This window comes from Lepisosteus oculatus, chromosome 9 (assembly GCF_040954835.1).
Source record: "Lepisosteus oculatus isolate fLepOcu1 chromosome 9, fLepOcu1.hap2, whole genome shotgun sequence".
Classification (NCBI taxonomy): Eukaryota; Metazoa; Chordata; class Actinopteri; order Semionotiformes; family Lepisosteidae; genus Lepisosteus; species Lepisosteus oculatus.
This window is the reverse complement of record NC_090704.1, coordinates 19,681,920-19,826,098: the sequence shown is the minus strand read 5'-3', so window position 1 is coordinate 19,826,098 and position 144,179 is coordinate 19,681,920. Positions and strand designations below refer to the sequence as shown.

The window sequence follows — 144,179 nt, the reverse complement described above, 5'->3', positions numbered from 1 at the left end:
AATTGATTGGCTCTATCTGGTGACATCATGTTGGTACAGCTCTCTTCGGCTAACTGTCACAATTGTAATCCCTCCCCCTTAAGGGCATTTTAGTTGATTTTGTGCACCTGCCTCCTATCCAGCCCACTTTAAAAGCCAGACACTCACTCTGTTCCGGGCTCTGCATTGGAAGATGCGTGCCCTGAGACCCGCCTACCACCAACGTCGCCCTATGCCTGCGGCTTGAGGGCATAGGCCTCCTATCGGCGTCCTGACCTAGCTGAGTCTGGGGTTCAGAGCGCCTGGCCTCGTCACCCCCGTTTTTATTTCCTCTCCCTGCACCGAATCCTGTTCCAGTTTTTAACTTTGTCTTGTCGTCGTCTCTCCTGGATTTCACGTTTTTTGGACTATTGAACTTTGCCCCGGTTTTCCCCCTGGATTCCCTCGGACTTGATCGCCTGGACCATGCCCCCCTGAGCACCAGCGCACTCTCGTCACCCCCCCTGTTCGTCAACCTGCCCAGTTCCTCGTCGTCTACTCCACGTGTTTGTTGTACTCCCTTCCGGATTCTACTGTCTGCATAGGGTCCTGTAAGACGCATCGTAACACTAACATTCTTTCTTGCAGGAGTTTGATGAAGAAGTTTGAGAGGTTTGTATGAAACTACTATCTTGTCTTGCAATTAGACACTGCAAAACTTCTGTAACTCAAATGCTTTGCAACATGTTCGGTTTTCCTAGCCCCTAATGTGGTCCACTGGGAACTTGTAGAAACTGATAATTATAATATTTGCCAGATTGCCAAACATCCTCTATGACAGTGGTTCTCAAACTTTTTGGACCAAGTACCACCCCTAATCCAACCAAAGCATCCAAGTACCACCTCCAAGTCATCATCTCATAGGAACCCCAGAAATTCTCAATGACCAACATGAGCGCGCGTGCACACACACTCACACATACATATAATAAATATTATAATCATAAACTTTATTTGATATAGCGCCTTTAAAGGTGGCTTCTCAAAGTGTTTTACAGGAAAAAAAACATTAACAACAACTAATAAAAAAGCACCATTTCAGTGAGAGGGGTGAGCCTGTTAAGTTGAGCAAAGCAGATGTGAATTAATTTTTTCGAGCCTTGATACAATTCACAACCGAGTCTAACAGATATTAAATCGTCAGGCATTTTCTTGACGGCAAAGTTCTCGCGGTGGATGTTGAAATTTAATGTACATTAATTTCTGGAAAAACCTCTCTATTTCGTGCAACTACACCGTTATGTCGGCTTGTCATTGCTCTAGCACCGTCTGTACAAACTCAGACGCATTTTATCCAGTCGAGGCCATTCTCTTCGATAAATTCATTCAGAATCTGAAATATGTGCTCTCCTGTAGTTCCTGTTGGTAGGGGTTTACAGAACAAAAAAGTCTTCATGGGACATGCCCTCAAACTTGTTTCTAACGTAAACGACCAAATTGGTCAAATCGACTACAGACTCATCTAATTGCAGTGAAAAACGTCTGCTCATCTTAACGCGCTCTATCAGTGTACTTTTGATATAATCCTTCATATCAATAATTCTATGAATGACTGTGTCTTTCAGGGGGAGGGGGGCAGCAGGTCGAGCTGTTTAGCAGCTTTTTCTCTACACATAATACGTGTCAGCTCTTTTGCCAACGGTAAATAAGGTTCTTCAAAAATAGTGTAGCTTACCTGCTTTAGCAATACGCAAGCTTGCATTTTTCCGTGTTTCTGTTTTTATTTCCGTATTTATTTAAAGTTTTTATTTCATGCGCATGGGAGCGAAACACAGAGACGCTCGGTGTTGTTTTTTCTCAAATTAGAACAGTTCTATTTTTCTGTTATCACGCTTTCGTGTGCTCACAAGATGACCTGCGTTCGTAGGACGTATTTCTATGCATTCCTGTGTTTAGAACGTTGGCATCGTTCCAAAATCGCGCACATTCTCCTTTCTCCCTATTTGCTGGAGATACAGTAGCTTTTTTTAAATACAATTGGTCACTTGCATCCATAGCATGCATTCCTATAGAGTGGTATAGAATTACAGAGTATCTCTTGTGTCCACTGAAGTATTAGCGCGCACTGTATCGTAGTAAGTAGGCTGCGTATTCGACACGTATTAAAATACAAAATATGAAAATCCGTCCCGATTTTTCAGCTCACACGACACAGTTCCAGGGTCATTTGGCGTACCACTTGTCGGCACTCCACGTACCACTGCCGGTACGCGTACCACAGTTTGAGAACCACTGCTCTATGATATTGATGTTCAGCTGGTTTGAATATTCTCATCCTCCAAAGCTTTGAACTGATTGATGGGTATCTTCCACGTAAGAGGGAGAGGAACATGAATGTAGTCATGTATGAATTAAGTCAATAATCTGTCCTGTGATATCATAAATTAAGAGCAGACTGAGGTCACTAGAATCTTCTTGTCCAAGTGTCTTCATTTGCCAGGCATTTCAAATATGCTTTTTGTAATCGTCCTGCAGATTGGAAACAAAACGCATTGGAAATGGGTGGTATGGTGCTCTGTTCTAGCACTGTAAACCACATTGTTCTTGACTGTCTTTACCCATCGCCACAACTTTTTAGGTGGTCTAGGCTTGAGCCACATATTCACTGGAACTAATGTTAGTAAAATGCATTTTTAGGCCTATATTTCTGATGGAAAACTGAAGATTCCAAGAGCAAGTCTCAAACCTGCACAGTACTGCTTTAAAATAGACCTAAAATGGACCTGGTACATAAATGCTCAAAGGAATGTGAATCAACATTTCTTAGTTGTACAGTAATAGCACTGAACAGAGCAATCTCATATTTGAATAGCTGAGTAAGTACACATTGATCTTGTGGTGATATCTGACCCATCAGAGAGTCCTTGTTCAAAGGAAAATAACAGAATGGGGTATGGTGTCAAATTGATATAATGCATTAAAAAGAAAGGGTGGGGATATGGTGATATGCAAGTGTAATTGGATATGACTTAGGTTATAGGTCATGAATAGAATGGGAGTGAAGTGAGACGTGTTTCCTCTTGGTTGTTCTAAATAAAACCTATTTGAAAACTCATTGCCAGCTTGCCTGTACATCATGAAATGGTGTCAGAAGTTAACAACTCATTCTCCATTGGGGAAAAAGATGTCAAACTATAACTCCTCAGAGCCATTTGATTTTACCCAGCAATTAACATGGCCGACTTGGAGACAGCAGTTCTCCCATTTTCTGATTGCAACAAAATTGGATCGGAAGACAGTGAGGTACAAGTTAATTCACTGCTTTATGAGAGGGAAATAGATGCCAAGCCAATTTACAATGCCTTTGCCTTTAATGAGGAAGAATATGATTTTGAAGTAGTTTAATGAGCATTTTGTACCTAAGAGCAATGTACAGGTACAGGTTGGCACGATGACTGGTTGATGAATCGCTAAAATTATCCTACACCAATTATTCGTAACCTGCCAGCAATTCATCAATAAGGGACTCCCACGAGTTCAAAGGCCGCAGATAGATGTCCCGAGAAGAGTAGAAGTCAGCTGTTGGATATTTATTTGTATATTTGTGATAGCGATGTTTGTTCACATCATATTTATTTTTCCTAGATTAGTTTAGTCCAGTGCAGTAAGGTGTCACGCTCGTAAACCTCCTCTTAAGGACGCTCCAGCCCTTCCAAGTTTTGTACTCATCTCCTGCACCTGCCTCTGGTTACTGCCCCCTGTGCTGTAAAAGCCAGACGTTCCTGGCAATCTGGGCTCAGCTTTGGAAGATGGACACCCAGAAGCCCGCCTACCTGAGACTTAACAACACAGGCTACATCACGGCGTCCTGACCTTCTGGGTCCAGGACTGAAGCGTCTGGTCACATTACCCCCTTTTTATTCCCCCGACCCTTCACCGGATCCCGCTCCGGCTTTTAACTCTGTTCGTCTTTTTCTTGGAAGGACCCCCCAGCTCTGGACATTTACTTCGTCAAGGATTTCCCTGTGGACACCCTTTGGACTGTTTCCCCCCCAAACACCAGCGCACCTAGAACACGCCCCCTGTTTTCCTTCCAGCCCTATGCATGCTTTTTTTCCCGTGTTTCCTCACTCCTCTCCAGATTGTGCTGTCTTCATAGGGTCCTGAAAGAATGCTTTGTGACATAAGGTAGTTGTACATAAGACATTGTTTGGCATTGCTATTGTTAGAAGTTAAAAGTACTGGTGGAAAATGAAGCTCCAGGTGGAAATATTCTTGCACAGGTTGAGAGGAAAAGAAATGTTTTTTATTGTTAAGGGGCTATACAAAAAAACCCTTGAGGACATAACACCAAAGCTGTCTGGAGCTAGAGTATTCTCAGCACTTGACCCCTCAAGTGGATTTTGCCAAAACTGCTTGGCCTTCAGCGGCATGAAGATGGCAACTTTCATCACTCTGGTGAGGCATTTCTGTTTCTGGCTTCATCCTTTTGGCATGACTTCTGCTCTGAAATATTCTTAGATATTTCAGGGAAAGATGATCACACTTCTGAGGGGACAAGAAGCTACTGTTGTAGTGATGGTTGATGTTCTGGTATTTGGAAGAGACAAGGAAGAAAATTACTGTGCTTCAGACGGTTAGAGGTTCCTGGTTAAAGTCACTATGAAAAATCAGAAATACAGTATTTTGGTTCATCTTAGTCAAGGAAATCACAGAGCTGCCTAGCCAAACAAGCATTTCAGTGCTCTGCCAGATCCTTAAAATGGTCAGTTACCTGGGTACATTCTTGCCTAAATTGTCCACTGTAATGGACTCAATGACTGAGCTGTTGAAGAATGATACAGAATGGATACAGGATGATGCCCAAGAACGAGCCTTCAGAGCAGTGAGAACCATACTAGTGACAGTTCTTGCGTAGGCATATTATAATGTGAACAAGGCAACAGTAGTCAATGCAGACACTAGCAGCTATAACCTAGGAACCATTCTGCAGAGGGAGCAGGGGGATAAGCTGAGACCTGTTGCCTCTTGCTTGCATACTGTACCTTGACAGAGACAGAGCAGAGTACTCATAAATTGAAAAGGAGAGCCTAGCAGGAGTTTGGGCATGTGAGAGATTTTCTCACTACCTGCTGAGAATGGACAGATTTTGTTTCCAAACAGACCACAAGCCACTTGTTCCACTGATCAACAAATATGACCTGGATATACAGCCAAGATGTCTGTAACTGTTGATGCTAGGTTTAAAGTAAAAGCTGTGCAAGTGTCAGGGAAACAGCTGGTGGTGGCAGACACCTTTCAAGGCAGACGGTGGTTTATCTGACACTGAAGATGAAGTAGAGGCTTTTGTTCAAACAGTGGTAGTCAGCAGACCATTGCCTGGACATCAAATGTCAAGCATCAAGCTACCCACAAGTGATGATGCTTATATACAGGTGGTTACCAGTTTCATCAGAAATAGATGGCCAAACAAAAGAAGCCAGGTGTCCAAGTCCAAGTTCAAGTTCACGTTTATTGTCATTATACTCATATACAGGTATATGGTATAACGAAAAGCTATTTAGCTAGCACTCGGACATGAGTAGTACAAAAAAAACAGCAACAAAACAATTGTATAACAAAAGAAAGACAGAGACAACAGGCAGTGTGCAAAGAACAATAACAGGCGATGTGCAAAAACAACAACAGGCAATGTGCAAAACAACAAAAAGGTAACAGGTTATGTGCAAAAATATGCATCAACAGAATGAAATAAAAGGATAGAAATTATGGGGAGTGAGCTTTTGACATGTATGGTAGAGGTAGATTTTCAATGTGTATTTGGGTTTTTGGTAAGAAAGAAGGCACTGTGAGGTTCAGATCATAGGTGAGAGGTGAGGTGAGAGTGAGAGAGGCTGGGAGTTTGATTGGGGGTAAAAACTGTTTCTGAGTCTGGTAGTCCGGACCCGAATGTTCCAGTACCGTTTTCCAGATGGTAGCAGATCATACAGTCTGTAGCTGGGGTGTGTCAGGTCTTTGATAATGCTTAGAGCTTTCCGTCTATCATAAATGCCCTGTATAGATGGGAGGCCAACCCCAGTGATGGACTGGGCAGTTTTCACCACTCACTGTAGGGCTTTGCGGTCAGCAGTACTGCAGTTGCCATACCACACTGTGATGCAGCCTGTCAGTGTGTTTTCTGTAGTGCATCTGTAAAAGTTAGTGAGGATCTGGGGACATATCTTAGCCTTCTTCAACCGTCTTAGGAAGTACAGGCGCTGTTGCGCTTTCTTGATCAGACAGGTGGTGTTGAGAGACCATGTGAGGTCCTTGGTGATATGGACGCCAAGGAATTTAAAGTTACTGACCCTTTCCGCTTCAGTCCCGTTGATGTGGATAGGGGCATGTCCGGTTTGCAGTTTCCTAAAATCAACGATCAGCTCCTTGGTTTTGCTGATGTTGAGGGTGAGGTTGTTGTCATCACACCAAGTTGTAAGGAGATTGACCTCCTACACATTTATCAGGACAGAATTATAATTCCAGCATTGCAATAGAAAGAAGTCCTACGCAAGAAATATAAGGGACATCAGGGCATGACTAATTGCCAGGAGATGGCCAGGATGTCAGTATGGTGGCCAGGTATCAGCTCAGACACTGAAAGAGTGGTGACAACATGCAAATTCTGCACTGAGTACAAACCTATTCAAAAGACAGAGCCATTATGTCACGGATGTCGGAAAGGACGAACTGTGGAATGACAGGAGAGCAAAAAGACCCTATGCGTAGCGGTGAGACAGGGGTTAGCCCGGGCTCAGCTTTTCAGGGAATGCCATATAGAAAGCTATGCCCTCAGGTAGCGGATGTGGGGCGACCTGGTGCTAGGCGGGTCTCAGGACATCCGAACGTCAATGCTGAGCCAAGGCAGAATGAAAGACCCGGAAATATATAGTCCCAGAGAAAGAGAGACACCGGAAGGACAGCAAAGAACTGGTAATGAGAGACAGGACAGAGAAGGAGCACCCTCTGGCTGCAGAGGGAGTGACACATTGTTTACCATATCATTGCCACTGGGTCCATGGCAGAAAATAGCTGCTGAACTGTTAGAACTGGAAATAAATATTTAGCGGTGGTGGACAACTATTCACAAGACATACAAATAGCCCACTTGCCAACCATTACCAGTCAGAGGGTGATCAACCGCCTTAAAAGCATGGTTGTGCAATAGGATATTTCCAATGATATTGTGATGGATAATGGCACACAACAGGCATAGATTACTTATACATAAAAACTATATTGTACAACTACATAATGGCTTAAAAAAGAGATTCAATGTCATAATGATATAAGCTAAATAATACCAATACAAGTGTCCTCACACTGTTTTTATAATTTTGTCTTATCTTTAAATATTGTATTGGATTTCATAATTGACTTCTAAATTCAATAAATCGGTGATTCTTTGGCAGGTATTTTCTCTGGCTTTTGCAGCAGCTACAGTATTTGGGCCTCACTATAGCATCAGAATTTATCTCCTTATAGTTTTCCACAATGGAAAACTAGGCATACTAAAATCAAGAATTCTCAATATCTTGATAAAGAAAGAAACCACTGTGCTTAGCAATTGGCAACAACCAGATCAGCCGAAGAAAACAACTGATGATAGAAACATTATCAGAGCTATGAAGAAATAATATAAAACAACAGTTTGCTGTTGCCACTGTGCCACCATTACAAACTATGGATAATATATCTTAGGATATCGAGTACACTTTGAAAAGGTAGGTCTTACAAAACCAATGTTTAAAAAGGTCTCTGAATAAGCAAAAACAGTAATGAGCGGACAGAGAAGAAAAACATTGTTTTTCCTGTCTTTTCTTTTCAGCACATAATAAACCCGTTACTTGTTACTTTGGGGCAAATGATATGGTGTATCTAAATTTTCAGAAAGCTTCTGATTACATTCCTCATAAAATATTCATTCTCAAATTGCAGGCAGCACAAACATGAGTGTTTGGAGAGATTTCATTATTTAACAGAACATAGATGGTACAGAAAGGTGTAAATAGTAAAATTGAGGTGATGTCATTAGTGAATACCACAGGGTACTAGGATCACTGCTCTTCTTAACTTATACAAATGATCTGGATTCTGGTATGCAGTAAAAACCAATATTGGGGGATTAGAAAACTCAGCAAAGGAAACTGTACAATCAGCAAAGGAAATTTGAAAAGTTTCAAATAAAATTTAGTGCTGGGCAAACACCTGAAAGATGACTTTAATGTAGACAAGTACAGGGTATTGCATACAAGTAATAATAAACATATATTTTAAATACAAAATAGGAAACTCAGCCACTTTCAGTCATTCATACTTCAGGTATGAATGTCGTACCCGTGTATCTGCATAAAGTAGAGTTATCAGCAAGAACTTGCTTCTGTACTGCATTGAGACGTTTACAAGATGACTTAATCTTTATTTATCTGGCAGACACTTTTATCCAAAAGAGACTTAAAATTGTATCTGGTCAAGATGCAAAGGGTGCACATTAAGGGTGAACAGTAGCATAAAACAACAATACATTGGGATGTTGCACAATGCTAAGGAATTTCAGTGCTGGATTACTGACAGGAAGCAGTAAGGGTATCATCAATTAGAGGGGGTTAATCATGGGCGTCTGGGGTCAAGTATATCTTGAAGAGAAGAGTCTACAGTTTCTTCAGAAAGATGGTGAGTGAGACTGAGGTTCTGAATGTGGCAGTTAGGTTGTTTCAATAGAGGGGAGCAACACAGAATATGATTGGGCCTGGGACTTGCAGCCTCTCAGCAACTGGCAGTTGCCTAAGGAACTGGATTTTGTGTCCCAGCGAAACACAGGACCTGAAAGTGATCTAGGGAAATGCACTCCCCTTGTAAGGCAGACTTAAGGTTTTGAATCTGACAAGGACTGTGTCCAGAAGCCAACACTTGCAACACTTGGTTTAACACTTGCTGCAGCATTCTGTATGAGCTGGAATGGTTTGATGGTATATGCAGAGGAAGTCCTGCTTGAAAGGAGAATGATGACTGATGTCTGGAAAGGAGACCAGTAGGTGGTCAGGAACAGGTAGATCTTCAGATGTTAATCAGGAAGCACCTTGAGCAGTGAGTCATAGTAATTTGCAAATCTGCAAATCAATGCAAATCTGCAAAAATCAATGACACCACTAGGACTCTTGGCAGTCTTGATAGAGTTTACTTTAGCTGTGCCCAGGGTTACAAAGAGTTCACAATTAAGCTTGTATAATTGTACAAATATAATTTCAGGACAAGTAGCCTAAATCTGTCTGATTCTACTATGTTCTGCTGTTTCTTTAAACTAGCTTGGACATTTTAGGACACGCATTATGATACTCTGTGGAGTGTCCTGAACTGAAGTTAGACTGATTTGGAAAGTTTGTTAAATGCAGCATTTTGAAGCATTTTGGATAGGATGGGTGGAAGAGAGACAGGTTTGTAGTTCAGAGGAACAGAGGGATCTAATAAGGGTTTCTTGAGTAGGGGTGTGTGTCTGCTTGAAAAATACCGAAAAATGTCCAGAAAGAGCAATTAATTGAGAATGGAGGAAATGAACCAGAGTAAGAGGAGATGGACTGTTGAGGAGAAGGGATGAGATCAAGAGGCAGTAGGCTTGTGTGGCTAGATCTGAGACAATAGCCTCAGAGAGAGTGGTGAAGGAGGAGAAGGATTTCCTCCGTTGGGTGTTGAGCCTCCTGGGCTAGGTAAATAGCTTGCAGATGGAGGCTACCCTCTTCTATAAGAAGGCTGCAAAGTCATGGTGCAGTGAGAGAAGGGGAGAAGGTGGATAGATAGGTTGAGAAGAGAGAAGGCAGAGAAATGTTTATGAGGGGTAGAAGTAGCAGTTAGTATTTTGGAATTGTAGAAGCTGGCTTGGGAAGACATATGAAGGAGGTTAAAAGATCTTTATAAGTCACAACATCAGTCAGATCTCTAGATTTGTACCTGTAGTAGTTGCCACATAAATATAAAGATTCAAACACATATACTGTATAAACATGTATACTTGACCAATTAATTAGTTAATCGTTTGAGTTGTTAGTTGTCCAATTACTACATGATCAGTTGGTGTTCTTTGTTATAATCTGGTATAGACAACTCATTATAAGAATAATTAGTCAACTTAAGAGCGAGTTTTAGGATTACCTGGGAGATCAGCAAAAAAGAAAGATAGCTACAGAGAACTCTATGGATTTGCCCTTTTTAGAGTAAAGTCCTAAAATAAATCAAACAGATTTGGAACAAATTGAACAAATTTGGCACAAAAGTCCATTATTAGCAATAGCTGAAGCTTTCACAGAAATGTATTATAGAAATTTGGGATGGTTCAATACTTTTCTTTAAAAAGTATTATTGTTAAAGACTTAATATTGTTGTGGGGTACTATACTTTTTGCAACAAGGGAAAAGTAGTTGTTTGAAAGAAGGCAGAGGCTTGTCTTAAACTTAATGTTATGGTTTTGGTCTTGAACAAAATACAGTTACTTACTTTCTTTTGTTTTTTGGTGAGAATTTCTTCCAGCTTCTCTGCAACAGCAAAAAAGCAGAGATCAGCCATTGATGAACTGTGAACAGAGTGTTTGCATTCACCTATTTGTTCATATTAAACAAATGTGTCACGGACGTCCAAAGGGACTAACTGTGGGGAGCAGGAGAGCAGTAAAAGACCCATATGCGTAGCGGCGAGACGGGAAAAAGGCCCGGGCTCATTAGTGCAAAGAGTTCAGGAATGCCGTATATAAACCTATGCCCTCAGGGAGCGGACGTGGGGCGCCCTGGTGCTAGGCGGGTCTCAGGACATCCGAACGTCAATGCTGAGTGAGGACAGAGTGCAAGACCCGGAAATATATAGCCCAAGGGAAAGAGAGGGACAGGAAGGACAGCAGACCGGAAACTAGGGACAGGACAGAGAAGGAGCGCCCTCTGGCTGCAGAGGGCGTGACAAAATGTTTAAGATATTTTAACTGATCATTGTTCTTTCTTCTTCATTCTTCTTTGGTACTATAAATTTTACTTTTCAAAACATTAAATCAATAAATATTCTTAATTTATTAACCCTTCCTGTTGTTAATTATGTTTCTTATGTAGCATCAAACCTATGGTCTTGCTGGTTTTTGAAGGGACTGTTATCAACTGACCTGCCATTAGAGACCATTAAAGACTTCTGTTATTGTAAATAGACACATTGGGTATTTATCACTTAATTATCATGATTATTAAAGGCTTAATTGGCACATTCTTACATGGTGTGATGAACGAAACATTTGCTATATAAATTATCTATAAGTGTTAATGGGCAAATTAGCAAACTGGATAGGCTATGGTCTAGTGTTTTATTGTAGTATTTGCAAGGGTTTTGCCATTAAGCCTCTTGTACCATGCAGTATTGCCCACTGTGGGATTTTATGTGCTTTATGCAACCTTGTTTAAGGTTGTGATCCGTAAAACTTGTCTTTAAAATGGCTTTATTGTTTCATCTCATGCCATCTCATCTAAGCTACAGTACATGCAGCTTTGATCATTGCATGAAGATGATCCCAGAACCAAGGACAGAATCCTAGAGAACAGATGGAATCATGTGATGCGGATATCAGTGTGGTGGTGGCTTTGTCTATATGAAGGCTTTAGAAATAATTGACAGAACAGAGGGATGAGATGACAGGGCATCACAGAGAAGGTTACAATAAAGAGTGACCAAAAGACAAAAGATGGGAGACAAGAGATGGGGGAGCAAGGGCGAGATAGGGAGAAGAACACAAATTAATTGATTGAATATCTACAGTATAGGTTGTAATACCCATGCGACCAGAGGCTTGCAATCTCAGATTGCTACAGCAACCAGCTGTGTTTCTACACAGCCTGAATCTTCCACCACGGCTGTACATATTTTTTATGGGTATTTATCAGTACACCCTGCCTCTAAGCAACGTATACTTACCTCATTACTCATTAAATTAGTATTTAAGTAAAGTTACTGGGTTTGCTTCCCTGGAGTCAAATGCCTTTCTTTGCTGCACTTTGTTATTGCTTTTGAATTCACAATACACAATACAATTCACAATGCACTTTGTTTATACACACACGTCATTTTATAAAAAGAAATTTATCAAATTTGGTCAAATAAAAAAAATATTAGAAAGTATTTAAAAAAGAGATAAGATTGAAAAACTGTATGCATTAATTACAGTTTTACGCATTTTTGACATTACTGACAATCTTGCCCTAATTTCAGAAATGAAGAAAATTAAGTATGGATTTCACTATTGTTCTCAATTTTAATGCTATATGCTATACATTATTAGAGTCACGTCCCCACTAATTTATTCAAAATCAAATGTAATTTCCTCGAAAAACCTTTAAATCGAGGAAATCTTTGTTTCTCGTGTTAAAAATAATGTCCACTGGAGGGCGTGTGAAACTAACAAATTGATGGCTTTTGTGATTCTAATATTTCTGTGTTGAATCTGTAATGTGATGTTTAACAGCCTTGGTTAAACTGCAGTTTAACTTTCGAAAAAATAAAATCTGAAAAGTGTAAAAAACATAGAAGTGAAAACACATAAAACAAGACAATTGGGAGCAAATAAAAATGTTTGGACATGCAATTTGCCAGTACTTAGTACACAAATATAATTTCAGGACAAGTAGCATAAATCCGTCTGATTCTACTATGTTCTGATGTTTCTTTAAACTAGCTTGGACATTTTAGGACACGCATTACGAATTTAAAAGTTTTTAAAAAATTTGGAATATACATGTTTTTTTTTTGCATAAAAGCAGTACTGAGTAAAATACATAGCAGTTATTTGATCTGAGATTCTTATCCAGCCTTTTTTAAAGAACTGTTTGGAAACAGTGATCATAATATGGTGTGGCTCTTAGTATATACTGAATCTAAAGAGCTTAAATCCCAATAAAAGAAATTACAATGTTAGGAAAGCAGATTTTGAAGGAATGAGAAGGCACATATAGATTTTGAATCAGTGGTAAGTAGATGGCAACAGTTTAAACAGATTCTGTTTGAAGCACAGAACACATTTATCCCAAGAGTGTGTAAAGCTATTTTTCAAAAGTTAAACTGTGGTTTAACCAAGGCTGTTAAACATTACATTACAGATACACGCTCAAGGAATCTTAAAAGAAACTATTTGATTTTAGCCAGCAGCCATATCACCCTGCAACCCACTAAAGCTAAGCAGGTGTGAGCCTGGTCAGGACCTTGATGGGAGACCTGGGAAAAACTAAGGTTGTTGCTGGAAGAGGTGTTAGTGGGGCCAGCAGGGGGCACTCACCCTGTGGTCCATGTGGGTCCTAATGCCCCAGTATAGTGAGGGGACACTATACTGTAAACAGGTGCCGTCCTTCGGATGAGATGTAAAACTGAGGTCCTGACTCTCTGTGGTCATTAAAAATCCCAGGGCGTTTCTCTTAAAGAGTAGGGGTGTAACCCTGGTGTCCTTGCCAAATTTCCCATTGACCCTTACTAATCATGGCCTCCTAATAGTCCCCATCTATGAATTGGTTTCATTACTCTGCTCTCCTCCCCACTGATAGCTGATGTGTGGTGAGCGTTCTGGTACACTATGGCTGCCGTCGCATCATCCAGGTGGATGCTGCACATTGGTGGTGGTGGAGGGGAGTCCCCATTACCTGTAAAGCGCTTTGAGTGGAGTGTCCAGAAAAGCGCTATATAAACGTAAGCAATTCTTATTAATTAATTATTATTATTAAAAAACAGGCTAAAAACAGTACCCCAAATGCCATAACAAATCAGAGGTTTTTTGCTCATTCTTTTTGTTCTGCTTCCTTCTTGTCCTGTTATAAATTAAATATTTAGCTTTTGAAAGGAAAGCAGTAGAGAAAAAGAAGGTAAAAAACAGGTAAAAAAATATTATAAATAAGAAACACCAATAAATAAATGGAAAAGAATGTAGCAATGGCAGTTAAAATAAATAAAATGTTCTTTTAGTACTTTTTCACAGTATCGAAGTATATCATGTTAAAATTGTGCTAGAGGTCACAAGTGGAAGTCTTTTAAATCTGAGAACTGGAAGCACTTTTTTACACAAAAGATTGATGGGATATGGAACACGCTGCCCAGCCATGTTGTTGAAGCTGAAACCCTGGGTTTCTTTTCAAGACATGGTTGGATGAGATTCCGGGATCATTTAATTACTAAGTACCGAATCAGCTGGATCAGTTTAAAATGATCCAGCTGGCCTCTCTTTCTGTGAGAGTTCTGGCCTCTCTTTCTGTCCCCTGCTCCCGCCTCTCACTCCTCCTCCCTCCCAACCTTTGTTCTCCCGCTACTTTACCTTTGCCTACTGCCCTGTCTCTCTCACACCTGAAGAAGGCTCCACGGCCGAAACGTTGTGTTCTCTTTCTTCTTTTTTTCAGCATGGAATAAACCTATTACTTGTCAGTTTAAAATGGCCTGTCTCATTTGTGACACCCCTTGTTTTGTTATGATTTAAGTTTTTTTATGTAAGATGATACTTCACCTTCAAGTTTTGGACATTAGAGAGAAACAATCAATAAGGCAGAATGTAAAAATCTATAGTTAACACTGTAGATTATTTAATAAATGTCAAAATCTTAAAACACATTAGCAAGACCTCATTTAGAATATTTTGTGCAGTTTTGGTCATCAGGTATCAAAGAATATGTTGTTGCTCTGGAGTCAATCCAGAAAAGGGCAGTTAGATAAACGGTCCATTGCACAGATAAGCAGACCATTCCTGTGGTGTTCTATATTGTGATGTTACCTGATGTTGAAGACACCTTTTTAAAACTGAATATTTTATTCAAGACCTGAATGCTGAAACTGAAAAGGTCCAGGGTTAAGATAAGTTATGTTAAATATCAGGAAAAGAGAAAAAAATATTGTGATTGTGATAGTCTTAAGACCTATGAACTCAACACTATTTGGAGAAGCACCTTTAGCAGCAATTACAGCCACAAGTCATTTTTGGTACGTTTCTAACTAACCTCTTACATTCGCTTTTTTCTATTTATGCCTATTCTTCTTGGCAGATTTGCTCAAGCTGTCTCAAGTTGCTAGGGGATCACTTAAGGACAGCAGTTTTCAAGTCTTTCCACAGGTTTTCAATAGGATCCAAGACAGGACTTCAGGCCGGACAAGAACATTCACGTTCAGATTCTTAAGCTGCTTAAGTATAGCTTGGCCTTGTGCTCTGCATCATTGCCCTGCTGAAACAGAAACTTTTATTCCAGTTTTTTAGGTCGTTAGTGGACTCGATTTTCTTCTAAGATTTGCCTAAATTTTACTCCGTCTATTTTCTCCTCAGTCTTGACAAAAACCTACTAATGAGAAGCAGCCCATTAAAGGGGAACTGCAATGCCATTTTTATATTTCAGAGTTAGAAAGAATCAGCATTGATAAGCGCATTTCAAACCACAATAAAAGTAAAATGTACATAGTAAACTTCCAATATACATCACAAAATAGACAACATTTCCAGATATGCGCATTACCATATTCTGTGATTCAGGTAACAAAACTTCCGGTGATGTATTGTGGTCTTATTACATTGTAAAGAATAACACTTTTAAATACATCTCTTTTAATCCAATAGAAATATTGCTCTCGGTTTTGAGATGGTTTTGCCAACAAACACTACTAACATGTTAACTGTGGATGCAAATAATGGTGGAACGTTTCTGTGCGTAAATGTCTGCTGCACAACTTGTACTTATTCGCTCTTACATCGTATTATATTTGTGATTTTGTTGACTAGTTAGTAGGAAGGGCCGCATCACTTCACAATTTATGGGAACTTGAATGCAAGTTTGCAACAAAATGGTAATTTTACAGTACTTTCACAAAGTTCACGATTTTGTGCTTAATTCACAATTTGTCAAATTAAGTTTGTTAGTGAGATTTAAAAACCAGTCTGAGAAATATGGACTGCCATTCTCCTTTAACACCATGTTAGTCACCATGCACAATGACTGTAGGGGTGGTGTAGACTGGGTAATGCACTGAACTGAATTTCAGCCAGTTGTTCTGCATTTAGAACAAAGGTTTCAATTTGGCCCCAAGTGACCACAAAATGTTTTGCTTCATGCTTCCAGTACATTTCCAGTACGCAAGTGCTTTGTTGCAAACTCAATGCATTTCCATTCTGCCATAGAGGTCAGCTTTGTTAAGTTAGTGATTCTTAACCTTTACCATAGCCTGCAACCCTTTAGTTCCCAAAAAGTGTTATTGCACCCCTAATCAAAAATTAATAAATTTGATCACTGGTTTGAACCTTAGATATGTTTTGACTATAAAATGAAAGATATAGTATTATATATTTATTTTAATTCTGCAGCAAATTAAGCATACCTGATAATGAAACACATTTTTTAGTTTACCTTAAAATACCTGGGTTTAAAGAAACAAAGTAGTTTACTTAGTCTGTGCTTAATTTGTGTTTTCAATGATTTACCTTCTAAGAAAATCTGGCATGTCTTGCATGCCCAGGGGGTTATGTTCACCCCAGATTAAGAACCACTGATCTAGGCAGTATCTGGGTAGTATGATGCCTCTTTCAGCTCTTGATGATTGAGTAGACTATGCTCACGGGGATATTCAAAGACTTTGATATTTCTGAACCTTTCCTGATCTGTGCTTTTCAGGAACGTTCTGACTTGCATTGAACGCTCATTTGTCTTCATTGTCGAGTCTTCGATTGATATTCAATACCTGAATTGATATTCACACACTTTACACCGGTTTTATTTATTCTGAAATAGCCATTTTTCCGCCGGTTGCTGAACGAGACGTCTCGAGAATAGTGTACAATTAATCGAATTAATACAATAACAGTAATGGTTCTAATGCTTAAAAATACAATCCTATAACCAGACGCAACAAACAAGTTTTGAGGATGAGGATGTAGCGAGGAGGTAATGAAAGCTAAAGAAGGCATGTTGTTGTAAAATAAAAACCGCAAACGAGGAACACTAAATATAAAGAAGCAGCCTGCACTGCAGCTGAGCCTACACCCCTCTCTGGTCAGCTGCCCGCAGTTTTGGGAATGCAGAAATGATCCTGTTGCGCAGATTCTTGCAGATCTGCACAGAACTGCTGCAGAACTGTGTATTCTTTCAAGACGGTTCGGCTACGTCATCGGTATTGTTTTTGTTTTTAACCACTGTAGCCCCCCGATTATTTCTGTCACTCTGAAGTAAAACCGAAAGCTGTCAAACTGTTTTCATAAAGCTTTCTCTGCACCTGCCCCGCTGCTCTGCAAGGCCAGGGAAAAGTTCTTGGTTGAGTATGACGTCAGAGGGGGAGCAGCGAATATTCAGCTAGGCGAGCCAGTGGGGTGAGAGTACTGATAATGATTATGGCGCAGTGCTGTGAGCTTCCCACGCTCTGTAGTTAAGTACAATCGTGCAAGTAACGTGAAAAGGCTTGCGGTTAAATGAAGCCGCGATTTTAAAAACAAAAGCTTGTGCGGTATCTTTCTTGAAAAGAGAGGGGGAGTCGTAAGTCGGCCCGCCTGGTAGCGGCAGTGACTGTGCGTGTTCCCGGTGGGACGGCGGCGTTATTGTTTATACTCAGCTGCTGAAAAAGGCAGGCAAGCAGGCAAACGCCGGTATCACCACTGTTACCGCCGCGCCGGCTGCGCGCTGCGGATTGCCCCGGGCAGCGTTTACTGAGTGGGTATCGGGATCGCCAATCGCTGCGAACTGATCGCTTTTGCAGCGCCAACATGGCCGCAACAACGTTTGCAATTGACGGCAGTATCATGGAGGGGGTACGTACCCGTCGGGAAGTGACAAGAATCACTTTTCACAGACGCTGTGTTTTAGTTTTAAAGCCTGACGCTAATCCGTGTATGTGTTTGTTTTCTGTCTGCCAGGGAGGACAGATACTAAGAGTATCCGCGGCGCTGAGCTGCGTCCAGGGTGCATCTCTCTCAATTAGTAAAATCCGAGCTGGCAGGAGTACACCGGGGCTAAGGTAGCGCATCCTATTAGTCGGAGCCGTTCATTTAATGCTTTAATACATGTAGTTTAGATTAATCTTGCGTTCAGATTTAAAATAACATTATTTTTTGTGTTATATTTTAATAAAAGTTTAGCCTGGAATCAATGCGACGTCCGTTTTAGATCTCACCAAAGCGTTGATTAATCCCAGGAAATAACTTTCCTTGAGAATTCTAGTGTCGTATTTTGTCCTTACATGTGTTCCTGTAGGCCGATAAAACTCTTTTATCGTTTTTGCACATTGCAACATCCGTGTTCATCAATTTTTCATAGCGTCCTTTGTTACAGCACACCACGCACATGGTAACTATTACAGAAAAAAAGTAGCAAGTCATAGTCGGCTGTTTAGCATTACAGTTTTTTAACGAGTAAAACTTTTCGAATTTGTTGCTATAAAGTGGTAGCCTTGCATTGTTTTTTTTTTCCGGAATCCTTTAAAATGTATATAATCAACAAATTCTGAAATTCAGAAAAAACGCAATATAGTAGAATACTTGCGAGATGGCTGTATAACGAGCGTTTTAGTTCACTTTTCATTCAACATCCTTAAAGCGAATTTCAGATTTAAACTTAGGAGAGCCACAAAGTGCAGCCAGGGTGGTGCTGCTTCCAGGGCCGATGTCCCAGACAAAGGATAACCGACTGCTCTTCAGGGAGTTTCACGGCCGGGCTGCTGTGCTTCTCCGCTGCAGAAATTAAAATTACCAGCCAGATTGAAATGCTTCTGATAATAATCAATACTGAACTTAAATCTTTAAATTAATACAGTTTTTTATGAAAGTAGTGAAGCGTGTTTTAGAATGAGAAGAATGTGTGTATGGAAGGCTGCTGGGCAGTGAGTGTTTTGCCCTCTTTATTTGGTTTTTGAAATCCCCCTTTCTCTCCCCAGGCCTCAGCACCTGTCCGGCCTAGAGCTGGTGCGGGACCTGTGTGGCGGACACCTGGAGGGGGCAGACGTTGGATCGACAGAAGTCGCGCTGAGTTCAGGGAAGATCAAGGGAGGGAGTCATGTCGCCGACACCAAAACAGCAGGGTAAGAAGCCTGAGAGTCAAGTGTTTTAGGGAAGAAGATGCCTTGATAGGCAGGAGTAAAGTACTTACTGAAGTATAGTGAGCTAGACATGTCTTTGCAACCAACTGTAATTGTTAAATGGTTTACAATGAAATTTCACCTCAGTTCTAACAGGAGGAGGTCCTTCTCTCTTGTCCAGTGGCTCACAGTGATTGAGCTCCGTACTGCAGTTTCGTGTTCAGATACCCACAGCTCGTTGTGGGGAATAGGGTCTCCCGTTTAGCCTCAGAATAAACTGCTATCCGAGCAGCACCTGCTTTTTACTGCAGACGCATCACATCAGCAGCAGTGTTTGTACTTCTTTTGAGCTCTGTAGAAGACAGAATTTTAGCCCAGCCATAGCTGTCTCAGAGAATTGCTGGCAAGTCAGTACTGCTTTTTGAAAAACCTTGCGAAATTCCAAAAAATCAAAATGATCATGGAATCTTTTTCAGCTGTGAAAAGGGTAGTGTGCTGGGAGTAAATGGAGGCAATCAACAGTGTTATGGAAAGCTTTATTTATAATTAGGCTTTATACAGTGTCCTGCAGCTCTTTTACAGTCAACTCAAGGTTAACCTTGTTTCTTAGATGGCTTAGTTTGAGACATGTTCAGTGAATTGTTTCCAAGCTGGAAGGGAGAAATGGCTCCCGGTCAAGAGCTGGATTTGAACGCGCATTGACATTACTGGTTGTTTCCTCAGAATTCCACCAGGAATAACCAAATGATTGAGATGAGTAACATTCGGTCCAATTTAATTAAACATTTCCCCTTTAATGCAAATGTGTAGTGCGGTTGGTCTCTCTTTTCTTTATTTATTCTTCCTGGGTTATTTGGTGATTGTGTGTATGTCATTCCTATAAAAACACTAGTACCTGCTTTCAACAAAATTGCAGATGTTTGTTGTTTTTTTTGTTTTATGCTGCGTCAGATAAGGTATGACTTCACTTTGTCTGCTCCAGTTCAGAGTCGACATGAAAACAGCACAAAGAATTCGAGCCGGGATGACGGGTGTCTTTGGCCGTGCCTCTCCTAGGGCATGGGAGGAGTAGCTGACAGTTCTGTCATGTTGTCTGTTGCAGGAGTGTGGGGCTGCTGCTGCAGGTGTCCCTGCCCTGCGTGCTGTTTGCAGATGCCCCCTCCGAGCTCTGCTTGAAGGGAGGCACCAATGCCGAGATGGCCCCCCAGATCGACTACACCATGAAGGTATGCGGAAGACTGGATCTTGGGAGTCTTAGTGCACTGTCATATTTCATAGTGACATGTTCAGAAGTGTGGCCACTAAAGAGTGCCTTCCTTCAGGCGTTTGAAATCCATATTGAGATTTGGACAAGGAGTCAGAGCAGTGTGGGAGGTGAGAGCCAATGGTGAGGTCCAAAGACTATTCTTTCCTGAGCATATCCAGTGCACCTTCCCACTGTACCCCATCGAAAGGGCCCCACAAGGTTTTTCTAATTTTGACTTCTCTTAGGTTTGTTAATTACTGTTTGTTGAATTATACTTGTGTAGCCATACAGTATATCCTATGGATAGGGTTCCGAGTCTCCTGAGAAAAAGTTCTGTGGTTATGAAATCCACAGTAGTCGCACAGTTGGCTGCAGCGATTTTCATGGTATTTCATTGAGAACCATTTTATTGCAGTGTATTTGTGTTACTTAACAAAAACAGTTCAACAGTATACCGTGGTATTCTTAAATAACAAAAGTACAAATGGGTGTGCTCAGTGAAAACTAGAATCTTGTGAGTTGAACAGTCTTGATGAATAAATAAAAAAAACTTTAATGATAAGCCAGTTTTTACTGACCCTCCCCATATGTTGAGATTTGGGATTGACAGAGTGGGAAAAATCTAACAAATACTACTTGGATGTTAAGAGGGCAGATGTCTCCATTGGATTCATCAATCACTATAGCCAGTTAGTTTATTAACTGTTTTGGCTCTTGACTGTGAAATTTGGTTTCTTTGTGTAGATCTTCACAACCCTAGCTACACTGGTGACAGAATCACTCCTTCAGTTTCCACCCTGTGTAGTTCTTGGTTGTCCTGCTCCGTTTTTCAAGCAGGATGCAGCACAAGACTCTATGCGCTCGGATGACTGGGAGATCTGTGAATCTACAATTCTAGTAGACTTTGTAAACAAGAGCATCGATTTTTTTTTTTTATAGAATTGCTCTTGCAGTGTTAGGTTTGATTTCAGCCTTTCTCTGAATCCAGTTGCTGATGTTACAGGAGGCACAGAGCAGTTAACTGCAAGTTCCTAATGAATACTGCTTTGGTCATCCTTTTTACCTTCCTTTGACAAGCCCACCTTATTATGTCAAGCTTACTGTAGTTCATGCCTAAAGTATATCTGTATGAGGTAACAGTTTATTCTTAGCTTTATGGTTTTTGGCTAATGTCAGAATTTTCATGCAGTCTGTGAAATCATGATTTTTTTCGGGGTCTTCCATTATGGATCATAAAAGATCAGTGGTGATGGTAATGTTTGTTTTCCCATGGTATGAATTTGGTTCAGTTCCAAGGCTCCAATAAACAGTTTTTTGGAGTTCCACAATATTTATTTAATTCACCAGATTGCCTCACACAGCTGGGGGGGGGGGGGGGTCATCCATATCTGAACGTTATTAGGTGGGGAAATATGTGTGTGTTTCTCAGTGTTCACTATCCTTCACAGTGTTACGAGTCAAGATCTACATAAATGACTGTGCAAGGAACAAGCCAATGGCATTGTGGGAAAATGACTGACTGATTGTAGATGAATGTGTTCTAGGTGTTCAGACCCATGGTGGAGAAATTTGGGGTGAAATTTGACTGTGAATTAAAGATGAGGTGAGTGTTATGTATTTAACTGTGTTTATGAAAATGCTGTACTGTACCTTTCGTGTTAAGTACAGTGAGAAATACGAGAGCTGTAGGGTCACAAATATAAGAAGTGAAGAATTCCTGATCTCTGAATGTTGTAAAAATATTAAGGTTCCAGAACACCATACTATATTGAGGTCCTCTTGCAACCTAAGACAGGCAATATTTACAGGCTCATGGTCATTGTGGTAGGAGCTCCTTCAGCTGACACCACTACAGAATTATGAGTGTAGTAAAACAAAACACTAAAAAAATTCAGTGCTAGAAGAGAATCTGGATAGGGGTCTAGTCGTATACCTTCACTGTCCTGCAGTTTGAAAAGAACTGGTCTTCTCAAAGAAAAACGGAACATGTTGGGCCTCTGGGTGAATCTAGGTGAATTGGCTGTACTTGGAAAATAAATTGGCCACATTCAAGAGAAAATGGGTTATTCCTGTTTGCTTGGGAGTTGCTGACGTTATGAAAGAATCTTAGTCACCAGTATATAATCTAACTTTAGCACAGTCGGCTGTGTTTCTAGCTTGTTAAATGTGGAAAAAGAAACATCTTTTTCTGATTTTGTGTTGCGTTTGACTATAAACATCCAGTATCCTGAAAGAGCAGTAGTGTTAGGAGGAGTAATGTACTATGAAGCCCCATCAGGCTGAAAGATGCCTGTGTTGTCGGAAAAGACAGACTAGAAATTGAATAAATGGAAACATTGTGTGTAGTTGGGATTGTAGCCTTCTGTGATCTCTCTAGAGTACTGAATTTGAAGGGAGGTGATAAGACAATGGCTTTAAGCAGCAAAGCCATCTGACTGCATCCCCTTTTTTATCTGTAGAGGTTACTATCCCAGGGGTGGAGGAGAGGTCATTGTGAAAACCAACCCTGTGAAAGAGCTCTCTCCTGCCAGCCTCATAGAGAGAGGAAGCATCACCAAGATCTATGGAAGAGCCTTTGTTGCCGGTGTGCTTCCCCACAAGGTAGGAGTCCACTATGCTACAGGTTTGATCTGCCAGCCAGAAGAGCCCTGACAGCTCTAACCTGAATCTCCTTGAAAACAGTCAAAATAGGCACATCGAGTGCTACATGTGCAGATAGTGTAAAACGGGCTCCAATGGTAAGATGCATGTGGGGATGTTTTGGAATAGCAGGAATCCTGAATTAGCGTGAATACACCGGTGTTAATCCATCGATGTGTACCATCAGGGAGGATCGAGCAACATTTAAGAAGGCATTGACCCCAAACATTTCCTGGAAATTATGAACTGTGGTTGTTTTATTTTTAAGCTGAATGTGAAGCTTTGTGTGTCAATAATTATACAGTTACCAGCTTTGTAAAGAAATGTCTTCCCTTTTATTGTACACCTTTGTTAAGGCAGCTGTGTGGAGAGGTGGGAAAGGTTTTATGTGGAAGGACATGGATTCATACCCCGGGGAGGGTGCTGTTGTACGCAGGAGGTGCTTCACTCAAATTGCTCCAGTGAAATGTCCAGTTGTGGAAACGGGTACAATTGTAAAACGCTTTGGATAAAACGAACGCATTGTGCTTGTTCTTAAGTCAGGTTAAGGATATTGAGATCGGCAAATTTATTATTTTTTCACTGGTTAGCACACAGAAGGTGATGCAAATCAGTCTGGCTGTTATGTGGTGTAGTTAAACCAGTTACCAGCTGGTTTAGGTCTGAAGAGCATAGCTGGAATGAAATCCAGCAGAGGTACTGGCCTTGCGAGATGTGGATTGTCTGCTCCTGGTCTAGAGCTGAAGGGAGGACTGAAGTGAGACATGACACCCTGCTCCTTCATGTTTTTAAATTGTTTTTGGAATCCGTATTTTAGACTTGGCAGACTTCAGGATGTTGGATATGTAGATAAAAGCACACACAGCATAAAAGAAATTAAAATGTATCCACAGCTGGTGCCTTCGCTGCATTGTCAGTTAACTGTTCTGTTTAACTTCTGCCTAGCTCGCAAAAGACATGGCGACCGCAGCTGTTCGGCAAATCAGGAAAGAGATCAAAGACCTGTACGTCAACATCCAAGCGATGCAGGAGAAAAAGGAGGAGGCCTTTGGAAACGGCAATGGCATCATGTAAGCTGAGTCGCTCTTTGTTGCTAGATAGTATTGTGGCCATTTCCCTTTTGCAGTTATTGAACTTGCCCTGCCCCGGATCCCTCGCTCCATACCAAATGGCCAGCTCCTTCTGATTAAATTCCACAGGATTCTGATGTGTCCCAAGTAAACTCTCGCAACTGGAAAGTGTGTGGAAGGCAGAGGAGGAAGATCTTGGAAGGGGTGACTGAATACCTTAGGGGTACAGTAGATTAACCCCTGGTTTGGCTGTATGCAGTACAGAGATGTGAGAAAGCCACCTCCAGCCATATCATATGCATCTTGGTGCAGGCACTTGACATTTTTCTCTTTTTTACTTTTAGAATCATTTTCCTGGTTATGGATAGATTGAAAGAATTTTGGCTTTTTTTCCTTGAAAATGCAGGGGGTTGAGGCTGAGCTTTGGATGGCAGTTTGGGGAAAAGTGCAGATAAATCCAGAGCAGTTGGCAGAGTAGTGAGTTGAGGTACATTGCTCTCCATGCTAAAATGCCAGATGTTGTTGTCGTGATTGTTAGAGCATTGTAAAACACTTCTGAAAACCAGGATACTGGTTTGGTCTTAATGGTGGAAAATGCATAACAAGACAAAATTTAGTATCAAAGATTGTGAGGTGGGACATTTATAGAATTCAATTCAGTTAAACTTTTTGTCATTATACTTCCACGGGTGCATAGTGTAGTGAAAGGTTTCTCATTAGTCTCTCAGGTACAGTATATAAATAGAACAGAAGACAAAACAATAGACAGTAACACAAACAATAAGAGTGTAATAATAACAATGTAATCAAAAACTGCAAATACGCAAACAGAGAAAAGTATACAACAGGACAAAAACAGTGCAAAAGTAATTTGGGGAACAGTGCAAAAATAGTACGGTGATGAATAAATATTACAACTAGTACAGTTTTAAGTTCAATTTTGGCTTACATTCAGTTGTCGTGTATGTAGTGGTGTAGGAGTACAGTCATTTTGGGTACAGGAAGAAGTGAGGAGAGATCATAGTATGATGGGAGGGAGTGGGGGCGTCACCAGCTTGACGGCTCTGCTTACAACTCGCAATAACTCAAAACCTGGTTTCAAGATTGTTTATGTTATTTTACAGTTCATGTCGGGCCTGTTTTAAGCAGTGGTTTGGATTTTCAGTTTGTTCTAACTCCTTGTTTCCTGCTGTCACTCCCTGCAGTATCTTTGCAGAATCCTCCACTGGCTGCGTTTTTGCTGGGTCTGCTCTAGGGAAGAAAGGTAAGATCCCTGATGCTTTTTCTGCAGTTCTTAAATCTCGTACTTCAGGCTCATTTCTTTCACAAGCTGGAAAGAGGTGTGTTATGAGTCTCATTCCCTTTACATTTCTTTTGCTTTGTCCTAAATATTTTTGAATTTCCAGACTTTTCTGAGCAGATTTCCAGGAAATATGCAAGCAAAACTTAAGAAAAAATAGCCTGTTGAACAGAAAATACTTGCCTTAACACTAATGTAGTTTTGCAAGCGTCCATTTGCTCAGAATAGCTCAAACTGCATGGCATTCAATAGAGCCAGTTGCTGGTAAAACCTGGAAAGTCTCAGACTCTTGGGAACCTAAATGACCTTAAATGCTCCCATCAAGACTGAAGAGCTTGACTTTCAGTCAGAATAGGGAAAATCAGATATACAATGCACAGAAGATGCATTACCAGGAAAAGCAGAGCTTATTCTTGCTGCCTCAATTGGCTTTAATTTACAGTATGCACATTTCACTTTGTTGGCCTCTAGAGGGTAGTGTGGCTACCAGTAAGTACAGTTACTGGGATTTTTCTCACTCTGTTCAGCCACATTTCTGTGGAAAATGTTGAGAGATGAGGTGACTGTGGATTCTATGGTTGGTGGAGTTTTGAGTGATCTATTAGCCAGGGAAAATGTATTTATCTTGTAAAGCTGTTGTTGGATGAAATCTTTATCTGTGAGGTTTCTAGTTCTATCAGTCTTGTTAAAGGTGAGTTCTGCCATTTCACACTTTACCACACTTGGCTATGTTTAGGTCTTCCTTGCTGAGCTCAGAGCCAGGCTGCTGAACCGAAATACTCAACGTTAGGCTTTGTTGGCCTTTAGAGGGTAGTGTGGCTGTACAATTTCTGGTATGTTGTACTATAACTCCATTGTGATGGTGACCTGCTGGCAGGCTGAAGTGTTTCATCCACCCAGGTCTTGACTTTTTCATTATGGCACATTTGTTGGTGCCTCTGTGTATATTTCTTGGTTGGGAGCCAGGATTGAGCCACCTGTTTTTTGGTTTGATTTCAAATGTTTTTACAAGTGCATTTATCTCAGTCTGTCAGCGTTTTGTGGCATTAAAGAACATGTCTGTCTGCAGGAAAAAGTAAGTCTTCTCTCTTAATCGAGGGTTTCCTGCTTCCTTCCTTGATTAAACCAAACTGGTACATAATAGCTTTTGGAAAATAGAAAAGGAAGAGCTCAATTTTCGAATGAAACGTCACCCGGATCAGATTTTTAAATCTTTCAACAAAACCCATATCAAAATAAAATAATTTTGCATACATATGCCCTTGGCCTAAATTCAGGCCCTCTCGAGAGTGTAGCTCCTGCAAGAGGAGGACCCAGGCCGGGAGCATCTGAAGTGCAGATTTAATCAAAATGGTTGTGCTAGCAGTTCTGTGAAACGTTTGCAGTTTTTCATGGTAATTATGGCATGAACGCAGTCTCCTATCCACGGTGTACAGTCATTTTCCAGAGGATGGTTCTGGAAAGTCCCCAGTAATGATGAAAGCAATGTGTGCGAGGTCATCCATGAAATTCACAATGGCATCACAGGATTGTCAGAACTGAGAGCTTGAGGGTTTTCTGCTGATATCTGTGATTGAAGGAGATGCAGAGGCTGGAGTGTTTTCAAATCTAGCCTTAAGGCACTTTTAGGAATGTTTTATCACCTGTGTTAGCTTTGTTTGCATGTGAATTCTTAATTTCTCATTTTATTTTGATAATAGGCCTTTATTTGTCAGTACAGTTGGGGTGTATGAGGAAGGGGTTTATGGATTTTTCAGTCCTCCTAGCCTGAAGAACAGGAGGTGCTTCTTTACCCAGAAGGGATGTGGGAACGTGGAACAAGTTACTCAGCCATGTTGTAGCTAAAAACCAGCTACTTTCAAGAAACATCTGGATGTGATCCTTTGAACAGTTAACTGCCAAATGACTTAAATTGGACAAGTCTAGCCTTATGAGCTTTTTATGTTCTTTTATGAACCCTTATGTTTTTTTTTGCTTGTAAAAGATGAGCACCTGTCTTCAGATAATTGGTTTCATTCTAGTGCTGTATGCTGAACTGACAGGCTACAGGTGCACGACTCTGGGGGAACATGCCCCTGGGCTGCTACAACACCCACTGAAGCCTATTAGTTGTTGGCAGCTTTGCTATAACTTGTAGCTCTGTGCATTCCATGAATTAAAGAAAGGATTTGGATTTCTTTTGAAACATGGAGTGGAATTGACTGCTTCTTTTTCCCCTCTGTGTTGTGCCTAGGCGTTTATGCAGACAAGGTTGGGATTGAGGCAGCAGAGATGCTCCTGAGGAACGTCCGGCACAATGGCTGTGTGGACGAGTTCCTGCAGGACCAGGTGAGGAGTGTTGACAGGTGTTGGCCAACTGGTCCTGTTCTCACCTCGCGAGACATGAACAGCATGAGGGGAGGTGGTGCCAGGATGAGTCCACAGGGCAGTGCTTGCTCTTAGCTCACGAGCAGCATGGAAGTTCAGTTTTTCCCTGCATCTTCTTACTCAGTTTTCAATTTGTTACAGTATCCTTTGGTGTAAAAAGACTTAAGTCTTCTGTTGTCACCCTTTTAGGAAGTAGGTATTTTAAAATCCATGTTTCAAATTCCAATTTACATTTTGGCACAGTGCTAAGACAGTCTGCCAGCATAAATTGTCTTCTAAATGGTCCAATAACACTTTTTGTTTAGGAATTATCTCACTAATAGAATCAAACCTGAGAAGTTTTCCTTTTCAATACAACTGAAGAAAAAAAGACCCCTGTATTGAATTTCTCTGGCCTGTTTTTTGTTACCATTGTCAGATCAAACTTTTTGTTTCTAAAGGGGATTTGTATTTGAAGATCCATGACTGATTTTGTCTTTTCTCCTCTGGCAGCTTATTGTCTTCATGGCATTGGCAAATGGCACCTCCAGGGTTAGAACTGGACCTGTTACCCTGCACACACGCACTGCCATACATGTTGCCGAGCAGCTGACTAAGGTGGGCAAGAGGTTTCCTAACTGTGGCCAAAATAAACTACCGTATAGCCTGACCACATGGCAACACTTTCACCTGGGATTCCCAGCAGAGTTTGTACCAGCTCCAAAACATCACATACCTGTTTGTGCTTGAGTTGTCTGTCCTGTGTGGTTGCCATGGTGTTTTCCCAGCATTTGTCTGTCTAATGCTACCAGTTTTTCTAATCCATGTGCAGGGCTCATTCTTGAAATTACAGCTTTACCTGAGTCTTGAGAGGGGACCACAGTGAGTCTTATTAGGGGGTAGACAGACTAGCATCCAGATAGTATCCACTTTTCATGTCTAAAAGACAGGAGTGAACATTTCTGCTGTTCATCTCCACTTAGTGGGCCCTGAAAACTAAGCATCTGTATTAAACCAAGTATCTTTAAATAATTACATTTTTGGAAAAGGTTTGCACTCTGGCCTAGGGTGGAGAAATGGGCACTGTGCACCATGTCCTCCCATCCATGTTCACAGGTGTGGATACATTGATCGTATTGAGCATAAATGACCCCTTCTGACACATCTTGTCATTTTCAAGAGGAACATGTGCCCCTATTTCCAGACTTTGCTGCTGAGTAGTGCACCATGACCCTTGTGAAGTCTAGAAACAAGTTTCATTTGAACCTTCCGGGTGTGGAAATATTTCTTATGCTGAAATGGGAAGGATTTTTGTCTCCCTTTGGTGTTATTTAAGTGTTTTGTTGTTGTTGTTTTTTTTCAGGCCAAATTTACCATCACCAAGGCAGAAGATCAGAACTCTACCAATGAGACTCATATAATCGAGTGCCAGGGAGTTGGGATGACAAACCCACACTTCTAGATAATTTGGTAGCGCATGACCTTACTGTAGCGTGCCCACAGCGCCGTACCATGGAGTCTGAGCAAAGGACTGTGTTTCTCAAGTATAAGCTGTATAAAAATTGTAGTCAGGGGACTTTTTTTTTTGTTTGTTACAATCCTAGGTTGTTCCCAGCACACTCTCTGAACTGGATTTCAGTGAGGTGAAAGCAGAGATGTGGTACAAATTTCACAAGCCTTTTTTTTAACTCCTTTGAACACCTAAAAGCCTGTGTTGGTGGGCCCCTATTGACTACTGCCGGTACTCAGGGGATTGCCTTACAATAAAATTATTCTTGGAAATTTTGGTCTGGAAATTTTTGTTGGGAAGGTGTTTCAGTTCAGAACTGTTTACTGTTTACTGTTTCAGGGCTGTTTTATGTTGCATATGTTTTGTTTCACTTCCAGCACCTCTTGAATAAAGGTTTGCTACTGCAAATCTGTACTGTTTCAGTCATGTGGTTTAAAATTGGGTATACTGCTCTTTTTTTTTTCATATGGATTTGGTCCATTGGAGTCTGTCACACCTGTCATATATCATTTTTGGGGTGTTTTACTTTATATGCGTTTTTCCAATCATTAGCAGCAAACTTGAAGTTTTGACATTAATGGTTTTATTCACTTTGGTTATTCTCCTTCCTTAACATTGCTAAACTGCCCGAGTACAGAACTGCATTCTTGTTATAAGAGTGATATCTGCTGAAGATGCACTGCTAATCTCTTGAGAGCGAGCCTCACTGCATTTTAAGAGAAGATAACATAACCAATTGATCTATGTAAAAACTGTTCTGAGTTTTGCAATTTGCTTTTTTTGTGGAAAATAACAAAGGTGTATTTGAACCATTTGTCCCATCGGGTTTGTTTGATAGTTTAGCAGCAAGGTGAATCTACAACTCCAGCTTTTTCTTTAAAGTACCCATATTTTCAACTTCAAACCTGTTCTAGACAGCTACAACAGTATGCTTAGATCAGACCTCTTTTCAGTCTCCTTTTTTCTAGATTGAAAAGATCTGTCAAACATGTCTATATATAATGGTCCTCTGAGATCAAGCATCATTTTGCTCATTTGACCTCTAAGGCTTTAATGTCCTTTGTGTGGTCTGGTGACTACCTATTGAACAAAATACTCAAAGTGAGGTTTTACAAGTGAATTGTAAAGCTTGAGCATAATTTATCTAGATTGAAATTCTGTGGTTTTTGTTCTGTCAAAGACCTCTTTGCTTTCCTTTTATCTGGATAAGAACATAGGCTGTATCAACTCTCGGAAAGCTTTTGTGAGGAGCTTCCTTCACCTCGGACCATGTGACGTGTACAAGCGTGTTGATCTTTTGCTTCCTTTGCCATCTGTCTGCAGGTTAGTGATGGGTAGAGGTGAGGATGGCATGATGGGGATGCCCCATACCTGTGAGGATGAGGTGAATGAGCTGGGCCTGCAGGACGGAATGCTTTTTCTCTTAGAGGCATGCCCAGTTCCCTCAATATGCTTTAGAATCAGGGTGCCCAGGCACACTGCTGGTTAAGGGAAAGGTATATTCCTCGTCTGGAGGTTGACCTAAAGCACATGATAGATCTGGACATCCCATTCAGAAAATCAAATCTGTGAAATGGAAAACAGTGAAACATTTAGGTGCTCAATGGAAGTCTTTGTAACATGAGACCATAATGACAAGTTTAAGGTCAGCTTAACTAAACTCCTCCTGTGCCATCTATTGATGGGGAGTAGGACCATGTGCTTTTCACACCTGGTTTTAACCACTGTTCTGTTCTCTGAACTCAAGAGGCCAGTCATTTACAGTCATTACGCTATTTCAGTCAGTCTGCCCTCAACTCCATAACACAAATTCGGTAATTCAGTATCGGGTAAATAATTTTGACAGAGCAGCATACAAGAAGATAACAGGTTATATAACAGCCAGAATACTAACAGTTTGTATGCTTATGGCCATAACTATTTCTTTTAATAAGAAGGGGATTTTCTAATTATTCTGTTAAATTATTTGATCATTATTTTAGTTCCTGGCTTGTAGGACTTCTGGAGGCTAAGGACTATATTATGTTAAAAGGCGAGCAATGATTAATACAGAGCTCGAAGGAACCATTGCAGGTGGATGATAACCTTCTCCCACATTGATGCCATTGCCCAGCCTAGATGTCTGAGATAGCTTGCATGAACTTTAAAATTGTGAGGTTCTAACAGTCTGACAGCATCTGGCAGTCTTGTGTAGATGTATTGTCTACTGGCTCTCTGCTCTTTGGTGATTGTTGAGACCTGGGACGCTGTCGCTTTTGCAGTTGTATGAGCAGTGATTCTGACAGCGTTCTGTCCTCACAGCTGATGATTTCCAGTTCAGGGTAAACTGTTGAAAACAACAGTAATATCAGCAGGTAACTGGGTTTCTATGAATTAGTTGTCTTTCCTGAAAGAGAAGTTGTATACTTGTATACCGGACCTGAGAGCAAAATGTTTTTGGACAGATTGAGCTAATTACATTTGGTCCAAAAGCACTTGCGTATAGTGTAAAAATTCATAAATATGACCTTGAGATGTGTGCTTAACCTTTTAAAAGGTGAACAAGCTGAACAAAATCCTGAGTATAACCCTCAGCTCAACCTTAAATGACTCACATTTTGGATTTTCACAGTTAATCCACAAAACAAATTACCAATATCCTTCATGAGATAGATTTTTGTATTTTCACATAATGAAGCCAGTTCTCCTGGTTAATCTATTATCTCTTGTGATTTGGAGTGTTGTTTATTTTTTTTATTTTAAAATTGAATGCATATTTCTGCTTTTTATTATAAATTCAACTGGGGTCTTGTTTTTCTTTTCCCTGATTTCCAGAATATTAAAGGAAATGTGTTTAAAATAACCATTGCTTTTTATTTCAGTAATCTAAGATGGAGCCAGATCACTGTGGCTCTGAAAAGCTGTAGGTAAAAAAGAAACACTTGGAATGTGTGCTTTGATGATCTTTTGGACAGATCAGTTCATTTTTGACAAATAATCAATGCTTTACTTTTTTGGGTTAGATACAACTTGCTTGGTTTTGTAGTTTATCTTAATCATTAAAAAAACAAAAGCATTTCTGGCATTCTGATTTTAAAGTCTTGCCTTACTGCATTTATGCCAGTAATTTAGTTTTAAAAAGCCAAAATCCATTAGAAAGGGGGAAAAAAGTATTTAGTATATCCAGATCATTTCTTGTTCCCCTTGGTTTCTCTTACTTTGTTTACTTTATTTTTCAACATCCACAGTTGAATTGATATGAAGATTAAGAATGAAAAAGCAGGCACAGTGTTCTGTCTGCTTACTTCTTGTGTAGTAAGAGTTAGGGGCTGATCTTCACTACTGCTTTTATCTAAAAAAAGATAGCAATAGAGTATTAAGAGTCAAGCACTGCAATGGTTGCAGCTCTGGAATGCAGCAGCCTTTTAATATTGACCTGGGGCTTACTAGTTTGAAAAAAATGATTTTGCTCCAGGTCCTTATGTAAGACTTGGCAGCTCTTGTTCCACAATGATTACCAGAATACTCTATGATTTTTGTTAAACCCATTTCTCTGAATATTTAATCCTCTCCACGCAGATGCTTTTTTTTAGACAGGGGACAAGGGGGCCCTGGCAGTGTGAACTGTATCTCCACTCACATTCATTCACAAGAATGAGGGAGTGTAGCCACACTCCACGGCTCAGTGTTCAGCAGGACACAGTCCCAGTCACATCAGTGAGAAAGGTCAGAGTCTGACTCAGCCTGATCTGGACCCTGTGCTCTGAGAATTACTGTACCATAACAGCAGGAGAATGGGCCAACTCCTCCTCAGTGCACACGTGTGAAGTGGAACATCATTGCTGTTTGTTGGATCTCTTAAAATCCAGGCACATCTCTTACTGTCCGTGCCTTGATACTTGTGAGCAAAGGTTAAAAATCGATAGAGGACATGTCTGACCTCAGCAGTGTGTGTCACCGATAATGTCAAGGGGGATGAGCAGTGATTTGATAATGAAGCACTTTATTACCTCACTGTGGCAGTTGAAAAGCAACAAATAAACTCCAAACATCAACAGCACTGAAAACCTCTTTTAATTTAGCCTTCCATTTAACCTATGACTCCTAATCTCACTGGTTGTTCATTAGGAAAATAAATCTGTGGAAAGTCACTGGGAGAGGGGTTCTAGCATGAATCCTACCAGGAGTGAAAATGAGACTATTAACAACTCAGTAGTAACAGTTTCTTCAGCTTGGTTTCAGTGCTGCCACCAAGCCTGGGGTTAAGAGTGCAACCCAGTAAGAGTAACAGCAGCTCCACAGGATTAACAGGACATCACTGACCACTGCTTGGCCAATGCTACACCTCAGTCCACGTGCCTCTGTTAGAGAATGTGTGGTTCTGTTCCTGTTGTGTTTAAGGAGTACGAGGCCTATACTCCACATCCTTGCTGCTCTTTTTCTGCCTCTCACAGATGCCCCCCGCAAGACAAACATAAATGCGCAGTGTGTAATGGTGAATTCATTTTTAAGAGGTAGTCTAGGTTGGCCCATCATGTTTCTTACCGCATGTGTCCCTGCTGTTTCTTCTTCGACAATCTCTCAGATTACAGAGGGATGTAGGTCAAGGCTCCAGGGTGATGATTAATAGTCACAAGACGGAGGTGCGTCTGGAGCCTCTAAGCTGGATCTGACCAGGGCGGCTCCTCGCTTACATGGCGGTATCTGTGCCACTGTTGTACTGTGGGATTCAGTCCACCCCCAGTTCACCGTTTTAACTGGGCTTTAGCAAGAAAAGATAACATTTCAGTTCAGTGGAGAACATAATGTTTGCCACTGGCAAGTAAACAGTAAACAGTAAAACTGAACAGAACCCTTGGAGGTATTTTTGCACTTTAGCTAGAAACTGTGCTGATGAAAATAGCTCTTCTACAACAAGCATTTTGAGGCCACTCCTCTACCTCACTGTCTCAAGCTCAAATACTAATAACATTAGCCAAATGCTTGTTATACTTCCTTGCACAGAAATGGTCTTTAGAAAGTCAGTAATGAAAATCAATATGGATGATCTAAAAAAGAAAGGAAGTGATATGTGCCCCGAAAGCCAGTCCAGGATGTGCTCCCTGAGAGTCACACCAAAAAAGAATTTGGTTTGGACTGGGCCAGCAAGGAGAGTCGGAGCCCTGCTCCTGCATGGACCAGCCCAGCGGGAAGAGTCAGAGCCCTAGTCCAATTTGGACCAGTCCAGCAGGGAAGGTATTCCACTATTTCTATCTATGCCCTTTTTCCCCAATGAAAAGTAATCTTTGTTATTGTCCACAGAAGAATAATGTTCTCATGTCTATAATTCTTGTTTGAAACTCAACAGTTTTTGAAAAGGGATGATAATATACAATCGTTGATATTGAAGCGCTTTTATACAGTATGTCTTGAAAAAATCACTATCATGTATCTGTAACTTTTAATCAGAAAGAATGAATAAAATTACCAAATGATCCTGAAGAATTTTACAATACCAAGCTGAGCCCTGCATTTATGTGTAGACTTAAACCCAGTGAACCCTTTCATTTTCCCACAAGATATTCACACCAGCATTATAATTACAGTATGTGTTTTCCAAAATATCTGTAGCTCTGTGATGCCCCCAAGAGCCTGGCTTCCAAATGCATAGGTGTTACTGTGCACTCCATTATGTGCTTGATGTTGTGTCACAAGTGATCTGTCAAGTATACTCATTAGTATAGGATTCTATAAATTGAATGTTCTTGTGGATGTTTCCACACTGTGGATGAGATTGAGATTGTGATAAGGGTTACCAGTTTCATCTGCAAAACATACAGATAACACTAAAGATGCAATACGTTTGTACTTCATGTTGATTTCTGTGGTCTTGCTCAACATCTTCCTGGTTTCAGCACCACCCAAGTTGCATAAGTCTCTTCTGTCACAAAAATCTCCCTTCTCTTGTAAACATTGCATAGCAATATTCATTGAAAGGCTTGTTTAAATATGGTACAGCTTAACTATTTAAAAGTTGACTAAAACTGAGGATATATTTACAGAATTCCTAGAGCACAGCCAGTGCAATATTTCAGATGCCCTAGGTCCGTCACACCTATTTAAACAACTACATAATGGGTTATCATGGTTGAGTATAGCACTGCAATGACATTGTTACAACAGCATTGAAGTAATTCTATCTGGCTGCTGTTTCTTTCTGTATAGGAGAACAGCAAGGCTCAGCCTGTGTTATGGAGGTCAGCTGCATTGCGAACAGGAGACTGTGGGGTGCAGACTTTTCCATGATGTCACCCTTGGGGTGTCAGACCCTTGCTCATCAGATACAGAAAAAAGTTCATTGCAATTCATTGCATTGCATTCATTGCATTTAAAAAAAAATAAATCAATACATCTCAAATTTTGGTCTAGATTTTAAATGTGAAATCCAGCACGTGAGCAAGCTATAAAAAGCAGTTCAATGATGCTGAAATTCTTACCTGCGTCACAGTAACCCAGCACGCTCGAAGGGCTGGATCTCACCTGCTGTAACCTGAGCATCTCTGCCTGAGGCTGTAGCCCTGCTCTGCATTCCACTCTCAGGTACTGAAGGATCTACATGTACGGGACACCCTGGGAGCAAATCCAGCACATTTAGCCCAAAATGCCCACTCAGGGATGCTGGGATTGCTGTGGGCAAGTGTGAGTGGCCTTCACTGACTACTCCCCCGCCCCCTCCCCCATCCCCCCCATGAAGGCATGTCAGACACCCCGTCCTGGAAGAGCGAAGGTGAGCATCACAGCGGGTGGGCCTGTGGCTCAGCCCTCCATCCTCCCTCAGCAGCAGCTCGGGTGTGGATCTCCCTCATAGCAGGTAGGCACTTATGCTCTGAGACCAGCATTTCTTGGCTTTCATGAGACATGGAGAACAAACAGGTAGCCAGTGGAGAGACAACAAAAAAAACTCCACTGTATGGTCGTTTTTCAGTTAAAGGAGTGAGAAACTGCTGCCTTGTTTCTTATTTTTAAATCAAACCCTCTCCTATGGAATAGCACCTCAGTACTCTTTCTGGATTGTGGTTGTTTATAAATATATACCGAAGAAATACCTGATTCTGATACTGAGCACTACTGTAAATGAGAGCACTGACTCTGCTGAAGGTATCAGTGCACTGAAGTTGGCTGAAATTCACTGGAAATCCTTTAGACTTAATAACATATTTGTGGTGGTCATTTAGCTTCTGTTACGCAGTTGATTGATTTTCTCCTAGTTTTGACACTTCCACAGTGGCCGCAGGAGTAAGTCTTGGTGCTCTAACGACGTCATACAGTGGTGAAACTGAAGACTGTGGTTCAGAAAGCAGTTGCATCAGCACATTTGCAGGTCATGAGGAACTGATGCCCAGATCTGCGAATGGGGTTTAAAATGTAAATACTGAAGGACACATGAGGAATACATTTTGCCTAAAGCACAAAACCTGTCAAGAAAAATGGTTTATACTTAAAAAAAACATTGATAAAATAACGCAACCTGCATTATAAAATCTTGCTTTTTTTTGTTTTGGAACAGATCTGCATTTCTTGTTGTGAAAATGGAACAAAAGCATGACAATGACTGTGCATTTGAACCTTTTCAGTTTTTATTTGTTTATTTATTAATTTCTTTTCACATCTCTTTCAGCCTTCTAAAAATCTCTTTTGTCCTTTCTTGATCTGAAGATGCGATTTTCTGTAATTTATTTGTATGTCAGCTGTTGTCCATAAGTTGATTATATTATTATTTTTACTAGCTTTACCATGTCAAACCATTGACCAGTCAGTGTGTGTTGCAAAGATGGAAAATACACAAAGTGGATTAAGATCAGATCATTTAGAGCAGTTGTGTCATCATCACTCAGTTCTGGTTTCTTAAAATGTTACAATAATGTAGACAACATTCTGAGTGAGCACAGTAAAACCTCTATTCCTGTGCCAAATCCTGAAACCTTGTGTTGTTTGAATGTGAAACACACATTCAAAGAAAAAACTGAGTATGCCCATAGATCAATTTGTTTATTGTGTAAATCTTACCAAAATCCTGAACAGTCTAGTGATAAGAGACAGCTTAACCTGTCTTATTTACCATGTATATAGCTTACAGTGCCTTGCAAAAGTATTCACCTTGGACCTTTTCACATTTTATTGTGTTACAGCATGAACCATGATGTATTTAATTGAGAATTTTTGCCACTCCCCAACACAAAGTACTCTATAATGTCAAAGTGAAACAAAATCCAGACATTTCACTAAATTAATTAAAAATAAAAAAACTAATTGAATGCATAAGTATTCACCCCCTTGCTTTGACACACCTAAATTACCTCTGAAGTAACCAACTCCAAGTCACATTATTACTTGACTAGAGCCCACCTGTGTGCAGTTGATGCGTTTCACATGATTTCAGAATAAATACACCTGTGTCTGGGAGCTTCCTCACTTAGCGTATTTCCAAGGAACATTCCAACCAGATCTGAGACAAGGTTCTTGAAACATACCAGTCAGAACAAGGATATAAGAAAATTTTCAAGGCATTGAATATATCTCAAGGCACAGTGAAGTCCATTATTTAAAAGGTGAGAAAATATGGAACAACTGTGAACCTGCCCAGAACTGGCTGTCCTCCAAAATTAGTGTCAGGACAAGAAGCAGTAAGGGAGGCCTCCAAGAGGTCTACAGCAACTCTAAATGAGTTACAGTCCTCCATGACATAGATGGGAGAAACTGTGCATGAGACAACAATAACACTTAATAAATTTGGCTTGTACGTAAGGGTGGCAAGAAGAAAGCCTTTGTTGAAAAAAACTTTTATCACATCTCAGCTGGAGTTTTCCCAAAGGCATGTGAGAGTCTCAACAATTTGGAGGAAGACTCTATGGTCTGATGAGACCAAAATTGAACTTTGTTTGGTGCAAACCTAACACAGCACATCACACTGAGAACACCATCCTTACAGTGAAGCATGGTGGTGGCAGCATCATGCTTTGGGGATGCTTCTCTGCAGCAGGGACTGGAAAACTCATAAAGATAGAAGGAAAAATGGATAGAGCTAAGTACAGAAAAATCCTGGAGAAATGTGCTGCAATCCGTAAGAGCACCAGGACTTGGAAGATGATTCATCTTCCAACAGGACAATGACCAGAAACATACAGCAAAAGCCACACAGGAGTGGCTAAAAACAAAAAAATGTTTATGTCCTGTTAGTGGCCCAGTCGAAGCCCAAACCTCAATCCCATCGAGCATCTGTGGAATGACTTAAAAATTGCCGCTCACAAACTGTTCCCATCCAACTTGATGGAGCTTGAGCAATTTTGCCAAGAAGAATGGGCAAAGATTCCAGTGTCAAGATGTGCAATGCTGATAGAGACTTACCCAAAGTGACTCACAGCTGTTATTTCTGCCAAAGGTGGTCCTACCAAGTATTAAATCTTGGGGGGGTGAGTTTAGTAGGATTTTTTTACTTTGACATTATAGAGTACTTTGTGTTGATGAGTGGCAAAACATCTGTTAAACACATCATGGTTCCATGCTGTAACACAATAAAATGTGGAAAAAGTCCAAGGAGTGAATACTTCTGCAAGGCACTATATATATGAGCTTGAATAGTTCTTAGCTTCCAGGGAAAACACTGACCCCAGTAAAACCTTATTGATGGGTATCAATGAGATAGCAGCTTCTCTGTGAGTCAAATCTGCATCTGCATCATCCTTCAGGATCAGACCCAGCTACACAGTCCTGACATCAAATATCTGAACTCACTGCACTGTTAAGATATAACTGTATAGATTATTAGAGGTTAGAAACAGGATAAATATTTGGTGTTGTTCCTGTATAATTTCACATTACCTAATAGCAATGATTGTTGAAGCAAACCATAAAACAACAAGCTTATCTTGTAGAGTGTGTTTGATATTCAGTTCTCATCAAACTCTGGGTAAATATAGGGGCTCCTAAGTGACTTGGGTAATGAAGATATTTGTACAATTAAGCATTTTATTCTGGGCATCATTCCTGGAGTATGTCCTTTGCTTGTTTGGCCAACTTTCAACATGCAAGAGGTCACGACTGTCTGGTGTTTCCAAACGTAAGTCTGCCAGGGTGCACTCACAACCTGAGTGGAAATGTAAGTGTGTTTCTGAGGAAGGAGTGCACATATTTCACAGGTAGAATGATGTAGAAATCTATTGGAACTCTGACCCAGGGTGCCTTCTGTGTGGAGTTTGCATGTTCTCCCTGTGGTCAGGTGGTCTTTCCCTGGGTGCTTTGGCTTCTTTCCTCCTTCTAGCATGGCTAAGCTGATTGGTGTCTTGTTATTACAGAAAACAATGTGATGCTTGTCGTATCCAATACTGTGGTGACTGAAAATAAGAATCTCAGCAGTGTTTCCGGATTGTCTTGAGTATATGAGTCCAGCCCTGGTTGTAGTCCTGCCTGGAGACCTCATAATGGATGAATAACTGTCCTTATTATAAAGCTTTTTGTTCTAAAAAAATCCAAACAGCTTTACAAACAAGCAGGGATCCTCTTCATCAATTGCTGAATCTCCACCTGGGTGACACAACACAGTCCCACTGCATAGCAGGTAAGGGAGAAGAGGGAGAAACTGCTTCACCTGTTGAAGGGGGAACTTTCTGAAGATCGGATTGTAAAGCCCACAGCGGAATTTAGCCAGGACACCGTCAGTACCACCAAAAAACTTTTGAACAGCCTAGATGCATGGGATCACTTATGACTGAGTAGTCATGACCTCAGTGTAAAATCAAAGTCTGGTGCCTCCTAAAGCGGATGCATAAACCATACTCCACACGCGTTTGGAAATTGTGGGCCAGAGAACCAAGCTTAAAGGTACACAAACTCTGCTCATAGCAGAGACCTGAAGGTCCCCTATCCCAACACTGGCCTAGCCCAGTCATTCTGTTTCAGGATGGTACACACAGTACACACAAAATAAACCTAATTGTACATAAAAATAAACCTTATATTTTGTCTTAATTCCAGGTATCAGAGACACACATAACGCTCCAGCTCGCTAGTTGCTCGGCCTGCCACTGTGCTCCCCAGCTTGATAAGAAACACTCGCCGCACCGCTCTCAGCACACTGAGCTCGGCCTGCCCGAGAGGCGTTCCCACACGCAGCGCCTCGCACGCTGATAGGTTAGAGGAGACCAAGCCTTAGCAACGCTCCTTTGTGTAGCGATTGGCGCCTGGTAACCATGTGATGCCACTTTAAGATGTTGCTCTCAGTGGCCGCTGTGTGCAGCCATGGAGGAGACTTGATTTGCGCTGAAGACTTGGCTCGGAGAGAAGTAAAAGCCTCCCGAGGAAGCGGAGATATTTACCACACCCTTCGTTGGAGGGGGGGAACAACCGCAGCGAATCTTGCTCTTCACTTTTTCGAGTGGTTTCCTTTCGCCATGGAACTTGTTGTGGAATGCGCAGTGACCCCTCCGTGATTGCGCTTCTACAGCTCCGCTATTATTAGCGACAGTCCGAGGAGAGCTTCCAGTTTTGCTTTCCTGGACATTGAGCGTATTGTCTTTTTTTTAATTGCGTTTTCGTTCTGCGTCTTGCGATTACTGTCCATGAATCTCGATAGCCTTAAACATTCCACACTTCTTTCGACTTTGTTTAAAATGGCAGATGATAATGAACTTCTCGGAGCTTCAGAGTTTATTAAAGGTAAGTCCTGGAGGCTCTCGGAGCTTCTGTGGGGAGATTACTGTGATTTAAATAGCTACCCGTGGTCAGCACTTGCGTTGTACCGTTGCCACACAGTGTATCCACAATAAATCCGGATTTCGGATGGGCACACATTTTGTCTTTTTAACTTCACTTTTATAAAAGTGGAAACGCTGGTTGTTTTTGTTTGTAACGTCCCTTTGTAACTAATTTGTTTTTTAGTGGTTAATTGCGAGAACGGTGGCCTTTCTTCAAATCTATTATGCTGTTTATCTCTCTCTTTGGTAAAAAGTTATTAAATGTAAGGTATACTTGATCTTTGTTTTTTCTCCAGTAGCTGAGTCCTCGGAGGGAAAATGAATTTATCCTGCTGTGGCTGTATAGTGGTTAGGAGTACTACAGGTTTTCCCACACCACGTTGTATCATGTACACATATTTCGGTCATAGATCAGATTTGAATATTTGACGATTACGATGCGCAAAAGTTGCGTCTAACCCTAAAACATCTCTTTGCTCAGGCGGGCGGACTTTTGAGATACGAAGAGGTTGAATAATAACAATGAAGAACTAAGATTTCGTGGGGCTCTTGGACTAACCCTTAAAACCAAACACAGTTGTGAGATCCTAAAATGTAGCGTGTGGGAGTTAATGCACCCTTCCCGTTTGCACTGTGTTTTGACCCCAGAGGCCGAGGAGTCGCCCGGCGCGAGGCTCATGTTCTGGAAGCAGCTTGTGAAGTGTACTTTGACTGCACGCGCGCTGCAGCTGAGTTTCTTGTGTTTCCTAGATCGATTGTATTTCGCCACCCTGAGAAACAAGCCAAAAAGCACCGTGAACACGCACTACTTCTGCACGGATGACGAGTTCGTCTATGAAAAGTAAGTTCTTTTTCTTCCCTCCCCTCGTTCTGACAGCAGCCAACAAGTGTCTATTTTGCTGAACTCGGACATTATGTAAGCTCTTTTAATTGATGGGTTTTAACGCTTCATTTAATAAAATGCAGATCACGCTGAGGGGTATTAGTTTGCATTTTAAGTGCTTAGCTGGAGGATTGTATCCTCACCAAGTTTAAACTTTTAAAGGTTAACGAAACACTGTGTTCTTAATTAAAAAAAAAGATTATCTTACAAAACTGCACCACTTTCTTGTGTTTAAACGTTTCTCTGTGTACTTGCACTTTTATCCTGTCAAAATGTGAAGATTGGTTGCATACTGTCTTAGTGATGGTACAGTAGCAAGCATGTCCTGGAGTCTCCTCTAACTGCTCTTGTTTCATTCCAGCTTTTATGCGGACTTCGGCCCTCTCAACCTGGCTATGTTGTACAGATACTGCTGTAAACTGAACAAAAAACTAAAGGTAAGTTTCAGTCATGTGTATGGTTCACACCTCTCCTGCTGGTTCAGGATGTGCTGTACAACAGCATGTCAAGAATTCTTGTCCCTCACTGATTGCGTGATGAAAGCAGCAGTTGTGACATGGATGTGTGTGGGTTTGAACTCTTGCTTAAGTTGGCACAATAGTGACTGCATGCACGAACAAATAAATTAAGCTATTTTGTAATAAATGGTATTTATGAAGAAAGGTGTTTTTCCAGTTCATGAAAATGTTATTTAAAAAGCACCAGGATGTTTTAAATTGAACCCCATGCACGTTTTCTTTATTAAAGCAATAAATTGCACCTTGAGAACCAACAATTCATCAACAAGGAGTGCTAATTCTTCCACTACGATATAGACTCGTGTTCAGAGCTGTGAGAGTCGATGTGTCAAAGGAGCAACAGGAAGTTTTACTTTTTAGAATCTGTCAATGGATCTGTTTCAGTCAATGAGGGAGGGAAGGCCTGGAGCTCTGTGGCTTCCCCAGTTCCCCTTTGTAACTTGGGCACTTGATTCTTATTGCCTGTTAAAGTGAGTGAATGAAATCTTACCTGTTCACACAAAGTAATAGTAAAATTTATCTAGTGGGAAGTTTTAAAATGTTATCATTTCTTTATTGATCAGGGATATGGAATCTTGTTTCATTACCAAATGTAAAAACGAATAGGCTTAGATATTAATTTCCCATTAGATAATTTACCCCCCTTTAATGAGGATTATTAGGCTGTTTAAACGTTGTGATTTCATTTGTGAGAAATATCTTTCACTTACAAGCAGAAAAAGTAAAACTATTTTGTTGTAGTTGAGACTCTCAAATTTGTACATAAGAACTGGGAAATCCTCATTGTACTCGTGCAGGTGCCATGTGTCCCTTAAATCCTCTGTATTTTTGTGGTGAAGTAATCGCCTTTCTCTCTTAATCCACTGATTCACTTGTGTCTCAAGCTTGTTCAAAGACCCAGGCACAGAGGCAGACCTGGATCAGCCTCCTCATTAGTATCTGTTATAATAAAATTTAGGCTTTACGTCTTACAAAGGTTAATCTCATTCCTCCATTTAAAAATAAGTACTGTATGCTGTAATACCTGATCTGCTGGAGGAGTATTCTTATACTCAGGCCTTCTTGTATTCGGGCATGAAAATCTGTTTGTGTTCGCTTTGGATGGGTTGTTGGCACAAGCCCTTTTGACCAATTTTTCATATACAGTATATCGATGAAAGCAACCCATTTTCATTTTCAACAGGGTACCTCTTAGGAGGTACATATTAAGAACGCATGGAAAGTTTACAAAACAGAGGAAGCTCAAAGTAATTCCAAGGGTTTTGTACATCCATTTGTGGAAGGAACTCTGGGTACTAGTTTCAAAAACATAGCTTCTCCTGCATTCATCCACAGCCCTTTGTGTGGAAATACTATACCTCCTGTTGTCATTCTTAAATGGATAAGTAACAGGTTTATTCCATGCTGAAAAGAGAAGAAAGAAAACACAACGTTTTGGCCATGGAGTCATCTTCAGATGTGAGGGCTCCACGGACGAAATATTGTGTTTTCTTTCTTCTCTTTTCAGCATGGAATAAACCTGTTACTTGTTCCTTTGTAACCTACGCATGCTGATGCAGCTACACACCTGAACTACTTCATTCTTAAATGTAGCTTTATTTCATGTCCTCTGGTTTGTATTTCACCGTCGAGTCTGAAGACATCTGTTGGGTTGAACTTGTCATTGTATTTGAAGTTTTTGAATATTTTATTCCCCTCATAGCCTTCCTACTCTTCAAGTAAAGAGATTCAGCTCCTCCAGTCAGTCAGTGTGGGATATTTCCTTAAATTTAAAAAATGAATCTGGTTTCTCTCCTCCTTCTCTAGACTTATTTCACAGCAGCAATATATATTTTTTGTAACATGGTGAGAAAAGTTGTATATAATATTTCTAAATGAGGTGTCACTAGTACACTGTACAATTTTGTAGAAGTATGTTGATTTAAATTCTGTACTTTTGACTTTTCTAACATTTGCTTTTATAAGAACATTAAAAGAGACAAAGCTATCTATTGAAGACTTATCATAAATGGAATAAGTCCTTTCTCCTAACAGTGTGCAGATGCATCCAAGTGCTTTGAGATTACTTGCAAGTATACTTTCTAATTAGTTGATTTGTCTAATTTAATAATAAATTGGGAAAGAGAAAGCCATTCCGATCCCACATGAAAGGGACAGTTAATAATTGTGAGCAGGAAAGAGGTGTTCTTGACATATTATCACTGAAGTATAACATGGCAATATTCACTATTAACAAGCAGATCTGATTTGTCCAGAAGAAGTGACTTTAGGAACTTTAGATGAAGTTTTAGAGGAGGCCATGTTAGCACATGGGAGCACTGGTTCGTTCTCCACATCTACTGTATAACCCTGCTTTATCAGAGGATCTTCTCTGACTTCAGGCTGGGAGAGCAGGAATAGCTTGTCATCTGGTACGTCTCTACACCCAGGTCTTGGAGAGCCCCAGTGCAGCAAGCTTCAGAGATCATCATTAAGTGATCTAAAGATTAGGAGCAATTTGTGTGTGACCTGTGAAGCAGGTGATTTGGTAGCTTAATTGAGATATAATTTTGGATCAAAACCTTAAGTATCCTGCAGCCTCCAAGCGTACTCTTAATTGAACAGATTACTGATTGAATTTGTAAGTAGCTACCAGGATGCACGTCTCCAGAAATACTACATAAGTAGACTGGGGCTCTCCAGGACTGGGATGAGAGCTCTGTTTCCCTTGTGCATGCTGTTGTTGATGGTACATTAGAGCAGTTTAGCGACAGGATAAGCTTCATTATGAAGTCAGACTTTACAGTTCCATGCACAGGAATTGTTTTTCCTTCAGGTGCATTAAGAGGGTAGAAAATATCATTTAGGGTCCTGATTTTATTTTCTCTTAAGCTACTATGTTGTGCTGACTGGCCTCTTATCATATGTAACCCTGGTTATACTTTTATATATAGGTGAAGATATAGATATGAAACTCATTACCTGCTATGGTATATATTGGAGTTTACCTAAATAATTTGAAGTTAAATCGGTTTTAGAACAGTTCTCCAAGCTCACAAGCAGGTGCATGAAAAGACATGCCGCTGGGATTCATCAGGTCTTCCTGCAGCTCCATGACTCTCTTTAAGGCCCATTTACTATGAATCCATCAATTAACACAAACAAAGCAGGACCCAGCACACTGACTAGTAAATGCAGAGTTGGTTTTAGAGCATGAAGTAAACTGCTGAGAATCTCATAGCTCAATGAAACGTCAACTGTCCCACGGATGAAATTAAATAGGATACACAATAGTTAGATTAGTTAAATAGCATATAATTAGTTATAGAATAGTTTGTACCATTAATTGTACCGGTACTAATTAATGTGCCATTGTAGTAGTGACACCTCTGCTCTCCTATCCTTCTGGTCATTTCTCCTTCCCTAGAAACCACTCAGGGCAGACCTCAGCCCATGTAATGTCAGCATACTCATCATGTGAATGTACTCGAGCAAGAGAGACCAGATGATGTTCATTCCCTTTTAAGATCACAAAAGCTGTTAAGCTGATTTGTACAAACTGTCATTATGAAATAATTCTTCCCAGGCTATAGGTTGCTGAGACATTTCTTTATCCTTGTTAAACTAAGAGATTGGAAATACTGAGAATCAAGACTTAACTCCTTTAGCTCTGTTCTATCTTCTTACTGTGAAAAATGCAAAACAATGTATATTGCATTAATAGCAGCTTTTCTTTTGTCTGACAGCAGATGTGTAGTTCTGTGGTGTATACTTGTTTGAGAATATTAAAGGTAAAAACGCAAGAGCATGGAGTTGTATTGGTGGAGCTGCACCCACTGCATCTGCATTGTTTTGTATAAGTTGCCATGGAGAGAGCATTCCTGTAATGTCACTGCTTGGGTTTGCATGTCGGTGTTTTTTTTTTATAAAGGGGAGGTAGTGACTCCAGCACTGATTGATCACATGTGATAGTGCACTGTATTTGAGAGCATCAAGTCACGCTGCTGTGCTGATAATGCCAGTCTTGCTTAATGAAGGCAATCTTAAGCAAACACTGTAACCATGGACAAGGCTGCTGCTTAAGATGTGTATTTTGATGGGTTTCCTGCTTCTTGCTTGCATGTTGATTGCCCAGATAAGCACTTCTCTCAGTGCTTGGCTTATTTATTGTATAGGTCTGAGGGTCACCTAAAAGCAGTTTATAATAGTAAAAGTAATTAGTAGTGTGTTCAGCCATATCATAAGATCTGTGTAGTTATGAAAGTGCAGTAGTGTGAAAAATCTTTTTTTATTTTTAGAAAAAGGGAATTTGAGACATCTATGTGGATAATATCTGCTATATTATTTCCCATTTTATTTATTTTTTCTTTGTGTGCTCCTGAAGGGGAGTTAGACCTAAAGAGAGGACAGAGGGAAATGTGGTTAATTACTTTTTCATCCATTTAAAAAATAATGGGCTGGTAATTCTGATTTACTGATCAGTTTAACAACTAAAGATATGCCAGACTGTAGACTGTAAGGACCACTGTAATTCTGCAACTACTGAGAGTGTTTTTCTCTCTTTGCACTGGAGGGAAGTGTCTCGGAGATATAATTTCTTAAGTAGTTTGTACCATTAATTGTACCAGTACCAATTAATGTGGTTACTTATTTGGTTCTTTCTTACTGGTGACAAGGTTACAAGTGAGAGAAGTCCATTCTGGTGATGATGATGTCTGACTGGTGACAGAGAAGAATGCAATGTTTTCTGCTTCAAAGAATTAAAATGTCCCCATATGAACCTGTACATATTTTTAAAATATGGAACAGTGCTTTGCGGTACTGTCGAAATCTTTTGCTGTAGAATTAATATTTTTCTGTTGTACTATTTTTGTTATTTTTTCTAGTTCAATTTATCATGTTTAGAGATCCCTGTCTTTGTCAGTCTTGCCAAGTTTTAGTGGTCTGAGGACTTAACACTGTCCATAACACTCATGACCTTCACAAAATAGCACCACCAGCATTGAAATTGACAAGACAGTGGATGGAGACACATTTATTTCCCCTATGCATGTTTCATAAAAACCAAGAATTCCTGAAAAATAATGCAGGGTAATGAAATCCTGGAACTGTAAGATGACCTCCAAACAGTGCTGCAGTCACTGCTCCCAATACAGCACAATGAATGAACCTCAACTGTTTATAAAATACTCACTGCTTCAGTCTGGATCAAGTTATGCTGAGTATGTCAAGAAAGCATGTGTCTAGATACTAATGCAGTGTTAATAAACATAAACTGAAGAATTTCATTTCAGAATATCACAATGAGGGGACTTCACTGCTACTGAAACCTGAGGGAGACTTACTGTAGGGTCAGGGAAGAGCCAGGCACAGGCTCGGCACAGCACAGGAGTGCTGCTTTCTCCAACTTTGCAAATGCAACTTTGTGTCCAGCTCTTCAGCTCTGGACTGCTGCCAGGAGAAGTGAAGAACATTGGGTCTGTGCACAGCACTGGCTGGACTCTGAAGGGCTTGAGTTGAAACTACCCATGCCAGTAGAGGTTGTGTTCTGCTGTTCTGCCATTTCTTTTACAATAGGCTAGGCTCTACTGGCTGCTATCACACTCTTAAAAAATGAACAATATGAACTTTCAGCTTACTTTAATTTCCTTTGTTTGGGATTTTTTTACAAATATTCAAATGAGCCTCCCAGTGACAAAGAGAAGGCTGAAATTGTGACTCTCTGCCCTTTGACAGTGGTGGTTTGTCCAGATGCAGAGTTTGGTGTGTAGCAGCTGCACTTCTCTGCTTCACAAAGCATGTTCCAAGGGGGTGTTTGGAGGGAATTTTTTATGTATTTTCTCCAAACTGTGGAGATGCAGCCACTGCAAAAATTAACAAAAGGTTTTTTTCCCCCCCGTGTTTTGCATGTCTTTAATACTTTTAAATGGGTAGCAAAATACCTTTGACTTGCGGATGTCAGAATGGAGAATGTGTTCTGCACGATGCCATGTTGTTTTTTCTGTTTGACAACCTTTTGGGAAAAACAGTTTCTGAAGTTCTGGTTACTGGGAATTGGACTGAGGAAAGGACTTGAGTGTTGTAGACAGACAGTGGGTAAACTTAGTCCTCGCACAGGCACTCAGAAATTCAGAAATTGTCTGAACAGGTATTCAGAAATTGCCTTTCCCCTGGAAAACGTAATTTGCATTGTAGTTAAAAGAAGCAAGAAAGAGGTGTTCTTGACATGTTGTTACTGAAGTATAATATGGCAATACTCACTATTAACAAGCAGATCTAATTTGTCCACAAGAAATGTGCAAAACCAGCACTAAATCAACTGTGATCGTGGCATTATGCAATAATAATTCCTTACACTTTTCTGATCCTCCACTCAAAGCACTTTACAAGTAATTTGGAGTTCCCTCCACCACAACGAATGTCTTGTACCCACCTGTATGATGCAACAGCAGCCAAGGTGCACTAGTACACTCACAACACATCAGCATCACATGAGGTGAGGGCTGGATATACATAAGCAGATATACTGTGAGCTGCTGAGTTGAAAGGACTAACTGGAAGGTGGAATCTGCAATCTGGCAAATAGTAGAGCTTTACTAAGAGGTGACCCTAATTCTGATAGAGTGTCTGTCCGTGCAATCCCTGTTCATTTCCCTACTGGGAATTGACAAGGTTTACAGTGCATGTGCACGGAGCGCTGTGTGTTATAAAGTTGTTCACATCTTCTGGGTTTTGATTAAGCCCAGACTATGGAACTAAGAAGTGTGATGCCCTATATGGGCTGATCCCTGCATGCTTGCATTGTCCTGTCACATACTTGTCTGGTAGAGTTTGATCAAGCCCATAAATCTTTTGCTCATTATGCAGTGTCAGACCTGCTCTGTTACCACTTGCCTTCTCCACGTGGTAACTCTCCTCATAGCAAAGGCGTGTTAACGTTGCTTCATAGCTGTCAGATTCCCCTCTCAGATCTTTCTAGTCAAGTTGCAGACCACTGGCCTCCCAGCCATTTAACAGGCTGCATCAGGGCCATCAGAAGGTCTGGGATAAAGTCATGCAAAGACAAACCTGGTTGCAAATAGAGTAGCAGCTGCTTTCTTCAGATGTTTTGATGATCCTTCTGTTTGCCAGATACACTTTTACAAAGCCTTCATGCATATATTTATGGATTCATACCAATTAATGAACAGAGTGTTTTTATTAGGCACTACCAAAGGCTGCAGAAGTTTTACTAAAATAAAGGTATAGAAATACCTGGGTGGACAGGAATGACAGCTGGCTTCCTGCTATGTCATGCATGGATAAAGGAAAGAACTTAGAATTTTTTCAAGCTGCTACCTGTAGACTTGCATCTGTTCGCCCCCTTCTTTTAAAGCTGGAATTTAACTTAAATAGTTTTTACTGAAACTCGGATATCCTGACAACGTTTATCAAAAGTAGCTGAAATATTTTACTGCTAGGTTCTCCTTTTCGTTGTAACCTATCAGAGGCTGTGGCTGTTTTGCACTGGTGCCATCAACTTCATGAAGGCAAAGACATTGTGTTTAAAGACATTTGCCAAATACTAATCATGTACAGAAGCCATATCACCCTGCAGCTCCGAACTGGCAACCCACTGGAGCTAAGCAGATGTGAGCCTGGTCAGTACCTGGATGAGAGACCTCCTGGAAAAAACTAAAGTTGCTGCTGAAAGAGGTATTAGAGGGGCCAGCAGGGGGCACTCACCCTGCAGTCTGTGTGGGTCTTAATGCCCCAGTATAGTAATGGGGACACTGTACTGACACTCTCTGTTAAAAATCCCAGAGTGTTTCTCGAAAAGAGTAGGGATGTTACCCCAGCATCCCGGCCAAATTTCCCTTTGGCCTTTACCAGTCATGGTCTCCTAATAATCACCGTGTGGTGAACATATTGGCACACCATCATCCAGGTGGCAGCTGCACATTGGTGGTGGTGGTGGGGAGTCCCCATTACCTGTAAAGCTCTTTGAATGGAGTTTACAGTAAGGTGCTATATAAGTGTAAGGAAATATTATGAATGAATCATGTTTATAAAGAATGTACTGGAAGGCTTCATTCAAGAATCACTTATAAGGGTAGTATGCATTAAGAACTTATGAGAGGAATCCATTTGGCTTATTTAACCCATTCGGTAGTAGTTAATTGATCCAAGGATTTTATCTAGCTGTTTCTTGAAAGAAACCAGGCTATTTGTTTCAACAACATAACTGGGTAGCTTGTTCCATACTCCCACACCCCTTTGTGTGAATAATAAATAATACAGGGATACAGAGCAAGCCACCTGAATGAAGCCTTTTTCAAGTCAGTGAGTAAGACCATCTCCCTGTGATCTCTGGCATACTGTACATCCATCAGCTGAGTGTATTGCGGCCCGATTAAAGATCAGCATCTCCAAATCTGAGGTCCTGGAATCCTCTCCATGTGAGGGGGGGAACAGCTGCTCCAGATGGAGTAGTTTAAATGCACCAGGGTCTTATTCATGAGTGAAGGAGTGGGGGATCATGAGATTGACCAGCAGTTTACCATGGTGGAGAAGCGGGAAGTGAGTTTGCAATCAAAGTTCTTGGTTTTCCAGTCAATTTATGTCCTCACCCTCACTTATGGTCATGGGTTTTGGGTAGTCACCTAAATGAATGAGATTGTGGGTAAAAGCAGAAGAAATGAGGTAGGGGTGTTGGGCTTACTCTCTGTGACAAGGTGAGGAGCTCAGCAATCTGGGAGGACCTTGGCATAGAGACACTGCTCTTTTGGATCAAAAGGAGCCAGGTGAGGTGGCTTGGGCATCTGATGAGGCTGTCCCCAGGTGCCTTCCACTGGCGGTGCACCAGACATGACCCACTGGGAAGAAACCCCTAGGCTCACCCATGCTTGGGAGCACCTCGCAATCCCCAAGGAGACTGTTGGGCAAAGGGAAGTCTGGTCCCACTACTCAGCCTGTTACCACCATGATCCTTGACAAAATTCAGCTTTTCTTTCCTCCTCTTTTTTTTCATATACCAGTACTACTAGATATAATAGAGAATAATATAATATATTATATAATATAAATGAGAAATAATGCCTTTAAAAATTAGACCACATCTAATCCTAATCAGGATTCTTTTATCTTTTTCTTGGTGGTGCTCATTGAACTACTGAGTTCTGTCTTTACAGGAGGGTGGCATTTATGCTGGGACACTGTAATGCTGAAATATACACTGGCATTGGTGTTGTCAGACTTTCTTCTGGATTTTAAGGCTGGATTTTCATTCTTGGAGCTAGATATGTTGATATACTTGTATAAAAGACACATATAAGGGTTTTTGAAAAGCTTGAAACTAAATGTTGAAACTTCTTTAAATCATGTTAAGTTCCAGAATAAATACCATATATAAGACATATATTAAAATAACCAGTAAATATGTCTATATCAGGCTTCCTTAATATTGAAATTCAGATGTATTTTTTATATAATGATATGTATAAAATATGGTTTGTATTTTAACTAGTGTGTTTTAAAACATGAAAAAAATGTTCCTGTTTACCATGAAAAGAAAACTATCATCATATTGCTTTTCAAGGCAGGGTGACTTCATTCTCTGTCTTTAAATGTCCGATGCTGCAGAATATTTGCAATTAAAGAGCTTCACGTTTCATTATTGGGGTAATACAGCCACAGCATGATGGCAGGTTGACAGACGGGGAATAGTTATATTTGAACTGCAATGCACATCCAAAATTCTAACTTTTTTTTTCTTTAAGTCTTTTACACTGTCAAGGAAAAGGATTGTCCATTATACCAGCTTCGACCAACGGAAAAGGGCAGATGCAGCTGTTTTAATCGGTGCCTACGCGGTGAGTATATCTATTGTTCCTCCCCTTTTGTCTGTGTTGTGCAGTGCTTGCGGTGTTGTGTAATCCTTCCAGATTACTATGAGGAACAGCTGAATATACTTGTACTAGCATTTTAGGAAGAGTGATAAAGATCTTTACTCTGGTTCTTCTATAATACGCAGTCTAAACAGCTGAGCTGATCCTGTGAAATGGCTCTACTGTAATCAAGTTCTCCCTCCACAAAGGAATGGGGAGTGAACATGTCTCTTTGTGTCCTCTGTTCTTTTAAATGCCCTGCCTTCATTAAAAGTTAAATATCACCATACTCTTTGTTAGAGAGGTTCCTTTCAGCGTTCTTCTGATCTCATGATGAGGGTCTATCGCCGAGTATAAATTTACATTTAATTATTTTCTGTATCTATTCCATTCCTGTGACTCTAGCACAGTGGTGTGACGTCCGTAGGAAAGAAATGTTCTTGTGAGAGCTGTGTTTGGTATGCATGACAAATCCAGTTTAACTTGAAAAATAGAGGGTTTAGAGGGACAGTTGAAATGTTGTATCTTCCTGTTGCAGCAGGAAAACACTTTAAGGTTGTCACAACATGGAACCATAATATCTCATTATAGGTGGCTTCTTGTCAGAGGTGATGTGTGAAACTGGAGGATTGTAAAACTGCCCTTGGGTTTCTCCTGAGGTGTCTGTGAGCAGCAGTTCTCAAAAGGATCTTTTTACAAGATATGACTCTCATTTCCCATGCATTCCATTCCCCCGTTTCATTCCTCATGGCTCCCTGGTGGAACATTGCCGCTGAGTGTTTACTTTTCACTGTGGTTGCTATATGTGACTGTGTTCTTTGAAGTGGCAGTGTGCAGCAGAAGCCTATACAATATGAGACACCATTAGGAGGGAGGGAGGGGGAGAGAGAGAGAGAGCACTTTTGAAATTATTCTGTAGGATGGTTCCTGTTTCTTCCAGTGGGGTGTTTGAATGGCCTGACTCCCTGTAATGCTGTGAAAACACTCATATTAACATCTGTTCCCAGTCTGCAAGAGATTACAGCCCAGGAGTGCTTGGTCTTTTTGATTCTTCTGTTGTTTTTGGTATAGTGTAGCAGAATTGATTTCAGAATAAATCAAACCGCTGAAGAGACTGTTGAAAGGGAGTACAATGAATTGCAAGTGCAGGTAAAAAAGGATGAAGCCAAGAGAGATGAAGTTAATTATACAGTCAAATGTTTCCATAACAATAATGGCAAAGTTCTTGGCAATGCAAGGAAAATAGCTCTAACTGATCTGATGTAATCAGTGGAGTACCACAGCAATCTGTACTAGGGACAATGTTCACCATTTACAACACTGCTCTAGATGCTGGTTTACAGTAGTTAATAACTTAGACATGTTGGCAGATCATACCAACACAGCAGGATCCACACGTGTGAATGTAATTGTAATGCATTAGTAAGGCCTAATTTAGAATAGTCTGTACAGTTTGGTCAGCATGTAGTAGAAGAGATTTTTCTACTCTTGAATCAATCCATACAAGAGCAACCATATAAATTATGGGGTTTAAAGGAATGCACTACACTGGCAGACTGAAGGAACTGTACCTTTTTAGTTTTGAACAGTTACAGAACAGACTACAAGGTGACAAACATTTGAAATCTTTAAAAACAGCGAATTTCTTCAGAAGGGTCAGTGAAACATAAACCAGGCAGTGAATTTGGAAACTACATGAAAGTACATTTAAAACTGAGAACAGGAGGCATGTATTTAGCTAAAGGGTTGTGGAAGTATGGAACAAACTGCTCAGCCGATACCCTGCCTTAGGGCTTTTCCCAGAAAGAATGCCCAGCTAGAAACAACTATGGGTGCCTGTACAGTGGAGGAATTACCTTAAATGACCTTATTTAACCAATAGAAAAAAGTTAAGCATCTAGTTCTCATGCATATGCCAGTTTCATTCTAGGGTCAGCTATTTCAGACTGGTTCAGTGAGGAAGTCATTGGAGATTACAGAAATAAATTAGGTGCAGAAATTAATTCTAGTAGTTGCTGTGTCACTGAAAATGACTCTTCACGTCCAGTAGTAGCCTGTGCAAACTAGACAGCCTTTGTTAGTTAGGCTGCTTCTTATTTGTACAATAAACCTATGATGTTCCATGTATAGAATACCAGTAAGAAACTGTGCCCTCCAGTATTTACATTACAGAGGATTTAATGGTCACTGGGGAATGGTTTAATCTGAGTTGGGGAAGCTGGTAAAATTAATCTCTGAGGTATTATCTTCTACTGAAGGGAGGAGAGCTATCTGAGAGATCAGCATTAATTTCAGAGTGCAGGAATAAATCTTTTTCTCTGAAAGAGGAAGAAGTCTATAATTAAAACTTAATATATACTGTAATACATAAACAAGCCCTACTCCTTCATCAAAAACTGGCTTTGACCTAGAAAAGTAATTTGGTCTTTGTGACTGCATAGTCTCTCTGTTGGCTGTAAGGCTGGTGGGCTCTAACCTGCAAACTAAAAGACCCTCCTGTGACTGAGATTCACAACTGTCTTGTACGTCTCATGCTGCTGAAGTGATTTGCTATGCTGTTTGTGCATTTGAACTTATGAGAGGAAGGCTCAGTCTCTTTTCACTTTCCCTGATCAGGAATGACTTGAAGAGCGCAGTGATTGTTCACCACTTCCCTTATTATTTTAAGGATGTTGGCTACTTAATAGAGAGTGATCCATTAAGCGGAGTGGTGCCTTTTGGCTTTCTATGAATCCTGTGGCTGTGGAGGTATAGGTATGGTATTTTGCTTATACAAATGTGGAAGTGACTTGTGAACCAATCACTCTCCCACTGTCCTTTTAGAGGGCTTTGTTGTTACGTGCAGATGGACATCAGGCTGTACTGAGGTTTATTAAAGATTGATACCTCCATACGCATTTGTTTCTAGTTTGTTTTTTTACCACTGCCCTGGTTTAGAAAGGGGATTATTCAACTTTTATTGAGCATCTGGCACTGGAATCCCACATTTCCTCTGGGTCACGTGCAATCCAGACAATCTGCATAGCTCCCCTGCATTCCAGGCACAGCATTTTAATACAGTCCTATTCAGCAGGATCTGATATTGCAATGGTAAATATTTTATGAGCAAGACAGAAATAACAAAGCTCTCCTCTTTCCATGACAGAACATTCTTCATGCACTGTTTCACGTATTCTACTCTGCTCTCAAGGCAAACTTTTACAAGATGCATGGAAAAAGAAATGATGATCATGGAGCTTTTTTCTGTTGTTAGCTTCAGTTGTTTACAAGGGGGTCAAATGATATGGGCTGTGGCTTGCAAAACATATGATTGGCTGTATTTTGGCACAGAGCTAGTCACTGAGCCCCATTGAAAATAATATCTGATATTGGGCCGCAGGTGTTTTGGGTAAATACAAACAATTTGTTTTTGGTTCTGGTAGGTTTATTTCCACTTAATTTAAGGTCTGAAGTTCAGCAGTGCTTTAGATCATGGAAAGACACTGGAATTCAGTGAGCCCATAGTAATGAAGTTTTTGAAGTTATTGTGTCTGTAGGTTTAAAAATGAACAAGTTTTCAAATTCTGTGATTAAATAAATGAACACAGATGTGGGATAAATAGTGGAACTGCAGTCTGTCTCATTGCTTTAACTAAAAGAAAACGGTAATGTGAAAATGATTTGAAATGATGACGGGTTCAGACTGTTTTCCATTGCTCATTTTCAAGCTGTAGTAGTTTTAGATTTTAAAATGTAGTACTAGGAGCACTTTGTGATTGATCCAGGTCTTTCTCAGTACATTTATGTTAGTCCTTGGTGAAATATGCCACCTGGATATCCTTTACCTCCTGGGAAAAACTAAGGTTGCTGTTGGAAGAGGTGTTAGTGGGGCCAGCAGGGGGCGCTCATCCCACGGTCTGTGTGGGTCCTAATGCCGCCAGTATAGTGACGGGGACACTATACTGTGAACAGGCGCCGTCCTTCAGATTGGACGTAAAACCGAGGTCCTGACTCTCTGTGGTCATTAAAAATCCAAGGGCGTTTCTTGAAAAGAGTACGGGTATAACCCCGGTGTCCTGGCCATATTTCCCATTGGCCCTTACCAATCATGGCCTCCTAATAATCTCCATCTATGAATTGGCTTCATTACTCTCCTCTCCTCCCCACTGATAGCTGGTGGGTGGTGAGCGTTCTGGTGCACTATGGGTGCCATCGCATCATCCAGGTGGATGCTGCACATTGGTGGTGGCGGAAGGGAGTTCCCATTACCTGTAAAGCGCTTTGAGTGGAGTGTCCAGAAAAGCGCTATATAAGTGTAAGCAATTATTATTATTATTATTATTATTATTATTATTATTATTATTATTTACATTGATGAGTGTGCTCACATATGGGTTTCATTTCAGAGAATGGGTGTTTTTTGTTGACTCTGACCAGAAATGGTGTGCTGTGTACAAAGCCTCATGATTGTGTGTGGAATGGATTCCAGTGTTCTGCCTTGTGTTGAAGATGTAGGGTTTTTGTAGTTTGTCAGTCCTAAGTAGTATGGATGTGGTACAGATCTGATCTCGCCTATGCAGGAGAAGTTTGCTAGGGCTGCTGCTTCTTCAGGGGTGTCTCAGAAATGCATTTTTTACTTAGTAATTCTTTTTTGTGCTGTAGTCTTTCAGGCTTCCCACAAACCTTACTTTTGAGCTTTTATTGTCATGGGTCATCACTATCTCCCAACCCCCCTGGTGGAATTTGGTTAACCAGAAAACACTGACCTGGTTCTTAACAACTGTATTATCTTCTTAACAACTGTCACCCACTGCAGTGATCTTTCACAACTCAGATCACATTCTGCAGTGTCTTGTAGTGTTATATTAAAAACAATTCTGACACAGTGTACCATGTGCTTTTGAAATAAAATCTCACTTTTAGGAGACATTACATTTGATAGGTAAATTAAAGTAACATTTTTTGCCACTGTTTAAAATCAGTCAGCAGCAGTTACATCAGTTCTGCATCATTAGTTATGTCTTCTTGTCTGCAGAATCCTTCAGTGTGCAGTGTGTTCCCAACTATGCTGTATCATTACTGTGGGTTCTCTTTGATTAGTGGTCTGTGAGCAGTATGCTAATGCTTGTTGTTCATTGTTGTTGGTTTTAGGTTATCTACCTAAAGAAAACTCCAGAAGAGGCATACAGAGCCCTTGTCTCTGGGTCCAATCCATCATACCTACCATTTAGGTAAGAATCTGAAGGCTTTTTGCTTTGTAATAAGATAAGATCACTTTATTGCCCGTATACAGTTTCTTGGATTAGGAATTTCTTTTCACATACCCCAACATTCTCTCCATGAGACACACAGACGGGAAGAGAAGCTTGGGGTCAGAGGACAGGATCAGACACTTATATGGCACCGCTGGAGCAGTTGGGGTTAAGGGCCTTGCTCAGGGGCCAAACAAAGTAGGATTCCTCTGCTGGCCCGTAGGATACAAACCGGCAACCTTCCAGCCACAGGTGCAGATCCTTAGCCAGAGAGTCACCGCACCACAATACTGTTGAATCTTGAAACTCCTGGCTGTGAAAAATGTGAAGGCAGCCTAAAAGGAATATGCAAGGTTCTGTCAGGAACAGGTACAGTGGGAGATGCAGTCCTCTTCACTTTATTATTGTGCGGATTGGACTTATGAGATTCACTAGGAGAAGAAAAAGAGTCACGTAAATCTGTTTTACTGCTGTGTGTTCAGCTGGTCTATAATGTCATTTTAACTAGCTAGAGTCCTCTGGTATGCAATTGCATGTTCAAATCTCAGCTCACAAATTGGAAAGACACCCAGCAGGAATGAGAATGTGTAGGTAGACTACTCTGACCACTTTTAAGCCACCCAGCTTTGTAACATGTCGCAAGCAGCACAGCCCTGTACAGAAGGCTAAGTGCCAATTGCCCGTTATGGTCAGCTGGAGACATGTTTGAGAGTCGAACCTACACTTGGGCAAGCTCGTTCCCTGGTTGAACCACTCTGAAGCTCTGACCCAGGAAGTATTACAAGGTTGCACCCTAAACAGTTTATTGCTGGATAAAACTTTGATGTATTGGGAACAAAATGGAAATACAAGACTGGTGGGACAATGCAACTCTCAGCTTGTGCAACATACAGTATGCAGCGCTTTCTGCCCAGGTCTACACACCAGTCCCAAGTCCCTCATCCCTGGCCTTGGAGGCTGCAAATCTGCTATTGAACCTCTATAGGTCTGCGGCTCCTCGGCCAGACTAATGCTAGCAAGTAACAGGTCAAACAAGATCGGAGCCAGATACAACTTTATATCTGATCTTGCTTTTGTGATAATTGATCTCATAGTTCATAACCAACAGCTGCTCTTGATTAAACTCGCTGCTTCACTGTACATTTGAGTTTGATTTATTCTTATCTTCCAAGAAGGCATTATTAAAGTGGTTGACCTATGCGCCTCATGAAAAAAGCTAATGGAAAATGTTAGTTTAAATTACAACATTATAACCATAACAAACATGTATCCGGGCTAGCCTGAGTGTGAGAACCAAGGTGATTTTCAAAGGTTTTTGCTTTTTAGCAAAAGTTGAATTTTATTTTCTGAAATTAACCGTTAATGCTCAAAGGTACAAAGAACAAATGTAACATCAGACAATACAGATTATTATATTATTAAATCAGATTAAATGAAATGTCATTTTTGGCAGATAAATCATTTGAATGTTGTTTAGGGATAGAAAAACTGGAGCAAACTTCTTTGAAGTGGAGCAACAAAATACTGAAAATGTGAAAAAAGCCACTGTGCCAAAGAGATGCAGTGTTAACAATCCCAGATGATCATTCTCCTTTCTGTGTTGCTGGATGAAGTGTTTGGAGATGGCAGACTGTGTGTGCTTGGTAGGTTATCGCAGAGCCTACTTCCTGGGATCTGAGCCTCTTGTGAAGGTAGTCTACAGCTGGTTGACAAGGTGCTTGTTAATGTCACTTGCTCTGAAAACAACATGATTTACCTGTCATCTTTCCCCCTTGACCAGTGTGATCTGTTTGTTGGAGTTTAAAACAAGCAGGCTGTATTCTCAGGGGTTCTGAATGTCACAGTCTCACTCCTCTTATCCTTGTGACATTCACATAATCCGTCTTTGTGGACTGAAATAAAATACCTGTCCTGCTGTGATTCATTCACTTTAATGGGATTGAGCTGTGTTTGTATGCACACTCACTTGGTTGGAGATGTAATTGTGATTAGCATTATACTTCACTTATAGACATACATTTAAAAGGTTTGTAGTTGTGCTCTCTCTTGTTTAGAATATAGATGGTGAATGGGATAGAGCTATAATTGCTTTCCTAGAGCTGTGGATTGTTGTATGATAAAGCAACTTTCTAAGCCACACAGTCTTGTGAGTATACATTAATGCTGCTCCTTGGGGATCTTTCCATTGCAAATGTATTATCAAGTGAGGTACAGTTTCATTCTCTAATATCAAAGTGGAAAGAAACCTCCAGCATTTTACCTGGCTTTTTTTATCCTATGTTGGGTCCAGTTCTGCTTGAAATGATACTAGTCCCTTTCAAAAGGGCTCATTTCAGAGGGATATTAATGCTGCCCTTAACTTATTTCTTAGTTATTTCTCTCTCTGTGATTTTCCCCTGACCTCAAACTATTTGCTAAGGTGCTTGTAAAAGACCTGTTGTTTGTGATACTGTCCACTGGCACCTTCACCTTATACACACATCTTATCACTGCCACTCTGCATTGTCTTGCACTGCCAAGGCTTTTAACTGAGTTCCTGTTTAGATCATATGGGATTGGGTTTAGATTTCTTCAGGACAGTTCAAATGTTATATGTCCCAGCAGTCATGGTGTTAAACTGTATGTGCTATTCACAGTTCGCTGTTACCAGGGGCACTTGTCGGGGGTTCCGACGTTCCCATCTGCTTTGTGCCCTGTGTTGGGAACCGACTGAAGTTTCTACTCCTGTTACTGTCCACATACATGGTCAGCATTGCTTCAGTCTATAGGGATGATACTTTGTTATACAGTTTATAGAGTATTCCCTCTCCTTGCCTCATCTGCTAGATGTTTTTGATTATCATGGTGCTCTTTCAGAGTAGAAAATGAATTGTCATTATTATTTCCATAAAATTTTGCAATCTAGTGAGCTAGGCTAACACCTGAGATAGTGGTATTGAGATGTACACACAGTTTGCCAGGAAACAACAATTTCATTTCACAAGTGGTCTTGGACAAGGTCGTGTCTCCATAATAAAATGTGCTTTCTTGCTTTATTTCTTTTTACATCTATGATCCCTTTTCTCCCTCTTTAGAATTATTAACCTTGTTTACAGAATCACATTTCTAAGTTTATAGAGAAAGGGATGTGACCTCATATTAAATTCCCCAATATGCAGAAAGAAATCTGAAGGGGGCTTAGCTCTATCACATTTTATTTTGACTCCTTCATTTTGCAAACAAAAATGCTGTATCTCCGTTTCCACTTGAAGAAAGTCCATTTTGACCTCATACAGTAGATGACAAGATTTAATGTATACTTGTATCACTTTTAGACACTGTAGATTCCATTTTGGACCAATAATTACATACTGTAGTTAAACTTGGGCTTTTAGTGAAAGATTCATGAATTGTAAGAAAGCATACCATTTGCCCTCTCCTGTTTTCCATCATCATCAACTCTTTGCAGGTAATTCCTCTTTCTCTGTCTCATTTTGGAATGATAAAGGGATTCACTTTCCAGTGGAAATGTATTTTAAATCCTTTGCTTATAGCAGGATTTGCAATCTCAATACAAAATTCCTTTCATTTTGAAATTTAAGCCTATATGTCCCCTGAGGGGTGAAGTAAAACTAAAACTTTCTTCACAAAGACTCCTTTAGGTGCTGTGGCATGATGTTTACCTCCTGTGTGCACTCTGTAGTATACTATAAGCATGTTTTAAACATGGCTGTGTCCAGGAGTGGTTAAGTTTTGGAACATTTTCTCATTTCTCATTTTCTCATTGTCCACTGTTCTACACAAGGGTGTTCCTTGGTCTTGTCTGGTGCTCTTGTTAAATTAGGGCTCCAGACTGAGCCTTGTGTAGCAACAGAAACTGATATGATGTGCTGGTGTGACCTCTGACTTTGCTGGTCTTGAGCCGTCTTGATAGGGTTAGTACAGAGGTGGGACAGGTAGAGGGTGCTGCTGCTGACCTGGTCTAATCCTCATTACACATAATATAATTAACAAAAATAGTTATGTTAGGGCTCCATTGTTAGGTCATTTGGTGTGGAAGACTACTGATGACCATGGGGCGATGCTTAAAAATTGTTCTGTCCATGAAATAAAGAATAATTTGATTCACAAAAATAAAGAAAAAAATACGATGGAATAGTATTTCATAGACTGCATAAATAGGCCTGAAATTCAGAAATGTAAAAGCAATACACTGAAAAGATATTGGAAGTGCAAAGAGTTCTTTAGTACAATGTCAGTAAATGAACAGTTAAAGATCCTTCTGATCCACAGTATATCAACGAATTAGATTGATATATTTAGCAAACTTTGCAGGTGATACAAGAGGGTAACAGGAAGAGAGAAATATTGACAAGGGAATTATAAACAGACACATAATCTTGGATTGGGGAGATACTTGGGAAGATTGAAAGTGAAAGTAAATAGAGTAGGAAGTAGGAACATTATACTTTTCCCTATGCTTTTACTGTGCCTGAAAATGCATGTGAACAGGATCTGGAACAGAATGCTTGTGTACAGAGCAAAAAGTATAGAATATAAATCAGGGGGTGTTCGGCTCAAGCTTTATAATACGCCAATGAGATCTCATTAAAACTATTGTGTTCAGTGTCAGTCACCATATCACAAGAACTCTATGACTTCAGAAGTGTTCCAAAAGCAATCAGAGGGATTACTGATCTCATGGGATTGTTGTATAAATGAAGGAGATAAATATCTGTAATGTAAAACAATGAAGATTAAAAGGAGGCTTGATACAAGTTAATAAAACTCTTAAGGGGTAGAGCCTCAACCCAGGAAACTGTTTTGCACTTGGTAGTAAATCAAGAACAAAGGGTCACTTAAACTAAAAGGTGATTCATTTAGGACTGAAAATAGGAAACGCCTCTGGCACATAAAGTAGCAAGTTTTTTCAACAAGTGGTTAAGGCCCTAATTCTGGGCACTTTAAGAAAAGATTGAATAAAACTTTAGATTCAATCAGGTACTAAAATACCAAATAAGCAAGAAAAATATGTTCCTTAGATTGGTGCTGAAAGCTGTTTTCTATGTTTATCCAGGTCAAAGTGGCACCAGTATCTCAGGGGGCGAGCAGCTTGAGCACTTGGGCACAGTCTCCAGGAAGTGATTTCAGTGGCAGTGTGAGGCGTGATGCCCATCATCTGTGGAAAAATTAGCTAATACACGGCATAAAACCATGGGGTGGGGTTGTGTGCTGTTGCTGACTGAGGATACAAGCTCCAGTGTAAATCTAATGCCTCCAAATGCGTTCTATTTTTCACAAAAACCCCACACTCAAGAAAAAAAGGTAGCTTGTTGGATCAGATAAAAATCAGAGGTTGCAAAGGGCTTGATGAACCTTTGCAACCTCTGATTTTTATCTGATCCAACAAGCTACCTTTTTTTCTTGAGTGTGGGGTTTTTGTGAAAAATAGAACAGAGTGAACACCTTTGGTGGTTGATCATTTTGGTGTGTGACGTTGCCAGTAATCTTCACCCACACAGGAACTGCAGCTCTTGCTGTGTCATGTTTCTGTGGGAACACTTCACACCAGATCTGTTTGAGACTGGTTTGGGGATTCTAGCCAGATGCTTCTGTTTTTTAAAATTAAGTACAGTTGTCCAAAGGAAGGCCAGTGGTTTAATTTCTTTCATTGAATAAAATACATTTTGCACCAGTTTGAATGCAACAAGTACATCAGCAGTACAGCAGTACTGTTCCAGAGGTACAGATGTGGAGTAATGTAGAGATGGAGGGGTACTATATACAGTATGTTTAAATATGGCTAAAGCACTAAACATTTTGTTAGTAATTTGTGCTTGTGTAGAAAGTGCATGGCAATGACATTTATTACAAATGGGGTATGGTTTTTTATGGTTCAAAAGGCAAAAATGAAACATGGTTACTAAATGAACACTGCGAAACGTCTCTTGGATCTCGTGTTCTCATTTGTAAGTGCTGCATGTGTGGAGGGGAAGAAGATGATCCCTGAGTAATTTAAGAATTCATAAAGAAACACAGGGCCAATGGGCAAAGTTTAGCAGGAGAAAACCTGTGCCATGTTGTTTTTATTCTAACCTTTGCCAAGATCATCTGCAGTGCCCCTCAGGAAAGCTGTCTGAGGTACATCATGGTAGAGGCAAAGCAGGTGCAGGGCCAAATAAAAACATGACTTGGTATGGTGAGGAAGATCTACAAGTACGGCAACAGTAAGTTCTGACACACTTTCTGCCTCACCTGGGTGAGCAGCTGGGCACGCTTTGCAGCCAGTCCCATTTCACAGCGTCTTCACTCTCCTTTTCCCTGGGTTTGTTCTGGCTTTGTAGTATGGTAATTGGGAATTGATCCCAGATTTCTTGGAAAAACTTCTGACTTTGCACAGAAAAAATAATTGAATTCTACTGTGCTTTCAAAATTAAAAAAAAATGCTGTTTTGCATATTCCGTACTTTTCACAGCAAAGTCTAGTCATTTGCCCCACTTCCACGGCCAATTTTACCACGCTCTTTTAACACGTTTGATTTGCGCTTCCTCTTGCGTAAGCTTGGAAATGTACTAAAGGCAGTGCTTGTGTAGGAGTGAATGACTTTGCTGCTGTGTGGAAAGGCGTTGCTGCTCTAATTGGGTCCTTGAGTCGGTTTCATTAGGCAGCGTTAATCTGAGAAGGGGAGTGCCTCGCTTGATATGGTGTGGTACATTCCTCTAGCAGGCACTTGTAATAAATAAATTATATGAACCCCACACTAGCAGAGCTGAATTATTATGGATAAACTACGGCATGATTTATTTATTCTGTCCAAAATAAGCTGCTCTTCGCTTTTACAGTTCCTGAAGAAGGCAGGAAAATGTTGAAAGAACATTCTCTAAATAAATAACTTTCTTTAAATAAATCAGCAGTTGAAATCTGATTAAAAATCTTGCTTGAAGATTTTTTTATTGACTCACTGTGATCTAACAGTAGATTCCTTTCAATATACCACTAATTTAAACAGGTTATGAAGGTGTGTGTCAGTTGTTTTTTGAATGAGAACGATTTTGTTAGGAGGTACTGAGGTCAGTTTCAAGGGGTTGTCTGCATTTTCTGGGGTATAATGGGGCTTGATGGAGCCTTTCACAGAGAAACAGATAACAGTTCAATTGATTCTTTCCAGGATTTTTATATGCTCTTGTCAAATCTGTGCCAATGAAGTGGAAAGCCAACCATATTTCAGCTCAGTTCTGCTATTTTTTAGGAATTTATTCTGAATAAATAAGGTAGCAGATTAACATGTCTGACACCTGAAACTGAAATTTCTCAATTGCTCTGCAATAGGAATGTGAGAAGTGGGAATTCTCTGAGGCTGCACACTAGGATCCTGCCTTTGAAATTGTCATCTTGGTTGCAGTCATACTTAATCTCTGAGTACATTGGAATACACCATCGCAGGTCACTCAGAGCCCTTCTGTATCTCAGTGGTGAGATGCTGCATGTTGATGACAGTATGCTGAGCAGTAGGAGCCAGGTCTATAAAGGTCATTCTCACAAGCTTCCTCATATTTTAATCCCTCTGTTAAAATACCAAGGATGCTCTCATCATTAAAACTGACCAGATCTCAGTTGTGGTACCATTATTTTTTGCAGAATACAGGATTCGTTACCATTTATTTCTCCCTGTGCTGCATTAGTAGTCTTAGTCTTAGCCTTAGTGCTTATATTACCCTCTAATAATTGAAGAGCCATTATAGAAGTAGATGTCCTCTTCTGAAAACATTAGTTGGTGGGTAACTAAGAACAAACACAGAACAAAACTAAAGCAAACACAGATGCACATTCTGAAGGTCTGGGCAATATTAACAGTTTAAGGTTTAAATTTAACAATTTGGAACTTGTAAACTTTACAGATTAGAGCTAAGCATATTCACATACCCAGTTCTCGGCATGACCACATTAAACAATGGTCTGGAAATCCTGAATCGCAGAGGGAAGTTATATATAAAGTAAATCAAGGTGGAAGCAGACAAGGAGCTTCAAATTTGGACAAGAAGCTCACACCTATAGCTTCAGTCAGAAAGATGTAAGAAGATTTAAAAAAAAACTTCTTCACAGACTCTGCAATGGCAGGCTGGCCACCTCCGTGACTCCAGAAGGCCTGAAGACTCTGAGCTGAAGCACATCTATGTGTTGGCACATGTTCCAGAAGATCAGCCTTCCTAAGCCCCCTAGTGTGAGGAAAAAATGTGCCTCTTTCATACCACAATACTCAGACACTCTCTTCTTCCACACAGAACCAAGAACGACCTGCAGGGCCTGAAAGAAACTATTTTTGTTTTTGTTTTCTCACAGGGCTTTGGGAATCATAGTTCATATCCTTTTAGTAAGAAAGGAAGTGGAGAAGATTTTGAGATTAAGTCACCCTGTTCTAATATTTTTATTTATATTTGTAATTCAGCTCCATGTCTTTGATTCTAATGATCCAGGAGTAAGATAAGATCACTTTGTTAGCCATATACAATTTCTTGCATTAGGAATTCATCTTTTTCACATACCCCAGCTTGCTCTCCATGAGACAGACAGGGAGAGGAGCTTGGGGTCAGAGCACAGGGTCAGTGATTGTACAGCACCCCTGGAGCAGTTAGGGCTCAGGGACTCAAAGGAGTAGGATTCCTCTGCCGTCCTCTGCAGGATTTGAACCGGCAACCTTCCAGCCACAGGCGCAGATCCTTAACCACAGTGCCACCTCTCCTCCCCAGAAATGTACAAAAAAGCATTTCAGTATTTGTTTGCGAATCTCACTTTATTGTGAATATCAGGTTTATTAATGAGAAGCACAGGGTAACAAACAATGCTGAAAAATAAAAAGCCTACAGTGGGACGTGCAAGCTGCCAGGGAGGCATTCAATAGGTTTTAGAGTAGCTTTTCACAAGAATGTCCTTGAGACCTTTGTATGTTTTTTTTTTTTTTCTGGCAAAGCATTGTAACCAAACAGATGCCCATTTATGCTTTTCATTGTTTGGAGATTTACGACACACTGTGGACTAGAGTTGCAACACAGGCTATTCATGATCGCTGTTTGGGCAAGTCTCAACCTGCTGTCTTTGTCATTGTTAGACTTGCATTTGCAATGTTAGCGACATCTCCAATGTCTGAAGCGATCCGTACACAGTGTACCGCTCACTCTGTTTGAGCCAAGTGATTGTTGTAGTTCAACTAGCAGCTCACTCTTCTATGAGTCTTATCTGCTCATAATTGCTACACAGAGAAATGTGATTGAATAGCATTAAATAGGTTTCCCTCTCCTGTCTTCTTTAATTGTGAGTGTTTGGAATATACGCTTAATTGACTAACTCAGTTCTCCTTTCCTTTATGCAGACCATATTTATATTTAGACTGGCATATGAAAAGCCTGAAGAATGACACACCTTTGTTAAATCTGACCTGCGTTTGATGCCCCTGGATCCCCAGGTGAAGAGTTTAACATAAACAGTAGCTAATGGATGTGGCGTTTATCAGCCATCAGCTTCTGGGCCAAGTATTTGCTCTCTCAATGCTGGGACTCTGCTGTTCTCTCCTAGCTGTGTTACTTTTCCTACTTTGCCCATAACTCTGCCTCAATTCTTTATGCTTTTCAATGGTAACCAGTACCATTTAGTTTATATCATACTTCATCCCATTCATTCATCATGTTTTCACTGGCAATGAAATTAGTAGAGAACTGTGCTGTTGATACTCTTCTCCTAGTAATTATAGACCTGTTACCGGGGAGTAGATGAGTTTTGAAGTAGGAAGGACTGCACTCAGCAGATATCCAGTGAAAGAAACTGTGTTTCTTCCTAGTATGTCTGCTGAAAATGACTGCTATCGTTTGAACTCGAGGTTAGTAAAGCCTGGCACTAATTTCATAATGTTTAATTAAAAATGTATAACAAAGGAGAGAGAGGTTGTTGAACAGGTGTTTTTAGAAGAGGAGCAGGCAGCTATTGTGACAGACTGAAAGGCGGACAACACACATGAGTGGAGCAGCTTGCGGTCCGTAATAAGTCAATAAATAACATGTTTTGGTAAAATACTGTGTAAAATATTTTAAAATAAAATACACCAAAGAACACCAAACCAGGGTTCTGCAAAATATTATAGTGATCATCCAATGACTTCTTTAAAAAAACTATTGATTATATTGTAAACAAATTTCATTGGAAGAGCAGCAGTAATAAAAATAGATACTTATATAGTCTGAATTTTGATTTGTGTACTATCTATCTATCAGTAGTCTGTATACAGAAACATTGATGAAGACTAGTACTGGTATAGTCTTTGGTTAGAAAGTCAACAGAATGATTGTAACTAGTTCTGTACCAATTGAACTATGAAACTGCAGAAAACTGAATTTTTACAAAGTACACAGAAGCTGTGCTTGGCAAACAGGTGGAATGTGGAAGTTAGCCGATTAAGAGCTGTTCAGCACAAATGAGGAAATCGGTCTCTCTGGACAAACCTGTTAGGATTCTGTGACGCTAGTGCTCTAGATTGTCAAGGCAGTCTTGCACATACTTCTGCTGGGAATGTTACCTTTGTTGTGTTCATTCCCTTTTCACTCCCTTCACCCCACTGGGAGGTTGCTGAGGTGTTGCACAGGTCTGTGATCTAACCATATGTGATTACAAAGGTTCTGCAGTGATGTTGTTTAAAGGATGGTGGTTTTACTTTTCCGTCCTTCTACCTTCTACACTCAGGAGCCAGTTTTGGATGAATGCCTCGGTGATTGGTTTGTAATGTAGGAGGGAAACGTTTTTAGCCTTCCTTTAAATGGAACCAAAGGGAACCACTCTCACTCGATTGCTACTGCTGACAGTAGGCTTTGCCTAATTCTAAAAGTGACACACTTCTAACAACTAAATGCACAAAAGTGCATGAAGTTGATACATTTTTACAGGAGACAGTGATACATTTCAGACCAAACAGTTACTCTTAAAATATGGTTTTATACTTTTTAGGCCGCATACATATTTCAGTGTTGAGTTGAGTCAAAAGTGACTTATTCCTAGGCCTTATGAGTTTCTTGATCTCTGGGATTTCTAGGTCCACTGAGGTATAGCTTTTCATTTCTCTGCCTTCATACTTTGGAAATCACAGTGGCCGAGAGAGCCAGTTACTGGGGCTGTGAAAACTTGCTGCTTCGGTCATAGTCTTGGGCAACAATGTCTCATTATTCTCTCTCTGTGGAAGTAGTGACCGATCGTGGCTCTCCTACAGTGAGCACATTGTCTCTTCAGGTTTCAGGACTTTCTCAAGGTTTCCCTGGCAACCAGGCCTCTGCTCGTGGTTGTTTTGCATTTCAGTGGACAGACTGCCTGGAGTTGGGCAGGGTGGACACTATGGGGAATATCCACTGCAGGGCCTGCAGTCTCCTCTAATTGCTGTGTGTTAAGCTTGTGAAGAGTGAACAGTCAGGCCTTGGATTATTATCTTGTAATGTTATAAACCTCTTTTTTTTATTAGGATAATCCATTTCCTTCACATCAAGTTCTTTGATAGTTTGCTAAGGGACATCCTAGTCACATTAAGTTGATGTAGTAATTTACCACAAAAAGAGTTACAATGTTCTTGTTATATTGTGTATGTATTGTAAATTTCCAATAGAAAGTCTGTAGTACTCCTTTTAATACTTTTCTGAAGCAAAACCCAAGCAAGCTAGATGGTCTAAATAAGTCATTATATTTTCCCGTAATTCTGTTGTAAGCCTGTGGTCATTTATGTTGTACTTAATGGTTAGAACATGTTTTTATGAGGCTCTGGCAGAGCAGGAAGATCTTTACTGCAGAATGAGCCTTTAAGTTAAACAATTTATTAAAAATGTTGCAGAAAGTATGAGATGTTGCTTGACAAAAACACCCACCTGGGTTTACCAAAGATATATTATTTGTTGCGGCAACACAGTGAATGTTTTTTTTTTTGGTATTTTGTATTTTATGGGCTGGTAATCTGCACTGAGATGTAATATTTACATTGTGTTTCTTAAAAAAAAATCTATATTTTTTGCTTTTCTATTGATGTCCCATATATACTGTAGATAGAGCCCCGATTCTGGTGTTAGAGCTTTTGTTTTGTAGACATGCTTTACCTCAGGTGATCTGTGAGTCTTAATCTGGGTTTGGAAAGATTAGAAATCAAGTTAGAAGTTCTGCTCTTTCTAGCCTATGGCCTATATTGGGCTGTTGTGGCCTGAGATGCCCGGAGGAAAGGCTAGGGTGGAGAGCAATAGCCTGATGTTAGAATTAAAACTGGTCTGGTCATGATTAAACATGCCAGTCATTTTCAAGGCCAGCAAGAGTTGTTTGCTCTTGCTAATCCCAGGTTTTTTTTTTTGGAGTGATTAGGTAAGAGGTGAGAGACTGTTAGCACTCCCTGCTTGACAGCAGCACTCAACAGCTTTTGAAGCAATTTCACAAACTCAGTAGCACCTTCCAGCTCATTTTCTGCCAGGCCATTTCTTCCATTCTTGAAATGAATATGGTAAAATAAGGGATGAATTTGTTATAACAATTAAATGGAATAGAAAGTTAAAAGATGTTGGGAGTTTATTCTTTTAATGTTGGTGGACCTGGATCTTAAATGATGTGCTTTCTTTGTAGTAGATCTCTGGTGATTATGCCATCCACCCACTCTGGTGTTGTTTCCTGTGCTTTGTTTCCAGTTCTGGTAGTTGCCAAACTAAAGGAGGGAGGGGTGGTGGGTACCTCTATTAAAATATGATGCGACAGGCCCCACCACAGAAAGCAAAAAGCTGGCAAAACAATGAAACGGCAAGTGTAAATTATAAAACACCCATGGGGACATGCATTTACTTTTAACTATTTCCATATTACAAATTGCCAGGCATTCTCGGATGTGCTTCTTCGCATTTTGCTTGAAAGGTCTTGATGTTGTAGATTGGCAGTAAGACATGCATCCTAAATAAGATGGCACAATGTGAGCACAGAATCCGATTAATTTGATAAAGCCAAACAGCATTATTTTTTAAATGTGAAAGTACCATTTTAATTTGCATTTCAAAATCTTATCGGATATACAAATTTAGCACTTGCTTTGGGTCACATTCTTTGGAATTTAGTTCAACATAGCTGTGAAATCTTAAGTACTCTGGCAAATGTATGGAACAAATAGGCTCCAGACAGAGGGATCTCTGGAGAAAAGGGACGGGCAAGGCAGACTTGGTTGGTCCTTTCAGTTTCTGGATTTAATCAAGCTGCATTCACATACATTTAGGCAGAAAGCATCTTTGATAACATGTAACATTACAAAGATTAAAAGCTGTTAAAAAATGTTACTTGATGTAGTAGAAATGAAAATGAACTTGGGTGGCACATTCTTATTCTCCTGAGCTGACGCCTGTCCTGAAAACAGTGCTGTCATGTGCATTGGATAATACTTTCCTTTAGGCAGGGAGAGGATTGGTGTAAATGGCTTTGAAGTAACTGTAATTGCTCTGAAATGCCCTACGACCTGAAGTCTACCCTTGCCATCCTTAACAACTGGGAGCTGTGTATTTAATACTGCAGCTCCTGTCAGAGAAAAAGAACAACTGATTACAGACTTTGCAGAATCCCCAGCACTTAAAGTTAGTCTTTTGGGGCCACCGTGGTCATGAGTCTTCTTCAGTGATGAAACTTTCTTCCTCATTATGTAGTGTAAAGTTGACATGTGCTGTGCTTTTAACAGACTGTGACAGCCATGGCAGTTTTTAAATAATGTGGCAATGATAATGTAGCATGACTGTCATTTTCATAGGTCTGCCGATAGAAGGCGCACATTAGGGTACCCGAGACTTGTAGTTGTCTTCAGTGTAATCTTATTAATTATATAATTGAACAATTGGCCAGTATGTATTCTCTCATGGGTGCAATTTGGTGGGTGCGCAATTTCACATGGATTGAATTAGTGGGTTGTGTATGTAAGATTATCCCTGAGTGGATGAAGTAGTATTTCTCTCCGGGGATGGCGAGATTGGGTGGTAGTCATATATTGTAGCAGTTGAGGGGTGGTGGTAGCCACTCTCTCTAAAACACTTTTTATTTTTTTAAGAAGAATTATGCTCTTTTGAGAAGCCTTTTGTGTAGCTCTACAAAAACACTTACTTGGGTTTACTGAAGATATAATATTTGTTGGGGCATTGCAGTGAAACGTTTTTAGGTATTTTGTATTTTATGGGCTTGGTTATTTCATTTCAGCTCAGTTCAGAATTTAATTGAAATTATGTAATTAAAATTTTGAACTTAATATTGTATGTCTGTGTACTGTACGTTAAACGTGTACTGTACGTGTATTAAAGGAATAGTCATGCAGGTCCTTCATGGACTCACATCAGAGAAATTGTCAAAGTCAACAGAAAGGCGATGGAAATGTGTTCTTGTGAATATGTACTGAACATTAGCCTGGACTTGTGGTTGTGCATGGTTAAGGTACTTGTGAACAAGAGCTCGCTCCCAGACTCGGTCCCCTGTTCTAAGTTCTAGAAAGTCCATGTGTATTAAAAGCACTTTTTTATTAGGAAGAGATGAGCATTTTCAGCCCAAGTCAAGACCTTGCAGTTATGGCAGAACAGATTTCACAAGCCTGTTGTTTCAAGCAGGTCTTCAGCAGTGTGATGCTCTTTAGTGGACTGAAGAGACCCTTTCTGTCAGTGTCAGCTGCGTCATAATACCAGTTATATATAGGGATGGGAGATCTAAGCGGAAAACCCAGTTTGTGGTTGGTGGACTTCTAGGTGACACTCTTCCCACTGGAACAGGACTTCCAAACCAGAGTCAGTATACAGTGGATGTGGACACTGTACTGTTCTTTGGATGAGATTTGATATCCTGACTACTTGGCCATTAAGATAATGTTGTAAAACCAGAGATGTATCAAATGTTCCCTTTCAGCTGGTAATTACTCACTTCTCTACCCGATCCCTGAAAGGTATCACCCAGGTGGACAGAGTGGGTCTCTCTATTAAATGTTTAAAGTACTAAATAAACTAATTATAATTATTAGGCACATTTTTTTTTTGTTTATGGTATTAGTATTTCTTTTTTTTCCACAGTACATGCAGTTCTGACTTAAACGTGCTCCAGAGTGACCAGGGCGGGGTCAAATGTATTTAATTAAAACTGAATTCTGTATTGAGCCCTGATTTTTCTCTACAGAGTGTTAAATAAGTGCACTTAAACCAGTACTGTGATGTTATTTTTTTTCTTTTTCTACTGCTGGAATTAAAGGTTGGGTAATCAAAATTTAGTACCTCTGTATTTTTTAGAAAGAAGGGTTTAATAAATATCCTCAAATCTCTGTAGTTATGGGTTCTAATGCCCTGGAAAAAGGGCAATGAATGATGCCACAACGCTTAAGGGCACTGAGGGAGGGGTGTGGAGTCCACAGCAGTACAGGAGAGGGACGGGGATCTCCTGACAAGTGCTGAAAGCACTGCACACAGCCTGAGCTACAGAGGGAGGTCAGGGGGGAGGTGCTAAATCCTGAAAGCAGCAAATATTCATGTGGTAATAACCTAGAGCAAGATTAGGTGTCACAGTGAGTATCTTTTGAACTCTGTCCTATTTTCTAAGATTATATGAATAATGATAAGACATAACACACTACAATAATGTAACCAGATCAACAACTCAAGAAACATAATGTGCATACAGTTGTGAGAAAACATTTGTGAACCCTTAGGAATTATATGGATTTCTGCATGAATGGCTCCTAAAATGTGATCTGATCTTCATCTAAGTCATAATAATAAATAAAGAGTCTCATTTAACAAACAACAAACACAACATTTTACATTGCCATATCTTTATTGAACATATGGTTTAAACAATCAAGGTCATTGATGGAAAAAGGATGTGCTTCCTTATATTTAGTAACTAGTGGAAACTCCTTTATTGGCAATAACCTCAACCAAATGCTTTCTGTAGCTGCTGATCAGACCTGCGAGGTATTTTGGCCCATTCCTCTATACAAAACTGTTTCAGTTCATGTATATTTTTGGGATGCCTTGCTTGAACGGCCTGTTTCAGATCACACCTCAGCATTTCAATGGGATTGAGGTCAGGACTCTGACTTGTTCTAAAATATGGAATTTCTTCTGTTTGAGCCACTCTGTTGTTGATTTACCCCTGTGTTTTGGACCATTGTCATGTTGCATTACCCAACTTGTTTTGAGTTTTAGATCACAGATGCCCTGACATTCTGCTGTAGAATTTACCGATACAACTTGGAATGCATTGGTCCCTCAAGGATTGCAAGCCGTCTAGGCCCTGAGGCAGCAAAGCAGCCCCACACCATTATACTCCCTCCAAATATACTTTTCCCAAACATAACGCTGTGTACATTTACCCAATAGTCCAACTTTTGTCTCATCTGTCCACAAAACATTGTTCAAGTAGTGGTATGGAGCATCCAGGTGGTCTTCAGAAAACTTAAGACGGGCAGCAGTTTTTTTTTTAAAGCAGTTGTTTCCGCCGTGGTAACCTCCCATGAACACCATTCTTGTTCAGTGTTTTTCTTATGGCAGACTCATGAACACAGACGTTATCAAGTGCAAGAGATGCCTGCTGATCCTTAGCTGTCACCCTAGGATTCTTTGTCACTTGTTTAAGGATTGTACGGTGTGACCTTGCACTGATCTTTGTAGGACACACACTCCTAGGGAGAGTAGCAACAGTGCTGAATTTCTTCCATTTTTAATCTATCTGCCTGACTGTGGACCGATGGAGGCCCAAGTATATATAAATCCTTCTGTAACCCTTTCCAATCTTATGAGCTTCAACAACTCTTCTTCCGAGATCCACCGAGATCTCTTTTGATCAGGCCATATTGCACTTCAACAGAATTCTGTTGTGAAGAGCAGGTAACCAAAATTGTGTGATTTTGTTTTAAATATATACTGCAGGGCAGGTTAAACCCATACCTTTCAGTGTTCATTGGAACACCTGACTCCAATACCCTCTTTTCAAGATGTCATTATCCTAGGGGTTCACATACTTTTTCTATCAGTGACCTTGATTGTTCAAACCATTTGTTCAATAAAGATATGACAATGTAAAATGACAATGTCTAAATTTATTATAATGACTTAGATGAAGATCAGATTACATTTTAGAAGCCATTCATGCAGAAATCCAGATAATTCCAAAGGGTTCATAAACTTTTTCTCACAACTCTATATAGGGAAAACATTGATTCCAGTTTTATTTCAGATACTTGTATTCTTTGGAAGTAATGCAATGATAGTTCAGGCTGTACAATTGCCGACATCCTGTCAGCTTGCCTGTCTCGTGACCAAGAAGAGCTGGATTTACAGCTGGAATGTGTCCTTTCTGTTAACCCTTTCTTGGATGATCATTGGAAGAGGTTTATTAGAGACTGCCTCCAAATGGTCCACATTCAGCCTGGAATCTTGTTGTTTTTTTTTGTGTCGAACATCCTAAGCTTATAGCACCCAAACTCCTTTCCTAAGAAGTCCCACAGATGGACCTTTATCTCCAGGACTGCAGACCTCACTCCACTAATGTCCTGTTAGGGAACTTTTTCTGGGGTTAGAAAAGTACTCCTTGATACATTGGCACAAGCTGCCTAAAACATCTAAAAAAGATGAGAAAGTCCTGTGATTTTTAGAGTGGATTGTAAGATGTTCCTGAGCTGTCTGTCCTACTGCATATTGTGTAAGGGAAATGTAATTCTTGAAGCTATAACTGTAGCTCTCCAAAAGACAAGGCAATAACTACACTTGAATGAACTTAAGTGATCATATCCTGTAGAGTGTGAAGAAGTAGGAATTTCTAAATGTTCACTGTCTTTCTGACAAACATTAAGTTAATTTAGTTAGAAATGTGCCAGTTTATTCAAATGTAGGCAGTAAATATAAGTAGCATTCTTCTCTGAAGTGTGGATTCATGTTCTTGAATATGATGGTCAGGAAAGAATTCTCACAGATGAGAAGTTAACTTAAGTACCAGGAAGCTTTTGTTCTTTTGGCACATATTGAAATTCAAGTCCCACTCCATTTTTAATTCCAAGGAATATTACTTATCTTTTGACTGCTGAGAAATTAGATTGAGGTAAGGGCCACCTTCTGTTCTTTTATAAATACCATGGTCATTTCCAGATGATCTCTTAATCTGTGATTAAACCTTTCACCAAGGTGAAACCTGCTGACACATAAACATCATGGTGTTTTCTTTGTGCTACACGGGATAATGACAGTGCTCATGCCTTCATTTTTTAATTCCAAAAGAAAGTGAGGATGTGTTGTTTGAACAGCTGCTTTGGAGCCAGTGAGAACCAAAGAGAAGACCCATGCATGGTTCGATATTGTCTAGGACTGTTGATAGTCCGTGAGCCCAGCACCCAGCACTCGACAGTGATGTGGCAACCGCATCTCTCCAGGGAAGGCGTTAGGTGTGATGCTGCATGTAACAACTGTTCAGTGCCCAAGTAATGCATGAATATATATTTTATTGAATATCACTTGAATTTTGTCCAGTATATATTACTTTAAATGGTAAATCGGTGGTAAAAGAAAATAAAACCTCTGCTGAAAGCTTGGTATGCAAACGTCCAGCATGGTAAAACTTCTTGTGGTCTGTATGAATCACTGGCAAAGAAAAGTAAATACACAAGAACAGCATGGTGTGAGGCCCTGGGGAAACAATACATCTTCACAGAGGCTATTAATCCCAACTGTGGAGTCAGGTGGGTTTGCAATCAGTTGAAATGGTTCCCCAGGCTGAAGTCCATGCCTGCAGCTGTCAGTCCTAAGAAATATTCAGTCTGAATAATGGAGTTTTCTTTCAATTTTCAGGGATGCTTCATTTGGAAATTGCACATACAACCTGACAATTCTCGATTGTTTACAAGGCATCAGAAAGGTAAGGGAGACTAAACATTATTTTTGTTTGCTATTTAATGTAATAAACATACAGTAGCATTCCAGTCATAATTTATCTGTGTCTGTTATTGATCCAGACTTCTGTGAAGTTCCATTAATTTTGATCCTCGTCTGCCACTGAAGTACACTCCATTGTGGGTGAACAAGATGGCACATATTTAGATATGGAGAAAGTGAACACTGAGACTTTTTACACACCTCTGAAGTCTGCCTCACATTTCCAAAAATGCAAAAACAAACTCTTAATTATTCGAAGTGCAAGAATGCATTATGAGGTTTAAAGGGCTCAAACATTGTAACACCCTTTAACTTTTATATGGAGATGTTCACACATGTCTAGAAATTGTTTATGAAACTGGTGAGACTGACCCACCACCTTTTAGTACCAGGTGAGTCCAAAGCTATTAGTAAAAAAGGGGGAAGATGAGCTCCGAGTACTGCGTACCAAAACCACTCCCAGGTAGGTTGATCCCTGATGATTATGCTGTGCAGTGTGCTGCTGGTACAGGAGAAAGAGAAAGCTTCCAGTTTTGGCAAAGATCTGAAAGAGTAAAAACTTGAAAACCCAGTTTCCTGCTAGAGGCAATGCCATCCCACATTGAGTTCCTGAGTTATGGCACATTTGAACAGTTGACCTTGAGCAGAGTAAGTGAGTCGGGGTGTTCATAAGTGAGTTGGTCCCATCTAAGTTTGTCTAGGAGGACAAAATTGGTTTATGTGGCTTTCTGAAAGTATAATTATTTGGGGGGAGGGGGTTAACTTGTATTATTTTTCTTGGCTGTTTTCTGCTGAGAGCTAGGTGTTTCCCCGAGGCCATCATCTATAAAAGTGGAGGCAGACTGAGATTGGCTTCCTACCAAACTGCCACAATCTGATCACATTTACACCCAACACACACTTATAACCAAAGCCAAAATGTCCACCAAAAAAACAATGGAAAAGTAATTGCCTGCTTTTCCAAAAAGTATTTGATTCAATTTGGCATAAAGTTCTGTTTTACAAACTTATTCAAAGTGGTGTACGAGGAAAAGTCTATGATGTAGTTGAGTCAATGTATTCAGAGAACAAGTGCGCAGTGAAAATCAGTAACAGGATCTTTCACTCAAGGTCATGAGGTGATACAAGGCTGCAGGCTGAGGTCAACACTGTTCAATATCTAGCAGATATGTGAAAGAAAGGTCTGCAATGCCTGGCCTCACAGTACAAAAAATAGATAGTTTCTTCTCTACACTGATGACATGTCTGATGACCAAGAGAACAGTTATGATTTTCCTTAAAAAAAAACAGATCTCAGGGAAACCAGTACCATTTCACCCTGAACAACACACTGGCAGACACAATCAGCTATACATACCTCAGAATGACAATCGGTTCATCTGAGAGTTTTGACCTGGCAGTGAAGACACTGAAGGAGAAGGCATGCAGGGCTTTCTATGCCATTAGAAATATAAAACATAATGTTTTATATTTTTTATGGAAATGTCCAATAAATGTTTGTACTATAAATGTTTATTATATCTGCTTTGGCAACACTGAAATTCATCGGACATACCATTAAACCTATTTGCATTGGAAATTATTTAAGAGAAGGCTTAGGGTAATTTGTAAATGGTGTATGTGTTTTTAAATTCAAAATTGATTTACAGTTCTGTGGTTAGTGACTGTAGTCCTATCAGCAAATCGCAATGATCTCCAAGATCCTATGTCTACAATTAGTAAAACGTTTATTTTGCTTATTCTTCAGTAAGATATGTTTCATCATCAGCATTATTTTTACTTACTTGACAATTTTAATAGTTTTGCTAAATGGTAGCAAAAAGAAGGAATTAGGTTTGCTTGCAGTGCTGCTAAACCTCTATAAATATGTAACCTGTTTAAATCCATGTCAATCTCCTTTTGTGATCTCTTTGTGGATGGACACAAAAAAAGGTCAAATTGCAGGTGATCTGCATATTCTTCCTCACATTAATCCACAGTTTACCCAGTTTACCCTGCCTTTCTCTGCAGCTTTTACAGCTTTAGAAAGTACACACAAATTCCTAAGAAAAATAGAAGCTCTTCCGCTTAACTATGTTCTAGAGTCAGTTTCCCCTTTGGTACTCCCCACTATTCATCATGGCCTTGTTGTTAAGGCTGAATTACCATTTGCAACAGTGCTCCTTAGTATACGATGACCAGGGATTCAGTCTTACCGTTTGACTCCATATAGAAAGCTCTTCCTGGGACGATTAGGAGGTCCAACAGACCAACAGGAGTGGCTGAAAGACCAACCCACATTGTTTTATTCTCATGCCCATAGCCTTGCGAAGTGATAGGGAAAGGTGTGGAAGGGAACTATATTATGTGTTCCCTGTGTGTTTTGTATATAATGAATTCACTATTACTTATTGACTTAAATTAGTATAAGCCTGATCAAACTCAGTCTCTTAGTTCCTTTATGGAAGATAATGTCACTGCCAAGAGTAATTCATAGTTAATGTAGCTAGCACCAAAGTGTCAGTGTCTGCTGAGAACCATTTTCAGTTTGAGACATAACTTTAGTATACCTCAGAGAGGTAAGAAGGTGGCAATACTCTTCGACCCTTAAAGCAAGAATATTTTGCATCTTCTTGTGAAATATAGCCAGTGGTGGTGTAAAAAAGTATCAACAATTTCTCATTCAACAATCATGTAATTTGGGGATTTTTTTTCAAATCCCCTGACCACTTGTGTAATGTCAGTACCCATTATACACCCATTTATACACATTTATACACCCTTACTCTGAGAGCCCCCCTCACATCATCCTTTGTGTTCCACTCTTGGGCACGGTGCTGTACCTGTACTGCCAGCTGTCCTTGCTCTTAGTCTCTCTGCTGCTCATCAGGAATGTGGTACTGGTATCATGACCACAGAGTATTCCCTGGATACCAGCACTGTGTCACTGGTTTATTCTTTACAAATCCCACTTAGATTAGCTTTCTATTGTCATTTGGAAGAAATAATCCTTAGTAGATGTAAGTCTTTATAAATGTGGTAAATTCACATAGGCACAGTATGTTTTGCCCAGCGCACATTATTCAAAGGACAGAGCCTAGGCTTTTCATGAAGATTCCTTGAAATAAGTCCAATAAAAAAAAACAGAACTGTATTTGGAAAGCAGCTGGTGTAAATATGTAGGACACACACAGATCTCTTAGTGAAAAGCAACACTTTTCCTGTCTGTAGTTCATCTTATTTTCTGTGTGCAAACCAACAGGAACTGGGTTGAAAGATCAGCTGTATAGCAGCCTGTAGTGTTGCACAACAGATTTTGTATGCTTCTTTAGTGAGAGTTAATTGAGGCTTCTCTCAAATTGGGTGGATTTAAGATTGGGAAGAGGAGTTTATAAGGAGTTTATTTTGAGATTAATGGCACCAGAAGAGTTGGGAGAACTTGTTAAATTGGTTTTATTGGTATCCAGCTGGTTTCACTCATTAAACTGAATTGGTCTGAAAACCCATTCTCCAGGACCTGGGTTGTTCAGTCCTGTCTTTGGCTGGATTCATTGGGCCTGAAATTCTTAGCACAGGAAAAGGGTTAAGCTAGAGTATGTTACATAACCAATATCTAAGAGTGCACAGCTGATGCTGAGGGCCCTCAGAACCAGCTGTCATCACAGGAGACTCCTGGGCTGCACAGGCAGTCTAGAGATTCAGTATGTCCCTACTAGACAGTGTGGCCAGTTCTTTTTTTTTGCTGAGGTTATTGGCGGTATCTGTGTGGACATTTTTTATTATAGCTACCGATAGTGATAATATCCCCCACATTGTTTCAGACCATTTTATTAAAACAAGGAGATCTTGAATTTCAAGCCTCCCATACATCAGATCATCTGCAGTGTTGAGCAGCTCCTGCTGTCCCACTGCAGTCACAGGGGTGCACAATGAAGTCACTGAAGGACACATGGGGAGGTGTGATGTGCTGCAAGCTTTATGTCTATGCCAGAGGATCTGTGCGTTCAGATTTCATGTGTTTAGATTGTGTAGTTCAGTGCTTATCTGACTGGAGAGGTCGTCCTGAGATGGAGGCTTGTCAGACACATTCATTCACTTTCTTAATCACTAGCTCTAAAGTAGCAATAGTGTGTTCACCGATCAAGCCCTGCTTTCATGATTGCTAAAATAAAAAACGTGCAACAAAATAATTTTGCCTGTTAAAATCTGTGATATTTGTTAATTATTTTAGGCTGACAATTTAGGATCTGCTGTTGGCATTTATGTTCAGACGTTTAACTCTTTACATATATTTAAATTTACTTTGTGTTAATAGACCTTTTACTGTTTTCCCGGTATGGTCTTCACATCAACAAGAAAATGTTGTGAAAGTACTTAACCACAACGGTGTTTTGAAATGAAAAGTGTTTGTAAGTTCATGAAAGATCATGTAACTGAGCAGAGCTTCACGTCAGACAGCAATACATTCCACAACAATACTTTCGTGGAATGTATTTTATTTTTGCTTTTACAGGTCTTGTACATTTCATTTCTATTGTATGAATAAGTGTCTAAGCTATGCACCAGATTTTGTCCTTGAGCTTGTAACACTGGCTTTACTTGTTTTTTAATTATAAGCCTTCTTGTTACATCTTGAGGTGTTACCTTGAGTGACCTAAGAATAGCTTGTACTTAACTTAACCTGTGTTGTACTTAACCTGTCTTTCAGGCCCTGCAACATGGCTTCTTTGACTTTGAGTCTTTCGACGTGGATGAGTACGAACACTACGAAGTGAGTTTGTTCTTCTATTCCCTCCTCCTGCTCTCAGAGCAGGAGTGATTACTGTGTACTTTGAGGTATGGTAATTATATTGTCTGTATGGTCCTGTCAGACTGAGGGGAGCACATTAGATGTTCATCTAATTAAAGTGTTTGCTCAAGGTATAAGGCTTTGATTTTTGCCTCATAGAGGTTTTTAGGAAATAAAAGTAGGCACAAAAGAGATGCTGCTCCCTTTAATGAGATGCACACCTGCTCCTTAAAATAATGCTAAAATTACTGGGAAAAATGCTAAGTAAAACTGATGAAAGGCTCAGAAGTGTTAAGGCCTAAGACAATTTATGACAATTTTTTTTATTTTTTTTAATTGTTTGAACAATGACTACCCAGCCAAAGAAGGACTGGTATTTTCTGTTGTGTCTGAGCAATTTTTCTGATGCTCTGTCAGGAGGCAGGATACCATCTCCAAAGACATGTCTCTGATATTGCTGCCCTTTCGTCAGACTTTCTGCCTGTCACTATAAAACTGTGTGGTACAATCCAAAGACTGGGTCCTGTGTTTTTCAGGGAAAACATTATTGAGATTAATTGTATCATTGCCTTATTAATAACAGAATATTTTATTTGCTATTTGCTATTTTTGCTTTCATCTTTCAAAGTCATAAGGGGATGAAGAGTCAGGAATAAGGAGGATGGTATCAAATACACCCCTTAATAAGAACTTAAGAAAGATTCCAAACAAAAGGAGAACATGCAGCTTATTTCTTCAGTTTGGTAGTTAGTAGCTAATTAATCAGAGGACCTTATTTTTTTCTGAACAATGTGTGTTTTGTTTTTATTAAGGTAAAGATCTTGCATGCATATAACAATAAGATGATAAGTTATTGTACCTCTAAACATACAGCACTCATTCCTCCCATTCTCAGTCCAAAATAATTAATAATCAGACATTTAGTAAAGTTCCTTCTTTTGGAAGAAAGAAAAAAACAATAAAATGAAATAATTACAAGATTAAGTAAGTATGTTACAAGATATACAATATATATTTTAACATCCAGGTTGTAGCCCTTTTATCTGTGATAAAACATGTTCAATATATAGTAGCAATCAATTACTTGAATTGATCACAGAAGGAATGGTTGACATGAAAATAACAAATTTCCCCCAGATTTTTTCAAATACGTTTCAAATCAGAAATCCAACTCTTATCTTAAATGCTGTTTTTCCAGTTCTGGGCTGTGCATTTGTTGGCAGCATTTAATGCCATTTTAATACACCTTAAATTGATGTCATTGGTTAGAGGTCCCAATAATGTCAGCCTATGAATGATACAAACCCTTTTGCTTGTTGATGCCTGTTGATGCCAGCAGTTTCTTGACATAAGCCAGAGTTTGGCATGGCTTTTTGCATGTTCCCATTTATATATTGCATTACTTACCCTGTATTGATAACATTTCCTCTGTATTGGCTACGCTAAATCTTCTACACAAGCCTGATTTACAGTGTTCTTCATATTTTTGTTTCTTTTTTAAACTTTTTATTTAACGATGAAAGGATTTACAAATACAGTATGAAGTAAATTAATTTATAGCTTTTATCTTTCATTTTTGATCATTTTTTATATAATTATAATTTTATATAATTAACTAGTTACATTAAGTTACATGGGTGCGAGGGTCTAGAAAAATATTTAGCAAAAACACAACAAAATACTGTTTCATCCTCTTTCACAGAACAAAATCAGGCCACAAACCCAATCCAGGCTTGCCAGTATTTGTCAAACCAGTATTTGTCAAACCTTTCTGTATTTGCCAGTATTTGTCAAACCTTTCTGCTTGTAACCTCAGAGAAAAGATCATCTTTTCCGTTCTATGACCTTCACAACATTGATCCACTGTTCCGGTGTTGGGAGTTCTTTAGTAAACCATTTTCTTGTGATAGAATTCCTAGTATATATCTGTCCTTTAGTTCCATGTAATGAAAAGTAAAATTACCGAGATACATAACAGAGAATTCAAATGATATGAATGTATGAATTTCCAATATTGTTGCGTTTTTGGCATGACCAGAATATGTGTGAATGAGTTGCTACTTGTTCTCCACATAACCTCCAACACTGTAAACTGCTTCCATTTTGTTTTGCTTGAATTTTTGGACTGAGAGCAGGTTTATTATGAGCATTTGGACCCAGTATATGGCAGAATATGTGTCTATTGTTAAACAATGTAGTCACCACAGCTGTTAGATAGTAATTTACTACGGATTTGGAACCTAATAATCAAACATAATGTCCTGTGAAAATGGTTTGTTGATAGAATGCCAGACGAAATGTGACCTTTTTTCATTTGACCTTTTTGATTTGAGCAATTAATAGTAGTCTGAATTACCAGACTAATCCAAAAGGATTACCAGTGTCACTATTTTAAAGTGTCTTGATCATCAGCCTGGGTATAAAGGCAAAAGCTGTGTTTGAGTTCTTCCTCTTGACTTTATTTAAAAAGGATTAAGTTACCCAGGCTCAATTGCAGCCCAACTGACATGTTCCTGTGCTTTTCTCACACAAGTCCTTTGTGTCTTAGGCTTGTCATGAAGTTTAGGGTTCCTGTTCTGTTGTGTGTATGCACAATTTCCTACTCATCTTTCATGCACTGGTCATCTGTTATGCTAACTCTTTTCACTTTTAGTGAATGATTAAAAACTAAATGGTTTTTGTGGCTGTCCTGTATGCTTCAGGTTGTCTCCACTGTGGAAAGATATTTGTTGTTATCAGTTTAAAAAACTCAACCTGAAGTATGTATTCAGCAGTATGTAGTGTTTTTTCCTTCAGAAATACAAGTAGTCATTGTCAATTTTAATATTTTAAAAAGTCCAAAATCATTGAAGAAGATTAAAAGCACATTACTCTAGAGCAGTGGTTCTCAATCTATTTATCAACTGGGCTAAAACCCAATAATAATAAAAACCATGGATAAAAGCAAATCTTGCGGGCCGCACGAATTAATGATTACTGTATTATAATAGCTACTATTATATAATATGCGTAAAAGCTACTATAATATTATTTTATAATATATATATAATATTATAATAGTAATATAGAATTTTATAATCGCTATTAACCATGTGTGTGTATGTATATATATGTATAACCAAAGTGCTTCTGAAGTTGCACAGCCGATGAAGGACTTCCATTCGAAACGTCCTGTTTCTCAAGAAACCTTGTGTACTTCAGCATTTTTTCGAGATTACTTATCTTAAGAGACCTGTCACTTGAATCAGGTGGGTATTGGTTGTAAAATTCTTGTGAGTAGTATCAAAATGTCTTTTTACACTGGACATTTTGCAAACGCCAATACTTTTACTACAAAGCAAGAAGAAAGGCTGCCCATCTCTATCAATCATGGCAAATTTGCTCCTCCATTCTTCCAGTACTTTCCTGCCCTCATCACTGATGCTCAGACTCTTTTTTCTGTTTGCACATGTATCAGTATCTGTATTTGTTTCGCTTACATTTTCTTCCTCTGGCCCATGTCTTTTTTCACCCCTTACAGCAAACCTACCACAATCCATTTTTCTTTCTTTTTTTTATATGTATTGGCAGGCTACTAGGCTAGGCAACCCTGCCGTGAGTGGGCTAGTCTTTGTATTCAGACGTATGACATGCGACGGTGAAGGCAATACGAAAGTGTGTTCTAGTGACGCACGTTATATCCTACGTGCAGCACATTAATTAAATTAAAGATTAATGAAATTTCATCTGATCACCAGCGAATCTATTCAGAAAGTGTTTTACGTGACTAGAAAACACTCTTAGTGGGGCTGCAACTTTTACTATTTTTTATTTTTTGTTATTATTTTATCGAAGGAATCGAGTGCAAACACATCTAATTTATTAAAAAAGGGTCGGACTTTGCGGGCCTCACTTTCATGTCGGGCCAGAGGTTGAGAACCACTGCTCTAGAGAATCCTAGGTGTGCCAAAGAAATTCTATTCTTTAACTTATTCTCTAATAGCAGGATTTATTTTGAGCTGGAAAAATGTATCTGAAAAAAATGTCATCCTGAAGGTGTACTAGTTGCAGGATCCTTTGAAAGACAGTTAAACTGAATTCTTGGATCTTCAAGATAATACCAGTCAAATGAGTCAAATTTCCTGCTCCTGTATGTACTGTAACTTTTTGTACATGAATTTAAAATATTTCCTTTCTCTCTCTGCAGCGAGTAGAAAATGGAGATTTTAACTGGATTGTTCCAGGAAAGTTCTTGGCTTTCAGTGGACCGCATCCTAAAAGTAAAATTGAGAATGGTAAGACAGGATTTGTGTTCCTGTTTCCCTTTGAGGTCTTTGCATTACACCACTGTGACAGGTTCAGATGTTTTCAGCTACACCCAGTGTTTTAGGACTACAAAAGACCTGCTGGGACAGTCTTGTTTGTATTTCATACACAAGAAGGAAAATCTTAGATAGATCATAGTTTTAGGTATATCAGTTTCTGCCCAGTTTTAGGTATTTCAGTTAATTATTGGTCAGTTGTTTCATATAGTGTCCAGTGTTGTTTTTTTCCACCAACAAGGTGTTCTCTTTAAGACTTTTCAAAGTAAATTGATAGTAAGGGTATTACTGTTGTAAGCTTTTTGTAATACCCCCTTGATTGAAGTCTTTGAGCTGAAGCAGTTGATTAATACTGAAGACAGCATCACCGGGAGGAACAGTCAATAATGTTTGAGAACCTGCAGATAAAAATTAACTGCTGAAGGCTGTGAAAGTGAAAGCAAAATAATTCACAGTATCTTTTTATCTTGATAAGTTTTAGCTAAATTGTGTTATTTTTAAGGAAAGTTGAGCGGCTTTTGGTTTGGAGCCAAAAGCTTTTAAAGACGTCCTGTAAGTGATCCTAAATTACCTTAAAGGGTTGTTCCTAGGTGTATTTTTACACCGTGCTTTAATCCCCTGGTCTGTCATATTTCGTGTCATATTATATTCTACTTTTAACTTTCAAAGTGTAATTTTGTGATTCCAGTTATCAAATGCTGTGCTTGTCCTTTGACAGCAGATGGCGAAATGTCTCCATTTACGAACCAGGATGGTTGTTGTTGGGACCTAAGCAACAGTGCGCCTGATATACAGTAGTACACTTATACTTTTCTGGTTAAGTAAACCAGAAAAGTAAAGTAAGACTTGTTGGCCAAGTAAGACTTGTTTTTCTGCCTCCCTCTGCAGGATACCCTCTTCACGCCCCAGAAGCCTACTTCCCCTACTTCCGCAAGCACAATGTCAGCACCATCATTCGCCTCAACAAGAAGATCTATGATGCCAAGCGCTTCACGGACGCTGGCTTCGACCACTATGACCTGTTCTTTGTGGACGGGAGCACACCAGGCGATGCCATTGTGCGCCGGTTCCTGCACATCTGCGAGAGCACAGAGGGCGCCATCGCTGTGCACTGTAAAGGTAGAAAAGAAGATTTAGCAAATGTCCTCCAAAGCCTGTTTGCACATTTATCGAGGACATAGAGCTGCTGATACATTCTCTGGTTTCAGCCGAACAAAGGGTTTAAGCCTTTAAACATTTTAAGGTAGTCTTTGAAGTCCTGAGATTTATATTCCGAGAGTAGAGTGAGTTGCTGTAGCGTTGCAGTATGTTAGCCAATTCTAACTCGAGCTGTGTAAATTTAGACATGTATTGAAGGTGACATCACAGAAGCATAAGCATTAATGCCAAAATCCTGAATTGACTTTGTTGAATCAGTACTACACAATTTCTTAATGTGACCGATGACCTGCCACTTGGCAGCTTGGGTTCAAACTTAAATTGAAGATATTCATCACATCTCTCCCTTTTGGTTTAACCCACTTTGACCCTGTAAGATGAGAATAGAGTTATAGTAGTACCTGACAACAAATGACTGTAAGAACTGGTATAATATCCCAGCCATTGAACAGAGATTACTTATACTTAACATAATAAAGTAATGTAAAGTAAAAATGTTCTTATGTAAATATGAATAAAAAATGTATAATATATTTAATACAATGATGTAAGGATATAAGAATAAAAACAAATATATGTATAATATTTATATGAGAGCCTTAAAATTTAGAAATGACTATAAATGGGGTTACTTTTCACTAGGGGGCAGTGTTGTATGTATTAAATCAAATCCAATGGGTATGTGCATATGTTCAACCCTTATAAGATGTTTTTTAATAGCAAATTTTAAGTAAAGAATTGAGAATTCTTCCTATAGACAGTTCTTTGTAGTGTGGCAAATTGTCAGAGCTAAGATTCATATCTCATAATTACAGTGTAATTCAGTTGTTTTACACAGAGGTTTAATAATTCGATGTATAAATATTATAATGTGTTACTGAGGCGGAACTCAGAGCACAGATGAGGAATGAGAAAGAACCCAATTGATGTGCGCAGGAAAGTCGGGCGTCCCAGCTAGCGGTGGCACCACACCCACCCGCACACATGACTACCCAGCCCACCGAGTTCCAGAGCAGACCAAGCCGGGCAGGAAGCCTGGTCACCAGCCAGAGTAAGCCAAGCAGTCACGCACACAGACAGATGTGGTACCACCCCCAGCCAGGGTGGCACCGAAGCTTGGACTACACCAAAAGACTATATCCAGGCTCCACAGTCAAATTATCCATCTGGGTTAAGAGCCAGGCAGACACAGGGAGGTTCAAGCTATAGGGAGTCCAAAAGAGCATTACCATAGATGGAATTATGCTCTTTCTGAATCTCAGGCTGACTGGAATCCAAGAGAGAATATCAGGGCAGACTGACCTGATTGATTAATTGATTGATTGATTGCTGTCGTGAGCAGCTGGCCTGGGCAGGACTGGGACCTTGATTGGCTGTTACCTGATGAAGCACTACAGGTTCACTGCCTCTGAAGCCATTGCCTGGATCAGGATCTGCCGGCCCGGCTCCATCATCGGGCCCCAGCAGCACTTCCTAGAAGAGTGAGTGTTCACGCTTTGGTTCTGTACGCTGAATAATAATAATTGCTTACACTTATATAGTGCTATTCTGGACACTCCACTCAAAGCGCTTTACAGGTAATGGGGATCCCCTCCACCACCACCAATGTGCAGCATCCACCTGGATGATGCGACAGCAGCCATAGTGTACCAGTACGTTCACCACACATGAGCTATCAGTGGGGAGGAGAGTGAGGAAGCTAATTCATAGATGGGGATTATAAGGAGGCCATGATAGACAGAGGCCAATGGATGCCCGGGGTAACACCCCCACTTTTTTCGACAAGCGCCCTTGGATTTTTAATAACCACAGAGAGTCAGGACCTCGGTTTTATGTCTCATCCAAAGGACGACACCTTTTTATAGTATAGTATCCCCATCACATTTAGCATGCATTAGGACCCACACAGACCATGGGGTGAGTGCCCACTACTGGCCCTTTTAACATTTTCCAGCAGCAATCTTAGATTTTCCCAGGAGGTCTCCTATCCAGGTACTGAGCAGGCTCACATCTGCTTAGTTTAAGTAGGTTGCCAGTTGTGAGTTGCAGGGTGATATGGCTACTGGCATGAAGGTAGGTTGAGTTGAGACTTGACAAAGGCTGTTACCCTGGTTTGGAAAACTCTTAGACTCACTAGTTACTCACAGCCTATAGTGCAAAAACATTTCACCTTATATTTTGAAAACTTTCTGCGTGTTTTTCTTGTTAATAAGTATAAAGCAAATTATATATACGTACATACAAATTTAGGTTGTCTTGTTATCCCACTTTTTAATCCCCATCTAAATTGTCATAGTTAAATCCATATACTCATGAAAGTCCCAAACCAGCCTGAGAGAGACTAAGACTTCTCACATGTGGCCTATCATTTGTGTCATTGAAGTTTCTGAAAGTACAAATGCAGACTCAAAGCACCTTTCAACAGCAGCTGTCCTGCAACAACTAAACTTGCTCCACCTGCCCAACCTACCCACATATCAGTGAGTTGCATGTTGCCCACGTGTGTTTTCCTGGATCTGAGCAGCTCTGTCCTCTCTTCTAGCAGGGCCTTGACTGAGTGAGCCACATCTGCCTCACGTGTTATTTTTAAATTGACTGATGCCGTTCATACTAACAAGCTGCTATGCCTTTCCAGTGGCAGTGGACTTTCATAGATAACCTGAACTCAGTTCTCTACCTGTAGTGAAACTGCCAGAGCAGAGTGTATGTGTTAAAGGGACAGCAGACAGACAGTCTATGCTGTGGAATCATGACTAGTGACACCTTGCTACACTCTGCTTTTTGAATCCACACTGTAGAGTTCCACTTGAACTTTCCTTGCTCATGTTTTTGTTGTCATTGTGGGAAAATAAGCATCTATTTTCAGTCTCCATTTAGACTTTGTTAAAAAACATCTAGTTTCATATTAGAATTTGAAGTGCCACAACAGCAGCTCTTAATGGTAGGACAGTAAAGATATCATTGCCTGCTTCACAGAAATAAAACGGTCCACTTTTCTCATTGAGAAATGTAACCTGCGGGTAAACCTGTGAATACCTTGTTGATATGTCTGCTGATCACTGAAATCTGTTTAAGCCACTAATACTTAGAAAACCTTTAGCCTGGGGACAGCTGCAGGCCTCATAATTACACTTTCAATACGGACAACAGCAACAAAACAAGTGCTTTGTTTTTCACCAGGTGTGTACACGGCCATGGCTAAGTCAGTGTCTTTTAAAGGTCACAATGATTTTCTTTGCTTCTGCCCGTACAAGCAGAGATGAGACCCTGGCATTGTGCAGTGAGTTGTAAGTCCTCCCTGAAGGGCTAAGGGAAGTGAAGAGCAAGCTGCTCTGGAAAGCTTTGGATCCTGGCCAGCTGTGTCTTTCTCTTATCAGAAAAATAACATCTGAGACAAAACGTGGAGTCTTTCAGCTTTGAAAAATAAGATTTGTTCTGCTAGTAATTCATTTGTTTGCATAATTCTTTTTTGCATTTATTGAGGCTACTTAGGGTACATAGGCCTGGATTCTGTGCTGGAGACTCTGTGAATCCCTCACTGAGGAGTGCCTTTACACAGACCCTTTCACAGTGACATTGTTTTTTATAGCAGTGGTTCTTCAGTACAATTTTCAACAGCAGCTTGATTGGATCAGTAATTTAAGTTACAGAGGTTTTAGACAGATACACTGTTGTACTTTTACATTAATGTTTAATATGATTCTACTTAATGTCTTTACAGTATATACACATTGCCTTGCAGAAGTATTTAACCCCCTCAATCTAGCATCTTGTAGTTGAGATGTACTTGTAAGTTAAGTTAAAGTGCCAATACTTATGTGAGCAAATCTGTAGATGACCTAGTTCAGCCTGTTTCGTAAAGTTGTTTTCTTCCCTAGTTAGTCCTCAAAGGAAATTTTTGTGGCTCCATCAGTGATTTATCTAATGTCCTATATCACTGACTTTCTCAAATATGCTAGAGACTACTCAGTCAGGTGTTACACTTTTCTGTCAGCTCTTATCCTTTATCTCTCAACAGTTATGACCTGCCATATATCTGCTTTCAGGCTGAAATGCAAATTATAGTCTCTCTCTGTATCTGCAGCTTGTGAAGCCATGAATCCTGTCTGTTAATATAAATTTGGGCTCATGCTTTTTCAGCAGATGTAAAATCATGATCCTGATCAACCTGCCCTCTCCTTCATCCCTACCAGGAAACAGGCCAGCCTATGGGTGCAGGGTGACATCCACCGGACCAAACACAAGCAGAGACATTTGAGTGACATGGGAGTGTCCCACATCATCTCCAGCATGGATGACCTGTCCATCAGCAGCAGCATTTACAAATCGCATGGGGGGGACCATGTGCCGGAGGTATGCAGCTTGCTGGGCTGGGCCAAGTTTCATACAGGTTTCAGTTTTTTTTGGAATTCATTGGGTGAATCCACCCCGATGACCTAGCCCCCACAATATTGGTCTGTTACAAGATGGTCGAAGGGGTTTACCCCTTTAATTTCTGTCCTCTATTCACTTCCTGTTCAAGTTCTGGTATCCTTGGTGATTTTGCCAAACAACAATCATTTGTATTACGTTTCTCACTTTCAGGATCGTAAAATCTTCACTGAGATCTTCATAGAGCCGTCAGACCTAAAAAAAACAATCTTTTAATCTTTCAGTTAAAAGATAACATTTCCTTCCAAATGTTTATCTTCAATGAATTTGATAGACGTTTCAGGGTGGATACAAAACTGGTTGCTCTTCTCTGAACTCTCTTCACATCTACACTACACGTGCCTTTTGTGTCTCTTGGTAGCTAAGGACAACAGTTTCCTTGTAAAAAAAAAAAAATAATTTTTTGAGAACAAAACCATTTTACATATGAACATCCATTATTCGGCCTTACATTGCAGGCACAAATTCCTGTTTGTTCCCCTAATTTTTTACAATGATATAACTTTTCAACAAAACTATATACATTCAAAAGAAGGAAGATGTATACATTTATGAATATGAAAAAGGAGTAGACTATATAAACATATCTTATTAAATTTCAGTTATTCTGTATCTCAACAAAATCTGACCTTTGTAGTGTGCTCTCTGAAGGCACCAGTTCTGTAGGGTTTGGGCATTTACGGGGACAATTATTAATTGTAGCCGTAAATCAGAAAATTGATTCTTTTGATGGCTTTAGAATCCAATCATGCGATATAACTCAAACAACACACACACAGGTACTAATGCACAAGGATACATTTATTAATACATAGAATATGCATATAAATATAACAGATCTTATCGAGAGGGTTATCAGAATACAAAAGGTATATATTCAGTCAGTTACGAAGTGTTACACATATCAAGAGGACATACGTTCGGTATATCATTCATTAAGACCGTTTCGTAAATGAACTTGGTTATAACTTCTACATTAGATACTCAAAACAAGTACATAACTCTTAGGAATTAAATTGATATCAACTGGTTGGGATAACAATTGAATTCTCGAGCTGTAATGCATTGAAGTTGAATACTCATCCAATCTCTGGGGATTCAGATCTCCTGCAGGCTCTCTGGCTCCGTGCCAGGCTGTGCTGTGCGGCTTGCGACGGTGCGCTGCTGATGCTCACTGACCAGCTAGTTAGTGTTGGCTTTAACTTGCACGGTTTGTGCACAGGAGAAAAGATAACTGTGGGTTCCAGCAGGTCAGGAAGAAGACCGGTTCGTTCCTGATGAAGCACTAGTTCTGAATACTGATTCAGCTGTCCACAGTTCTGACCTGTTCACGAGGCTTGCTGCTGGTGCTAACCTCGGGTGGATCCTCGAGTTACTCTCTGGCAACCTCCGCTCTAGAACAGAGGAAAGTTCTGGCACTCGGACACACTGGCCGTTCCGTGGTTGTCCGTGCCGAGTCTCAGGATGGTCAGGAGGCGCGCTGCGAGAATGTCCTGCCCTTGGGAGCCTTCCTGCTCCTGGGCCGTCCTGCCCTGGAATTCTCCTTTGAGATTCTCCTACGAATTTCCGAAAAGTCCACTACAGGCTCTCTGTGTTGCCTGTTTTTACCTGGAGGAACTCCCTAGATGGATAGGCGCCAATGGATGGCCATTGATCATGATAGCCAGGCTTAGCTAAGTGCATCCCCATTTGGGAGCTGTCCCTTATCAAAAGAAAACATCTTTAAATCAGCCTGCATGAATAGTTTCTCTGTGGCTGCACCACAGAGATGAACAGAGAGATGGGGCCTCATTTGGGAAAGCACAGCAACACTTAATTCCATCTTATTAACAAGCATTGCCACTACAACTTAAAGGTTTAATGTACTGAACCTATCTAAACCAATATTTGACCTTTTTTTTCATTTGTAATTTTAGTGAAAATGTTATTTTTTCCATTTTATATATTTCTTTTATTATTCATTCATTGTTGGTAGATCTGTGAGAAGCCACTTTCTTGTTATAGCTTTCTTCCCTGCTGATATAAGGACTCCAAACAAATATTCATCCGTTCCCCTCCAATCAAAATCCAGTTTACCAAAATATAAAGCCTCAAATGTAAAGGGTACATTCCTTTCAAATATAGTTTCCAGGGCCTCATGTAATTCCTTCCAGAAAAGCCTTATTTTAGGGCAGTTCCAGAATATATGCCAATGATCACCTTGGTTTCCGCACTGTCTCCAACACGTTTTCCTCAGTATGGTGCGCCTTCTGACCCAGAGTAATGAAAAATTGAACAATGTTTTTCCAGCAAAACTCTCTCCATAAATGTGAGTTAGTACATCTCCACTGAAATTCACAAATTTTAAGCCACTCTTCATTCGAAATTCTAACTTCACTTACTTTCACCCATTTATTTTTATATACTCTGTAGAATATTATTTCTTTTCCATAAAACTTTTATATAATCTAGATAAAATACCTTTACCTAATTCTGATTTGTAGGCTTCTATAACTATTTTCACTACCCCATCATTAACAATATCTAAATCTCCCCTTATAATCTTCTTATTAAAATAATGGCGCATTTGAAGATATCTATAAAAATCTGAATTCTCCAAATTGTTTCTCCTTCAAATACTGAAAACTTTGTAGCTGATTCTTATCCATTATATTACAAAATGCAGTTATTCCTTTTGTAATCCAAAATTTAAATCTATTATCCAATTTTTTTGGTTTAAACTCCGTATCATAGGCACACCATCTTAGTATCTTTATTGCCTCACCTAAATTATACTCTTTTGTGATCATATTCCATGTCCTTAATTGAAACTTTATCCATGGATTGAATATTTTGTCAGTAGTTTTGTCTAAATTTCTATTACCTAATAGTGCCTGAATTGGGGGGCTATTTACAAGGGACAATTCAATATCTTTCCATCTGGCTTGATATTCTGGATTACAGGAATTAATGAGAGGTTTAACCTGAGATGCATAATAATCTTTTAAATTTGGAAAAAGCCATACCCCCTTTATCTTTTGAAAGTTGCAATGTTTTTAATCTAATTCTAGGTTTTCTCCCCTGTCACATAAACCTAGAAATCATCTTATCCCATTCCGAAAAATTTTTTGCAGAGACTTCTACAGGGAGAGCTTGAAATAGAAAGAGTAACCGAGGCAGTAGATTCATTTTTACAGATTCAATTCTAGAACTGAAACTCATAAAGGGGATTAGGCTCCATTTCGATATATCTGCTTTAATTTTAGTTATAAGGGGTCCATAATTAATTGTTGCTAATACCGAAATATCTTTTGGTAAATAGACTCCTAGATATCTAATTGAACTTTGGTCCCACTTAAGGTGGTATTTGCCTTTTAATAAATCAGGAGGGTTGTAATTAAGTTAGAATGTGTGTTTTTTGAACATTTAACTTATAGCCTGCCAGCAAGCCAAAGCTATCTAAGCTATCTCATTACTTCTAGAAATGAACTAGTGGGATCCTCCAGATATAATAAAACGTCATCTGCGTACAGTACTATCTTTTGCCATCAGTTCCAGGTGATTTATTAGCTCTGAGGCTCGTAATCACTGAATTCAGTTCTTCTAGTGTTATAGTCGTTTTTAATATTATTTTGATCTTCCGTAAGAGTTGGTAAACTGAGAGATTCCAGAAAAATATCCATCTTTTCTTCACTTTCTGAATGGGGTTGTGTATATAATTTTCTGTAAAAATTTGTAAAAGTGTTTTGAATTTCTTTCCATTTATGTAATACACCATTACAGTTCTGGTCCCTTATTTTATATATTGAATTATCGGTCTGTTGTTTTTTTAATTTTCTTGCCAACAGCTTTATTGATTTTGACCCTATTTCATAATATTTTTGTCTAGTAAATATATATATATATTCAATTTCCTGTGTATATAAGCCATCTATTTTGTTTCTAAGCTTCTTTATTTCTTGCATAATTTTTGAATCCTGTTTTTCTTGATGTTTTTCCTCCAATTCTTTTAACTTTATATTCAGATTAGATAATTGTAGTTGCTTTACCTTCTTCTTATGACTGCTCAGAGCAATAATTTTCCCCCTTATAACTGCCTTTAATGTATCCCATATCATCTCTGGTCTCACTTCCCCATTATCATTCTCCTCCAAAAATAGTTTTATTTCTTGTTTTATCTGTTTGTTACATTGTGGATCGTTCAACAGACTTGAGTTCATCCTCCATGATGTATTTCCCCGATTATTACTTAATCGTATGGACAATGACATAGTAGCATGGTCTGAAAAATCAATTCTACCAATATCACAGTCTTGGTTCCTATGTCTATCTCTCGTGTATAAAAAAATAATCAATCCTTGAATATACCAAATGAGGAAAGAAATAGTGAGTGTAATCCCACCTACTTGGATAGAAATCTCTCCAAAGATCTATTATTCCCATTTCCCCCATCAGTACATTAATCTTTTTATACAGTGACTTATCTCTCTGAGAAGATATATTTGTAGAATCAAGCCTGGGGTTAAGACGTACATTCCAATCTCCTCCACAAATCAGTATCCCTTGTGCATTAACCATCAAATCAACCATTTTTTTTATCAAATTAAAATCACTACCAGGTGGAGCATATACATTAAGTAATGTTAGGAATTCCCCTTCAATTTTTCCCAATACTAATACATATCACCCCTCCTTATCTTTAACTTCTGTAAGCAACTCAAATTGACCCTTTTGAGATATCAGTATAGCCACTCCTCTCCTATGGCCAGATTTATATGAGGAGAAATAGATTTTTGAGAAACCCATTCTCCTTAATTTCTCATGTTCCAATACACTCAAATGTGTTTCTTGTAAAAAAGCAATATGAGCCCCTTTTTTCTATATTTTAGACAAAATCTTACTTCTCTTAATAGGGTTACGTACTCCATTAACATTAAATGTAACTAGTTTAAGGTCTTGCTTGGACATATTTTATGTAAATGGTAAAACTTTCAAAATCTCTCCCATACAACATATGTTTCATATTGTTAAACATCCTCTTCCTATCATTTTTTTCTAATAATGCATCACAATCAAAAAACACAATAAACAAAAACATTAACCAAACAATCTTAAACAAAACTGTATCCATCTCCGTCTCTTTCACAGTACTTTCATCCAACTGTGGGGTTCTTTTCAAACGAACCTTATGTGGGCCACTCTCCTTTTTTTCTTAAACAAAGAAAAAAGGGGAAAGTCCGTTAGGGAAACCCTCCTTCTCCTCTGGAGGAGGACCCTTAAGCAGGTGGTGCGGTGGCAAATCCAAACTTATATTATAAAGAGGAAAAAAAAAAGGAAAACCAGAAAAATAAAAAGTCACTCTGGTTGTAATCACCAAGTATCTGTCCCAACATTTACAAATTCTCTTAAAACATCGCAGGAAACTTATTAAAAAAAAAAACCTTTAACTATTAAATCACGACAAACTTTTAACAACTCACTGTATCAAATTTCTTCAATCTTGCGAGGGGGGTCTTCTCTTGAAACTCTGTAATTTCTTCTGATATTGCTGTTTCGAGGACTGGTCTTTCCCAGGACCATCCCGCCTTCCAGCCTTCTGCCAAGTAAACAGTCGCTTGATTTCTTCTTCCAGTGTAGGCGCTGGCTGTATAACTTGAATTTGAAGTCTCCACTCTGCAATGTCCTTTGTGGCTTCTGCTGCCGAATGGTATAGGCAGGTGTCGTCTTCGTAAAACACCCGCAACCTTGCTGGAAATGGAGTCTGAAATTTTATTTTCTGTGATTTCAGCACCTTTTTTACTTCAGAATATTCCATATGTTTTTTAAGTACTGTCGGTGGGTAATCATGATCCACATAAAATCGTTTGTTATTGTGGAAGAGTTCTTTCTTTTGCCAAGCTTTACGCAACACTTCCTCTTTCATCTTGTAGCTTTAAAACTTGGCGACAATGGAGCGCGGTTTGGCGTCAGGGCCTTTAGGTCTCGGTGCTAACGCTCTATGCGCCCTTTCAATTCCCAGTTTCACGTCCTTCGGTAAATCAAGTTCCCCCTTAGCAGATTTTCAAGGAAGGTGACCATGCAGCGACCCTCCGATTCTTTTTGGATTCCGTAAATCCGAATGTTTTCTCTGCGCGATCTTCCTTCCTGGTCTGTTAATTTAGTTTCTAAAGTAATTTGTCGTTGCAAGAGTTTCTTTATCGCAGTTTCTGTTGTTAAGACCCTTGTTTCCACTTCTTCGATCTGTCCCTCTGCTTTATCCAGTCTCTTATTAACCTTGCTCAGCTCCTGTTTAATATCCATAAGCTGCTCTTTATTATCCCGTCTGAAGTCTCTAAGTTCGTATAATATTTTCTGAAGACTGGCGTCTGCGCCATCTTGTTCAGAGTCCATTGAGCTACTTCGACTATGGTCCGAAGTTGCAATTTCGACATTTTCCACGGTCGTTAGTTTTCTCCTGCTTCTCCTGACAGCCCCTTCAACCATGGTTATTATTTTTTCAAATGTAATGTAGAAAAAAAAGCACTTTTTCAGGGCTTTATTACAAAGTTGCTGGGCGATCCGTATTATGCTGCCTTTCCCGTCCGCATTCTAACCGGAAGTCTCCAAGACAACAGTTTCCATGTGGTTGTAAAAGTGCATTCTGTACTTCAGACATTCAGTGGTGAGTTTTAATAGGGTGACTGGATGTTTAGAACAACAGGAAAAGGAAGGGTTGGGGTAAAGGTATTGCTGGACAGTTTTTGGCTCAGATTAATCCTGACGAACTGGGGCTTTCTTGGCCAGTCTGCTCTGTGTTGAAATGCATGGAAGAAGTTGTGTTTCTAAGTTTTGTTCCGCTTTTCCTTGAAATCAGCGGCTTGGTGCCAGCCGACTGATGGTGTGCTTTATAGCACCTTGTCCTGTGCCTCTCAGATCCTTTGTTGTCCTTATTCCCACTTTGGTGGCCAGCCATTCTCAGAATTCTAATCTCTGAGTTTCAGTCTAGTTGTTTTACTCAGTCTCTGTGCCTTGTTTCTACGAATCATAACTATAAAAAGTGCTGATACACATTGCAATCTTAATTAAAGATTTCTAAGGGTCTTCAGCACTTTTGTCATGGCTTAATGACATTTCTTGTAGTTTATATATACTGTATGGTTATCCTGCTGTCACCATGCTGTCCCTTTTGCCTTAGAATAGAGATTTCAATCTTTCCTGTCCTAGTAAGTACTTTTTATTTAATCACTTTTCATAAAGATCCACATCTTAGATCTAAAAAGGCGTAACACATAGCCTTGTTATTGGAATTAAATTATTTACATGATGATGCTATCTAAATGATGTAGCATTACTTTCAAGTCAACCTGCGTCAAATTCCATTCAATGATAAAATTCAATAATAAAACTGTGTTCTCTGTAACAGTGATTTTATACACTCTTTGAGATTGAATGTTTCTGGGAATACCTGTATGGTCTTTGAGGATATTTAACATGGAAAGCTCTGATAGAAGCATCCAAACCTCCTGCCTGTGTAAAGACTAGTGTGAAACCAGTGATCCTCAGAACTAACCTTCCTAGGCCAGGTTGACTGCAGTGATCCGCACTACTGACAGTCAGCTCAGATACATTCAGCGTAGCTCCTCAGTGGTCTTGTTGGTCTACAGAAGAGCAACTTCTTATAAATAAAGCACCGGGATCTATTAGCTGTAGGTTTTAACTTATTTATCCTGTGTATTTTACTCATCTTTTTTTCATTAGAATGTACAGTACAATAGTGTACATGGGCTCACTGTCAAAACCTGTTGATTCTGGTAGCAACCAAAAATAAATTGCTGTCCTGAGGAAAAGAAAGCTTGATTAGACCTTCTGCATTGTTCAACCAACCTCGGATCTGAGAACCCATGAGTTTTCAAGCTAGACATCATGAGCAATTCAAAGCTGAATTTAAAGCTGGCAGCGGACTCTCCTTCCCTAAAAGTGGGCTCCAAAGAGCTCCAGCACCATACAGAGGGCTTCAGATTTAGCTGATTTTAAAATAATTTATTGAATACAAGTATCGTTACGTAAAAAGCCCTGTTTCCTAGAAAGGCTACTGTATATTCAGAATGACAATTAGGCATTCACTGGATTTACCAGTTGGATAGTGAAGCACTTATGTCAACTTTTCTTGATGGTTATGTGACTATGCCCCTTGCTCTTCACATATCTGTTTTAACATAGTCCTCCTGGGCCTGTTGGAGTCCAGGAAGTGTAAAACTTGAAGTGTAAATTAGGCAAAAGGTAATTTGCTACTAATTCAATATTGTAGTGTATTTGCTTGCAAATAAGTGACATGAACAGTGGGTTGAGGTATTGGAAAAAGTGAGAATGAAAGCTCTATTCAATACCAAATTTAATTTGGTCACATTAGAAAGCATTTAACATTTAGCGCTTCAGTCATACACAGGAGTGCACCGTCACATTTATCTGGGTCTCCCTAACCTTAGAGCAAGGAGCCCCAGGAGCTGAGTTCGTTTTGTGAGACCAGCAGATACATAAACATCAAGACAAATCAGCTTTAAAGGGTCTTCAGGAGGGTTATGAGTGTGATGGAACTCGACATAAACATTCTGTACAAACCAAGTTGCAATGTGATATTCTGTCAGCATAAAGGAATCTTGCACATTGTCGAGCTGTAAACTATAAAATAAACTATTTCTAGAATCATGTAAATTAGAAAACACAGTATCGTGATGTACTTGGATAGGTTACAGTGGACTGCTCGTATCTCTTCTAATATAATCCTCAATCTGTGGAATTATGATTTTGAATATGAGAGGAATCTGAACTTTACAAAATCTCTAAAGAAACTGTTTCAGTTGCACACACAGACCTTTTGTGTTTCATGGTGACAGGTGCCTATGGTAACGTCAGTTTCCACATTGTTGCCCTAGTCAGATTTTTCCCTTCTAACCACCCTTGTGAGCCTTCAAGTCTGCTGTTTAGCCACTTGAGGAGTCAGAATGAGGTTTAAATAATCATTTTAAATATTATACTTAAGTGGATATCAAAAGTCTACACACCATCATGATGTTTCACCTTTTCTTGATGTAAAGGCTGAAATCAAGACAAATCATGTCAGACCTTTTTCACCTTTAATAAGATCTTGTAACTGACACTATTTAAATGAAAAACAAATGAATAATTAAAAAAAAATAATTCTCTAAAGATTAAATTCCCTAAAGACAATTCAAGTAAATAATGAATATAATGAACACATGGTTAAAAGTTAAATAACTTATACTCATTATGTGTGTTTCTAGGAAAACCTGTAGGATTGTTCTTTCTTACAAACCGAGCAATAGAGGTAAACTATGTGGTTTACAATTCCGATAATACTGTATTAGTCTGCCTTATTCCTTACCTGCCACATTTTTACTGAATGTTTATTGTTCTTGCAGTTGTGTTCAGGAAGTGTGAGTCATTTGCAAAATTAATCTAATACTTTGACTAGAGGACATACTCAAGACCAAAGTCAGTCATCCGGTGAGAGTCTCTGAGGCTTTTTTTATCTCCATGTCTTTTGTTGCAAAAATGGTTATCACCAATACAGTATGTAGCTATAACATGAAAGCTTTATTTTTAATGTCTGGTCACTATGGTGAAAACAAACAGAAAAACTACTGCTCCTTGTGCTTAATAATAATTCCTTACACATACTGTATATAGCGCTTTTCTGGACAGTCCCCTCCACCACACTGATGTGTAGCATCCACCTGGATGACATGACGGCAGCAATAGTGCACCAGTACACTCACCACACATGATGTCAGTGGGAAGAGAAACAGACTGATGAAACCAATTCATAGAGATTATGGGTATTAATTGGTAAAGGCCAATGGGAAAATGGCCAAGACACTAGGGTAACAGCGCTACTCTTTTTCAAGAAACAACCTGGGTTTTCTTTATGACCACAGAGTCAGAACCTTGGTTTTCTAGGGACTATCCCTTTTTACAGTATAGCGTCCTCGTCACTGTACTGGGGCATTAGGACCCACATAGACCGCAGGGTGAGGGCCTCCTCCTGGCCCCTCTTATACCTCTTCCAGCAGCAACCTTAGTTTTTCCGAGGAGGTTTCCTATCTAGGTACTGACCACGCTCACACCTGCTTAGCTCCAGTGGGTTGCAAGTTGTTAGTTGCTGGATTATATGGCTGCTGGCCATAGTCTGACCTTAGAGCAATGGTTCTCAACCTGCGGCCCGCAACGTCCGACCTCTTTTTAATAATATACATTTGTTTGCAGTCGATTCTTTCGATAAAAAAAAAATAGGCAACCCCACTAAGAGTGTGTTCTAGTCACGTAAAACCGTTTCTGAATAGATTTGCAGGTGATCAGATTCATTTTCATTAATTTTTAATTTCATTAATGTGCTGCACGTAGGTTATAACGCACGTCACTAGAACACACTTTCATATTGCCTTCACCGTCGCACGTCATACGTCTGAACGCAAAGACTAGCCAACTCACAGCAGGGTTGCCTAGCCTAGTAGCCTGCTAGTTTGCGTAAAAAAAGAAAGAAAAATGGATTATGGTAAGTTTGTTGTAAGGGGTGCAAAACGACCAGAGGAAGAAAATGTAAACAAAACAAATATAGAAAATGAAACGTGCAAACAGAAAAAAGAGTCGGAGCATCAGCGATGAGGGCAGGAAAGAATTGGAAGAATGGAGGAGCAAATTTGCCGTGATTAATAGAGATGGGGAGCCTTTCTGTTTGCTTTGTAGTAAAATTATTGGTGCTTGCAAAATGTCCAGTGTAAAAAAACAATTTGATACTACTCAAGAATTTTGACAAGCAGTATCCACTTGATTCAAGTGACAGGTCTCTCAAGATAAATAATCCCAAAAAAATGCTATTGCTGAACAGAAAGTCATGTAAGCGACTTTAAAAACATCCCAGGTGTTGACGCTAGCCACATTCAAAATTTCATAGCTACTCGCTAAACATGGCAAACCATTCAGTGATGGTGAACTAGTAAAGAACTGTTTTCTTAATCCAAAGTCTCTTTGAGGACTTGAGCAACAAAAGCGAGATAATTTGCAGGATAAAAAGTTTTCAGTTAATACTTCTCCGCAATCAAGTCATTCTTCCGTGCACGTTTGAGAGACCTTCACCTGGAATCTCAACTTCGTTGTGCTCCTCGTTGGTCTCCTCCAGACAGCATCAAGTGTCCCATTAATGTGACTACCATACTGTCAGAGTTATGAATGTTAAGAATATATACAATATATACAGATGGGAAAAAAGAAGCGAACACCTCCTCCACACTCTGGCCTTTCCGTCTGTGTGGAACAGGCTGAAGAGTGACTCATCCGTGAAGAGGACCTGATACCACTGCTGACAAGTCCCTCGCATCATCAGTCTGGTCCAAGCCAGTTGGGTGTGAAATCTAGGAGGTGTGAGCAGAGGGCCTCTGACAGGTCACTTGCTCTAAGGCCAGCAGCATGCATCCTCACTGTATTGTCACTGATGCGGGCATTGTGTCTGCCAGCAGTTTCAGCAGCAGTACGGGTGGCAAATCTGAAACGATCTCTCAGATTGACCAGTCTGTTGTGTCGGCCCTGCTCTGGTGTGGTAACTTGAGGGCAACTGGATCTTGGATGGTCATCTGTCCTGCCAATCTGCTAAAACCTTCTTTGCAGTCGGGACACAGTGGAGCGGCTTACTCCATAGTGTCTGGCAATGCTGGCACATGACATGCCTGCCTGCAGCATGCCAGTGGCCCTCTCTCTTGCTTCTGGTGACATTCGAGGCATTATGGAAAGCACAGAAAACTGACTAAGGGGTTTGACCTTCCCTGCAGAATAAAAATTCACACAGTTTTGGTTATTCTGTTGAAGTGCAATATGGCCTGACAAAAGAGATTTCAGATGACTTCAGAAGAAGAGTTGTTGAAGCTCATAAGATTGGAAAGGGTTACAGAAGGATTTCTAAATATTTGGGCCTCCATCAGTCCACAGTAAGGCAGATAAATTACAAATGGAAGAAATTCAGCACCGTTGCTACTCTCCCTAGGAGTGGGCGTCCTACAAAGATCAGTGCAAGGGCACACCGTACAATCCTTAAACAAGTGACAAAGAATCCTAGGGTGACAGCTAAGGATCAGCAGGCATCTGTTGCACTTGATAACGTCTATGTTCATGAGTCTGCCATAAGAAAAACACTGAACAAGAATGGTGTTCATGGGAGGTTACCATGGCGGAAACCACTGCTTTAAAAAAAAAAACTGCTTTCTGAAGACCACCTGGATGCTCCACAGCACTACTGGAACAATGTTTTGTGGACAGATGAGACAAAAGTTGAACTTTTTGGTAAATGTACACAGCGTTATGTTTGGAGAAAACAAAACACTGCATACCAACACCAAAACCTCATCCCAACTGTAAAGCATGGTGGAGGGAGTATAATGGCTGCTTTGCTGCTTCAGGGCCTGGACAGCTTGCAATCATTGAGGGACCAATGAATTCCAAGTTGTATCAGTAAATTCTACAGCAGAATGTCAGAGCATCTGTGATCTAAAACTCAAAACAAGTTGGGTAATGCAACATGACAATGGTCCAAAACACAGGGGTAAATCAACAACAGAGTGGCTCAAACGGAAGAAATTCCATATTTTAGAACACGTCAGAGTCCTGACCTCAATCCCATTGAAATGCTGAGGTGTGATCTGAAGCAGGCTGTTCAAGCAAGACATCCCAAAAATATACATGAAGTGTAACAGTTTTGTATAGAGGAATGGGCCAAAATACCTCCTAACTGCTGCGCAGGTCTGATCAGCAGCTAATGAAAGAATCTGGTTGAGGTTATTGCCAATAAAGGAGTTTCCACTAGTTACTAAATATAAGGAAGCACATCCTTTTTCCATCAATGACCTTGATTGTTTAAACCATATGTTCAATAAAGATATGGCAATGTAAAATGTTGTGTGTGTTGTTTGTTAAATTCATGCAGAAATCCATATAATTCCTAAGGGTTCACAAACATTTTCTCACAACTGTATATATCATAGAATATATATATATACAGGGAGTAACTGCAGTGTACTTCAGTAGTAAATGTAGAGGTTGGAAAAGCTATGGTGTGGTACACAAGGTTTCCTGAGAAATGGGATGTTTTGGATGGAAGTCCTTCATCAGCTGTGCAAGCAAAGTGCTTCTGAAGTTGCACAGATGGCGAATGACTTCCTCCCGAAACGTCCTGTTTCTCAAGAAACCTTGTGTACTACACCATAACTTTTCCATCCTCTCTCTATATATACTGTACATACACATGGTTAATAGCTATTATGCACGCAAATAAGGTAAGCCTAGTAGTGATTAATATATGTGGCCCACGAGTCTTGCTTTTAGCCACGGTTGTGGCCCAGTTGATAAAAAGTTTGAGAACCACTGCTTTAGAGCCTTACTGGTATGGACAGCAGCATATCTCACTTGGTTATCTGTAAAACTCTCAATCTCTGCTTTCCCCGGTCTGTTAGTCTAATTAAGTACTCCCAAAAGGCAAAAGAATAAACAACATTTCTTGAGGTGTGAGAAAGGAAGGGGAAGGGAGCAGGAGTATGAAGCTGAGGTCTGGGTAGGCAGATCAGATAAAGGAGCTTGCAAGAATGAGCAGGACATGAAAATCTGAGGAATAAATTCCAGATGACTGTTGGAAGAGTTTTGTTGATGGTCTATGAATAACATTCCTCATTTTCAGTAGAACACCCTCAGGCCCCGGACATTTATTTTAAGTGTTTCTAGTACTTGTAAGGTCTCTTTTATGCTAAATTATTTAATATGGATGTTGCATGTTGCCTGTTTCTCCCATGGTGAACACCTGAGTTAAATTAATTAACAATTTCCTGTTCCTTCTCTTAAAGTTTCCCATTATGTATACCCAACTTTATTAACTGTTACTCTGCTGATGTAATTTTATAATGTTTCTCTCTTCTGACTTAATTTTGTACCTTTTCTTGCAATGTATTGTACACCATCTCTAAATGGATGTTGGTGTTTTGTAATCATTTTATGAAGTGCTTTATTTCTTCTTATATTTTCCATTATTGATCTGGTTAAGCCATTTCAGCCACTAATTTCTAGCCTTTGATTTTCTTATTCTTATTATAAATCTGCTCTGTGCTTCAAACAGAATCTCTTTAAAATATTGCCATATATCTGTACAATTTCCATGTCCCATTTCACGTTTCCTAAGCTAAGTAAGATTTATTTAAAGTCTTATCTCCTGAAATTGAACAGTTTTGAAATGTACTTCAAAACATACCATATTGTGATCTCTAACAGTTCCCTAACCGTTTGTTCTTCACTATATTTGATTGCTTTAAAAGACAAAATCATTAAAGACATTACCTGTAGTAGGTGTTCAGAAAAATAGAAGAAATGGTTAGCTGTGTCTGACACTTGGTCTCTAGCATAGTGAGACAAAATCTATTGGAAGGTATTGCAGTCTTCACTGACTGGGGGACTGAATAAAGCATTCACTTGTACTGTATATACAGTACTGTATGTAATAACTCATGGAAATATAACACCTTTCTCTTTGCAGAATGAATTTGGGGACGATGGAATTTCTCTTACTCAGGGAGACAAACTTCGTGCCTTAAAAAGCAGAAGACAGCCGCGTTCGGCCACCACTGGAGCTTTGAGGTCAGACTAATGTTGCAGTCCAATTACACAAATGAAAAATGAAAGTCTTTCAAGTCCTCAGATGAGTTTAGAAACAAGTGAGAGGCTAAATACATTTTCTTAGGCTGAGTAACTAATTTTTTACTTCTGGCAATCGTAACACAAATGTGTCATTGCCACACATGCCACTGTGACAAACAGTAATTTGGTTCTAGTTTAGTTGTATTCAGAGCACACTAACTGCTAGTCCTTGTCAGTCTTCTATCTAACAACAGTTCATTCACCAGTTAATTGCAATTTGTGATAAAAATTGGATATTTTAATATATTAGCTTTGTGAAAAATGTTAAATGTTATTTGAATCATATCTGATAATGCTAGCTTTGTTGAAAAAAATACTAAAACACTATAATTGTCTATATCTGCATCACAACTGCTCTGTCTTATCAGGGCCACATTGAAATGTTGTGTGCTGAAAAAAAGTTGAAAAGTCTTTCTGCCTAATATAGACAGAACACCACGACTATAGAGGTTCGGCCACCTGTAGTCCGGGTGGGGGATTGTGTGGTCATTTATTTATGCTTTTTGCCCTTTTAACGATGTGTTTTTAGATTTTACCCTTTATTTCTACTCAGCCTGGAATTATTGGTGTTTTTGTGATGCCACAGCTCTCTTCACCAACTCCTATAGTACAGAGAGAGTGAGGATGGGAGTGCAAGCTCCTCCAGCCTGCCCTCCCATCCTGCTCTTCATCCATGGGCACTGCAAGATGTCCAGTGACTTACGGGAGAGGAGAATCGCATGTCTCCCTCACGGCACTGCAGGTCACCTTGTGACTTACAGGAGAGGAGAATCGCGTCTTTCCCTCACGTCACTGCAGGTCACCTAGTGACTTACAGGAGAGGAGAATCGCGTCTCTCCCTGAAGTCACTACAGGTCGCCTGATGACTTACAGGAGAGGAGAATCGCGTCTCTTCCTCACGTCACTGCAGGTCACCTGATGACTTACAGGAGAGGAGAATCGCGTCTCTCTCTCACGTCACTGCAGGTCACCTGATGACTTACAGGAGAGGAGAATCGCGTCTCGTGTCTCTACCTGAGGTCAATGCTGTTTTTTAGCAGCAAGAACAGGGAACAAAACCTCATAGAATATTGTGATAATTGTTTCGAGTACACTCACTATTGCTATAAGTACCTCTAGCTGCAATGGTTATTGGTGTTTCCTCCTGTGATAGGCTCAGAGTGTTTCAGGCCATAGTTATAAAGCCTGTTCAGAAAAGGCATGACAAAACTGGACCTGGTAGTCATAGAAACAGGGCTTGTGCAGATTGCTTAGTGTTAACATGCACACTGCTGGGGTTGCAGTTGTTCTTTTGAAACAGAAGTAGCTCATTTTAGCCGGCTTTCTGCTTCCAGGAGTAAATTAACTTGTCTTATTCCATAAGCCACTTTTCAGTTATATAAGATTTTTGTGACATGCTGGTTACATAACAAGAAAAGCAGAAAAAACACAGGCAACTGCAGCACAGTCTGAGTCAGCCGGGTTATTCTTTTTTCACGCAGTAGAGTTTAGGATCATCTGTAGCATTCCTGCAGTGTAACCCACTCCCACGTCTTACATGCAGGCATTAGAAATCCAACAGAACTGGAAGAAGTGTTTCCCGATTGCATTGTATGAATCATTAAAATATTTTGTTTCACATGTGCAAAGGTGTAAAACTTTAGAAACTGTATCTTAAACAATTTTTAAAACATTTACCATTCATGTTATATATAATGCTATGTTACATGCATATATAATTTAACATGCTTTGTTTTTTGTATTTTTAAGACAAAACACACAAGCTCTATAATTTTCTAGGAAGTTCACATATCACATTTTTCTCTCCCAAAAAACACTTAAACTGTTGCCTTCCACCAGTTGTTTTTCTACGGAGTTGAAATAGGGGAGTGGGAGATGTGGGGGTAACTTCACTGTTTATTGAGACCTGAAGTTTGGGGAAACAGGCACCTACAGTGCCTTGCAAAAGTATTCGGCTCCCTTGAACTTTTCAACCTTTTGGCACATTTCAGGCTTCAAACATAAAGATATAATTTTTTTATTTTATGTGAAGAATCACCAACAAGTGGGACACAATTGTGAAGTGGAACGAAATCTATTGGATTTTTGAAACTTTTTTAACTAATAAAAAAATGAAAAGTGGGGCGTGCAAAATTATTCGGCCCCCTTGCGTTAATACTTTGTAGAGCCACCTTTTGCTGCGATTACAGCTGCAAGTCGCTTGGGGTATGTCTCTATCAGTTTTGCACATCGAGAGACTGAAATTCTTGCCCATTCTTCCTTGCAAAACAGCTCGAGCTCAGTGAGGTTGGATGGAGAGCGTTTGTGAACAGCAGTTTTCAGCTCTTTCCACAGATTCTCGATTGGATTCAGGTCTGGACTTTGACTTGGCCATTCAAACACCTGGATACGTTTATTTGTGAACCATTCCTTTGTAGATTTTGCTGTATGTTTGGGATCATTGTCTTGTTGGAAGATAAATCTCCGTCCCAGTTTCAGGTCTTTTGCAGACTCCAACAGGTTTTCATCCAGAATGGTCCTGTATTTGGCTGCATCCATCTTCCCCTCAATTTTAACCATCTTCCCTGTCCCTGCTGAAGAAAAGCAGGCCCAAACCATGATGCTGCCACCACCATGTTTGACAGTGGGGATGGTGTGTTGAGGGTGATGAGCTGTGTTGCTTTTACGCCAAACATATCGTTTTGCATTGTGGCCAAAAAGTTCGATTTTGGTTTCATCTGACCAGAGCACCTTCTTCCACATGTTTGGGGTGTCTCCCAGGTGGCTTGTGGCAAACTTTAGACGAGACTTTTTATGGATATCTTTGAGAAATGGCTTTCTTCTTGCCACTCTTCCATAAAGGCCAGATTTGTGCAGTGTAAGACTGATTGTTGTCCTATGGACAGACTCTCCCACCTCAGCTGTAGTTCTCTGCAGTTCATCCAGAGTGATCATGGGCCTCTTGGGTGCATCTCTGATCAGTCTTCTCCTTGTCTGAGCTGAAAGTTTAGAGGGACGGCCAGGTCTTGGTAGATTTGCAGTGGTCTGATACTCCTTCCATTTCAAGATGATTGCTTGCACAGTGCTCCTTGGGATGTTTGAAGCTTGGGAAATCTTTTTGTATCCAAATCCGGCTTTAAACTTCTCCACAACAGTATTACGGACCTGCCTGGTGTGTTCCTTGGTCTTCATGATGCTCTCTGCGCTTTCAACAGAACCTTGAGACTATCACAGAGCAGGTGCATTTATACAGAGACTTGATTACACACAGGTGGATTCTATTTATCACCATCAGTCATTTAGGACAACATTGGATCATTCAGAGATCCTCGCTGAACTTCTGGAGTGAGTTTGCTGCACTGAAAGTAAAGGGGCCGAATACTTTTGCACGCCCCACTTTTCATTTTTTTATTAGTTAAAAAAGTTTCAAAAATCCAATAGATTTCGTTCCACTTCACAATTGTGTCCCACTTGTTGGTGATTCTTCACATAAAATAAAAAATTTATATCTTTATGTTTGAAGCCTGAAATGTGGCAAAAGGTTGAAAAGTTCAAGGGGGCCGAATACTTTCGCAAGGCACTGTATAAGGTTAATCAGACTTTAATGGAAAAGCAAATAGGTTTTTTAACTGCAGCACAGTCTGTTCCGTGTAGTCAGGGAGTGTACGATAGCAGTGCATTTTACTGACGCTGCACTATTTCCTTTAATTCCCTAATATTTAGATGGGCAGACTCTCCAAACTGCTGTCTTGGAATAAAATGGCAGCTGCAATGATAAAGACATTTGCCTAACAAAAGTCATTGCCCTAGTTAAAGCATAGCAAGAAAAACACATGACAGAATGATTTATGGATTACAATATGTTACTTGCTCAAAATAAATCTAAAAACATTATACTAATTATAAAAGCACTGCACAGAGCACAATCTTACATTCTTGTTTTAATTGAATAGCTGAAAAACACTAGGATAACATTTATTCACACCTTTATTGCTTTCAATTAAATACAACAACAATAAATCAACAACATTATGCTTTTTAAGAAGTGTTAAAGAAGCTTCAGGGATTATAAAGAGGTCGGTTATTAATGGTCCTTGTTTCACTGGGGTATAAATAGAGGTAACACAGAAGGCAGAGGATAGAGAGCTCTTTGAAAACTGCAGGCCACTATTCACTGACTACCCAAATTTGGGGATAACTATAAAAGAATCCCCAACAAGTTGAACCTACCACTTTTCACTACAGTGTCTATTATTAGGAACTGAAAAGCTACTGGTGTACTGGTAGTCCTGTCAGGAAAACGATACAAGTGCATATCATGAGACAAGCAACAGTTGGAGATTTCCAACACAAACTGGCATCTTCAGAACACAATATGTCAAGAACTACCTTTGAACATTGCCTGCTTGAATGTGGCATTCAAGGGCAGACCACAGAAAGAGGCAACTTGAACTTTGCAGAACTACACTTTAAAGGCAAGGGGAAGCATATCATGAAAAGAATGCTTTTTGGACATGCTCAGTGTACTGTATGTTTGACATAAAAAACGGTGAAGCTAATGTTGGCATTCTTGCTAACTCTGAAATATAAAGAGGAATCTGTTTTGTTTTGGTGTTGATTTAAGCTCTTTTCAAGATATGGGGAATAATGAACTCCAGAGAAGGGTGTTGTGAGTATGGAACGAGCTGACAGTAATCAATTGAAGAAGTACTTTGTGAAAGCAAAGTGAGATTCAGATGAGAGCTTGTTTAAGTGATGAAAAACAGTCTATAAAAACAAGACTATGGCAAAGCAATGCTCTCTCTGAAGATGTGAACACTAAATGCATGAACCGCTGCATTTGGTCGGTCAGAAAGGATTTTTAAGATAGAAATCAGAAAAATATTAAATTGCTTTCTCACTTTCCATTAAAGAAATGTGAAGTTAGAGAAAGACATAGAGAAAATGCCAAGCATTGCTTAGTTGCTGCTTATTGAGCAACTAAGTTGACATAGTTCTGAATGTGACAGTAATGAGACACTGTGAGCCTTCAACCTCACAATAATGAGAGAATCCATTTTATATGAGTCCTTAAATATCCAACTCATCTGGCTGGCTGCAATTTGATCACGATAAACTGTATTCAGTTTTCATTTACAACAGTGAGGCAATAAGGTCAGCTCCAAGTGGGGTCATGAGTTACTTAATACACATTTATGACTGGGATGTCCTATGTGGCAGTGCCAGTCCTTCAAGTGGCAGCCATGGTAAATCTTGTTAAGCATTTCAAGAAGATTAAATTACTTACTACAACTGATTCTTAGTAGATCCAAAGAGATTATACTTAGAAAGTTTACTTCACACCAGCTAAATGAGAAATGACTTGCTGTTGAGCAGAAGACGCATTTCTTACAAATCTTCATCCTTAGACTGAAGTCAAACTTTTCTTAAACAATTCCCCATTCTCAGTGGAATAAGAGTGTAAAGTTTCTAGTGGATTTCTTTAAACCCAGTAGGGTTCTCTCTTTCAGACTAGAAGACTTGAAAATGCACACAAGATCCCCATCTCAGCCTTTCAGGTATGGCTATTTTACTTTCCATAGCTTAGTCAAACGAAACACAGGGAAAAGAGGAATCTAATATGGATGACTAAAATTAAAATTCAGGCTGTTAGTACTTTCGTGGTCTGTTTTAATTTTGCTTATATTACTCAGCAGGCCTTGCAGAGGGTTAACTCTTTTCCAGTGTGTAGCTGGGACTTGATAACCTGCAGCTCAGATGTTAAAACGGCTAATGTGCCAGTGATAACCATTATCAATTCGGAGGTGACCAAGTTCTGCAAAAACTTAACCCCTGTTCACCCCTGCACTGTTCCCATGGATGTGACTAGAGATAAAACAGACTGGAAACAGTCTGTAAGTAGAACAGATCAGGAGATTGGAAGCACTCGAAACATATATATGTTATTTTAACTAGGTTAAGTAAGCAGGAAAGTGTATGAATTGCACAGAGGGAAACAAGAATGTGAAAGCTCTGGAAGGATAAGATGTATAGGGTTGTGATTTGGCTGTTTCTGTCACCTTTGACACGATCCTGTGGCGACAAAGGATGAGGGATAGAAGTGCCTGTAGGTCCTATTGCCCTCAGTAACATGTCAGAGGAGCCCACAGATGGAGTCTGCTGTTGTAGAAAGATTAGGTGATTTTCTTTTTCCTTCTTGGAGAGAGTTTTCCCAAGTGCATCATTACAAAGACCAATACTTTAGCCTGAAAGGACTTTTTGTGAGGGACAGGCAATAAACCCTTTCTTACTGCTCCAGTTAGATCTTATCATATTAGATTTTCAAAAACCATCTCTTGTGTACTTTCCATGTGTTCTCTCCATTTACTGACACTTCTGTTCTCACCCATCAGGCAAGTTTCCTTCCAAAGTTGTAAAAAAATTTTTTCAAGCACAAAATGGCCAGGGCTCTGTTTTGGTAATCTGTGATGCTCCTCACCCTTGTTTTTAACCTTTAACTCTGCTGTAGAAGTGTCTGTAAGTCCCACATTGTAAAACACACTCCCATGCTCGGTCATTCCTGACCTGTAAAACAGTACATTCATGGATCTTGCCCTATAGGTCGCTGTGATGTCGCTGTGGAAATACAAAATGCTGACTGCTTTGTGGTGGCTGTTTGTGTTAAAACAGGATTACCCCCACAGTGAGTGGCCAGGGATCCATGTCTCCTCTCAAGTCTTCCAAAGTCCCCCCCTCCAGCTCAGCCACGGCCAGGAGAATTGGCAGAAGCTCCACCTCTTCCGCTTCCAACCTGAAGAGGTGAGCAAGCCCACTGCACTGCTCCTTCTACCCACCACCTCGCTCTCCTTTCCTGCCTTTGCTTTCCCTCTCTTCACCTCCATGTTCCTCCTGTACCCATGGTCCCTCTCTGTCTTCCTCTGCCTCCATCTTCTGCTGTGCCTTTCTCTGTGTCTTGCTTTCCGCCGTCTGCTGTTAAAGATGTGCTTGTCACGGTCACAAATGCACTAAACTAAAAGGGATTTTATGGAAATGCTGGCTTCCTGCTGTAATGGTATGTGGTACTGCTTGAACATAAGTGTAGAAACATGGATCACTTATACCTGGTAAGCAGGTGTGTAGTTTCCTTTTAAACCATTACCATTTTATTTATATTTCACATTTTTGGATTTCATTTTTAACACCGCTCATTCAGCAAAATTGCAATCTTTTAATTAGCCTCAAAGGAAGAGTAAGTTGTTTTGTTTCCTCCTTTTCAGTCTTTCCCATCATAGATGAAAGGAAGTTAACAGGTGCAGATTGCTTTTTCAATCTCATCAAGTTAAACCCTAGATTGCTAAAATGATGTTAGTAGAGTGGCAGCTATACACCTGTGATTTATGGTGTTTGATGCCCAGCTGAATAAAGCGTGTTATAATGAACACAGACTGGTTTACCTCTACAGCAATGTTTTATAAAGCTCTGTGTCTTAAATAAAACATGAGTTAAACCCTGCTTACCCACATCCCTACTGTGTTTCCCCTCCATTCCCTGTAGGGCACCATAACATGCTGCTGCTTCTAGCTCAGGCCTGATCCTCAGTGTGTGCACATCTTTTGTGTTCTTTGTCTAGTTTTTGTTTTTTGACCTTCCCTCCCCTGTTTGTGTCCAATTCAGCTTCTCCGTAAACTCCAGGCTAGCCAGTTCCCTAGGTAACCTGTATGCGGCTGTCGATGACACAGAGAGCAAAGGGAAGCTGCCCTCCTACTCTTCTCCGTCCCCTGCGAGGACAGGCTTCGGCCTCAGCCCTTCCTCCCGTTACTTAAATGGCAGCACCCAACTTGATGCTAGAAATTATCATGAGCTTAACAACAATCAGTATAACCGTACCACCACAACCAACAGCAGCAGTACCAACAAAAGTGCCTTCCACCACAATGGCCTCACCAGTTACCCCACCCGACTGGCAGATGATTACGGCAGCTACAGACCTTCCTACAGTGGCCTCAGCTCTTCAACAGCACGGTACTTGAGCCGGTCCATTCCTGTAAGTTCTCCAAGCAGCATCTATCTCTTATTTTAATTCCTGGACAGCTGTTTGCACTCCACTTTTCTTTACTAAAATAAATAGCTAACGCTACCATTGCAGGTGCTGCTTCTGCTACTATTACTACAATTTCGACGTTGCTACCATTATCACTATAACTATTAAGACTAATCCTCCTGCGGCTGCTACCTTTCCATTTCTAACAGTCTCAGTGCTAGTGAAGAGACACAGAACTGGCTCCTGTCCTTTGCCTTTGTGTCGCAACAACCTGCCTTATTCCACCCACCTACCACCTCCTGGCCCACACAAACTTTCCTATTTTCCAAAATTAACTTTTCAGACTGTTCCTAATGATTCATAAGAAATGGTATATACAGTATGTGGTTTAATTAATTTCCTCTTTGGGAGGATTTTTTTGGTATTGATTTTTCTTTGCAAACTTCATGGATTTGTCTGCTAAAATGATTAGATTTCTTTGACGTTCCCTTCTTAAGTGAAATCAAACCATTTAAAATAGTTTTCTATTTAGCACTTAAATATATTCCCTGTGAAGTAGTCTAGTTTTATTTGAGTTCAAATGTTTACATTATTGGCTTTGTAATTGCAGGTTAATGTGTTCAATTTCAGGGTACCTTACCCTGTGCTTTATCTAGTAATTTCAAGAAAAAAGTGATGTGAGAAATTTCAGAAGAAAAAAACAGAAAAGTATTTCTTAAATTATTGTTTACATCTTCACAATGTAAAAAATGCTGCAGATTTTGTATGTTGGTATACATAGCTGTCATAATTTGATCTTAACATTGGAGAACTATAGTAAGTGTATATCCATGTTTAATTAGCTCAGACACTGTCTGAAAACGTCTATAAAACATGATGAATCATGTCCTGGACCAGAATTAGAAACCCCTGCTCTAGGGCATGTGTAAAAAAAAAAGTGTTTGAATTCCATTTGCACTTTCTGCCACAAGTTACCCTCCCCACTTGTGAACTCAAGAAAGAACTATGTTCTATCAGGAAATGACCCCTAACTCCCTGCTCTGTAATTCTTTCACAAGTAACAGATTTAATTTTGTCAGTTCCCGGATTTCTTAACTCTTATTTTTTAACTGATATTTTTATTTTGAACATTACTTTTTCAGTTTCTTGTTTATCATTGAACCTATACAGTTATCCCTTCGTTACATTGTGGTATTGGAACGTAATAATCTAGAATATATAGATTTGTTATCTTTATGACTGTATTTCCAGTTAAACGTACCTCAGTAATAGATAGACCACATCAGGAAAGAGGCACATATACACACTTTAGCTGCGGCTTCATGAATTGTCAAATCATCTGCCGGAAAAATTTCAAAATGGGATACATGTGTTCTCCAGCATGAATCATGTCTGGGACCAGATTTAGAAAAAGCAAAAACTCTACGAAATTCTGGAATTTATACGAATTCTAAACATTGCAGGTACTGTAGGATGGGTTCATGAAAGTGAGGTAAGTTGCTATAGACATAAAGTGATAAAGCAGTACAAGGATTTCAGATGTCTCAGAGCAGGGATCTAGGGGAATGCGAGAGAGCAAAGAGCTCATGTTTCTGGTGATTCTTAGGTAGATCAGTGTGTTGGATGGACACCACAGTAGTGGAGCCTATTGACCAGTATTACTGTACATCAAAAATAGTGGCGCCTGTTGACTAGTATGATATCAGAGTAATGGAGCCTGTTCAGTGGTATGACATCAGAGTACTGAAACTTGTTGACTAGTATACCTACTGAGAAGCAGAGTTGACTGGTACTGTATGACATCACAGTAGTGGAGCTTATTGACTGATATGACATCAGAGTAGCAGAGCCTGTTAACTCGTATGGTATCAGAGTAGTGGAGCTTGCAAATCAATTTTCCAGGTAGTGCACATGGTTTAAATCACAGATCATAGGATGTGGAACAGAAAACAAGGCAATAAATAATAGTTACTACATAAATTGGACAGAGATGAGCTCTTCTTTTGCTGTGGACTTGGAGAAGAGAGGTGTCTTGCTGGAGGTGACGCTGCTTCCCTGTAGCTCTCTGCCCTTGGACTTTCTGTGGTGCTCTGCTAAAAGACCGTTCTTTAGCTGTTGACTCAGGAACATCATGTTCTGCCCTCATTCTTGTGTTTTAACACTAAAAGCTACTAACATGTCTGTTCCGTTGCTGCTGTTAACTGTACAGGAAATACCGCTCAAGCAGTGGGAATGTTCTCAGATGAACTGTTAGCTGTATTAAAGCTCAGACTCTTAATGAGAAAGGAGAGACTAGGTGTTTTGGACCTTGAGCGAGATGGCTGCCTTTCTTGCAAAAGCGTCTTTTGGAAACCCCTGTAAATAGGTGTATAGGCTAACCTTTTTTTTGTCATTCTTCTTAAGGATATCTGAACAAACATGCTGAGTTTGTTTTAGAGCCTTTGGATATTATCTACCTTTTGTATTACACTTAAACTGTTTCTTTAAATTTTCTCACAATAAAACCCATAATATTTTAAAAGGGCTAAAATGGTAATAAATTTGATCATGAACTTACACAAGTTATTCTCGGTCTCCAGAAACTAAAAAAACATCTGGGAAATATGCAGTATGTAGTAATTACTAACTGCATGTAATTAGAAAGATTTTTGAAAGTGATGGTTTGACCAATAATATAGTATAAATGTTTTCTGAAGGTTTTTAGGACCACATTTTTTTAGTGTATTTTAAATGCCTACTCTCTCTAATTCACTCTCGCTATCCACATGGATGACAGGCCTGCTATCATGTCCCGGGATGTTAGGGCACCTCTCTTCTTCAGGACATTATTTGTAAACAGGCTCAAACTTCCATAGAACACTGAGCAGTGTTTGGTATGGCTGCAGCTGCTTGTTGAAGGAGCTCTGGTTGCTGCCCATTTTTTTATCCTCTCTTTTCTGGTTTATCTTCTGTTTTCACAGGCTTCTTGATTTGGTTTGGGTCGAAAATCTAATATTTTCAAAGACTAGTTTCTTTGTATGTTAGTCTAAAAAAAACTTAGTGTCATTGTCATTGTTTTCCACCTGGCAGCCGTTAATGCAGTGCAGCACTTAAGAAATGACATGTGAATAAATTGTTTTCTTGTGGAGAAGGACTCCATGACAGTAATTGCTTTGATATCAAACTGAAAGATGTTTAAGTGTTTCTGTGGTATTGCATTATTATTTTAGTCACTGTTCTGCTGCTAATATTTCTTTGTTGGTGCAGTTTTTTTAACATGAAAATTGTAACCATTTTTGGCAGCATATTGGCCAGAGATCATGAACATTTGTACAGCCCTCGGTACCTACTTTGTTCCGTGTTTCATGAGGACAGAGGCAGTAGAGCCCAGGAAGGACTTGAAATGCCTTGCATACCTATGGTGCCTGGCCTAGCTACAGAGGAATGAGGGGTAGTCTAGTCTTGTTTTCAACCACAGGTGGACAATCACAGCTCCAGTGTTGCTCTTTATCACTGGGAAAGGCAGACTTTCACAGCAATAGAAGTGTGTTTCATTACTAGTTCAGCTGACTACTACAGATGTTTTCAATCATCAGCTTTCCCAGTTATAGCCAGTATGTTGCTGGAGGACAACATTCAGACTTATCCATCTATAAAAAGGGCCTGAGTTCTATGGTTTGAGATGCATGGCATCACACACGTCATCTCTATCCCAACAATGGCAGCATATTACCTTAGCTTTTCACATTTTAAGAGGTCTGTCTTTGTTTTTCGGTTCTCTTTTTGGGATTCTAGCTCTTTCAGTATTCCCCTCCTAGGGAAGACTGCACAGTCATATTCATTCAGATTAGTATGTTAGTGTGTCTTTGTACAGATGGCCAACCCTGTTCCTTTGCAGCATATTTCAACAAATTGTGCCTGTCAAACAACAACACAGCCTGCCTGTCTAGCACCTGCAGACTAGGAACCTGAAGTTGTGATTTCTCAAGCATCTCTCGCTCCCTAAGTCTCACAGGCCTCTAAGCAAGCCCAGTCTGTTACTAATGAGAACTCTCCTCTGGTGCTCTCACTCTCCATCTTTCCATAATGGAGACTAGACTCAGACTGAAACTGTTTTCCTCTAAAATATTCTTATAAGACTCTTAATTAGACTGGAGATGTGGTTAATTCCATGCACAGCCTATCCCAGCAGCTCTCTTCCTTTGTATTCACTCCCTCTGAGTACTAATTACTTAGACCAGCTGTGACTCATTTTTCCAATCAACAGGCGGCTTGTTCACAATGCCACCTCTTAGTACCTCATATAGGTGAGTTTTATGTTTGTATATGTTTGTGAATTAGTTACATTGGACTTCTTGCAGACCCTGATCTTAAGGTTTTAGTGGCTGCTACTTTCACCATTCTGAATGAAGTGATGGAGCTGGTCAGCTGATGCATACCAGATTGCTGGACAGTTTGATTAAACTCAAGGTCCTAGGCCTCCGCACCTCAAGGTTGCATGTACTGAAACATTATAATCTAGAAAAGGGCTGCAGACAGAGCATAGGATAAGCACTGGTAGAGGCAGGTAGTTGATCAGTTAGCATTCATTGCTGATGATGAAGGTGAGAGGAAAGATCAGTAAGGACGTGGTAAAATGTCAACCGGTTAGTGAGGGAAGCTGCAGTATAGTGCGATTGCTGTAGCTGCATCTTCTGAACCTTGAGAGGCCCTGTGGGCAGTGTGATATAGATTGTGAAGAGCCCCTGATCTAAACTAACCCTTGGAGGCTCCTATACCCTGGAAAGTATAGGAGTATAGGCAAATATAGGAAAGCATTTAGGTTCCTATATCAGATCTTTACCTTTTACTTTTTAGCTTAGACATCGAAAGAGGGAACAGAAGCAGTAGCCTGGAATATGTCAGGGAGTGTTGTATGAATGCTCTCTGCTGTTCGGTCCATGTCCATCTCCTTTTTTCTCATGTACTGTAGAAATTGCCAGTTCCATTTTGTGCCAACATCTGCTGGAACCCATCAAACTAATCCTCTTCCTTTATAACCCCCTGCAGCTGCTGGAGAGCCAGACACAAGGCTGTCCTTGTTCCATTTACTTTTCTAGTCCGGAAATATTAAGTGACTGTTTACTATTTTAAAGATGTTCTTGACCAAGTGCAAACTTGAAGTTTACATGGCTTTTTAACTTGAAGATTGGGCATACGAGCCTTAGCTCTTGTCAAAAGCAGGGAAGAAAATAGAAGTATTGGGAACGTACTATTTGTTTTCCATATATATATACACTGTGAGAATAACTTGCCATTGACAGATTAACTTTATTTTCTAGTCTGAATGTGATAAACCACCATTTCTGTGTGATTCTAATATTACCCTCAAGTATGGTACAAATCTATTGTGTAAATCTGGGTATTATTGGCCACAATTACAGGATTATTGAAACATCTAAATGGTGAATCAGAATACATCTTCCCACAACTGCAATATTTTCCCCCTGATATGAAGACTGTATACAGACTTTTCAGCAGAATTTTGCACCCACTTCATCTCATTCTGCCTTTACATTTTCAGTTGGCTTCTCCAATTTAACACACTGCTGTTTTCTGCTTTTCCATTTTTTTCCTTTTAGTCCCTTCAGTCTGAATATGTTCAATACTAAAACAGCTGTACTGCAGTGATCCTGACAGTGCCGTCGGACAGGGACTCATCGGAGACCCTGCAAGCCTGGACAGCTCCCCTCCTCCTTCTGCCTCCATGCGTGGAACACTGCTGTAGAGAATAAAAGCAGTGCAAGCCAATATGTGGGTGGACTTGTCTGTGGGAGCACAGCAAGCCCAGGTGCAGGCTCCAGTCCCTGCCCCTGCCCGCCTTGGCACTCTGGGCTTGCTGCTGTATCTCCGTTTACTTCATCAGTGCATCTTTACAGTACCACCCCGGGCTCACTTCACCAAGCCTGGGGTATGAATGTTTTTATATGAAGAGAGGATATTTTTTAAATGGTTTTATATCATTTACATACATATATAAACAGAGGTTTTTAGTTTTTTTCCATGAGTGTGCTTCATGGAGCCACTTGTGTTTCTTTTTAGGAAGAATAATGCATCCTCAAACTATTTTTGAACATGAAGTATTTTCAAGCACACACTGAAGAGACTGTGCATTTAAATGTTATGTTAATGTTTAATGTGCTTCTTCTGGGAGGGAACGCATTTTGCTATGTGACCAGTAATCCTTTGAAGCCGATGTTACTGAGGGTGTTGTCATTTTTTGGAAGGAGAGTTTCAGACCTGATGTGTTAAGTTAGGAATTTGCAACACATTGTGGCGGTGGACTTCCTTGCGTGTCTCTTATTATTTTAGGAATCTCTTACACCATCATCTGATTTTATACACAGACATTACTGAACCAGTTAATTTCTGCTTATTAACCAATTATATCCAGTGAAAATTCCTCACTTTTCGTATTTCTCACGCAGACAGGCACTATGTGGCTTAACACTGATGCCACATCATGTGAAAAAATACCATTTTAGCCATGAGGCTGACACAGTTCAATTCCAGCTTTCTCTTTTAAAATGTATAATTTAACATGGTAGTGGCTCTGCTCATGTCCAAAGTCCTTAACAATGATCCACAGTCCACATGCACAAAACCTGCTGGTCCGTCCAGGACATCTGATCTAGTCACCTCTCTATGCACCTTCCCTTAATTTTATTGGCTTGATTGCTGTTGTATGTGTAGCAACAGTATAATACATTATTCTACGGTTTTTATTTGTGTTTTAATTTACTGATTATGTCTATGTGCGTTAACATCAGTTTTACTTTTAACTTTTGGTGATTATGAAAGTTAAGGGAGGCATTATTATGTGTTCAGGCAGAAGCAAGAGGTGTGGTTAAATGAATTTGGGGATTTTTTTTTTAGCTGACAAATAATGGGGAAGAAATAACTGTTCTCACCTCCCTAGTGAAGACTCGTCATTTATCAACAAATTCTTTAATTTTGAACTTTTTAACTAGACTGACAATGGTAAAAGTGTTAATGTTTGACTAGAATTGTTTTACTTTCTTTTGATCATTTCTAATGATTTAAATCTAAAGACAGAATCTTTTCTGTGTCCAGCTGCTGATCAGAATCATTGTTTGACATGTATTGTACTTGTAGAACTGTACATTCCTATTATTGGAATGGATTTCTATGTATATAAAGCTATGGGAGTATCTTACCGAAAAGGTAACTCTACCTCTTGAACCATACAGAGAATAGCTGTAAAATACTTATTTTTGCTGAGGTGTGTATAAAAAATATAACTTCATTACTGTAGATCAGTATTTTGCTGTTCTTTTATATCATATATATAAACAATGTAAAGAGTTTGCAAAAGAAATAAACTGAATTGAACTGCATCTGTTAAGCTTAACAATTCAGAGGCAATTTCTCTTTTGGTGGCTGTCTGTTGGGTTTTCCTAAAAGCTCCCGTATTCATGTGTCACCTTCACACTCATGTTGATACCAGGACATTGAAAGGTGAACAGTGAGGAACACAAGTAGTGCTTTTCGTAGTCTTTCAAAAATCAATTACCATTTCCGTTTGATGGAAATGATGTTCAAAATGGGATATTCAAACAATTAGTTAAATTCCAGCTGTCTGGAGTCATCCTGAAGCCATTAAACACCCTGTACACAGCTGGCTGACGACGGCCAAATGTAGGGTGTGGCCTTCAGCTCCACAGTGCCCCCTGTAGTGCTGTCGGGGAGGGGCACTCTTCTCCAATCAGCAGTGACTGAGGTGCTGCCTGTGATGGGATCATAGACAAATGGCTTGAAGGTGAGGAGGAGCTGAAAAACAAGTGTTCAGTTCTGAAGCAATTATTTAACAGCAGTGTTCCAGACCCTTTTAAAGGAAAGCAGAGACCAAGACTGCTAGCTCATGTGGGAAAGCAATGGAATTCAAAACCTTAAAATCAAGGGTTGCTACATTTAAAATTGTATAAGGCACAAGTAAGGCTTCATTTAGAATATTGCGCACAAATGTAGCCACCACATTACAGAAAGATAATGCCATTCTTGAATTAATCCAGACAAGAGTAACTACATACATTCCCAGGTGTTTGGATCAAGAATTTATTAAACAGAAAACAGGATACAGATCGTGAACTGTGGTGTTGTAATTAGCGCGTACTGCAGAGATCTGTACAAGAACCACTTCTCTTAATTGATAGCAATAGTTTAGATTCTGGAATAAAAAGATAGTAAAGTTTGCAGATGATGCCAAATTAAAAGGATTAGCATACACTGTATGAAATGAAACTAGAAAAGAAATGTAAAACATTTAGATAAAGTTCTGGTCAACATATTGTAGACAAGATATTGTTGCTCTGGATTTTTTTCTGGAAAGAAAGTATTTTTAGACTTGTACTGAGATAACTACAAAGGGCTGTGATACAAGTTTTCAAAGTCTTCACAGACCTTGACAATGTCATCCCAATTTATTTCTTCAGAGTAAACAATGAAAAATGATCCAGAGCACCCAAGTGGAAACTATGTGGAAGTGGATTTTAGAACCAAGAACAGGTTACACTTCTTTTCACAAAAGGATGTGGGGTTATAGAAGAAGCTACCAAGCTTGTTCAATGGTGACAGTGTTGTCAAATCTGACACTAGCTTCCCTCAAGAAACAGCTGGATGAGTTCCTTGGATCAATGACCTGCTAACTACCACATGTGCCAGATGATTTGAAGGGCCTCCTATTGTTTTTAAATTTTCTTATGAACTGACTTCATTCTCTGTAGAAAACTATTTTAAAAGCAGCTGACTCTGTGAAGGAGCACTATTTATTGAAACACTCAAAGACCAGATGTTTTTTTTCAGTGCAACACAACTGTATTGTGTTGTTCTTTGATCATGTTCACTAATCCAATCAGCACTAACCCATAAAGGTATTTGTCAGTTCAGTTTTGGGCTTCCCCTCATTCTTGAAGGCAATGCAGGCCACATATGAGTGGTACACAATCATTTATTTGATTTTTAATACTGTAACCGCCTGATCTGTTTTCCTTAATTACTCCATTCAAGATGGGAAGACGTCTGGGATTTGGCTCAATGAGAACCAGTGTGGTGCAGCTGGAAAGTTGTGTTGCACAAACCTTTGCCAGTCTAGTGTCCACAAGCCACTAAGAGACAGGGTGTGAGAGTCATTGACTATTTAGATCATGTGGAGAGGTGATACATACTGTATTATTATACATAAGGTTTTTGAGTATGGGATTGAAAGTTACCCTGCCAAAGGGCATTAAACTGGAGAGCTGGAATGAACACTGATTAATCAGCATCCTCTGGGGGTAAAAAGAATGAAAGTGATTGATTTTTTTTCCCAAGTGAATTAGCATAATTTCATTTTGGGGTTTTATATTTTGTCATAATGATGTGCAAAGCTCCTTTAGAATAATAGTTTTCATTGTGTCTGTATCATTGAAATGACCAAAGATTGGAATAGCAAATGCAAAACAGATGGACAAGCTGTAATTTAGTGAAAGTGGTGGAACATGCAAAATTATATTAGTTTTTATAGAGATCTAAATACAAGCTCAGTTCTCACACTAATAGCTGGCAGAATTCACTGGGCTTTAGTACAGATGCCTCAGACCCAATTCATCGAGGGCCTGATGTGTTTTGGTTTTTTATTCCAGTTTCAGCACTTGATTCAAAATTCACCTCATTATTTTCTTACTTAGACATAGGTGGGTTTTTCATAAGATCAATTGCACAAAATATTCACTTCTCTAAAGGTAAAATTGCTTAGACAACATCTCAGTCTCATCTATTTAAAAGTATTGAATTTATTCCATGAATATTTTTTTAAGAGCATCCAGAATAAGTCTCAGACTGCAAGTTTTAACACGAACTGAGAAGTCAGAAGAACCCCATTTTAGGTTAGAAAAAAACAGGTTTAATAGTTTGAAACTGTTCTTTACAGTACAGAAAAAAACCAATGATAAAACTTTCACCTTTATTCTTGTACTTGTAAAAGTAAAAAAAAAACTCATTAATAGTTAAAAACAAGCCTAGAGCTTTAATGTTTTTTTTTTTTGCCAAAGTATTTATCCCATCTACCATTTCCCCCACCTATGAATATGTATCCCCAAGTAATGGACTTTTTATAATTGTTTAGTGAGTGAGTCAAAGTTTTCATTTAATCTGAACTTACAATAGGATCAAGGGACACAAAGGAATTTAATTGCAAGAGAATTTAGAAGATATCCGGCACTTTGTTACAGAGTTACAGGTCTGAGTACAGAGCACAGTGAAATCTGATTTACAGGGATACTTCAAGAATCATTTTGAAGAGGTTCTGGGATCAACACACAATTTGCAACTAAATGAGCAAAAAGAAGTGAATGCCCTCCTGACATTTGTAGCCCATCTTGCGGTCTTAAATGTTTATTGCAGCAGCAATTGAAATGTGCTGTACAGATGTTTGCAAATCACATACGTGCTACTTACATCTCGTGTTTTTCATCTTGCCTTTAGTTATAATAATTTAAATGACCGATACAGGCTACCCAGAGACGCTGTATGTACTAAACTTCAAATGTCACGTGCACTGGATTAGTTTCATTTTTGAAAGTCTTAACTTTGAAAGAAACAATAGAGTATCACTGACACACCTTGGTTCCAGTCTGGCTATGTGCACCCTTACTTGGCCAGCTTGTACTAAGGCTATAAATCTGCTGTTAGTGATTCGGTTTTGATTGCACCGCATTGTTCTTCTTCCTGGCTTTTAAGCTTTATCTAAATATAGCAAAACCATTCCTGGTGTCATCACATTACATCCATGGTTTCTTTGATTCCTAATAATTGGGAGTATAATATTGTTTCCATTAAATACACATTTTTCCAGCACGGATGGTCACTTCTGCACAACCAGTGAGCACTGACTTTCTAGCCCTTCAATAGACAATTCCCACATCGTAGTGCAGAGATAAGCAGAGCTTTCCCTTACTCCTGCATGTAGAACCACAGCTTACAGTAAGTGACTCTTATAACAATGTCTTCATGTATTTCTGTCCTGTTCACTGTTTAAAAACCCTATTCGTCTTCCTTTGTCTTTGTATTAATAGTAAATCTACCTTTTTTTCTTGCAGATCTTTAAATAATAATGTTTTGTTTAGTGCAAAAGGACACTTGCATTTTAATGCTGCACAGAACTGCAATCTTTTTTGCTCCTACCCTTTGATAATGTTTATCTGTGGGAGGCTGAAAGGACTATCAGCCAGTGGTAAGACTAAGCTAATGAATTCAGTAAATCATTGAAATGTTAATGGTTTTTTGTCCTAATTGCTTCTTCATAGTAGCAATTGCTAACATGCACATTTAGGAATTGTGTTCATTAGCTAAAGGGTCTAGTAATGCTTTGGGACTCAGCACGCTTATTTTTCAGTGCTAGTTTAAGGGATAAATACTTGACATATTTAGGGTAAATATAAAAGATGTCACATATACTCTAGTCATTATGCAGGTCAGGAATTGTAGTCAAATTTGTAGGAAATACAAAAACAAAATATCATGAAATAAACCATAAAGGAACTAGACAGGTGTACCATGGAGGCACAAAGGTTAACATTACTGCCTTGCAGTGCTGGGGCCCCAAGTTAATTTCTAGACCTGGGGTTCTGTCTACATAGAGTTTGTATTTTTCCCCATATTCATGTGGGTTTCCACCATTTAGTTCTACAGGGAAATTATCATTTGCATGTTTTTAACATCTTGACATGCAGTTATGAACTCCGCAGCCACAGACAGGACAGGGGGGAATGATGAAGAGCAGGCAGACTTCTCATGTTCACATTAAAGCCACACATCTTTTAACATGTGACAGGCAGCACAGCTCTCCAGATTCAATGGAAAACATGCAAACTCCACACATGGCACAGATGCCAAAAACCTTACTTGTAACCAAGATCCACTCCAGTCTCCAATTTCTCACATCCACAAAGTCTTTTATTTTATTTCTGTTTGTAGTCTCCATTTATTCATGTCCCATTGCCCATGGTGCCCTGTCCCACCACTGGGCGGTGCTCCTGTTCAGTTAGGGTCTTGATATATTTGTAGATGCCATGGAGCCAGAGTGCACTGGAAAGTGAGGTGCACTGTCTGTATCAGGGTTGCTGAACCATGCTCTTGGAGACCCACAGTTTGGGGGTCCCTGGGCCCCAGCAAAATTATAAATTTGTCAATGTCAGTTTTCACAAAAATGTTGGTCCATACTAATGATCTCAAGAGTTTCTGAACTGAAAAAGCAACTGTTGTTCTGGTCAACTCTATGCCAGTACAGATTTATGAAATCATTGAAATGAAATCGTCTCCAGTCTGCAGAAAATGGTGATTTTGTTTTACCAGGAAAAAATGTCTGGGACAACATATATTGATTCACCTTCATTTTTTGAGACTGATTGGGATACACACTATTTTAGAACAGCTGTCCCTGCTCACCTATATACACTCTGTTCATAGAGAGCTATAGGTATTTTCTGACACATGTTCCAGCACAGCCCAGCAGCAGTTATGTTTTAGAGATGTTTTCGATGTGCACTGGTCTAAACAAGAACATTACCTATTGTTGCCTGCTGCTCATTACATAATGATTCAACACAGATAATAATTGGCATTTTGTTGGGAAGCTCTGCTTTCTCTCCAGTAGCTTGGTGGGGTGCTGGCCATGGTTACATTATTTCCATCTTTTCAGCACTCAGGTTCAGGGTCCTCTGTATCTCTTGGAGATCTTATGATACCCTCAGGTCTTTAACGTACGAACTTCTACTCTTACGTTCAACAAAGACCAGGTTACTAGGAATAACAAGACCCAAGATTTAGGTATATTGAAAATATGTATTGATTGTTTTCATTATCTTAAATTTGACTTAAGTGAAGATTAGAAGGGGCTTATGTATCGTGTTTTTTAACTTGAGGAAATTACATCTGGAATCATTACAATTTAGGATATGTAGCCATATCACTCTGGAACTCACAACTGGCAACCCACTGAAGCTAAGCAGATGTGAGCCTGGTCAGTACCTGGATGAGAGACCTCCTGGGAAAAACTAAGGTTGCTGCTGGAAGAGGAGTTAATGGGGCCAGCAGGGGGTGCTCACCCTGTGGTCCATGTGGGTCGTAATGCCCCAGTATAGTGACAGGGACACTATACTGTAAACAGCCACTGTCCTTCGGATGGGATGTAAAACCAAGGTCCTGACTTTTTGTGGTCATTAAAAATCCTAGGGTATTTCTCAAAAAGAGTAGGGGTGTTACCTCGGTGTCCTGGCCAAATATCCCATTGGCCCTTACCAATCATGGCCTCCAAATAATCCCCATCTATGAATTGGCTTCATTACTCTGCTCTCCTCCCAACTGTTAGCTGATGTGTGGTGAGCGTTCTGGCCCACTATGGCTGCTGTCACATCATCCAGGTGGATGCTGCACATTAGTGGTGGTAGAGTGGAGTCCCCATTACCTGTAAAGCGCTTTGAGTGGAGTGTCCAGAAAAGTGATATATATGTGTAAGCAATTATTATTATTATTATTATTATTATTATTATTATTATTATTATTATAAGTGAGGTCTATTGAACTTGACTCCTGCGCAAAGTTTCATTATGAACTCCAGAAGTGCAATACTATGGCCTCTAGACACTGAGGGCAAAGAAAGGAAAGGGTTGTTGAATAATAATACGAAAAAGAACATTATGGTGTTGAATGTGAATAAGGTTGGACTTGGATTGTGCCTGTACAAGCTCGGGGCTGGACAGACAGGGTGTCAGTGTGTGCACTGCGACATAAGAGTGCACTTTCATCAAATCTGATTTTTAATAGGTATATTTATTTTATCCCTTAAAGTTCTCTTCTTGCACAAAAGTGCTGATACGTTGTTGGTGCTGAATTTCGGACCATTTGCTTGATAAAGCTGTTTTTTTGAGTGCAACAAGAAAACCAGCGGTGGGGACAAAGTGAGTTATGCAGAGTTTGGATGAAAAAGCTTTTTTTGAATGGGTCACATTTTCCTTGAATGGTAGAATAGATGAGAAACGCAGCTATGTTTTATTACTTCTGGTGAAGTTTTAAAATAAAAATCTCTTGTACTGAAACAAATTCAGAGTGGGGTTCAGTAAAGTATAAACTGTCGGCGCATTGGGAGTTCCTTGGGATGCATTTTATCTACGTTGATGTTTTCAATAGATGGATGACAACAGTACGATATTCTTTAGCCCCAAGCTCACTGATTGCCAAGTAGGTTTTATTTGTTTTCCTCTGAATTATTCATGAATTCGGGTATAGTAGCTGGCAGCAGGTGTAATAGATGGATATTGCTCTCTCGCTGGCTCGAGTCATCACTGAACAGACGCCTTGGTGGAGCTGCGCTGCGGTCTGTTCATTCCTTCCGCAACATCACAAAGCTTGTCAGCATTTTGTTAAGATGAAAGTGCGTGTCTCTCCGGCGCTGAAGGAGCGTTGATTACATTTTACTCTTTTGAATAAACATTTTGAAAAAAATGAAAAACGCATCAAACCAACTGTTTGAATGTGAAGAGGAGTACAGTTCGAAAATATCCCTCGCTATAGTCTATTCCTTAATGTGCTTGTCCGGGACTGCTTCCAACCTCCTGGTCATTTACCTGGTCTTGTCGTTTAAAAAACTGAGGACGGCCAGCAACGCATTCATTGTGAACGGATGCCTGGCGGACCTCCTGGTGTGCGCTTTCTGGATGTCACATGAAGCGATCCTGATATCCACAGATATCCCTCTCACACGGGGATACCATACGTTCAAAGAAGCTCTTCTCTTCCTTGGGGTTGATGTCTCACTTCTTTCCCATTCTTTAATCGCTGTGAACAGGTACGTCTTAATAACAAAAGTCCCAGCTACCTACCTGTCCATCTATCAAAAACGAAACACTGAATGGATGATAGTGGTGTCCTGGCTGGCAGTGGTGATCATCCTCCTGCCGTGGCTCACAGCGGCGCGGTTCCCAGATCCAGGATGCGCAGCGCCACAGGTTTCTTTAGCTCCTTTCGCCAGGAGAAAATCTATCCTTTTAAACCCATATGCTGGCGGGACATTAGCCTTAACTATCTTGGCACAGACAATTGTGATTCTTTACTGTTATTTTAAAATATTTCGAAAAGTGCAAATCAGTGTGAAAAGAGTCAGCATTTTAAATTTTCAGATTGTGAACAATCTCCCTTATTCTTTCTCACGAAAAGACAAGCGCCTGGGTTTTTACGTGCTGGCTGTATGCTGTATCTTTCTCCTCGCCACTCAGCCCCTGTTCTGGGTCCTATTTCTCGGGCTCTTTGGGGCAGTCCCCAAGGTGACTCAGACGGTATCCTGGATGATCTTTGCTGCTCTCTTTGTTGTGAACCCGTTTTTGTACACATGGAAAAACGAAGAGTTTCGCAAGTCCATCAGGTCTGTGATGAGGCGGGAGGTATGGAGAGGTTCCACTGTGGGTGTTGAGCCTGTGGCGATACACACTGTCTCTCAGTCCTTTCCGAAACAAAACAACAGAGCAGCTTTCTCGGGAGAAATTAACTGAAACTATTTTATAAGCACCATTGTGAGGATCAAATGACACATTTACCTGTGTAACTGTATAACGCAGAACTATGAATGTAAACAATGTTTTTTCAAAATGTGTTACACGTTATTTTGAACTCGCAATTTGTTTTATTTAGAAAAGCAAAGACGGCGTATTCTGCTGGTACAACGAAGTCTCGAAATTTATTTTTGTTTCGTTATTATAGATATTTTTAAATAGTGTAACGAATATAAATGTTAGATTGCGTTTTTACCGAAACTTCGAAACAAAGTCAGAAACTCCAATACGAGCAGCTAGGTCTTAATTCTTGTCAAATATGGAACTGAACTGGCGAAAGAAGGATCACGTGGAATTCAAATTGCAGCACAAATTAATGATCCATCTATTTTCTAATAGGCTCGTGGAGGAGCCGGAGCCTATTCCAGCAAGCAATAGGCACAACAGAGATACGGCCTGGCCCGCACGTCAGTCCATCGTAGGGCACATACAGACACAAAGACGGACACAATCATTGTTCTCATAAGCCAATTAACTTACAGTAGCAGCATGTCTTTGTACTGTGGGAAGAAACAGTTGCATCTAGCAAAATCCTATGTGAACACTCTAAGTAGATAGGATCCCAGGATTTGAACCCAGGGCCCCAGCACTGTGAGAAAGCAATGCTAATCACTCTGCCACAATGCTGTTCACAAACTGATGATATTTCATAAAAATAAAATATAGAATAAATTCAATATAGTGCAATTTTTTTGTCAAAATGTGACCATTGGTAGTTCTTCTAATCATACATAATTGTGTAGTATAGTTAACATGTCTGGCCAGATCTCTTTTCATAATGCTATTTTCTAAATTTGATGGCAAATTAAAGAGATTATGCATGGACCAACATATTCCCAAGCATGCCTTAAGAACGCACTAGAATAACATTAATGAGGGTGAATTTGTATTGATGCCCTTTGCCAGAATTGTGGTTATCTGACTGGACTTGGGTTGTGAGGGAAGTCTAACATCTGCACACCATATCCGTTCCCCTAGCAAGACACTGACACCTGCCTGACTGTGCCAAGAACATTAGACTATTATTTTTAATGAACAAAATGAGCTGTCCCCCATGCTGAAAACAGACAACTGAAAACAGACACACTCTCTGCCCCCACCAAACACCATGCATGACACACATAATGTGTTCTGGCTTTCAAAGCAAGAAAGTTTGCACAGGATGTACATTATGTTACAAGTATTCCACAAGGTTCTGAAACATTTTCAGCTTAGTCCCATTCATCCTGAAGACTTCAACTGAGGTTGGGATTTGTGGGATTGAACTGCACATTGTTGCAGTACTTCCTTGTCATGGGAGCTCGGTCAGACTCACGTGAAGTGTGTAGTAAAGACCCCATGTATGACGGTAAAATCCAGAAGAGTCTGGAGACGGACATCGTGGAAGAAACAGCAGGGTTAGGACGAGTTGACAGACAGGGGACGGTGACTGTAGTGATCCAGTGCACGGTGAAAAGCAAAAGCAACCAAGTTCAGGGAGGTCCAGAAGGGTTGTCAGGGTACAGTCCATATTCCATGAACCAGGAGATCCATCTGGGATGAAGACAGTTAAAATCCCCTGGAAGGGGAACCAAGACCAAGAACACAGAGAAATATAACCTTAACGGGACCAGGTGCTCTGAGACCTGGACTCAGTAGTTCAGGACACCGGGGTGAAGGCCGATGTCCTCAGGCTACTCCAGGCCTGGTGATAGGCAGGCCTTCGGACATCCATCTTCCAATGCTGAGCCCAGAACTACGGAGACACCAGGTTTAAATAACACAAAAGAAACAAGACGCAGCTGGGGATAATGAAACTAAAATCAATACCAAAGAAGGTAGAAGCATCCTCTAGAAGAAGGAAGACGACCATGACATTCCTGCAAAGCAAAGGTGACAGAAGTCAAGTCCATGCTCTTCAAACAAATCGTGCATTACCTGGCACTGTGTGACAATGCCTATTTGAGGTCCCTGATACACACATAGATATTCAACAGAAGGAATAAATTATCCTTTAAAGAGGATTCTCACACTGTTGAGCAAACCAATGGTATCCTTAATTTATTCAAACCCACCTCCTCCATCATTCTGTGCTTTTAGTGGTTTGTAAAAGTTTCTGGTTAAATTTAAGGGGGGATTTAACATGTTATTTTGGGTCTGTGTTATTCATTTAGGGATCTTGATCATGCAATCCCACTACTATCCTGTAAGTGACCCTCCTAAGTGTATTGCTGGATGCTGGAATGAACAAAGCTTTATGGACAAATAAGGCCAAGATACACATTTATCAAAATAATGAAAGGGTTAATGTGTGGAGAATGAAAGAAGCAGCAAGAAAAGAACACCATCTCATCAGTGAAACAGAGCCCGGCATCTCCAATCCAGTTCTTCCAGCTGTTTCACAGTTGTGTAGCGGAGCTAGTTCGGATATGGTGACGTCATCGCCCTCCCTGCACGCAGCAGGGACCTCAGCTGCCTGTGCCAAGGGAGGTCTCCTTTAGCTCTTGCGGCTGGTTCCCTGTCGCGTTATGCTAGAGACCCAGGTTCGCTCCCCAGGTGTTGCAGGGCGAAACGGGTGGTGTTGGGCACGAGCCCGTGCGGAACTGTGACAGTTACAGTTGCAGTTGAAGTATGATGCCGGTGAAACTGTTACAGTATGTAATAGTTTAGAACAGGGTTAAGTAAGATTTGCTGTTGTCCCATTACTTTGAATAACTTCTACTAGAGTTTTAGCAGCTTTAAAAATGAATTTGATTTGTTAGACGAGGTTTTCCAGATGTTCTTATTTTGGATACACAGAGTGCTGGGAACCCTATCAGGTGTCCCAGTAGCAGGTCTCCAGATCTCCATGTTGTTTACAGTTCCAGTTAAAGGTGAAAGTGAATTGAGAGAATTCACAAAAAATAGATTTAATTCAAGACTGGGAAAACACCTTGCAGGTAATGACAGTTCAATGTAGATTCATGAAAAGAATTACAGGCAAAAATAAAAACTATAGATATGAAATGTGAAATAGTGACTCTGAAGAAGCTGTTTATGAAAGAGTCTTAATTATTTTTGTTGGCACATAATTTACTGTGCACCTTCCAAACAATGTGGGGAAACAATACAATTAGCACCAATATATAAAATACAGTATAGTAATAAGTATTAAATTTATATCAAAGTATATTAAGTTAAAACTTTATATCACACTAGTAAGACCTCATTTAGAATACTATATTACAATACAATTTTACAGGTTATAGAAAATATATTGCTATTGTGGAATCAGTCCACACAACAGCAGCCAAAATCATTCTGGGGCTTCAAGGAGTGTTTTACACTAACAGGCTGAAGGAGCTGAACCTTTTCGGCCTTTAACAGAGTGGAAAAAGAGGGGACCTGATACAAGAATTCAGAATCCTCAAAGTCAGTGGCATAGACACCCCCGGGATTTCTTCAGAAGGAACTGTAGGAACCGTTAAAAACGAACCAGAGAACGCAGGTGGAAAATATTTTATATTGTGATTGGATACCTGCAAATCAAGTATAATTCGAACTGATTTGAAGCTGGTGTTTTTAAAGTACTTTTGTATTTATGTTGTAGTATTACTTTCAAGGTCACTTATTTTCGCCGAAGTCATGGCCTCTGTTCTGTTCTGGGACTTATCTAGGATTCGCGATGATCATACTTTTACTCATTATGCAACTTGGACCGTAATAACAGGAAGGGTACGGTGTACACTGGGAGTTTCCAGTCCACCGAAAGCACTTTAGTCGTTTTGAATTATTATTGAGTAGTCTTCTTCCGTAAGCATTGCAAAGGTGATGTTTTTCCATCAAACGGCAATTTAAATATGGATCTAGAGAATCTCGCTGTTCTAGGACTGTGTTTTATCCTCCAAAGCTCAGGTAAACATTCCACTTGTCTTACTAAAAGCTCAACAATTATTGGGATTATATGCATATATAGGCTTTTTCTGTACCATATCATTGAAATTACACCGACGGTTTTACGGTTTACGGTTTTACGCTAAGAATTATACAGTATGTCTTCGGTTGCAGGACTCTCTTTTCGTGATGATTAAACATATTTGTAATTTAAAGATAAAATAGTTCACGCGGTTTTATTATAAACAAATTATTTTAAACAATCAAGATCAAGTCCTTAGACTAACTTCAATTACAGATGTGGTAACTGTAATTTAGTATAATCTGATACGATTAAAACATAGTTGAAAGCAATTTAAACTCAAAAGCTAAAACAGGATTCGCGAATATCATTTTTTTGTTTGTAGAAAACATGAGAGACCGCACATTTATAGTTTTGTTTCAAATCAATATCATGATATGATCACACTGAGTTTTTATTAAATTGGATCAGTTTTATTGGAGTAAGAGTATTGTAAGGAATTTGAGTAGGAATATTTCTTTTTATGTAATGTCTGTGAGAGATTTGAAGTATCCCCTGGTTTTGAAGGAATTTGTTATTTTTGGTTAACTTATACAGTGTAGGAACAAGTAATAGGTTTCTTCCATAAACAGTGTTTATAAAGCGTATATCTCTATATAGTCAGGAAAGGACTATTAACATTTTTAATGTGAATAGACTGATTAGAAGTGTCATTACCAATGAATGTACTTAGAGAATACAGGTTAGCAATTAATAAGGTGCATTTGCTAGTTTATATAAGTAGTCCATGCAGCTGTTTTCTCAATGCAGTGTTCAGATGAGGTCCAAATCATCCGTTTTTTTTTTGTCTACAATAAAATATGTCTAGCAATTTGCATTGTGTAGCAGCTTTTCTTGTTTTGCACTGGATAATATCTCAAATTGTGTTTAAGCAGGTCATGCAGTTCCTTGGAGAAGTTCTTTTAGTATTCTTGTAACAGGTTCTTTGCTTTCACTAGCCGGTTACGAGAACGGGGCTGTCATCCAGATTATTCCAGCAGACAACCCACTCTGGGTAAAACTCGGCACTTCGTTCACCCTGACCTGTAACTTTCATGAGCCATGTCCTGGGGTGCAGTACACCTGGTACAAAGCTGAAAGTACTGATGATAACTCCAGATCCAGAAGGAACAGCATGTTCACTTTTCCAGATTTGAAAATTTCTGATGAAGGCTTATACAGGTGTGAAGTTACATGTGGTGGTAAAACAGAGAAGAGCCAAGTCAAACTTCATGTTTTCTGTAAGTATTTCAGATCTTGGAATAGCAACATTTTTTGCAATTAAATGTAAATGTGACCAAGCTTGAAAGGAAACCTGAAAGAGGAGACTGGTCCGCTTGATATACAGTAATCTCTCTACCATCCATTGTGCTGTTGGTAAATGGTTCCATTCACATTGGTCACTATGCTCCATGTACCTACCACTCTCAAACATCAGATAGGCCAAGTTTTGCCCTGCTCTAGATTAAATTATTATTTTTTAATTGTCAGTTGTGTTGTGTACACTCGGACAGCATTTTTAGTTCTATGCTCTTTTTTGTTGTTCTTCTGTGGAGTGGTTTTTGTATGAATATCATCTGGCCAAAGTCTAAGGATCATGTTATGGCCAGAGGATCAGGAGTACAAAAACCACTTTTCATGTTTTTGAGAGGATTAGAACAGCATGATCATTGTAGGAATCCTCAACTGAGGAGGCAGTTTTGGAATTTAGATGCATGTTAAGTGCAGTGATGTTGTCTATTGACAAAGTGAAAACCGAAGTACAGCTGGCTCTTAAATGCCTCCACATTCTCACCCCCCTACTGCAGAACCCTAAAATATAGTTTTTAGATTTTATTAGTTTTTTTGTAAACTTTGACCCTTATGTGACAATTATCAGAGTGTCGTAAAATGCGACAAGGTTTGAAAGGAAATGTAAATAGGGTGTCTGAGTGTGATGCTTCATTCTGAAGAATGAGGAGGAAAACTATTAGTTTTTTTGTTCATCCCAAAGTTCTAAATTAACATTTCATTTGTAACCTTTTTTATGTTCTTCTTCTTATGTTGCTAAGCTTTCATATGCATGTAAGTAAACCAACAAGTTTTGTAAGATGTGACAGTTTGGGTGAATTATCAGTTGAAAAGTTTGTGTTTTCTCTCTCCTTTGGGAACAGCACTTGGTATCCCTGAAATAACGCAGTCTAATCTGAATGGAAATGACACAATTAATGTTACATGTCACGTGAGTAAGGTTTATCCTGATGGATTTGTCAACGTTGAACTGTACCTTGGGGACAAGCTTCTGAGAAACGAAACACTAGACACTTTAGACCACATGTCTGTGATACATACTTTGAGTCTGAGAAGGGAAGATCAAGGAAAAAAGTTAATCTGCATTGCAAGAAGGACTGATTGCAATTTCAGTACAGAACAATCTCAGAAACTAAACTGTGAGTATCACTCTATTGACGCTTTATCCAATATACATGTACACTAACAGCGTTGTCCAATTTCCACACTATCCAGCTGTTGTCAACATAGTATACTGTACTATACTGTAAACAGATGTTGTCCTTCGGCTGAGATGTAAAACCAAGGTCCCGACTCTCTGTGGTCATTAAAAATCCCAGTGTGTTCCTTGAAAAGAGTAAGGGTATAACCCTGGTGTCCTGGCCAAATTTCCCATTAACCCTTACCAATCATGGCCTCCTAATAATCCCCCTCTATGAATTGGCTACATTACTCTGCTCTCCTCCCAACTGTTAGCTGATGTGTGGTGAGCGTTCTGGCGCACTATGGCTGCCGTCGCATCATCCAGGTGGATCCTGCACATTGGTGGTGGTGGATGGGAGTCCCCATTACCTGTAAAGCGCTTTGAGTGGAGTGTCAAGAAAAGTGCTATATAAGTGTAAGCAATTATTATTAAATAAGTGTGTTATTCTGGCTGTACTTAATACTAAAAAAAATACAAAAAATAATACTTCTGTGTTTTCTGGACAAGTAACAGTAGTAATGAATTCACACTGGGCATATGAGATGGTATATTTAGATTTTCAGAAGGATTTTAATAAATTCTACATAAAAGATGAATTCTCAGTTTGCAAATAGCAGGCATTCAGGGAAATGTGTTTTGACTGAGAATTTATTAACCCATTTGCACCATGGCACATAAAGCAAATACAATGAGTATGTAGACACGTCTGTTGTTACAAATAACAAACACAGAAACACTAATTGTTTTCAAATCAAAGATGGAAACAATTGGAAGAATTGTTTTTTGTGTGAAAATGTTTTTTTTTGTGGTTGTTGTGCCAGGTTGTCCCAAGGAAGGGCTGTCATTTTCATAGGTCTGCCACCAAACAGGGCCTCAAAGTTCATTTGGGTGTACTCTCACTAATTGTATAATTGAATAATAAAAATGCACTACTCACATGGGTTTAATTAGTGGGTTTTTTGGTTAAATAAAGGCTGGTGTAAGTAGACCAGGGAGAGTTTGGGTTGGGTTAATGTTGGTAGAATGTTGTGCTGAATGTCCTGTAGACCATGTATTTTGACAATTTCTTTATTTAGTAACATATTAATAAACCTTGATTTACATCTGCATAGTAATAGTTTTCATGTGCAAATGTCTCTGAGCCATGCGACCCAAACCAGAGATCTTTCATATGTCTGTAAAGATCGCAGGTGAAACAAGAAAGTCCTCTTCTACTCAGGCCAGCTGTATTTTTAAAGAGTCAGCACAGAATGCATTGAAAAGCTGGTATTTTGGGAAATTAAGAAGAGGGTTTTCATGGACACTGTTATTGCCACCCTACTCCTATATGCTCACTCAGGCCCATCTTTTCCTGAACATGACAGTCCCCTTTTTAGTCTCATTTTTATTTAGAAAGCAAGATTCATGATGGAAAGACATTCTCCACACATTTCACAAAGTGAGGAAGGAAACATTTTGGAATGATCAACACAGACCATTTATTACAGTGACAGTACTAAAACAATACAACAGTGCATTCAAAACATTTAATAAAGGTCTGCTTAAAAGTATATTTCTAACTTAGATCTTAAAAAAGTTAGAAAAGAAGCACATCTGATGTCAGACGGTAGTGAGGTCCATAATTGTTGTGCACATACACTACAAGAGGAGCTTAATGATTTACGAAAACAAGTCCAGACATCTCCTGGAACTAAGGCAGCGTGAGCATAAGTGACTAACTACTCTGACAGATAAGAGGGGTCTAGATTGTGAAGATATTATGTGCCACACAGAAAATGTTAAAATCTGGAAGCTGGAAGCCAAGATGTGGGTTAACATCTAGTGTCTTGAGTGAGTGGACAGGCCCTCTGCAGTGTCCCCAACTCATTACAGCTTGAAAAGAGTTTTCTGAGTGTGTCCAACAGGAGGAGATGAGAGATTACCTTAGAACAGATCTACTTGTGGAGGGAGGTAGGCAAGAGAAACGATGAATAATGTTGTACAGGTGAAGTGGTCTAGACTCTTCCATCTGGTTGAAAAAAGACTTAACTGGCAGCCTGGAATTTAAAAATAACTCTAAAAGTCTTCACACTTGATTCAGACAGGCTATTGTGTACATTAATCACAATGGAAAGGTTTGACGAGTGCAAGTATTTCATAATGCCAATTGCTAAAGGCTGTTTTTTATTGCCATTTTAAATGCAAAGAAATCTCTTCCAGGAAGTGATGCCCAATTTCACGGGAGAAACTTCTCTAGGTCTACTCCATTTCCTGAAGTAGCTACCTAAAATTTCCAGTCACTAATTTGTTCTGCCAGGCACTACAATGCCAGCCCTCAAGGGTTTTATTTTAATTAAAATAATTGATGAACAAATTGTTTACTTAAGCATCACAGTTAACGTCTTTCTGCAGATCAGAATGCAATTGAACTTAGTTCAATCGTTTCTTTGCTTATCATCATCACATCATAAATAGCAACTGAAGTAATTTCTGTAATGTTTGTTCTGAAGTTTCAGAGGCACCTTCAAATGTGCAGATTGATGTGTCTGCTCCTCTATTGGAGGGTCAAGAAGTGTTTATGAAATGCTCCAGCGAAGGGCATCCGTCTCCTGACATCAGCTGGAACAGGATCAACCTGCCCTGGCCTTCAAACCTGCAGAGGCACTCCAATGGCACAGTGACTGGCCTGCTTTCCCCAGAAAACAGTGGCTTGTATGAATGCATTGCTAATAACACCATGGGACAAAACAGAAAACCAATTTCTTTGGCAGTGGAGTGTAAGTTTACTCCATCCATCCGTTTTCAAACAGCTTTATCCAATATACAATTATGGGGGAACCAGAGCCTATCCCAGCAAGCAACGGGCATAAGGCTGTAAGGATATACTATGGATGGGACAGCATTCCATCACAGGGCACACTCAGATATTCACACACACACACTCACACCAGGGTCGATTTTCCTAGAAACCAATTAACCTAACAGCATTTCACTGGACTGTGGTAGGAAACTGGAGCACCCAGAGGAAACCCGCATGAAAATACAAACTCCACAAAAGTAGCACCCTGTGAATTTAACCCAGGGCCTCAGAGCTGCAAGACAGTAATGCTAACCACTGCACCATTATGCCACCCATAGGTTTGCTGTTTGGAAAATGGAAAATTGTCACTGTTAAATAGAGACTGAAAGACATGTATACCTTCACAGTAGGGTGATCATCTAGTCCAATTGTCCCAGAAACTTTGAAGCAAGATGGCTTAGTGGGCTAAATGAATAAGATGAGATAGCATTACAATGCAAGACACATACCTGTAGTTAGTTCTCATAGTCCTGGAATATTTTAAAATAAACTTTTAAACTTGCATCTTAAACTCCATAAAATAGTTACAATTTTATGAAATGTCCACTTATTGATACAAAATCACCTAAATAATTTCTAAGAAGCACAGTTTGTGGTTGGAGTTATCGACCAAGCTTTTACGATAGTAGTTGACACTCATTGGCTGTTCCTCATAGTCAAGGATGAATGTCTTTCATTAACCCAATGGAGATTCATAAGGATTCTAAAAGATCCAAACACTCTCTGGCAGGTGGAACAGGTGCTGTGCCTCAGAGATATCAGGTATTACACTGCACAGCCAGTCATGATGACATTCTCACTTTTCTCCTTTGTTCTGAAAATGTTGGGTCTCAAAGCTGGGATGCATCATCTATAGATGATTTCACTCAGTTTTAAAGGGGAACTGCAGTCCCAGTTTTTCAGACAACAAAATAAATCCATTGACAGAAAAGCAAAATTTTACAAATTACAAATTAAAATTAAATTAAATTTGTAAAAGTACTGTATTGTTGCCTTGCCATGTTGCAAACCACTGGACTCAGTGGGGAGAGAGCGCACATTCACACAAATTGTGATGTAAAATGGCCCTTTCTGTTCACTAGTACCTGTAAGCAAAGAGTGAAATTGGTCTCCAAACAATTTTAATCCTTTTTTGGCTTTCTTAAAAATATATATTTTAAACAATGCCTCAGTGTCAAGCATTTAGCGCTACACATGGGTCCAACTCAAAACAGAGGATCAAATCAGCAGAATGTCAAACAGTTTCCTTTTCCAAGAGATATTCAACTAGCCAAGAGATGGAAAATAAACATGGGTGTGGGATGTGGGTCCCATCAACAAGTTTCTCAAGATTCAGCACAATGTACGAGCGAATTACAGGTTATGCAGCAGATGTTTCAAAGCAGAAATGTTTCAATGTGATCTGCATGTAGAGTTACTAAGTAGCATTTGTCGGCAAAACCGTATTGAAGTCATATGATGAATTCAATTCAATGCTCTCATTCAAATCAGCAATCTAGCTAAAATATCTAAAAACATGTAACCCTGTATGTGTCAGTTTTATAACTACATATAAATTAATACAGTAGCAACATTAGCTTAGTCTAAAGAATGTGCTTTATTTCAACAGATATACAGTAGATTGATTTTCAATATTGTCAATTTGAGATTGGACGTGTATTGAACTTTTCTCTGCATGGAGTTTACATAATAATGAAGCCTGACAGCTCATAATATGAAATATATATTAATTTCAGATACTGAACCAAAACTTGTGCTCAAACCAGATGCCATTCCAACCATTTTGCTTATAAAAAAGCAACCAATGAGAAGTGAACACAGTGAAAGGATGATATCAGTGCCTGATAAAAAAAAATATTTAAATTCGATTAAAAGTGATGTATTCACAAGCGTGCTTGTTAACAATGTAATAGGACTGCTTCGTGTCACCAGGAGATTGTTTTTTCTCGTTCTGAATCACAGACGATGATGGCAATATGGCGCTTAGCATACCTGGACATTTCGTCTGTTTTGTGATGTAAATTAAAGGTTTTACAGGTTACCGTGTACTTTGTACTTTCTTTGTGGTTTGAAATGCATTAATCAGTGCTGATTTTTTATAACCCCAAATGTAAAAAAAGAGTTGCTATTTCCCTTTAAACAGCCACATCCTGTTAAAACCAGAAAGTTTACAAAAAGGTGCTAATTTCAATTACATTCAAAGGCGATTCTGAATACTAAGACACTTGTATTCAGTGTCATAGTGTTAAATGGATGTGTGGTACTCCAGTTGCATGTTTCATCTCTCTTTCTCCTTCTGCAGATGGTCCAAGGTACACTTCCATACATGCCTCAGAAACAAGCATTCGAACCAGAGAGTTATTGAATTTGACCTGTGTAACAGACAGTTATCCTGCAGTCCAGCAGTACAAGTGGAAGAAGCTCCCTGCACAGGCTGTGCCCAAGGATGTGACTCAGAAGAACAGTTATTTAATTATAAATAGCTTCCAGAAACATCATGAGGGGATTTATGAATGCGAAGTCGTGCACCAGAGTGGTAGAACCGAGAGGGTTTACTTTAATGCCATCCTTAAAGGTAAGACTTTGGTACTTGTGGTGCAGAACTCTAGTTCATCAGAAGAAGAAATGCCTTATTCCACTTTTCACAGAGTTTACAATTTATACCTTAGTCATTACATGGGAAAATTAAACAATTACTCTAATTTTTTAATATGTCAGGATTATGAATAATTGCAATGTGGTTCTTTTAAAACCTTCTTGGAGGCACAGAGCCATGTGTTTCCTTGCTCACTGTTCCTTTGTTTTGGGGAATTTCGTTTTCTAAAGCTTTTGTTTGCTAAGAGAAGGGACATTAGTCAATGCCTGAAGCACTTTCTTAACTCAATGTTTATTGGTTTAAAATCTTATTCCATATCCTCATTTTTGTGCAAAGGAAAATATTCTGAAAGTTTATTTTTCATGCTGCAGTGCTCAGAAACTTAGATTGAAATACTTTGAAAATATCATGAAACAGATTTAGATGTCATTATAGTCAATAAAACAGATTTACTTTTGATCGGAAGAGCCAGCTGGACATACATTTTAATGTGATATACACTGTACTTGGGAGTTTTGTTTGACTACAGATACTTCAGGCCCATGACGTAACAGAATATACCAACACATCTTTTAGTCTAAGTGAAAATCTTTTCTTCATGAAGACTTCACTGTTTAGGTTTGACAATGTGCTGTCAGTAAACACACTCACCAGTGAAATATTAACCCACAATGACTAATTTTCTTGTTGAGACCCTGTGAGCAACAGTAACAGCTTAAAGGGGAGATTTTGACATATAACATTCCAGACCCATAAGAGTAATATCTCATGGGATTGAACTGTGCATTCCAGCTGTTCCAGCCATAGTCAATAGAATTGAGACCTGGGAATGGCTCTGGCTAGGGAATGTGCTAAAATGTCTCCTGCTCCTCCACCCAGCCACTGAGACAGTTTGATCCTTTGACAGGGCGTTCGTAATGTTTTTTTCAGCTACAATGCGTACAATTAGTAAATGTTCCTTTAAAATGGGCACACTTTACACCAAAATAAGCACAAACTCTAGCACCCTTGTATGGTCATACAGAACTCGGTTTAAACCCTGACAATGGCTCAGCATCATGGAACAACTGGGCTTTTCTCAGGCTGAAAGTTCTCATTAGTGAAATGCACAGGGAGTCCATGAAGGACACTATAGTTTTAATGTGTTGTAGGAGGTGCCTGGGTTCTGTAAAGAAAGATTTCAGTCTGAGCACAGAATGAGCTGAGATACACTTTTTCTCACAGAACCAGAAGAGCAGACTGGGAGCCAGTCGTCTCCGCTTCCAGGTGCTGTAGCTGGGAGTCTGCTCGTTGGGATGACAGGAGGGGGGCTTGCTGGCTTCCTGCTGGCGAAGAGACTCTTGTAACTGGACTGCTTATACCAGATGCCGTCAACTAATTTCACTCTTCCATACAGCCTACACCCTTTACGCTGCAATTACAAGACTGGTTCAGACCCAAATCTGTGCTTGGTTCTCTGAATAGTCTGCTTATTGTGTGAGTAGGACAATGCTGAAGTGTCAATAAAAACTAAGCTTTATCTTCTTTACTAAAAAAAACATCCTGAAAAGGGCAGCTGAGTCAGATGGGAGGGAGGAGTGCTGCTTTTCCCTACTTTCTCTCATCTCCATTGCTCAGTATTGGCTCTTCAAACAACTATTCTGCACTAGTGTCCGACAGCATATACTATATGGGCAATGTTATATACACTACGCTTTATTTTTTAAGTGTGACAAACTCACTGAACCATTTTGAGAAATAAATCTGGTCAAGAATTGTACAGTGTTACTGTGTGTTTCTCTGCTGCCTCACAGCTCTTGAGTCATTCCAGACTCGGATTTATGTGTGCAGTTTGCATGTTCTTCCCGCATTCATATGTGGGTATTCTCTGGGCGCTCTGATTTACCACCACTTTCCAGTTTTCCCCCACTTAGCCAGATTTGTTGGTGTCTCAGTGTGTTGTGTGTGTGTGCACCCTGGGCTGGCATCTTGTCCAGAGTGTCGTCCAGCCTTGTGCCCTGTGATATTCGAAGAAAACTCAGTCTTCACTCAGGTTTGGAGATTGTCAAACAGAGATCTTTAATACAATCATCTGATAGACTACTTTGTCAGAGACCTGCTGATGCTGCTGAACTGTGACCTCTATTTTAAAAGTATGATTCCTGTTCCAGGCATTGCAGTCAGAGAAGGCTCCAATATTATAGAAACAAAAAGCACTTCATTTCAACACAAAGCCTTCATTGCAAAACACAAACCCACTGTCCTGCTTTTCCACTCCCACCAAACCATCTAAGATAAGAGAATAATTTACCAGGTTGTGCTCTTCTCTTACTGCATTAAGGGCACTTTAATCATCCCACACTGAAATGAAAAAAAATCTGAAATACTAAAGCTGAAACCATTTGTTGCCTAATAGAACCTCGACTTCCCTCCTCCATGGACCCCAGAAACATCTGTACACACTCACATCAGCAGTGTAACAATGGGCAGATAGGAGGTATAGATCCTGTGCAGGACTCAGGAGAGAGAGAGAGAACTCCAATCCAAATCACTAAACAAAAATGTATACCAGGAAACAAGCAAGAAAGTCAGGAAACGATAAAGACAACCAGAGAGCAACCATCCAAAACGCAAGTCGAAAACGAGGGGCAGGCTAGAAAATCAAAAACTGAAAATAAACTAGTAATGAAGTAACGCGCACTTGGGCGCTCTAGGAGAATCCGCAAGAGTGAGCAGGAAAGTGAGAAAAGGGGGAAACTAAACTAGTGATGGGAGTAAACGGTGATACAGTAGATGTATTACTTGCGGTGTGAGCGTTTGTTAAACATGGCGCACATAGGAATGCGAGACGGGAAAGTGACACGTGTGGAATGGATAACAATCTCAAGCTTCCCAGCATTACTCCTTTATCAGTAACTCAGATACTGGTTTAATTATTGGAAATGTGATGCTCAACAGACTCTCTGTGAAAGTTCCTATTGTTTCAACTTGATAGAAAAAATCCTTGATCCTTGATCCAGAAGAAAAAGAAACTTTTCGAATGGTTGTGTCTGTAGATTCTGCATCTACAATCCTTTATATTTTCAACAAATGCATTATAAAGTGATCTCATTCTGGCAAACGGTTACTGTGCATGTACTGTAAGTATACCGGATGAAATGGGTACATTATCTT

At 39.7% G+C, this 144,179-nt stretch overlaps 3 protein-coding genes and 1 long non-coding RNA gene across 7 annotated transcripts; all 4 read left to right on the top strand.

Annotated features, from left to right (window-relative positions):
* Positions 1–17,283: 17,283 nt before the first annotated feature.
* On the top strand, positions 17,284–29,410 carry rtca (RNA 3'-terminal phosphate cyclase). Its single transcript, XM_006643080.3, has 11 exons — positions 17,284–17,764; positions 17,870–17,970; positions 18,886–19,029; positions 20,129–20,252; positions 21,817–21,875; positions 22,732–22,873; positions 23,858–23,982; positions 25,188–25,246; positions 27,516–27,610; positions 28,142–28,246; positions 28,992–29,410. Exons 1-11 carry the CDS (start codon positions 17,720–17,722, stop codon positions 29,088–29,090), a joined length of 1,098 nt encoding a protein of 365 aa, XP_006643143.1. The 5' UTR covers positions 17,284–17,719; the 3' UTR covers positions 29,091–29,410.
* A 10,933-nt stretch (positions 29,411–40,343) lies between these two features.
* On the top strand, positions 40,344–120,961 carry cdc14ab (cell division cycle 14Ab). 4 transcript variants are annotated; one of them, XM_015339301.2, is made up of 17 exons: positions 40,344–40,808; positions 41,597–41,687; positions 42,091–42,166; positions 45,976–46,017; positions 51,985–52,077; positions 57,223–57,302; positions 76,142–76,208; positions 80,913–80,975; positions 85,180–85,267; positions 86,183–86,413; positions 87,795–87,933; positions 90,646–90,805; positions 105,426–105,526; positions 111,076–111,123; positions 112,235–112,363; positions 113,219–113,566; positions 119,186–120,961. In XM_015339301.2, exons 1-17 carry the CDS (start codon positions 40,712–40,714, stop codon positions 119,232–119,234), a joined length of 1,902 nt encoding a protein of 633 aa, XP_015194787.2. In that variant the 5' UTR covers positions 40,344–40,711; the 3' UTR covers positions 119,235–120,961. The 4 variants fall into 4 exon arrangements, with proteins under 4 accessions (XP_015194787.2, XP_015194786.2, XP_015194788.2 ...); XM_015339300.2 differs by having other exon boundaries at positions 113,219–113,588; XM_015339302.2 differs by lacking the exon at positions 113,219–113,566.
* A 6,934-nt stretch (positions 120,962–127,895) lies between these two features.
* Positions 127,896–129,882, top strand: gpr88 (G protein-coupled receptor 88). The gene has a single exon (XM_015339287.2). The coding sequence runs from the start codon at positions 128,102–128,104 to the stop codon at positions 129,143–129,145; it is 1,044 nt and encodes a 347-aa protein (XP_015194773.2). The 5' UTR covers positions 127,896–128,101; the 3' UTR covers positions 129,146–129,882.
* A 3,002-nt stretch (positions 129,883–132,884) lies between these two features.
* LOC107076005 (uncharacterized) lies at positions 132,885–142,783 on the top strand. The gene is made up of 6 exons (XR_011190395.1): positions 132,885–133,078; positions 134,078–134,359; positions 135,272–135,547; positions 138,081–138,347; positions 140,733–141,005; positions 142,251–142,783. It is a non-coding gene; the product is annotated as an uncharacterized lncRNA (long non-coding RNA).
* Positions 142,784–144,179: the final 1,396 nt, after the last annotated feature.

Bases quoted from the DNA above. Each gene is read 5' to 3' on its own strand.
- cdc14ab (XM_015339300.2), top strand. From the start codon at position 40,712: ATGAATCTCGATAGCCTTAAACATTCCACACTTCTTTCGACTTTGTTT. The intron at 86,414-87,794 runs GTAGAAAAGAAG...TGTCGTGAGCAG, and splicing joins CATCGCTGTGCACTGTAAAG to CTGGCCTGGGCAGGACTGGG. The intron at 90,806-105,425 runs GTATGCAGCTTG...TTCTCTTTGCAG, and splicing joins GGGGGGACCATGTGCCGGAG to AATGAATTTGGGGACGATGG.
- rtca (XM_006643080.3), top strand. From the start codon at position 17,720: ATGGCCGCAACAACGTTTGCAATTGACGGCAGTATCATGGAGGGG. The intron at 25,247-27,515 runs GTAAGATCCCTG...TGTTGTGCCTAG, and splicing joins GTCTGCTCTAGGGAAGAAAG to GCGTTTATGCAGACAAGGTT. The intron at 28,247-28,991 runs GTGGGCAAGAGG...GTTTTTTTTCAG, and splicing joins TTGCCGAGCAGCTGACTAAG to GCCAAATTTACCATCACCAA.
- gpr88 (XM_015339287.2), top strand. From the start codon at position 128,102: ATGAAAAACGCATCAAACCAACTGTTTGAATGTGAAGAGGAGTACAGT.